Source organism: Cryptomeria japonica, chromosome 10 (assembly GCF_030272615.1).
Source record: "Cryptomeria japonica chromosome 10, Sugi_1.0, whole genome shotgun sequence".
NCBI lineage: Eukaryota > Viridiplantae > Streptophyta > Pinopsida > Cupressales > Cupressaceae > Cryptomeria > Cryptomeria japonica.
The window spans coordinates 834,469,063-834,613,241 of NC_081414.1; the positions used below are offsets into that span (position 1 = coordinate 834,469,063).

Consider the following 144,179-nt stretch of genomic DNA (forward strand, 5'->3'; position numbering starts at 1 on the left):
GTGGACTCAATTAAAGCTTTATCAAGGACTGCACGATGCATGGGGGACATTTTTAATAGCTCAAGGATTGATATTTGGGCAGGTGTCTTTCCTAGATGATCCAAAAGATTATACTGGCTTGCAGGAGTTGGTTTGGGAGGAGCTGCAGGAGCTCTTTTCAGGACTATCTTGGATCGACGAGTGGTGACTGCACAAGAAGGATCTTGTCCCTTTATTCTCAGGATAGAAACATACTCAGTTGATGCACGAAAACAATTAATGACATTATTATAACCAGTATTTGCATAATTGGCCGTTTGGGTAGAGTTGGAAGAAGACGCTTTACCCTTTTCATGATCAAGCAAAGGAGTTTTGAAAATAGTATGATCAGTGTTAGAGGTCGGATGGGGTGGATCTACCTCAATTACTCCTTGCTCTAATAAATCTTGAATCATGTGTTTCAATTGAAAACATGATGCAGTTTTGTGTCCTTTGGACCGATGATACTCACAGTATGCATTAACATTCCACCAATGCGGTTTTACAGTTGGTTCTGCCTTGATTTCTGGTAGTTTAATAAATTTTGCTTGTATCAATTTTCTCATTACTGATTCAATAGGCTCTCCCAATGGTGTAAATTGTCAAGGAGGCCCATCCCTTGATCGGAAAGGTTTGTGCTGCTGGTTTTGTTGTTGGCCTTGTTGTTGATTATATTGTTGAGTATGTTGTTGTTGAGCATGTTGTTGAGTAACATTGCTCATTGGTGCTTGATTTTGTTCCATAGTTGACATATTAGGAACACTCAATTTCTTAATCGTGAATGGGGGTTGATTTGCATTCACCGCTCTTGCATCAACAACTCCATCATTAGTGACATTCTTGTTCTTATACCAAAATCTATTTCTCTCTCCCGAATAATTAGTGTTGTCACTGTCTTTATTGAGCTTGATAATTCCTTTAGCTACCAGAGCCATTTCAATGCTCATTCCTTTCTTAATGAGTTTCTCTATAGTACTGGGACTTTTCAATTTTAGCTCATACATCATTTCTGGGACCAAATTCTGGATAAACAGATTCACTTGTTGTTCTTCGGGTATATCAAGAGAAGAACAACTATATAAGCTTCGCCATCGTTGCAAGAAAGTCACTAATGATTCACCTTGCTTTTGCTTGGTGTTGCATAAATTTGACATGGTCACATCACTGTCGATGTTGAGCGCAAAATCAGATAAAAACTTTTGAGCCAATTCAGACCAAGTCTTTATATTTCCTGGAGATGTGAATACCAATCCATAGCTTGTCCCGTGAGACTTCGTGCAAATAAGCACATTAAATACGTCTCTTCATAGCTTACCTCAGTACATGCCGCGAAAAATGCTCGAATGTGATCTTTTGGATTGCCATTCCCTTTATATTTCTCAAAATTAGGTGCCTCAAAATGCTTAGGGAATGGGGGCATGTGTACACTCTTGTCAAATGGATTAGGACATAAATCTTGATCTGTATACAACTTCTTTGTTCCTTTAGTTTCTAATGCGTCAACTTTTCGTTGCAACTTCTCAATTTGTTGCGCAATTGTATCAGCATTTAGAGGTCCATCATTAATCCTAGTTGGTATCCTTTGTCGATACATCGCATTTCCGATCGGTTGTTGATACTCTGAAATGGCCGTTTTTGGTGTTTCCGGCATATAAAGTTCTTGGTACATCGCTTGTTGCTGCGGTTGTGCTATGCCTTGATATTGACCTTGTTGTTGTGCTTCTTGGAGCCTAGGTTGTTGATATTGCACAGGTGCCAATTGTGGTTGTAAAGTAGGATAGCTTGTTTGCCTTGGCACATATTGTGGCACATGTTGGTGTTGAGGCTGATGGATCGGAATTTGTTGACTTTGTGCCAATTGTTGTCGTGGTGTATATCCCATCATTTGTAAAAAACTTTGTTTAGGTGCTTTTCGTTGCTTCTCCTTAGGATGGGGGATAGCACTGGCATTAACTTGCTGTGATGGTTGCAAGTTTGTATTAACTTGTAATGGTGTCGAAGGCGCTGCAATTTGTTGTCGAATGCAAAATTGTTGTTGTTGCACATTACTTGTTTGCACATTCGATTGCACCTTTTGTATATTACTCAATTGTTGCAACAATTGTTGTTGGTGCAAACCACTATCCGTAGCTCTTTGTGTCACCATTATCAAAGGATTTGTCGCAATAGTGTTCGGCAAAGATATTGAACTTAACGGGACATAAGAACTTTGTTGCATCGTGGAATTATTTTGGACATTGGCGACATTAGGCATCCCAGTTGTGAAGCTTTCCTGCATCTTAGATTTTGATACAACTTTATGCATGTAAGGAACCACTTCTTGTTGAGGGACAACTGTCAATGTTTGGGTGTTCTTCATTTGATCTTGTGTTACAGGTGTTGTGTTGAATAGTGGATTATTTATTGTCTCAAATGGTGACTTTTGAGGAATAGTCACTGTCAATGCCTTTGAAGCACATTTACTCATCAATGTAGGTTGAGTTGCTTGTTGTGCATTTTCTTCATTTGGATGCAGGGAAAAACTTAACAACTCACCGCTTTGTTGTTCTTGCACATTGATTTGGTCACTTGAAGATGTCACATTACTCATCATGTTAAGATACTTTTGTGGAAACATCTTAAAGACCTTGTTCAAGAACTTATCCATCTTTTTTGTTATCTTCGGATCTTGAAGGAACATGTCAACATCATCAGAAGTATTAGAATCGGATGAAGAATCTGGTTGGATATTTGGATTCGTTTCTTGTTGGATGCCTTGATCTAAACCAAATCCTTGCGAAAGAGTTTGTTCTTCATATAATGTTTGAGTTTGAATGTCATGTTGCAGGTGTGATTGATTCAAATTGAAAGGCGCATTTCCTCTTGGAGTTGGTGGAACACTCCCATGTCCTGGTTTCATAGGTACAAACACTGGTTCATATAATGGAGGTGGCCCAAGTTGAACCGTTCCATATGGTGGTAGAGATGTGTTTGATGAACCTTCAATTTGTACTGTTTGACTAGTTTGAAACTGCGAATTTTCTATGTTGTCCATGGGTTGATACATTGGTTCGCCCATCTTTTTAGATTTTGATCTTGTCTCAACAGGCATGTCACTTGTGCAAATGCAATGTTTTTGGAATTTTCACAGATAATGTATGATATGCAACTAAATGCAAACTTGAATAGATGAAAATGCAATCTATGTTTTTGGTTGTTTTGAAGATTTTGACAAACTTTTGAAATGCAAATCTAAAAAGAGACCCTTAGGAAATTGGAATGATATCTAGACCTCAAAGGACAAAAGGACTTAAGTGACAAAAGGAAAAAATGACAAAGTCTCCCCTATATGCTTGGATACTAAGCTAGGTTTGACCAAATGATATTGATGACAAAAGGACAAAAGATTTGATAAGGTCTAGACTTCCTAACAATGACTTAGGGTTTAACAAAGATTTGGATTACTCAAGTATGACAAAACCTAGCTTTGACACTATATGCAAATGGACAATTACTATGCAAATGACCCTAATATGATATGATAATGACCTAAGCTTAATGAAAAGACCTAGGGTAAGCAATGTATGACAATGGTATGACTTTAATGCAAGAGGACATATGCAAATGGATGACTTTTATTGAAAAGAGTATGACTTAGGTGAAACCTAACCTTGGTACTTGACAATGAACTTTGCAAAATGCAACCTAGGATGAACCTAAATGTAAGCGACATGCTTCTTGAGATAAGATTTTGAACAATGTTTGCTAACCATGTTTGAAGATGAGTTTTGAATCTTGATAAACTTTTGTTGGATGAATGTCTCTTGTGTTTAATCTTATGTTGGATCAATTTGTTTTGTTCTTGAAATGAGATACAATTCAACTTTTGACAAGCAAAGAATACAAGATATTGCAACTTAGACTCAAGACAATCATGCTCATTCCCACATTTCTTATGGTAGGCAAGGACATTAGGTACTTGAGAGGTAGACTCATTATGGGATTCAAGGAGAATACATAGATGCTTAACCCCACGGGCTCCCCTCCATAGAACTCACTTCTCAGGGAAGCCAAGCATCAGTCCCCATGGAAATCTCCCCATGGCGAACTTAGTATCTCTTCCAAGTATCCAAACTTGTCCTTCTCAAGCAACTAGAAGGGTTTTTGGGGTCTAAAAACAAGGTGTTTAGTAAGGATTTCTGTTAAGCATTACTCCTTGATGTCATGCAAGCGTGATTGAGACATTAAGCCCATCAAGATACCAAACAAATGTAGTCGTGCAAGCACGATTTAGACCCATGAGGCCCTACTTAGATGTTGATATGAGAAAGAGTTCAAGGGTCATCACTTCCCAAGTAACTGCAATTCCCACGTAACACTTCCTTCAAAGCTTTCGCTCATCAGGTATTTTTTTTATAGTGAGTTATAATGCAAGGAATTCTAGCCGTACTCACTTTGGGTCATTCCCTTCTCATGATTATCACTTGCTTGCAAAAGCAAAGTGGTCGGGAAGGCAGGCCCTCTAAAGGAGACACACAATCAAAGACAAAAGCATGGTATCGAAGATCTAGATTTCTGATCACCCTAAAAGGATGAGAGCATACTCTCCTACTCCAATGTCACACTCAACAATCAAAGCAAAAACATGTTCATTCCAACCTATTAGAAATCAATAGGTGCCTAAATATTAATTACAAAGACAAAGTTTAGTTGTTTCTCCAAGGCAACCTGCAAAACCCAAGTTAGAAGTTTGATTTGTTGTCTTTGACTATCAATTCTGCATAACACATGTTAGTAGTTTGATTTATTGTCTTTGCCATGTGTATGCCAAGATTCTGCACAGATAATTAGCACCAAAATCCAAAGCACAGAAAATAGAATGCAAAAACTAAACAAATTTCCAGTAAAACACTGCATTTTTACCCCTGTTCTGGACTTTACACAGGTGCAGAACTCAGGACACAGGCGCAGAATGCAGGACACAAGCACAGAATGTCTTCAACACGGGCGCAAAATGCTCAACACAGGCACAGGTTGCTTCACACAGGCGCAAAAGTCTCCAGAAAACCCTGCACAACCCTGTTTTTGGGTTTTTTGGCCTGCAAATCAACTTGAAAGCACTCAAAAACACCATAAAGAGGCTAGATGGTTAGTGTTCACGTTGGGTTCACCAATTAATGTACGTTAGGAAATAGGAAATCATCACAAACAAAATAAACATACTAATCATTTAGCTCAATCATGAAAGCACAATTGCAATGATCTATCCTAAACAACACTCAATAGAGACATGAAATAAAAACATTCAAAACTAGAAATTAAGCAAACCAAAGATGTGATTTGAATGCTCCTTCATGTGGCTCCATTGTTCTTCTTTCCTCTTCAAATGGTTTGGTTGTGGATCTCACCTACAAGTGCACACACATAATTGAAAGCAAGTAGACAAGATTTTTGATCAAGAGTACTAGAAATGTGATTGACTAGAAATTCGATAGTCTGATTACCAATTAGCTTTGATTGATGAAGATCATCCAATTTTTAGATAAATTGGAGATAGGATCAAATTTAGCATGAAATGGATATTAGAAGCAATTGATTTCAAAATGGGAAAAATGAGTGAAAAGAAGAAGGTTATGACACCTTCTATGTCATGAATTATGACATATTGCCAATACAAAGGTTAGAAAACTAGAACCTTATGACATCTTGCTATGTCAAGAGTATGACGCATGAGAAATTCATGCTTCCACCGAAGCACAAAAATAGGGAGAACTAGAGACAAGTTAATTAGGTGGAAATTAAATTTGACAAATTAGAAAATAGGTGGAAATTAGGAATTAGGAAATAATGAAATTAGGAATTAGGAAATAATGAAATTAGAAATTAGGTAAATTAATTAATAATTTGTCATTTATTAATTAATTCACAAAGAGGAATAATTAGCCAATTAAATGAACATTTAATTGTAATGAGAAGACTTAGGATAAATAAACAATTTATTAATCCTAAAGGAAGAAATGACACACAAGGTTAAATGATTAAATCATAAAACCCTAGAAGACGAGTTAGCAATGAGAATGACAATTAGGTTTTGACGTAAAATTGGCCTTATGTCGATTCGATCATGATTTTGGATTGATAAATGACCAATGTGATAAATGATTTGATTGATAAATGCGCCAATTGACGAGGAACAATGACTAATTGATCCAAATTGACATAATTGACAAGAGGACGAGGATCGACGACAAACTAGGTTGCAAGATGACAAGATTAAAAATGACCACGATCGATGACGAATCGATCGCAAAATGACAAGATCGAACATGACAACAACCGATGACAAATCGATCGTTAAACGACAAGATTGAAAATGATAAGGATTGATGATAAATCGATCGCCAGGTGACAAGATTGATAAGAGGACAATGATCGATGACAAATCGATCGCAAGATTGACAGGAGGACAAAACCCTAATTAGGATTGACGATGTCCAAAATGATGACAAATGAGCACGCACATTGATGCGATAGGATAAGATCGACCAAAATCATGATTGAAGTTTGTTGTCGACAAGACCAAATTCGAGAGCGAGACGATTGAAGAATGTAGATGAATGATTCGATGCTCACAAATGATAAATACCAAGTGCGAAACATAGGAGAAATGTTAATACGATGCAAAAACCTAAAATGAGGCAATGCGTAAATGTTAAAGTACGACTTCGCAAGCGTTGACCATTTTTAGGTGTCTACAGTGCTCAGGACCAATTTGAGTGAGAAAACTTGAGGCAGAGGTCTACACTAGTTTACAAGGAGTTTTGGATGCATTTGGAGCTCCAAACAATGTACTTTTCATCTTGTTAACTCTTGCTGGCAACAAGTATACATTTTCAAGATTTATGACAGTCAAAATTGGTCTTGGTGCAAAGATTATAACTGTTTATTGCACCATTGGATCTTTATGAATTTTGGATATATTTGTCCTAATAAATTTTTATAAAACTCCACCAAAGATATTGGACTATTCTTTTTTTGGTTTGGAAGTTATTAATGTCTGAGTGTGTTGAAGTAGTGGCAGGCAACAAGTGCCCAGTTTTGGGAAATTAATGCCTTTGTGAATCCAAGTTTGCTTTATGAACACATTCATACTTTGGCATCTTGTGATAGGGCTAAAAATTATTATTGGAGGTTGGTATATGCATTGATGAAGTTTTCTATGGTGATCCAACCTTGTATAGTGTAGGAAAAACAGTGGTTTGACAGTGACAATGCTTTTCTTAATCATTTTAATGTTGTATGGCAAGTGTTTGGTGTAATGACAGTGCAGGGAAGAGTTAGAAAATAGTTCAAAGTTATGGGGCAGAGATTATAAAAGAGTTTGGGAGCTTGGTGTGTGGTATAAGATTGACTTCCTTTGTAACTTGGTTGAAACCCTCTCAAACCGTGGACAGTCATTCTACAAACTTCCCAAGGGCTAAAACCATGAAAATCCTTGAGTTTACACCTTATTGACACCATCCATGTCAGGATTTGTGAAGTTTTTGGTCATCGTTTCCCTATGCAAGCAAAATTCACTCAATTAGCCCTCCACGGGCTAGTAGCCCTTTTTAGCCCTGTTTTCACAAATGTTGAACCCAATTGTCCAAATGATGTATGAACCTTCCTAATTTGTCTAAAGCAGTTGAAATACACACAAAGGACCTAATTAAACCAATCATGACAGCCAAGACACCATTTTGGGGTGTGAACTTATGTAGGAGGGTTTCAGTAATTTTGAGTAACTTGAGAAAGCAAACAAGAGATATGTTGCATAACACACAATAGGGAGGTTGCTTGAGGAGAAGTGTGGGTTTTGGAGTTGGATTTTTCCAAACACTGATTGAATACATTATAAAAGCATAACCTTGGGTCCATTTGACAAACTAGACCAATTTAGGCTTCTTGAGTAACTCCTCTCTCAATCTCCCTATCACTACAACCCTTGGGAAGGCTCATTGATTTACAGGAAGACTCACTATCTTATAAATATATTCAGATTACATCTGGAGAATCATGAACTGATAGAATAGAATCTCCACATGCTTGAGTAGAATTTCGGTTAAGCACAAAATCACATACTCTACTCTTTCCAACTTCTTCATACTTTTGCTCTGCTACCGAATGATTAACACATTATTCACACACACAAATACCTCTCTCACATGATTATAATGCTTATTTATACATATCATCAACCTATCTTTCAAGGTCAGCTCAATACATATCACAAATTATAAAGATATAACTATACACGTTACAATATTACATGCAGACCAATACAATGTTGGCTAAGACATAGCATGGACCTAAACAACCACTATGAACACAAAAAACCTCCAAGAATTATGCCTTGATCATCTGCAACATGCTACAATCATCATGTTGGCCAAAAACATGAAGAACACCATCTAATCAAGAAAATCATTCATAACACACTTACCAATCAATGTGGATCACCAACATGCATAGCACATGGTCTAGAAACATCCACAAGCAATGTGAATCACACCACAACAACCGCATCAACTCGGATTACTAAAATCATCATCATCTCTCTATCAGAGCTCAAGAACACTCACAAAACTAACTGTCAAACTGAAAGATTCACTTGCGGACCTCCAAATCATGAACCACTTGAACTGAGGACACACATCAATATCCCAAACATGTTCCACACATCCACAGATAAAGATATTGCAATACCAAAGCATTACACATTGATTTACCATAAACTAACTATATTAAACAACTAAAAAACCAACCGCAATACTAGATCTCATAACTCGATCAAATCTCCATACGGAACTCTAAAACTTTAGCTAAATCAACTAGAGATAAGTATCTCAAAATCTATTAATCTGCAGTAACTCATCAGCAACACATTGGCCAAAGCAACTCACTTAATTTGATTGCAACACTGAAACACACAGAGGAATATGCACAGGGGCTTCACTGGCTAGGAAATATTATATCATGTGCATTCATATTGGGGGGTTTAATATCCCAAAAATGAGGGTGCAATATATTTCCTATCGGTGAAAATAGGGGGTTTTAATTTCGGCTATGAAAAAATACAATATTTGGTGAAATTATGGGGGGCTTTTAATTCAGGGTGTGTATTGGAAGGGGTGACAAAAAAGGAGTTTAGTGCAATATTTTTTGAAATAGGGGGATTCTTTAGTATGCCATGAACGCATGTGCTATAACCCAGGTTCACTAAGTGAAGCCCCCGTGGGAATATGTTGACATCAATGACCAAACATTACTTAGCAAACTTCTCAACAATATCCAAGAATCTCCCCCTTTGGCATTGATGGCAACATATGAATGTGAAAAACAATCAATGCAAAGAAAGATCAACTCTCAACAATCTCCCTCAAAATCACAAAGAACAGCTCCCCCTTTGACAAATAAAAAGTCTCGGATTCTCTCCCCCAAATTGCTTCAGGGTTTTTCACATGCTTCTTCTCCCCCTTTGACATCAATGGAAAAGGCACATATGCAAATTATGATTCTTTCCCCCTTAGAACTAGCTTACCATTCAAAACATCTAAACCAAAACACTGACTACTCCCCCTAAGTAGAAATCACCACTCATCAATCTGGATGACAAGATATGACTGTGAAGTCCACCAGACTGATACAAATCCATGCATCTTAGTTCTCATTAGGAAGGGAAATCACCCCTAACTTCTCTCTGAGATACTCAAAAGTATCCTTAGGCAAAGGCTGTGTAAAGATATCAACAATTTGTTCCTTTGTGGATACATATTCTAATCTGAACTCCTTCTCATTAACCTTCTCTCTCAGAAAATGAAACTTGATAGATATATGCTTAGTGTTAGAATGCAGTACCGAATTCTTAGAAATGTTAATAACACTTGAATTATCACAATATATAGAAATGGGCTCATCATATATAACTCTTATATCCTTCAATATCTGCTTCATCCATATTACTTGAGTACAATTACTAGCTGAAGCAATATATTTTGCTTCTGTAGTAGATAAAAAACTGAAATTATTCTTCTTACTTGACCATGCAACCAATCTCTTACCCAAGGAAAATGCATCACCACTAGTACTCTTTTGGTCATCAACATCACCTGCCCAATCAACATTAGTAAAATCACTTAAACTAAATTCATTGTCTTTAGTATACCACAAACCAAAATCAATTGTCCTTTTCAAATATCTAAAGATTCTTTTCACAAATACAACATGAGATTCCTTGGGATCAACTTGAAATCTAGCAACATGACACACAAAATTCATATCTGGTCTAGATTGAGTTAAATATAACAATCCACCAATCATAGACATGTATCTAGTCTGATTTGCTTTCGAAGTTTGAAGAATCATCATCCTTTGTCAATTTGCATCCGGTCACCATAGGGGTACCAACTGTCTTTGCATCATTTAAAATAAATTTCTTCAACAATTCCTTCACATACTTGGATTGAGATATGAACATACCTTTATCAGGCTGAATAATTTGCAATCCTAGGAAGAATTTCATTTCACCAATCATACACATCTCAAACTCATTTTGCATCTCTTCAACAAACTTATTACACAATCATTTCCTCCAATAATAATGTCATCAACAAAAAATTCAACAATCAAAATGTTATCTTGACCAATCTTGAAATACAAATTACTATCAGCAATACCTTTATTGAATCCAAGCTTCAACAAACACTTATCCAATCTGGCATACCATGCTATAGGGGCTTGATTCAATCCATACAGTGCTTTCTTCAACCGACAAACCATATCCTTCTTCCTCAATGTAAACTTCCTCTTCCAACTCACTATTAAGAAAGGTTTACTTGACATCCATTTGATACACCTTGAAATTTTTGTAAGCAGCATAAGTAAGAAATAATCTAATAGCTTCAATTCTTGCCACCGGAGCAAAAGTCTCCTCAAAATCAGTTCCTTCCATTTGAGAATATCCCTTACAAACAAGTCTTGTTTTGTTCCTAACAACTTCGTCTTGTTCATTCAACTTATTTCGGAAGACCCATTTATTTCCAATTATATTTTTATCCTTAGGTCTAGGAACAAGAATCCATGTATTATTCTTCTCAATCTGATTCAATTCGTCTTCCATTGATTTAACCCAATTTAACACTTAAGATTTAGATGGAATGAATTATATAGAATATCAAGAGTATATAAACAACATTATATTAGTCACTATTTAACCATTATTAATTATTGGATTGAAGTTTAAAGTTTACAATAATGATGCCATGCACATGAGGAATACGTTATATTGAATCTCAACTTCTATATATCAAAATATCGAATAATTACAAGTGTATGTCCATATACAAAAATGACATAAATGCCAACTCAAACAAAATATATATTGATATATGTAAATGTATGTCCATATACAAAATATACATGCCAACTAGACATGTAAGTATCCCAAAATGTTCTATCACATCCTAAACTACTAACAAATCATCAAAATCGATCCTCTTTGTAGCACTACTCCTCTCTGAAGGATCCTGCACAAGAAAAATCAAACCACAATTAAGATTAGTTATATTATATAATTTACATTCGAAAAGTTAACATAAAAATCAATATAAATTGAAGTATAATTGAACTCTAAAATTGAATTCTTGATTACCTCATCTCCACATTTCCTCTTCATCTTCGGAGGAGTCCTAGAATATACGTCATAGGGAGAGCTGATATGCCATCAATATTTTCATAAACAACCTATATATGTTCACAAACACAATATTTTAATATAAGTTAGCATATAATTGTGGATGATAGGAATAAATTATATCTTCTACACACAAAATAAAATAAACACATGTACCTAAGGTGTCTCTTCTATTTCTTTGGGTATAGTGGTTGCAATCAACAATGATGTGAAGCCAAGAATTCCCTATACATAAAGACAACAAGTATGTGAAACTATCAATCTATGTAGACATGTATAATCATTATAAGTTATTTAAACTCTTAATTTAATCATGTTTGCATTCAATTACCTTTCCCTTGTCTTGGACTGCACTACCAGAACCCAAATTGCGTGGCACCGCACTCATGCTACTTGTGTCCTCCAAGAGTAAAATAGGAAAAACATGCAAGTTACTATATAATTTAATTAATGACAATTTAAATGACAAACATGTATGTACAATAAAAAAATGTAAACATCTAGGTGCAATAATATATGTATCCTATAGCTGTCAAGGACAAATGAAATTGTTGTCAAGGACCTATGTTAACTCCTCCTCAATCATCAACTATTAAATAGACCATGTATATAAACATTAGGACTTAATACTATCTCTTATAAATATTCATTTAAAATAAAATGCACTATGAAATTACAAGTCTTACCACTACATCCCAAACGTATGATGAAGGTACCTCATCATCTCTAGCATGCGAGGACTCTCTACGGTATCCTCCAGTTCCTGTCATCATGTCTAGTGCATCAGGCATATCATGCACCTCATAATCAGCAATGTGGTGGGAGGATCAATAGGCTCCCCAATAGGACCTAAGCATGGCTGCCCACACATAACACAAGTATGCAGCACACAAATATGTGGAGCCAAAGAGGACGTGTCAATGCCACCAGACCCACCGCTAGCATCACTAAAAGGCTGAGCTATTGCCCTAGCTAGAGAAACCAAAAGACTACTCAAAGAGTGAATAGCTGAAATAGTCTGTGACACTGCCTCGACAATGATATATGGATGTTGTACTGGAGATGGGGGATCAATGGTAGGAGGGGGAACATATTGGCCCTGTAATACTTGAACTACCCTAGGTCTATCTTGAGGCATACCTAAGCCCACACCCTGGAAAGGCTTGATGTCAAAGTAGTTGACATGCTTGCCCAAACAAACTCAGCATACAATTTTTTAATGAAATAAAATGGGACATCAAGATTTTTGTTGGGTGGTCTATCAAAAACCATCCACCAACGATCCCAAAAGTTGTTTACAATATCATCGTTTGTACACCATTTGATGGAATTTTTTGTTTTTTTCACATCTATGGGTTGTCTAGTGCGGGAATTGACAAACAATGTGGAAATATCAGCTTTTGAAATCTCAAGCTCCTTGACTTGATCATAGGTCAAGCCATTCACATATCTAGCCCTCATGGAATCTCACCACAAAAGAGTGGCATTGTGCTCCACTATCATGGTTTCTACATTGTTTTTAATGACATTCAGAGCATCTAACATTGAGGTTAGACGAGGTATTCTACTATAGACATTTGCAATGCCCCTCAATTGGCTCAAATTTTGACCAATTAAATCTTAAATTGAGGGGGGGTTTGGTAATGGAGGGTTTGCTAACAAAGGGTTTGGTGGTTGTGGCGGTTGTGGTTGTTCAAGATTATCATTGTTATCCCCCATTTAACCTGATTGAATTCAAAAATTTGAATTTAATCAACAAATTTGAAAGAATAATGTGTTTCAAATGAAAAAATCTAGTTTCTATCAGAAAAATAAAAAATGCAAAAAAAATAACAAAAAACAACAAAAGTGCAATAAAATCGTACCCTAGATGACAAATTCACAAAAAGTTGAGGCCCAAATTGGATATCCGTTCAAATCTGATATCGTCCATATATATCTTTTGTGTAGCCCGTGGGTGAAAAAATGACCCATGGGCTGTCACAGTGGGTATAAAAATACCCACAGGAATCAAATATCCAATTCCTAAAAATAAATATATTATATATATAATATATAATATATTATATATTATATATTATATATTATACATTATATAATATATTCTATTATGTAATATATATATTATATTATGTAATATATATAATATATTATACATTATATAATAAATAATATTTAATATATTACATTATATTATATATTATTCATATATATTATATTATATTATATATTATATAATATGTAATATAATATATATATTATATTATATATATATATATTATTTTATTAAAATTAGGTATCCGATATTATCGGATATCCGATTTGGTTGGGTTTTTGCCATGGCCAGATGTATTAACATCCAAGCCAAGCAAAAAGTCAACACAAATTTTTCGTGTTTTTAGGTGAGTGCAGAAGGCCATTTTTTTCACATCACCACTTTTTGGCTCATCACGATCCTGCACATACCCATATATCAAATTGTCAAATAATTACAAGTGTATGTCCATATATAAAAATGGCATACATGCCAACTCAAACAAACTGTATGTCCATATACAAAATATACATGCCAACTAGACATGTATGTATCCCAAAATGTCTCTATCACATCCTAAACTGTTGATAAATCATCTAAATTAACCCACTTTGAAGTATCTTGCCTTCTCTCCCAATGATGTTGGGCTTGATTCTAATAATGTAGTGAACCTCATAGATCAAAAAGAACCTCCTAAGGATTTGTGTATTACATTTTATCCTAGTGAGACTATTGAAGCACCTGATGGCCCATTATATATAATTGCTAAAATCAAAGGCATACCTTCTCGAGGAGTACTTATTGATCCATCTTGCATGGTTAATGTGATAACAAAAGAATTTATTTATACTTTGCAATTACATCAAGTGATATATGATGATTCTGATGTGGTAGCTAATTTTTTTTACGGGTTCTCTTGTCCTATTATTGGTTCTTTCTCCTTAGCTCTGAAGGATCCTGCACAAGAAAAATCAAACCAAAATTGAGATTAGTTATATTAAATAATTTACATTCAAAAAGTTAACATAAAAATTAATATACATCAAACTATATTTGAACTCTAATATTAAAATTATTGATTACCTCAGGTCCACGTCTTCTCTTAGGATAGTTGAGAGTCCTAGAATATGTTTGTGGTAGAGAAGGGATGTCATCAAGACTTTCGTAGACAACCTAGGGTAAGTGCACCAAGATGGTGAACAGAAAAGTGGCACATGCAAAAAAAAAATCAAAAGTTCCTCAAAACCCGTACAGGTTTTGAGGAACATTATATTTTTTGTAACCCACAGGTTTTGGCCATTTTCAATGCCAAAACCCATGGAACAATAGCAAAAGGAAGCCAAAAAAACACACAACCCACGCAGGTTTGGTATCATTTTGGGTTTTCTTAGCATTAAGAGCAATTTTCAACAATGGTACCCCGTCAAATAGGTAATATTTGATTGGTCTAATTACTTTTGTTTGCATTTTAATTGAAGTGGAGTTTTTAAATTGATTTAAGTTTTTTTTTTATTAATTTGATGTCAAATTCTATAAGCAATCCCCAAAAACAAAATAGACAACAAATAATTCCTCCTGCACAAGCAAATCCTGTAAACAGTGCACATGAGCAACAAGAAAAGCCTCAAGACGTTGCTCCACAACCACAAAATCCTCAAAATGTTGCTCCTCAACAACCACTGCCACCCCTAAACTCTCCACATCCTCCATTAGGTCGTGTAGATGCCACACAAGAGGATCTCATCAATTGCCTTACACAAAATAGTGCCCAAATTTCCATATTGGTAAATAGGTTGAGGTCCTCTAGTCTTGAGCACCACTCATCTGTTGCAAACCAAGAACATTGAGAGGGGGAGGTGAATCGGTGTTCTACTGGAATGGAGAATTTTAACCTTATTAATACAACAACTCAGAAAACGGTAAACATAAAAGCATATAACAATAAGCAACAATGCAACCACAAAGATGAACACCATAACACCATAGATTTATACGTGGAAAACCTCAAAGAGGAAAAACCATGGTGGGATTGGAGACCCATAATATCTATCCACTGATCAGATGAATAAATATTACAATAAGGGGCCTGCACTTGCAGGAAGGCCAACAACCTAGAGCACACTGCTCATCACAAAAGGAGTCTCACTGACTACATAAAGACAACAATTCCGAATGAAGATTGAATTGCAAGAATAACATCTCCTATGCCTAAGTACAATTTAGGTTAAGCTCAATACTGGAGACCAAAAACCTCTTCCAATTCGATCTCCAATGATTGACCAAAACTTCTACCTGAATGATTATTACATTATTCACTCCTATTACAAATTCTATCCCTTACATCATATTCCATACCATATGATCTACAATGAGATTTTACATATATTTATACCAACTTGGGACCTAAACAATTAGGTCAGCCACCTAAAAGATATACAATAAATTCATAACATAAACCTGTATTGGTGGGAAAATGGTGAATGATAGATCAAGAAGAAAATATACCCTTTCCCTCAAAGACAGATGAGAGTTTCTCTATCGATTAGCATTCAAGCACTTTTCACCATTACATTAGGAAGGGGGAGAAGATAATTCACTAGATTCAATCTCTCCACACAAAGATGGTAGATTGAATTCTAAATGAATTTAGAATGCTAAGTTGATCCCCTCTTCCTTGTTTTATTTAGAAAGGAAATTGATTGAATTATGTAGTGCAAAAGCGACAAAGAACTGATTATAACTTGAGATCGGAATATGGGATGAAGTTGTGCACCTAGATCTAGTAGTAAAATGTCGAGATGAAGTTGCCCTGCGAATTTGAGGAAAAGTTGCTCGGACCGTGGCGAGAATGTACATGGTCCTCCGAAAAATCCGCGAAACCAAAAGGTTTTTTCTGCCTCTACAAATGGATCCTAAAATTGAAAGTACAACTGTGCACCTACAACCTACACATAGAAAAGAGAGGAAAATGGGTTGGGATTTGGGGTTTGCCTTTAGGTCAAACCCCAGTTTTGGAAATAACCAAGCAATGAAGAAAGTACTTGCAAGTAGATGTAAATGAAAGACTGAATTGTAAATCACCTCAAGGGAAGTTGTAGTAGAAATGTTGATAGAAATGCTTGTGTGGAATTGAATGTTGGTATCAATCTCCTCTTCAATGGTTGAATCCTTGACTTGAATGCAACACCTAGCCTTGAATCGAGACTTGAGAATGCTCAATGCTGGAAAAGAATGCTTGAATGCTCTTGAATGCTTGATTGCTTGTGAATTTCTCACCCATCCTACCTATGCAAATGAGAGAGAGAATTCCCCCTTAAATACATGTTGGTGGATTTGAATTTCATCATGGGCCGACATCGGGGGAGTTTCCCACCTGAGGCACAACCCACAATGCATTCTCTAGGAAGGGTCTTGCCCCAAAATAGGGCAGGGACAAGGGCGCCACACCCCTATCTAGGGAGGAAAAGGGAACCATGCCACTATCCAAGTGGGGATAGTGGCACCACGCCCCTATCCTACCCCTTTCTCTAGGGCAGAATGTGGTCGAGGTGATGCAGAGGCCAAGGAAGAAGTTGTTTTTGCAAGCCGAGCAATCTTCGGTCTTCAAACAGGCTAGAGGATTCAAGTTCACATATGTGAGGACCCTAATGTAGTCAAAAATTGCTAGGTTCATAATTTTATGACACTACATTTAGCCCCCACTTTAGCCAGAGTATAAGCGTACGCCAATACTATCAGTAAAGTACAAGGAAACAAGAGTAAAAGACTTGTACCACATCAAGGAGGCAAGATGCACCAAGCCCCCAGTGGACATAGGATCTTACAACTTTGATTGACAAAGTAAAAGGGAAGATCAAGAAGGGGAGAACCATGACTGCAAGTAGCAAAGTTCCCTTCACTATGATTCATGAAAGCAAGGATACTAAAGATCACCAAGCAACAAAAAAGTTCACTAAGTAATTCTAAGTATTGCAAGAAGGAAAGTATGAGTGGAGTGTATGCTCCCATGTTAAAGCAATCACACGTGCCTTATCGGGAGCGATTTATTTAAGGTAGGATACACCCAAGAGAGAGAAGAGAGGGAGCATGTTATCGCAAGGATTTAGCCCCCAATCGAGGTACAAACCCAAGGATAATGAACATAAAACATGAGGTAGTGTCACTTTCCTCGGGGTTAGTATGTTGTATGATAACTCATGTATATCATGTATGTATATGCATATAATAATCTTTATTCCCCAAAGAAGGACACTAGCTTAGAAGAAAGGGAAGAGAGGATGTCTTTTGAGTCAAAATGAAAGAGACCAAAAAAAAGATCTCAATGCTTTGCATCGTCCCCAAGTAGACATTAAGGGAACAATAGAAGAACAGGGATACACATAGAAGAATGATCACAAAAGAGAAAGAAAAGAGAGAGAGAGAGATCTGCAGTGCTAATATTGCTAGTCTAGCATGACATCCACCTCTTGATCTTGTTGATCACTATTTTGGAAAGGCGAGCAACACACTAGAGGAGCAATATCAAGCACGGCTGATGGAGCTATCACAAGATCCAAATAAGGACTATGCTCATGTTGTAATTAACTTTGTTCGATTCTAGGAGATAGGATTAGGGTTTGCGAAAACTTATCTGATAAATATTTGTCCACATCAACATACTCATACTCACTAGCAGAAGCATTAGGAGTTGTATTACCATTATGAATAACATTTTCACCCATTTCTTCATCAAAGTTCAAAGAAAGAGGACCAAGAACACGAATAGAAGTAAAACCATCATATGTTTTATGCAACTTATGATTTCGAGATGTTGGCTGAACATCTTGCTTAGGAGAAAACAAAATCATGTCAACTGTCAAAGTCTGAGGAGATTGAGTATTGTGAGGGATAGCTTCATGAGCTCGAACACGACGTCTTCATTGGCATTCTCTCATACAATGATTCTGTCGAGTCTTAGTGGAAGGCTGAGAAGAAGGAGGAACACTTGAAAAAGTAGGGATGTTTCTCTCCTTGATAGTTGAAGGTTTAGGTTGAGGTCTTTTTGGTTGAACAAGAGGAGAAGAAGACCTCTTCTCTCGATAAGAGGAAGGAGGTGGAACTGTGCCATAGAAAGGAGGAATATTAGATGTAGGAAGGAGACCAGGTTCATCATGAGGAGGAGGTATAGGTATAACCTTAGGAACAATATTTTTGTTCTACTTAAGAGAAGGTAAAGTCACACCCATAGGGGTAAGTGGACAATTTTCCTTAGGCAGGAGAATAGTTCTATCCGGGAGAGGAAGAACCTCATCTTGAAGAATAATAGGAATGTGAAGTGTTGGATATCTAGGTTGACTTAAGGATAAGATCATTTGATTCTTCCATTTTTTATAAGATTGAAAAATAGCATCGATCCTTGATGGAAGAGATTGAAATTGTTTAGGCCAAAAGAGATCAATAGGAACACCAGGGCTTCTTTCAGATAGATGAAATAAGCTATGGTTCATGGTTATGATTTCTCCATTGTGGGAAAATTTAAGATACTTGTGGATTGGAGAAGCATATCCTTCATGGAAGATAACCAAGGATGGCCCAACTTCACACGGAATTGCTAGGAAGAAGGTATGATAACAAAGTCAACATCCATGGATTTAGCATGAACTTCAACAGGAAGGGTGATAGAACCAATGGTAGGATAAGAGAAGCCATCAAATAACTTCACAACCACATTAGAAGTATCAAATATTGGTTTATGCAATTTTAAAGTAAAAAGATACTCTTCAGTTATGACATTAACCATGCAAGAGGGATCAATCAGGGCACCACGGCAAGGGATATCCTTAACCTTTGCAACTATGTATAAAGGGCCATTGGGTTCTTTAATGGTCTCACTAAGGTCAAATGTAATACAAGGATCCTTAGGTGTATCTTGTGTTTCTACCATATTAAACAAGTTTAGAGCCATAGAGGTGAATTCTTCAAAAGTGAGAGAATTAGGCACAATCTCAATAACATTAGAGGTATGAGATGGCAAGGGATCAATGAAAATATTAAGATTTTGATTAGGAGGAGAAAATGATTTATTCCCTTTATCATTCACACCTCCCATAGATATAGTATTATTATCAATCAAGTCTTGAATCTTATTCTTGAATGCAAAATATTTTTCAGTATCATGACCAGGTTGATCATGAAATTGGCAAAAGGAATTGTTATCAAAATAAGGAGATGCAAGTTTGGAAGGATGAATTTGTTTTATAGGAGGAATTTTGATAACATTTTTGTGCAACAACTAAGACATAATACTATGTAAAGATTCATTCAAAGGAGTAAACTGTCTTTCTCTTTGAAAAAAATTAGAAATAGAAAGCACACCTATTGTAGCATTCATATGGTTGTTGTTGATTGGATCATTGAACTTGATCAAGTTTTTTGTTGGTTTGAACTTTAAAAAAGGTTGTTAAACACTCTCCCCCTTATCACTCGAAGCCATACGAGTGGATTTCTCCATTTGACTCACAACCAGTTGATAATTGTGGAGTGTTGCCCACAACTGTGGAAAGGAAGTAAACTCAGACAAAAGAAGCTTTTCCCTGATATCTTTTTGTAAATTAGAAATGAAAATTCTTTGAATATCATTATCAGGTACATGAAAAGAAATTTGAGAACACAAATGCTTATATCTACCAATGAAATCAATCACTTTTTCTTTAGCACCTTGTTTACAATGCATTAAATTGGTCAAAGTGATTTTAGGACCAATGTTGTTTTGAAATTGATGGATGAAAGAATTTGCTAGTTTTTGAAAAGAAGTGATAGAATAAGAAGGGAGAGAGAAATACCATTAGAAGGCCTTATCTCTTAGTGTTCTTGTAAACAGTTTTGCAAGCAATCATTGATCATAAGCAAAATCAGGACACAAGGTTTGAAATATTTTCACATGCATAAGAGGATCACCTTTTCCATTATAGAGTTCTAATTGAGGGATCTCAACATGTTTAGGTGGCACGACTTTAAAAATATCAAGAGAAAGTGGGCTTGCAACATCAAAGGTGGGCACACTAAACTTGGATTGACTCATGGAAGCAATTTATTATTGTAAGGAAGACAGGGTTTGTGCAAGATTGTTAATTGTCATTTCGGTAGAAGAATTGATGTTAGACATAGGTGATTGAGAAGGTGGTGTGATGTTGTTGAAAGAAGGCATGGATTGAGAATAAGGTGGTGGGACATTATGATAAGTAGGCATTGGTGATGATTGGGTAGGAAAAGGTATATTTAAAGGAGGTTTAAAGTTGTTGAAGGAATTGACCCCTTGTGTCACACTGATTGGTTGAGGAATAATAGGAACACTCATGGAAGACATAGGTAAATATGGAAGACATAGGTAAAGATGGATGATTAAATGAAGAAGAGGGATTTCCCCCATGACCTATGGTTGTAGGAATGAAATTTTGAGTTGTTTCGCCACAACTCTTGATAGGCATGACATTAGAATCAACAATATGTGCAATGCCATGCAATATATCAATTCCATTCTTATCACTTTGAAGCATGCATTTAAGACCTTCAATTAATGGAAGAGCTTCACTATTAGGGTATTCTTGGGACATCCATTGTTGAAAGCTATCAAACAGATTGTCTAATGTAGAAAGTTGATCTAAAGAAACCCTAATTAAAGCTTCTTCTTCATCATGAGATCCACCAATAGGCACATGATTAGGATGGGAAGAATTAGCATGATCCTCATTAAAGAAGTCACCCAAATTAGGCTCCATTTCCTTGGTAATTAAACCTTGGGAAGCCTTATTTCTAGTGCTTCGTCTAACGGGGATAGGATAGGTAGGACTAATAGTGGTAAAACTCATGCACTAGAGGGAAAATTTGAATTTTGAATTGTAGAACAAAGTTTACAAAATTGAATAATGCAAAATGCAAGGAAATAATGATTACACAATTTGAAATTTGTTGGGGGAAGAGGATGACACAATTTCCAAAAATAAAAGGAAATTGGAAATTTCAAAATTAGGGCCAAGGGAATACCACTTAATTTTAAAATTAGAATTTTTAAAATCAAGGCAGACAATAATTAACCTCTTAATTTTAAAAAATTTCTTGAAAGTTGAAATGTTGATTTTGAAGGTATTTCTGATTCTAGAGGGATAAAAAATTGATAAATCAGCCAATCTTCCAGATTTAAGCTAGTATATACAGTCATAATAGTCTCCCAAAAATTGGAAAAAAGCCGAGGACTGTGGCGGGAACGCACATGGTCTGACCAACTTTTTTTGAAAATTTTCAGGAATGGATATTAAGATGATTTTAAAGCTAACCCCAAAAAAATTAGCGAATTTTACGATCTCTAGATTGGTGAAATGAAGATGCAAATGTGAAAATAGGACCCTATTAGGGTTTTGAAGAAAAAGAGGAATTGAATTCAATTTGGAAAAGGGTCAAACCTAATGGATAGGGACACCTTGGAAAATATTTATAAATCTAAATGTAACTGAAATTGATTTGAAATTCACATAAAATCCAATTAATTTTAAAAATTAGGGTTTGATGACCTAACCACTCAATTTTGAAATTTGAATTTTGGGAAAAGGGGGGGAAATTGAAAATTTGAATTGTAGGATTGAAGACAAATCTGAGAATAATCAGAAATCTGAAAATTAAATGGAAATCCAATTTTTGCACAAGTTTAAGATGATTTTTGAAAATTAGGATTTTAACAAGTAACCTCTCAATTTTGTAAATTTTAATTGCAAATTGATCAAGACAATGAGGAAATTGAATTTGACAATCAAAATAATTTTCAAATCTAAGATAACCACAAGCAATTTTTACAAATCACAAGTTCAATTTTAATTTTAAAAACTAGGTTTTTTAATGAATTAACCACTAAGTTTGTAGAAAGTTGAAACTTATAAATGAAAAATATGCAATGTTGTTCAAAGGAAAGCATGCAAAATGTCAGTTTCACCAAAATGTATTGGTGGGAAACTGGTGAATGATAGATCAAGAAGGAAAACTATCCTTTCCCTCAAAGAGAGATGACAATTTCGCTATTGATTACCATTCAAGCACTTTTCGCCATTACATTAGGAAGGGGGAGAAGATAATTCACTAGATTCAATCTCTCCGAACAAAGATGGTAGATTGAATTCAGAATGAATTGAGAATGCTAAGTTGATCCCCTCTTCCTTGTTTGATTTATAAAGGAAATTGATTGAATTATGTAGTGCAAAAGCGACAAAGAACTAATTATAACTTGAGATCGAAATATGGGATGAAGCTATGCACTTGGATCTGGCAGTAAAATGTCAAGACAAAGTCACCCTGCTAATTTGAGGAAAAGTTGGCCGGACCATGGCGGGAATGTACACGATCCTCTCAAAAATCCGTAAAATGAAAAGGGTTGTTCTACCTCTACAAATGGAGCCCAAATTTGAAAGTACAGTTGCGCACCTGCAACCTACACACAGAAAAGAGAGAAAATCGGGTTGGGATTGGGGGTTTTCCTTTAGGTCAAACCCCAGTTTTGGAATTAACCAAGTAATGAATGAAAGTACTTGCAAGTAGATGTAAATGAAAGACTAAATTGTAAATCACCTCAAGGGAGGTTGTAGTAGCAAAGTTGATAGAAATGCTTGTGTAGAATTGAATGTGGAATCAATCTCCTCTTCAATGGTTGAATCCTTGACTTGAATGCAACACCTAGCCTTGAATAGAGACTTGAGAATGCTCAATGCTAGAAATGAATGTTTGAATGCATGATCGCTTGTGAATTTCCCACTCATCCAACCTATTCAAATGAGAAAGTGAATACCCCCTTAAATACATGTTGGTGGATTTGAATTTCATCTTGGGCCGACATCAAGGGAGTTTCCCACCCGAGGCACAACCCACAATGCATACTCTAGGAAGGGTTCTGCCCCAAAGTAGGGTAGGGACAGGGGCACCATGCCCCTGTCCTACCCCTTTCTCCAGGGCAGAATGTGGTCAGGGTGATGCAAAGGCCAATGAAGAAATTGTTTCTACAAGTCGAGCAATCTTCGGTCTCCAATCAGGCTAAAGGATTCGAGTTCACATGCGTGAGGACCCTAATGCAGTCGAAAAATGCTAGGGTCACAATTTTATGACACTACAAAACCCATAATCAAATGATCAACCAAGTCAGCTTAGGCTGAAAACAATGTAAACCAATCCTTAAATCCTGCCGGTAATGCATCAAGAACATCCTTCAACACATTACAGATACTAGTCCATAACCTAGATAAACCGGGACCCAATTTAGGCCCACACACACTAGAGAAATGATCCCAATCGACTAAGTCACGAACACAATCACCATCAACATCTTGAATCTCTACTAGAAGCCGCACCAACACTACTTATGCATAACATCAAAGATCTTCAATAAATTTCTATTGGTGAAACCCTCACCGGAATAACAAGCCAAGCTTACTAGCATATAAGATAGTATCCGATCACCAGATCAAGACCAAATGACTAAACATGAATCTAAGTAGCATGAATAAGCCAATTCCATAACCCAAACATACCGGAGAATACTAGATCATGATGATCCAATCCAACCAGAAACCAAACAACCTATCGAGACCAGTCGGATACCGGTAAACATCCAAAGCAACTAGTATTGCCATTAATGACAAACATCAATGCAACACATAATCAATTCCTCCAAAAGGCTAACAATCTCCCCCTTTGGCATTGATGAAAACACTAGTTGTGAAAAACATCCAAGTGCCAAGAAATACCCAACAAGTCTCCCGCAATGGAAGACACCCAACAATCTCCCACAAAATGATATGACAATAAAATTATGAACCAATTAACATCCATAGACCTGAACCAAACTCCCCCAATGGGATACAACCAATCTGCAATATTGTTCCTTCTCCTTGTTCCAATAATCTCCCCCTTAGACTAATATCTTTGTTAAGCTTTGTTCTACACATAAGTATCTCTCCCCTAAATATATATAACTCCTTAAGTTTTTCACATCAATATCTCTCCCCCTTTGACATGAATGCTAGAAATCTGACATAAATATCAAAGTAAAATCATAAACCAATGAATCATAAGACTAACTACTCCCCCAAAGCAGTAGCATCCCCACATCAGTGTCAGACTGAATAATATCTCTGATGATGCATACCGGAATGATGACAAATAACACTAATTAGTTTTCTATCTGAAGGGTAGAAAAACCTCAACTTGTCACAAAAATACTCAAATAATTCTTCAAACCAATCTGACTTCATTTTCTTCAAGCTATTCCTTCTAAAAATTGTAGCTGATAGAAATACCGGATAATAGTAGCAGAGTTATTATAGTCAATAACTACCAGTACATTACAATCCAGCTATATATCCTTCAACATATATTTCACCCATAGAACCTATGTATAGTTAGTAGTAGCAGTAACATACTCAGCTTCAACAGTAGATAAGAAAGTACATGACTGATTCTATTAATCCATAAACCAAGCTTCTTTCCAAGAAAGAAATCTTCGTCGGATGAACCTATCTGGTAACCTGTATCTCTAACCCAATCCGCATCTAAACATGCTCAGAGTATAAAATCATCATAAAATAAAATGTATACCAGATAATCCTTGAAAAAAAATTGAAAATCCTAGCTATGAGAGCAAGGATTCAACATAATCAATTCCTTCCTTCTCAAAATATCCATTGCAAACCAATAAAGCCTAGTTCCACTAACATCCAAGACCATGTGGCCTTATCCAATTCCTCTTCCATAGCTTTCATCCAACATTCATCTTTACATGCTTCAATAACTAAGACTGGTATAATTAAAGAATTTAAGCATACCTCATCAGCTGCCAACCATCTTCTTGTCCAATTATCTGATCTCCTGAATGATTCAACCTTACATACCTAGGAGTCTTCTGACTCTCTGTTCCTCTTCCCGGTTCTTCAGTTACTATTGAATTTTTTGATACTGCCAGAGTAACTGGTTCAACATTTTGTTCCGGTAAAGGTGTTACCAGTTTAGTTAAGACCATTTTTACTATTGGTTCTTGCTCATAAACTTTGATTTGACCTCTATACCACTCATCCACCTTTCCATTAGCACTTTCCATAATTATCTACAATCTCTTGTTATAACATCTGTATGCTTTGCTTTCATTAGAATAACCAATAAATATTCCTTCATCACATCTAGGATCAAACAGGCCAATAAAATCATCTCTCCTGATATAACATTTACTACCAAAGATTCTGAAATACTTAACTATAGATGTATGACCAAACCATAACTCATAAAATGACTTACCGGTAAACCAAACTAGATCCAAGATCCAACAAATCTTTGTCGTTTAACCTCCAAATTGAATTCTCCAAAGATCTTAAATAGGATTTCAGACCACTACCAGGGACAATCCAAGATCTGTCATCAACTTTCCTCCCCCTAAGGTGAATGCCTTAGTTACTGAATAAGTTTCTTATCGATGTAGGAACATTCTACTCTGTCGGTTGAGTAACCAGATTATACCCTTTAGCCAAATAAACATATGGGGCAATTAATTATGTCAGTTGAGCCTCAGACTTCATAACCCACTTATCCTCATGCTCCTTCTGAATGTCATCAATCTTCTGCTTTCCCTTCTCATCACTTCCTGTCTGTGGGTTCTTGCTTCTGCAAAATTTAGCAATATGTCCCACTTTGTTGCATGCATAACATGTCACATTATTCTTCAGAATTGCCTTATTGTAACCTTGACCATTCTTTGACCTGCATTGATTAGCCATATGTCCAAACCTTCCACATGCATGACATTTCACATTCATTCTATAATCTTTTGTCCTATGACCATACTTCTTACAATTTGAATACTGATCGGGAACTGCATTAATATTTTGATTTTCTCTATTTCTATAGTGACTTTCCGTATGACCAAATTTATTACAAAGAAAGAATCTACCACTAAATTTGTGTGCATTGATTTGCTTTACCGATGTCCTTTGATTCTGGTTGACCTTCTGATCTTGATTTGTAGTACTGGAGCTCTCTCCATGCTCAAATCCAAGACCACTATTGTCTTTGGCATCCCTCTGATCCTTCAATAATTCATCAAGCTTAGCAGAACTAACCTTGAACTTATCTTTGTATTCATTTGCAGCATCTAGATCTCCTCTAAGGACTATTACCATTCTTTCCAATTCTTGCTTATTGTTCTATGATTGCACCAATTCAGTTCTCAACACATCATTCTCATGAACCAACCTAATGCATTCCTCAGATCTATCCTTCAGAGATATAGAAAGATTATTTTCCTTCTTCTTCCGGTCCTCAATCTCCTTTGACATCCTCATAGTTAGGGCTTGCATTTCATTCCTCATAACCATATTCTCCTTACTCAACTTCTAACATTGTTCCTTAAGGGCATCCTTCTCTTCATCATCTTGATTTTGTAAAAGTTCCATCCTCCTAGCTTGGGCAGGTGACAACCTCTCCTGCAGAGTAAAAATAAATTCCTTTGTAGATCTCAACCCATCTTGCAACTTCATGTTCCTCAACCTTTCAACATCATAGTCTTCAAGAGCTACTTGAAGTTCCTTCCTTAAACAAATCTCCATATATTCCAAAAATGGGATCTTCCTCAAGTTGTTAAACTTCCTCTGAGGCACCAGGCTTTGATACCAATAGTTGGAAACCAAGAACACTGAGAGGGGGGGTGAATTAGTGCTCTACCAGAATGGAGAATTTTAACCTTACTAATACAACAACTTAGAAACCGGTAAACATAAAATCATATAACAATAAGCAACAATGCAACCACAAAGATGAACACCATAACACCATAGATTTATACGTGGAAAAACTCAAAGAGGAAAAACCATGGTGGGATTGGAGACCCACAATATCTATCCACTGATTAGATGAATAAATATTACAATAAGGGGCCTGCACTTGCAGGAAGGACAATAGCCTAGAGCACACTGCTCATCACAAAAGTAGTCTCACTGACTACATAAAGCATTGAACAACAATCTGGAATGAAGATTGAACTGCAAGAATAACATCTCCTATGCCTGAGTATAGTTCCAGTTAAGCTCAATACCGAAGGCCAAAAACCTCTTCCAATTCGATCTCCAATGATCGACCAAAACTTCTTCTTGAATGATTATTACATTATTCGCTCCTATTACATATCCATATCTCTTACATCATATTCCATGCCATATGATCTACAATGAGATCTTACATATATTTATACCAACCTGGGACCTAAACAATTAGGTCGGCCACCTACAAGATAATACAATAAATTCATAACATAAACCCATAATCAAATGATCAACCAAGTCATCTTATCTCGAAAACAATGTAAACCAATCCTTAAATCCTGCCAGTAACGCATCAGGAACATCCTTCAGCACGTTACAGATATCGGCCCATAACCTAGATAAACCAGGACCCAATTTAGGTCCACACATGCTAGAGCAATGATCCCAATCAACTAAGTCTTGAACATGATCACCATCAGCATCCCGAATCTCTACTAGAAGTCACACCAACACCACTTATGCATAACATCAAATATCTTCAATAAATCTTTGTCGGTGAAACCCTCACCGAAATGACAAGCCAAGCTTACTAGCATACATGAAAACATCTGATCACCAGATCAAGACCAACTGACTGAACATGAATCTGAGTAGCATGAATAAGATAATTCCATAACCCAAACATATCAGAGCATACTGAATCATGATGATCCAATCCAACCAGAAACCAAACAACCTACCGAGGCCAGTCGGATACTAGTAAATAGCCAAAGTAGCTAGTGTTGCCATCAATGACAAACATCAATGCAACACATAATGAATTCCTCCAAAAGGCCAAAATTAACCCTCACCATAATGCTAGAAACAATGGCCAATAGTTAAAATGAGGTATCTAGGGAGGTTACAAAATGGGGTTCATGGAGGGATAGATGTTAAACATTTTATGTGGATGGGTTGTCATATGATCAAGTGAAAAAAGGGCATACTTAAAGTTGACATATGTGCTCTTTTCATTGATCATACTACCAGTAACAAAAAAGAACTAAATATGACTCGGTTTGCTATACATTGGTGTGTTCATGCTAGGCTGAAAGAAGCTTTTTGGGATAGGCGGTATACGGTCTTTGACCAACTACCTTGTAATAATTGGGAGGTGCCTCTATATTTTCTTAAAAAGTTGTATTGTGAGTTTATCCTCGGTGATAAGTCAAATTACTTTGACATTCGGCAATTTCAGGGTAGAGGGAGAGGCTCTGCACAAGATGGACTTGGGGCCCATAGGGTGGTACATCCACAGCATAGGAGGCGTACAACTCCTAAACCCATGGTTCATGTCACTGTCCCTATATCCTTGAAGGAGTCTATGGAGTTAAAGACTCTTAAGGAAGCTACATCATTGACTGATGTCATTGTTCAACATGGTACACAATTGGTCAGAGCAAAGGCTCTACCAGCACTTGTGGCACCTCCTTCATCAGTGTCACCTCATGCATCATTTGACATGGGCCAGCCCATTCAGCATATGTGTGCCACCTGCCAGGGTGTATATTTTGGTGTAGACATTGACGCAGATAAGGACGGTTCGACATCTTATTCATGTACATGTTGCGGGAGTAGATGTCATGCTTCCACTACAAAGGATGTGGCCCTCACCAATGAATTGATGAGTATAATGTTCCCTCGCTATCAGACAAAGGTGCATTTAATTTTGTTTATGACATGTTATCAATTAAGTGACTAAATCTTATAAAAAGAAATGAATTTTTATTTTTAGAACAATTTAAAGTGACATAAATAAAATTTATTGCAGGGTGCAGTAGGTGGTGGGAGTACACCACATACTTTTCAGTCGACTCCATGGTCACAAGTAGTTTCACCACCAGAGTTAAAGATTTATAAATTTGTTAAAAATATAATAATACATTGGTTTCAAAATATCTTTTGTTAATATATGTGTATCACTACTTGGTGTTTTATAGGGCTTATTAGGGGTTGAGATGTCCCAACTTGATGATATCATGCTTTCAGCCATTGACTTTGCCCTAGATAGCTATGTGGTACCATTTAAATTTATATATTTTTTACTTAGGTGATATATTATATACATTCTCTTTTCCCTTATATTATTTTTTCTTGTTGGTTTACCCACCTACCTCGAGGACATCTCATGTGAGAAAGCCATCCTATAGCACTCTAAGGAAGAAAAAGATATCCTCCTAGACACCCAAATGACAGAAGGTAATTCAGTAGAATTTAAATTCATTTGCTGAAATGTATTATGATTAAACATGTATATGTAGATATTGATAAATGCACTTAATTTATTTGTTCTATATACAAAAACATATGGGGTTTACGGAGTTAATGAATGAACCTGATGTCGATGCGGTTCAGCAGAGGGAAGAGGTGATATTTTCATATTCACTTTGGATTGCATTCTTGCTTGTTTGAAATAACTAAATCCTTTTATGTAAATATTATATGTTATTATTTTTCATACAAGAAATGATAATAGTTGCATCAGATTCGACTATGCCTCCTAAGGTTACAAGAGAACTATACTAGGCTTTGGTGTGAATTTGTTCTACATATGTTAAAAATATTTTTTCTATCTAGTTTGTCAACAACTTTGGGTTATTAACTTGTATAATTGTCTTTGACCTATTACAACCCCCTTCCAAACTTCCTACTGATGTTCTACCATTCCATTCTATTAGAAGTCCTACACGTATAATATGGGATCCAACATGACAAAGGGAAAAGGTATGTCTATCTTTGATCAACTCCTTTTCACTAAATGCACAACGGAGTTGAAACCCTCTTGTTAACTCCTTTTGGATCACTTACCATAGATATAGGAAATGATTGTAACTAATTCATCTATGACTTTGCAGCCTATGACCATAGCACATCTCTCTCTCTCTCTCTCTCTCTCTCTCTCTCTCTCTCTCTCTCTCTCTCTCTCTCTCTCTCTCTCTCTCTCTCTCTCTCTCTCTCTCTCTCTCTCTCTCTCTCTCTCTCTCTCACACACACACACACACACACACACATTTTCCCAATCTCCCTCTCTCCCCTTCTCCCCCACATACCCAAGTACCGACACCGATAATGCTCATATTGTGTATTTTGATTGAGTAAATTTTCTTTGAGTCCTTTTGAAGATTGATGAAAGTAAGTAGGAGTTTGAACATTTAAATGTGAAATGAAGTAATCTTTAGCTCTTTCATAATTTGCCTCACCTCTGAATCAATCTTGGATTTCAATTTTTCACTTCATGACTTCACCTTTGGAGCGAACTTCAAGTGTGAGATTTTAGGAGTGAACTTCGAATTCAAGCAACTAGGAGCAAAATGCATATTTCAGGTATCAAAAGAGTTGAGCGAAGTTTCTTTCTTCATGAATCGGTGTTTATGAGCGAAGTTGATAACTTCAAGAGCTACAAGCTAAAAGCTTCAAATGAAATTCTTTACTTCGTGTTTGACCTAAGAGAAGCGAAATCATTCACTTCAAGGGTTGCTAAGGAGGAACAAAATTGTTGCTTCATGAATTGGGAAAATGAAGCGAAGTTATGCTTCATACATTTAGGAATAGGAGTGAAGGAATCTACTTCATGAGTTGAGTGTGAGGAGTAAAGTCTCAACTTCATTTTCAAACACATTAGAGCGAACTTCATCTTCACCTTTGAGCACAATGAGAAAATTTCATGTTGGAGAGGAGATGAGAAAACTTCATGTTCAAGAGGAGATGAGCGAACTTCAACTTCAAGAGGAGATGAGCGAAGTTCATGTTCAAGAGGAGATGAGCGAACTTAAACTTCAAGAGGAGATGAGCGAACTTCAACTTCAAGAGGAGATGAGCGAACTTCAACTTCAAGAGGAGATGAGTGAACTTCATGTTCAAGAGGATATGAGTGAAGTTCATGATTTAGTAAGGTAAAGAGATCTTGAGGGTAAAGTTGAATCAACTTTGTGTGCTAAAGAAAAGGAGTGAAGTGCTTACTTCATGAATTGAAGGGAGTAAGCAAGGTTTTAACTTCGTGTTCAAAGAAGAATGAGAGAACTTCAACTTTGAGACGATAAGAGCGAACTTTAACTTCAAGGTGATATGAGTGAACTTCGAGTTCAAACAATTAAGAGTGAAATGATAGCTTCATGAGTTGAAATTTTAAAGTCAAATTGCTACTTCATGTATCATGATTTAAAGCGTTGTTTTATTACTTCATGTGTTTGAGATAAGGAACGAACTTCGTGCATGAAGCGATTAGAGTGAATTTATTATTTCATAAACTCATGCTTCAGAGAGAATTTTTCATGTATTGAACAAGGAGAACGGAGTTTTATTACTTCATGAGTTGATAGAAAACAAGATAACTTCAGGAGTTTATATTATGGAGAAAAGTTCATCATTTCAAGAATCAATTAAGACAAGATTTGAGTGCCCAAAGCAGATTTGAAATTTATTCAAGGATGAGTCAGATTAGGTAAGGATTTCATTTAAATTTCATTCCATAACAAGTTGGCCTTAGGGTAAGAGACACACCTATTCATCCAAATCGCCTATAAAAGAAGAGTTGAAGCAATCATTTTAACATCAAATCAAACCAATTATCTCTTATTTCATCAAAAATCATCAGTGAGAGGTGGTAGAATAGTGCATCATTTGTTTTGCTCAACGTGAGAATAAATTGTTAGCATGAGTGTGTCTGGTTGGCCGGGTTTATGCTAGGTGTGCCCTTGTCTCGCTCTCCAAGAGGTCTGATCATTCCGAGCCACCTCATAGTGATGCTTTCCCTTGATCGCTCAAAGTGGAAAAATAGTCAAACTTTGATGTCATGTAACTTAGAGATCATGGCACTTATGAATGAGTCATTCAAACCTATGGGGTCATGTCTTCACTACCTAAAAAGTCCTCTCTTGGTTTCAGAAAACTTGATTCCATTTTTCTTGTGGTGAGATTTTTTTGTCGCATCAAAAATCATAAAAAACTATTAGTGAAAGGTGGTAGAATAGTGCATCTTTCATTCTACTCATCATGGGAACGAACTGTCAATGCAAGCACATCTGAGTGGTCAGGTTTATACTAGGTGTTCCCTTGTCTCACTCCCCAAGACATCTAATCATTCTAAAACACCTCATAGTGACATTTTCCCTTGAACACTCAAAGTGGAAAAAAGGGTCAAACTTTGACGTCGCATAACTCGGAGACCGCGACACTTATGGATGAGTCATTCAAACCTATAGGATTGAGTTGTTTCTGCCTAAAACATTCTCTTAGTTTCGGACAACTTGATTCTGTTTTCTTGTGGTGATATTTGTTTTGTCGCATCAAAACTTGTTAGTGAAAGGTGGTAGAATAGTGCATCTTTCGTTCTTCTCATCGTGGGAACAAACCATTAGTGCGACCACATCTGGGTGGCTGGTTTTACACTAGGTGTTCCCTTGTATTTCTCCCTAAGTTGTTTGATTGTTCTGAGCCACCTCGTAGCGATGCTTTCTCTTGAGTGCTCAAAGTGGGAAAAAAGATCAAACTTTGACGTCGCGTAACTCAGAGACCGTGGCACTTATGGACAAGCCATTCAAACCTACGAGGTCATGTTGTCAGTACCTAAAAAATCCTATCTCAATTTCAGACAACCCAATTCTATTTTCTTGTGGTGATATTTTTTTTGTCACATCAAAAATCGTCAGTGAAAGGTGGCCGAATAGTGCATATTTCATTCTACTCATCATGGGAATGAACCATCAACACGAGCGCATCCAAGTGGTTAGTTTTACACTAGGTTCTCCCTGTCTCTCTCTGCAAGACATTCGATCATTCTGAGCCACCTCATAACAATACTTTCCCTTGAGTGCTCAAAGTGGGAAAAAAGGTCAAACTTTGATTTCATGTAACTCAAAGACCATGGCACTTATGGATGAGTCATTTGATCATATGGAGTCATGTTGTCACTGTGTAAAAAAACCTCTCTCAGTTTCGGACAACTTGATTTCATTTTCTTGTGGTGAGATTTTTTATGGCACATCAAAAATTGTCAAAAACCGTCAATGAAACGTGGCAGAATAGTGCATCTTTCATTCTGCTTGTCGTGGGAATGAACCATCAGAGCGAGCATGTCTGGGTGGCCAATTTTATGCTAGATGTTCCCTTGTCTCACTCCCTAAGAGGTTCGATCATTTTGAGCCACCTCATAGCGATGCTTTCCCTTGAGCGCTCAAAGTGGAAAAAAGGTCAAACTTTGACGTTGTGTAACTTGGATACCGTGGCACTTATGGATGAGTCTTTCGAACCTACAGGGTCATTTTTTCCCCATTGGTGGGCTTATTAGACCATAAATATAAAAGTTATTACATTTTCTTGTTCACTTTTTACCTTAGGATAGGGTTATAACAGTTTTGACAAAAATTATTAAAACTTCCTCAATGTACAACCAAATCAAGTGAAACAAATTGCAAATGGAAGATAACTCATCAATGAATCATTCCAAATAGGTTTTCTAGCCAAATGAAAGAGGAATCAACAAGATTTAAGGTTGTGATCAGGCTATTACATGTGAGAATCACAAGAAAAGTTCAATAAATGATAAGTTTCTTATTGAATATCCTTCAATACATCAAAAATCCTTCAAATGTATTTATAATCAAATGGTACAAATTTATTACAAATGTATTTATAATCAAATGGTACACATTTGGGCTCTCAAAATTTGCAAATCAGCCCCATGGGTACTTTTATATATAAAATTTGGCATCTAATATAAATGATCAAGCTCATTATTGTTTATATATATAGAATTTTGCATCTAAATATGCAAATTACAACTCGTTGTTGTTTTTTTTATACAAAATTTAGCATCTAGATATGCACATTACAACTCTTTTTTTTTATATACAAAATTTAGCATCTAGATATGCACATTACAACTCATTGATGTTTTTATATACAAAATTTGGCATCTACATATGCACATTACAGCTCATATTCATGTAGAGCACATCCAAAAAAGAAAAGTTACAACGTTTCACAAAAGATATATACAAAATTGTCAAAAGTATTCTACAATATTGTAGAACTATTCTTATAGATGGCCCAAAATCAATCAAGTGAACCTTCTAGATCAGCTCTAACCCTTAGTGTCTCAAGTATTGCCTCATGTTCAGATTCATGAACTTTCCACAAATCCTTGTTAAGAGGTCTACCATGATATTTAATCAAATGAATATTTGTTACAACAAGAAGGTTTGAGTAATAAAAAATATGTCTATGTGTCTCAAAGTCCTCAAACAACCAGGCATTAGAATTTTTTATAGGGTTCCTGCATTTTATAGAAGGATAAGTTAATACCAAAATCAATACAATGAATGATAAATAAATGAGTTTAAGAGGTCTCAATACAACTCGGCACAACAATGGTACCTTTTAAGCCATGTCCTTGTCACAACAACGGATCTTATTGGTTACTCAATACCCTCTCCATCAACCACTGTAGAAGTCAATTTCTTTTTGGCCTCAATACAACGGCACAAAAAGTAATATGTTCCTTCTTCATTATTGTTATCCACAATAACTGCATATACATGACCTGCATTTAATAGAAGGATATAAGTTAATACCAAAATCAGCATAAGTTGATACTAATAAATTAAGCTTAAAATTGATTTTACCCAAGTAATAAATTGCAACCCTTTACTTGGTTCAATTATGTCTGATACATGGTCAAAATCCACTGATGATTCAATCTGGTTCATTTGTAGTGCTCTAGGAAGTTGATATGTATCTAGGGTTTGCAAAGGTCTACAAAACCATTGGTCAACCCACTCTTTTGATTCATATTCATCCCACACAAAATGCATACATGAAGAGCAAAAGCATGCAATTTGTCTAGTATAAATAACCAGTGATGCTGCATTTGAACTTCTAAATGAATGCATGTCACTTGATCCTATAAGTGTACAACAATCTAGATAGTTTTCAATGTTAGATTCACGTACTAACCAAAAATATCTAGAAACCATAGACTTACCTGCATTACTTGGTCCCATCATAGAGTTACACCATTGCACAATTGTTTATGCATCTATTAACATTGCACCACCTTCGTACTTCAATTCCTCTCTGGTAAGAGCTCTTTTGACACATGCTCCCGCACCATTATTCTCTCCCTTTCCATGCCCTACCTCAAATAAATTCCAAAAATGTTGCACACCACTTGTCACATGTATCCTAGTCAACCAGTAGAACATCCTTGCATTCTTGAATTGTGCGGTGCAATTGTTTGACCATATTAAGTGTTGGTTGTATCTTATATCTCTTTCCCTTAAACTATCATAGAATATTGTAAAGTATCCTTGCATAAACTTTGAGGAATGAGTACGATCATCAGTGATATAGAAGTGATATTCTCTTATAACCTTTATTTCCTCCTTGGTGTTGGTGTCTTGATCTTGATTTATGATAGGACTTGTTTCTTCATTCTTCAAATTATCCTCTTTACATGGAACCACTTCTAAGGAAGGGATAGGATATTGCATATGCATGGGGGGTTCTTGGAAGGTGTTCATGTTCTGGCATGATGAGGAAACATTTTGGATGTGACTCTCTAGAGTGAGTATGTTTGGAATTGGAGTGCATGATGGCATAGGATTTGAGATTTTTAAATCATTAGAAGAACTAGTATCAAGATTGGGATTAGCTTGGATTTATGTAGGAGGTATCCCTTGAAGGTCAACATGAAAAGTGTCATCATTAGGTTCATTGTTTGAGGGAGATGGTATGGATTGTTGTTGAGAAGCTTTAGGAGATGAAGGAATGGTGGAAGAGATGGAGGCCACATGTGGAGTCTTGCTAGACATAGGTTCATAACTCTGATCATGCTTAGAAGTAGTGCCTTGTTTCTCTTTAGGTGAGTCATTAGGATATTCAGTTTTCATGACATGATTATCAAGGAGGTCTTGAATCTTATGTTTTAATTCCATGCAATTTTAAGTCTTATGTTTGTTTTGTCTATGATAGGTGCAATAATTACTCAAAAAATTACATCCTCATGGGGTTGCGTTAGGCAATGTGATAAGATTGTGCTCAAGAAGCTCTTTCAAAGACAACTCAATAGATTGTCCCAAAGGTGTAAATTGTCTATTTGAGGGATATTTGGAAGAAATGTCGTGTTTTCTTGGTGAAGGAGTCATGTGATCTTTCTTGAGATTTGGCTTTTGATTTTCAATTACTTGTTGTTCCACCTTATATAGTCATTTTAGCATTCCTTGAAGTTTGTCACTCTTGCTATAATAAATATATCTCTCAAAAGAAGTCATTGACTCATTTTGTTGGACTTGAATGTCATATATTTCTCACTTGATATTTTGAATTTGTTGGGTCAAGGTAGCCATGGAGATTTATGATAGTTCTGATCTTTGACCTAGGACAATGTATGAAACTCTAGATGGAATGCAAACCCTAAAAATGTAGACTCAACTATATGATAGGATACTTATAATACGAGGCTCTAAATGAGGGACTAACAACCAATGGTGAACCTAGTATGATAAAATGCAAGGATTCAAGGAAACTCTAGGTCTAAAGGAAATTGTGATGCAAGGTGTTACTTGTGCTATGATGGATAGACATAAGGACAAGTGATCAAGAGAGGGTGTGCTAAGTAGGAGATGATGAACTCTAAGAGAACTACCCAACTCAAAGATGGTAAAATGTTCCCTAACTCAAGGATGATGTGCCTCAAGTGATACGGGAGGATTGATAACCAATGTTTGTTTCAAGACCTTTTGAGAGGGAACTAAATGCAAGGATAAGATGTGTTTGACTAATGAATGGATGCAAGGACTGAATATGCAATCAGATGAAGCAATCTAAAGGATTCAAAGACTAAATATGTGATGCAAGGAATGAATGTATGATTGAATGGGATAATCTAAATATACAAGGAGTAATATGCAAAGACTCGTATGCAACGAGGTAAAATATCTAAAGGATGCAAAGGACAAAAGGTGTGATGCAAGGACTAAATGTATGATTGAATGGGATGATCTAAATATGAAAGGACTAGGTATGACTAAGTAAGATATGAAAGGATGAAAGGTGTGACTAAGTGGAGACTATGCAATGACCTAAAAAGATCAAAACTACAAAATGATATCCCAAGAGATTTGAAATGATTATTTCGAGAACACGGGTTCAATATCTCAATAAAAATGTTGTTTTGCAATGTTGGTTTTTACAATGTGGAAGAATACTCAAAAACTTAGACGAAGGTTTTTGTAAAATGTTTCGATTTCAAGTGTGGTGTTGATTGCGAAATGTTCTTGTTTGTTTTCCACACACTCAAAAAACATGATAGACAAAATATTTGTTTGATTCTACAATAAAAACACATTCAAGCACAATCTTAAGGCTGGCCAGGACAATACTTGTTGAATCTCCTTGCAATAAAATACCACATTCAACTAGATAGTTAGAAACTTGGTAACACTGTCTCCCCTCCACGACACTCACTTCTTCGAGCATACCAAGCTTATAATTTCTAGGTCATCACCTTCCAATAAATTTATTATCTCAAGTTGAAGGGCACATGAGGGATTTCTTTGGCATGCACATATCACAATGTCTAAATCAACAAGTAGAAGGTTTTTGGAAAATCTAAACATAAAGGGGTGTAGTCAAGGCATCTGTTCGAGTGGCTATAATCAACAGTGTTTTCCACTCCATTAAAGGAGGCCTCCCAGCCTATAAAGGTTACATGAGCTACAAGTTTTTACGTGCCACGTGAGTACTAAGGGAGACATGATGCCATTGTGACAACATATAACACTCATCGCTTGCAAATTTTATCACAAATGTATTTATTTATAGTGGCTTGGAAGGGCTCGGCTTCAGCCTGTTACAACTTGGGTTGTTCCCTCTCACTTGGCTTTAAGGGCTTATCGAGAGGCAACCCCTCTAAAAGGTAAAATAAAAAGAACCTATTGCTCAATACAAAAAAGATGCTAGTTAATTTTTAGAGCACCAATTGAAGTGTTTGCTATACTGAAAAGACAATTGGTTTCAAAATCAAGCCTTCGTCAAACGTCCTCCACCAAATGTTATTAGTAGTTTCAAAATCATGGTCTTTGACACACGAGAATAGACGTCATGGGTTAGGAAAGGCCTCACATGGGCTGTAAAATAGCCTATGTGGACCCTACGTGGGCTTTAAAAACTAAAAAACGCAGGCCCCTTTTTGAAAAAAATTGCAGATTTTTAATGCCAAATGTAGGAGCATTGGCCAATACGTGGAAGCACAATAGGTTGCTTTTAGCAGATCAGCATGCAAAATGTGAAGTATAGACAAGGTGTAAGACACCACTTCACAGTGTCAATATCAAATAGGAAAGAGGTTGTCCAAGCCACAATAATGTCGATTTGATTCAAAAAATGTTGGCAAGGGTAGATATACATATCGATCACCAATTTATGCATAGACTAGTAATATAAAATGTTAAATCTCACCACGATGTAAAATAGATTACGCTAATCTCTATGATCTTAGCTTATGAGATCTCAAACTGCCAATCAGATCCGATCCAATAGTGAAAGCCATCAAACAAAATAAAAAAGCCAAGAAAACCTGCAAACAAGACACATCTGTTAAAACCGCTATCAAGCAAAATCAAGACAATAAAAGAACATGGGAAAGGTCCCACCGGACATGCCAAATGTAAATGGAGAAAAGTATATATCTAAGATCTTATGGGACAAGATCTAGATTTATTTCAACATCCTCAATAAAGTACCTGCAAAATGCACACAATGCAAACTAAAATTTAATTAAAACACATATGCATGCTAAAAATTACTCCATTGCACTCCTTAAACCAAGATCTTATGCAAATAATATGACTCTCAAAAGAACACACAAGAAGCTATGATTTATTGGAGATTTGAAATATGATGGATGCAAAATAAGAATGCTAGAATGCAAAGAGTACACTCCAATGCTAGATTGCCAGATTGCTAAATTGCTTATTAGGATTTATAAAGATCATAAAATCCTCTTACATAAAGAAGATCTTAGAAAATGGAGGGATATGATTAAGAGGTGAAAATATAAATGGTTGACTAGGATTAAAGGGTAGGTATAGAAAGTGATACAGCCTCAGAAGGTGAAACATAAATAGAAAGTGTGACAGATTCTCATGACTATGAATTCCTATCTGATCATGATGATAGCCCACAAGCAATAGAAATGGTAGAAGATCACCAATCAACTCTTGATGATGAAAATATATCAAGTCACTCAAATGACCAGGTATGCATGTTATCAGGATCTTTTACAACAGAAGGAAGTAATGACTTACCCCTTATACACTCACATTTGATTGATTGGGGGCGAGAAGGAAAAGCAACTCTAGATTGGTTTGAGAATGATGAAGCTATTGCAGAATTCCTGGGTGTCAGAGAAAGGTTTCCACATGGTGATCATAAGGTAGGATTTTCTATATGCTTGGATAGAACAACATACTTTGGAGAGGCAATTGCCTCTATTAAAGAAGATATAGATGAAAATGATCGCAATGGAAAGAACAAGTTAGATAACCTCCCTATCGAACAAGAGAATTCAAAATTACTCATGGAAGAAACTGAAGAACTGAATATAGCAGAAGGGTAAGTTGTACATAATGTCCACCTAGCAAAATCATTAAACTAGCATGAAAAGGACAGATTCATACAGTTCTTCGAACAATGTCCAATCAATTTTGCTTGGTCCTATGAAAATATGTCAGGCCTAGATCCAGAATTGGTATTACATCATTTTCCATTGCTACCAAGAACCAAACCATACAAACCAAAGCTAAGAAAGATGCATCCACAGATTGCATTATTGGTTAAAATAAAGCTTCAAAAGCTTCTGGATGTGGGCTTCATTAGACCTATTGACTATGAAGAATGGATATCTAATTTGGTACATGTGACTAAACCCATTGGGGGCATAAGAGTCTACGCAGACTTCTGAGATTTGAACAAAGCTTGTCCTAAGGATGATTTCCTATTACCTAATATAGACATGATAGTTAATTCAACTGCTAGAAATGAAATGCTTTCATTAATGGATGGTTTCTCGGGATAAAACCAGATCACGATTGCACCAAAAGATCAACACAAGACAAAATTTACCTATCCATGGGGAACATATTGTTGGAACATCATGCCATTTGGTCTTAAGAATGCAAGAGCAACATTATAAAGGGCCATGACAATATTATTTCATGACATGATCCATAATATCATGGAAGACTATGCAGATGATCTATTGGCTAAATCATAGACAAGAGAAGGTCACCTTGAAGTCCTTGCAAATATATTTGATCGATTAGAACAATACAATGTCAGATTAAACCCAAAAAAGTGTGTGTTTGGCATAATAGATGGCAAAATTTTAGGCTGTATCGTTTCTAATAGAGGAATTGAAGTAGACCCATTAAGGCCAAAGCAATCATGGATATGCAACCTCCATCAACACTCAATCAATTAAGAGGTTTACAAGGAAGACTGTAGTCTATAAGAAGGTTCATAGCACAGTTAGCAGATAAGTGTCATCCATTTCAGTATTTACTCAGAAAAGGAGTCACCTTCAAATGGACAGAATAGTGCCAAGAAGATTTTCAAGCTTTAAAAGATTATCTTTTGAATACTCTAGTATTAGTTTCACCTTTTGAAGGAAAGCCCCTATTACTCTATATATCAACAACAAACTCATCTTTGGGAGCCTTGTTGACACAACATGACGATCAAGGAAAGGAAAGAGAAATCTACTATATAAGTAGAACCCTAATCGGATATGAGCTTAATTACACTCCTATAGAATGAGCATGTCTAGCAGTGATCTTCGCATCTCAGAAACTTAGACATTATATGCTGAGTCACAAAGTTCAACTCATAGCACACTTTGATCCACTCAAATACTTGTTAAGCAGAGCAACATTAACTGAAATATTGGCAAAGTGGTTCATGATTCTAAGTGATTTTGATATAGATTATGTGGACCAAAAGGCAATCAAAGGGTAGATTATAGTAAATCAGTTATCAGAGGCTCCCTTGCAAGATAGTCACTCGCTAGTAATAGATTTTCCTGATGATTTTGTGTTTACACTGATAGCATCCACCATGTGGAAATTATACTTTGATGGATCTTACACAAATCATGAACTAGACCTAGGATTCGTTTCATCACCCCTAGAGGTGATTCTATCCCCAAGTCATTCAGAATAAATTTTCCCTGTACAAACAATATAGTTGAATATGAAGCTCTCATCATAGGACTTCGAACAAATGTACAGTGGAGGATAAAAAAATTACAAGTATATGGTGACTCACAACTGATTGTAAATCAATTCAATAATGACTATAATACAAAAGATGATAAACTAATGCCTTATAAATAAATGGTTGAAGATTACAAAGAATACTTTAGTAACATCACTTTTGAGTAGATTCCAATAGTACAGAATAAGGCAGTCGATGCCATGGCTAAAGTAGGGTCTCTAGTAAACATGCCTAATAATGAAACTCAGATTGAGTTTATTGTATAACAATTGATGATACCAACAAATGAGATTCCCTCATCAGAATATGTATGTATAATTGTGGGTCCTAAATCCCCATGGTACAATGAGATATACACATACTTACATACTCGGTACATATCTCCTGATTTGTCTAGAAATCAAAAGAAAACTCTTATTCGTCAGGCAACCAGACACACTATTATTGTTGACACATTTTATAGAAAAGGCTTTGATGGAACACTTCTCTGATTTCTTGATGTAGAAGAAGCACAGCTTGCCTTAAAAGAGGTACATGATGGAATTTATGGGGTGCATCAGAGTGGCCCACCCTTATCAAATAAATTATTAAGAACATGATACTATTGGCCAACTATGGAAAATGATGCCAATAAATATGTGCAAAAGTGTAGATAATGTTAAGGGCATGGAGACCTTATTCATGTACCAACACAAGATCTACAACCTATTACATCACCCTGACCATTTTCACAATGGGGGTTGGATCTAGTTGGTAAAGTTAATCCTACTTCTTCCAATGGGCACAAATTCATCTTTACAGCTACTGAGTACTTTACTGAATGGGTAGAGACAATCCCTCTTACATATACCTTGGGTAATTAAATAGAGAAATTCATACTTAATTACATTATCTGTCGATATGAGATTCCAATGTGCATAGTGACCGATAATGGATGTCCATTCAAGAATCAAGAAATGAGAGAATTGTGTGAAAATTTTCAAATACAACAGAGATTTGCAACACCATATTATCCGCAAAGCAATGGACAAGCAGAGGCAACAAACAAGACAATATTAAAGATCCTTAAGAAAGTTGTCGCTGATGCAGGACGGGACTGGCATCTCCAATTAAATCCCACTCTTTGGGCTTATAGAATAGGGGTACGCACTCCTACAGGAGCAACACCCTATTCATTAGTCTATGGTACAAAAGCAATACTACCTATTGAAATAGAACTACCATCTTTAAGAGACTCCTTAAAACACATCATATCAAAGGAAGACTACCGAATTGAAAGATTGCAAGAGCTTGAAATTCTCAACGAAAAGAGACAGACTACTTTAAATCATTTACAAGGTTACCATAATAGACAAAGAAGGAGTTACAATAAATGAGTACCCCCAAGGAATTTTGAAGTGGGATATCTAGTTCTCAAGGAAAACCAAAGGAACCTAGTGGAATGTGAAAAGCTAGGGCAGTTTGAACCTAACTGGCTAGGTCCTTTTATCATAACAAGGGTTATAGGAAATGGAGCATATAATTTGGCTACCATGGAGGGAGATCCACTCCTTGAGCCTATGAACAACATGCACCTTAAATGATATTACATGTAAGGGTTGGGTTTGGTTAGGTTTTACTTTCCGCATTGCATCTCATTTTCTTTCAATCACTGCATCACATATAGTTTCTTTTCCAAATGCATCACATATAGTTTCTTTTTCAAATGCATTGCATTCACAAAATTCCTGCATGAGCATATAACAACATCAATAAAACAAGGCAATTGTCCAAGTTTATCATCTATTTGCATTCAAGAGAAACAAGGGTCATCTCATTTCTTAGATATTCAGACATGAAGTCTTTGAGACTTGTTAACCTAAAAACTATCAATTGCTATATCTCAAACACATTAACAAAATCTCTAATTCATTCAGGACACCTATTTGATCATATAACTCGTGAAAAATATAAAATTCTACTTCAGCATCACTGTAATTGTCACACCCAAGTAGGTTTCATTACTTACAAGTCAAGGCAAGAAAATAAAAGAGAAAAAGTGTTATGCCAAATATCCATCTCAAGCAAAAAGAGCAATGATATATAACTGAAATATCATGCATACAAAGTGCGACAAAAAGCTTGACTCTGGGAACATACAAGTAACTCCATCAGGGCTATGAACTTCTGCTGGCAATGGAGAAATATTTGACATCGGAGCTCTATTCGGGATGCTTTTGAAGTTAAAATAATCCACATAGCTAGTCATATAGGATGCTAAGGATCTTTAGTGAACACAAGAGTGAGAATTAACTCATTTACACACACATGGGCAAAAGAAGATCAAAGTTTCAAGAATCAATGGGGAAGTTTTCTGCATCTCCATTTGTAAATCCTAGTCACTAAGTGTGTTAATTTGGATGTTCATTGGGATCTTAAGGATCGATTGACCATTTATCTATTAAATGTTTTATACCTTCAATTCAATTGGTGTACTACAAAATGCTAAATAAACACAATCATCCTTGTTCGAATAGGAAATACATCTTCATCATGCATATTGCATTAACATAGGTCATCTGAAAAATTCATTGTCTCCCACACACATTTTACAGATCATTGAATGTCATACAGGTTTGCACACTGGGGGCATAGCTGAAAAAATCCTTAAAATATCCTAAAAATCATAAAATAAACCAAAAACATTTAGATAAAGTCTTGAAAAAATAAACCAAAAAATTCAAATATCAATCTAGAAAATCAAAAAAATTGTAATAAAATGTCTCGCAAGAAACAAATACCCTAGCAGATATCTAGCAAACACTTCGCACAAAGTTAACAAAGGATACAACTATCCAATCAAACATCTGCAATCAACTGATCAAATTGTCTTATCAATCGTATCATATCCATATCAAGTGATCATTATCTTGTCTTAAACAGAGATGGATATACTCGAAATCAAATAGGTCATTCTTAAACAGGGTCCACAACTTTCTGAGATCAGACATTATCAACCATCACATCAAGCAACTGAGAACGAAGGCACAAGGTTAGTATAGCTACTGAATTTGGTCTGGGTCAGTCTTTATTTTTTATCATTTGGTGATAGATTGTGTTCCTATGCTACTCAAGGATGTCCACAAGTGACTAGAGGAGCCATGATGGGCATTATATTTTTCTTTGTTTGTTGTTTGTTGTGTGAACCAATGAAGTTCTACGGTAATAGTTCTAGTGTGTGTCTATGATAGGAGCATTCAACTTGTGAATGCCACACATACCTCGACCCCTAGTGTAATTCCTAGAATGGAGGGTTCACTCTTTGTCTGCTACGTGTTTGTTTCTTTAATGAGATATCTTTACATCTTGGTTCCTTATACCTTGATGTGCTAAGCTCCATTGTTCCATAATAAGGCTCAGTGATGAATATATATTGCACAATAAATAATGACACAAGTTGATAAATCATTCTTTCTTATTTTATCTCATTTTCTTATTTCTAGTTTGTTGATTCTTTTCTAACCATCTCTTTCTAAATTACTTTCTATCATCTAAAATTATTCTTTCATCAATCTATTCTCTCATATTCTATCTTAATATCATCTTCATATCACCTATGTCTATCTATAATCAACTAACTATTATTCTTCATTCGAGAGATCATTCATACCTTTAATGCATAAACAATCTCTCGAGAGGGCATCCTACCTCCATTACTGGGGCATACTTGGGCAGAACTTTTTTAATTTTCTTTGAAACAATGGCATTCCAACATTGTCTCAAAGAGGGGCAAATGTAGACACATAAAAATATCTCATTGATCATGTACTAATTATTCCTCCAATTGATTAAATAATTCTTTAATTATTTAATTAAGTTAATTAATATTATTCTTCTAATTTCATATTTAATCTATCATCTTACTAATTATTTCTATTTCAATTCTATCATCAATTAATCATTCAACCTCCTTTTCTAAATATTAATTAAATATTAATTATTTAATTAATTGTGATTAATCCCTCAATTTAAATAATCTTTATTATTTAAATAAATTCACTTTTTATCTCTATTTTTAATCATTTAATTATTCAACCCTTTTCTAAATATTAATTAAATATTTATCATTTAATTAATCTTTATTATTTAATTAAATTCAATTTCTAAATAATTAAATAGTTTCTTTAAATTATTTAATTAACTAATTAATTCTTCTAATCCCAAAATTCTAATTCCTCTAATTTCATTAATTTCCTCTAATTTCAAATACATGTGCATGATTCCAAAAATCAAATTGAAAATCAAATTCAAGTTCTAAATATGTTCAAATAACAAATTGAATTTAAAATAAATTGAATATTTGAATTAATTCTCATGCAAAGATTAAATTGAAATCAAAGTCAAAGTGCAAGCACATGCTAAATTAAGTAATTCACTCAATTAATTAATTAAAATCATTTTCTTTTCAATTCCTATTTCTATCTTCTAGTTAGCTTTTTCTAAATAAAGGTTTCAATCAATTAACTATGTCATCAATCAATTATCCTCCAATCATTATTTTTCATCTTCCAATCAGCTTTTTTTTCAATCAGTTAGCTCAATTAACTATTCAAACTATTTTGTTCCACCTCCAAATCAGTAGCTCAACTATAAATTAGTATGTGAGCTCACTTGAGTTCCACCTCTTGATCAATTTGTTCCACCTTTCAATCAATCCTCTCCAAAAATCTATAAATTGAGCATTCAATCTCCATTTTCAATAATCACAAACTTTGAATCTTTGTGTCACTTGCAAGTTGCCAGTGCAATATCTGAGAACCACCATAACACAATGAAGAGAAGAACAATGGAAGCTACATGCGATCATGGAATAGGGAGATTTTAATTGATTATTTTATATTCCTATTATTTGATTGTGTTATTTCATTAAGTTTATTTAGAATTCTTTGATTAGAATAGGGATACCTGATTTCCCTTTATTTCTAGTTGAATACATGATGGATTTTAGCATATGCATTGACTAGCCTTGTTTCTATAGATATTGCAATTGTAGCACTGACCTTGAAAGTTATAACTCTTCTTGTTTGCAACAACCGAGTTATGATTTTGATTCACATCATGATTTCTACAAAGACTGGCCTTATGTCCAAACATTTTGTAGCTATAACATTGAATACTTCTACAATTCATTGCGTTGTGTCCAAATTTATTGCCTTTGAAATAATAGCCATTAAAAGATGGGTACCTTTGTGCATTGGGTTGTCAAATCGGTGGTCTCTTTGTATTTGATTTCTAATTCTAAGATTTCTTCTCATCTTTAGACTTCTTCTCTATGTCAGCTTTGACTTCTTTAACTTCTTCTTTATTACTCTGATCTTGGCACATACCAGTTTGGTAACCAGGTCCAATTTTGTCTGACTTAACTTGTTGCATGCTAATCCAACCTTCCAGGAGCTTGTTTCTATCAAGGATCTTGTTTTTTGCCTTCAGGTTCTTTATTTCTTGTTCAAGCTTCTCACATTCTTCAAATTTTAGCTTCAATGTCTCTTTCAAGAACTACTCTGTCTTGTCTTTTTCCTCCATCTTCTATATCAGGTCTTTGATAGTCTCATTTGCTTGATTCAACTGATGATTAACCTCCTTATGTCTCAATTTAAATTTCTATATTTTCTCTCTCAGCTTCTAAACACATTCATCTGCTATCTTCACATTTTCCTTTAGTTCTTCATTCTCTGATTCAACACTTTCCAAATCTTCAAGGGTTTCCCTTCATCCATCTAAAATTCTTCATTCAAGAATATAGGTGTCATGGCTCAACCAACACAAATCTCCATCAAGCTACTAGGCTTTCCAAACAAGGGACCAAAGCTCAGATACCAATTATTGATTAGGTTGAAAGCACAAGAATACTGAGAGGGGCAGGGGGAATCATTATTCCCACTTAAAATGAAAATAGTAAAAATTTTACCAATTGAGGCTACCCCACAAAATTGACTTAAGCCAAATGGTTAACGTAGTATAAACATGAGAAACACATCCACAAGATGAACACCATATTCTATACCTGGAAAACCCAAAATGGCAAAAACCACAGAGAATGTAACTCTCAACTCTCAAGTAAATATAACTAGTTATAGTTGTGTTTACAAATAGGTGGCTCACTACTAGATTACAAAATGGCCCACTGTCAGACTGCTCACTATAGATACAAAAAGAATAGGAATGGCTAACTTTTGGAATGCTCACTACTATAGAAGGGATTAAATTGAGAAAGTTTGCATCTACAAATGCATGAGATCAGTTCCAAGTTTAAGCTCAAATTCAAAACTCAAAATTTACAAAAGATCTGTTTAGAGACCTCTACACCATTGTTCCATAGAAGATCCGGTTAAGGACTACTATGCTACTATCTTCCTTCACTATCTGCAATACTCACATACACTGCTTCTTTTTCTACCAACTATCGTTCACACTTCACACATGATCAAGTTTCCTATGCCTCTCACTTGTCTATGTTTCTTCACACATGAATATGTATTTATATACCAAAGATCACGAATACAAAATAGTGTGTCGGCCAAGCCCAACACATTACCAAAAAGCCCATGTTGGCCTCTATAATACTTCTACACAGTTCCTTTGCATACATCCAATTACCAATCTACACATTGTGATTACTGGAAAAGTGGCAAGGGAATATCTATATATATATATATATGGACCCAAGGGAATGGACCTATTTCCACAAGATCACGCTCAATATCTCAAAAATGTAGACTTCATAGATACCAAGGAAACTACAATCACAAAACTCGAAGCGATACTTCTTATAGTTACCAATGCTACAAATTGCTGACACCAAGACATGTGATTGATACCAAGATCAACCATAATTCCTAACACTAGAATACTGAGATCAATGAGAACCCGATAAGTGTCCATGCTGCATAATACCTTCTAACCAAAAACTGCAGCACCTAAACTATACATACATAACCACAACACCATGCATATATCATCCATAATATCCATAATGTCTGAACTGATATCCACGCCTACAAACATTATTTGGTATAGAACTGGAAGATTGGTTTGACATCAATGACAACATTATTCACACAAGTCTAATAGGTTGAGTCTATTGCTGACTCTAACATGGTATTAGAGCTTTAGATTCGCACACAACTTCTTAGATCTAAGGCTGATTTGGAGATGGCATTTTACAAGGTATAATTTGTGGTAAAAAGAAACACACAATTAAGTATAAAAGGCTAAAAAAACCCTATTTTCAAATAAAGAACTTTGATTTTGGACACAAAAAAAAACCATTTTTGGAGGATTTGGCATATTTGGTAGGTAATTGATTTTACATTCATATAAGTATATCTATCCATTCAAGTTCACATAGTTCATACTATACCCATTGGAACTAGTAGAGTACGCAAGAAGGTTAGGAAACATATTCATTGTACTCTACATATTCTTTGTCCTAGACATTATTGCTCACAATCTTTGTGCAACTTGGTACAACTCCTACATCATCTCCATTAGAGGGTATGCAATCATTTTTTATTATTAAAAATTTTGATTTAATTATTTTATCTCCCACAATTTAAATTTTTTAGTACCTAGTATCAAGGGTTCTCCACCAATGATGATGTGCCTATTGGAAAGGGCTAAGCCTCGGGTGGTGAGAATTTTAACCCACTACCTCAATCATTGCTCATGCCTCCTATCTAGCACTACACTGGTGGTAAAATGGTTTACTGAGATTTTATGGCGTAAGGGTCCAAAATTGGACCCCTGCCCTAATTAGGAAAATTTTTTGAAGGCCATTACTTCTTGCCATAGTGTTCATTTTTTAAAATGAGATATTGTAAAAAAAAATGGCTTAAATTAATTTGTAATGGACTACGATAATTTTCTAGATTATGTTATTTGGTGTCATTATTTGTTGTTTGAAGTTAGACCTCTATTTTTGGCTCTAAAGCTCATAACTTTTTGACACAGTCTTTGATTCTCACACTTCTTGTGGTATTAAAAAGGCATTGAGGAGCTCTCTCAAGAAATCTATGAAATTTTTCTAGATTTACTTTCATGTACATTTTATTTTAGTTCTGTTTGTATTGATATCTTGGTGGATCTTGGGAACGTGTTTCATTGATCAAATCACATCATTTTAGCCCTAGATTGTTAATCCATCTCATGTTGCTTCAATAAAATTCTAGGGTTTCTCCATTAAGATTTTTTAATATTTGTAGAAAGATCATCCAATCATCTATTGCTATATCAGATTCGAGAGTTTTCTCCAAGAGAGCTTTTACAGTTTGCTCCATTGAAATTTTTTCTTGAGTTTCCTCTAAGAGATCTTTCAATATTTCATTGTAGAAGATCATTAAAAAATATGGATGGACTATATAGTCTCTCCCTTTCCCTATTATCAGGGGATAAATGATTATATATTTGTTATGGATAGTCCTTGGGCGATATCATTGAGACCTCCATTCATTATCAGTTCCTTTTTATATTATCTCTCTTTTGGAGGGGATTTTTGTCCCACTAGGTTTTCTCCTTTTCTCTATTTGTGAGAGATTGTATTTGCCTAACAAGGCCTAGTTCCAGGAGTAATAATATTTGTCATCTTTGCAACATTTTCAAAGTAATCTACTACTCCCTAAGTTGTACTAAAAGGGGGGTATTGGTGTTAATAAGTTGTTTTACCTATCTAGTTCACTCATAGGTCCTATTCATATATTAAGTTTATTTTGGTCCTAACAATCTTTCTAGAAGTCTTAGTTTTCATAAGATCTTATCTTTTTTGGATTTTATGTATTTCTTTTCCTAAGTTATTTAATAATTATCATGTTAGTTGTCTCATTGTATAAGATTATGACACATGTCACAATCTTGTTTGATCGTACCTATAAACCCTGCCTTTATCAATAAGGAATCATATGTACATTTTCTGATGTATTGTCCAACTCAATCTAATCCATTGTGCCCATAATCAAGAACTATTTTTCTCTTGTCACTCTCCTGTGGAAGGCACCTTTTTGGTTTTGCAAGTGATCCTAGAGGATTGATTCCATTGGCGACTCTAGCAATGTTAAAGTTCCCACTTTGAGCATCATAAATAAGTTGAAAACTCTACATGGTAATTCCATATTAAGGTTACGTTATTTTGAATTTACCACACAACAATATTAATTTATAGAAATCTAATGTCATCAATTGAAAGTGGTAGGATGAGTTAGCTTCTACGATAATAAGAAAAAAGGTTTTGATGCTTCTTGATACTTGTAAATTAAAAGGAACATCAAATAAAATATTTTTAATAGAAATTTTCTTTTACATCTCAGATGCTCATGCATCAAAGACCCAAGTTAACACAAATTAGAATCTTTCACTTTCAAACAACTATAATCTATTTAGGAAAACCAAGATGGTTCATCTTAGCTTTTGATATCCATGTTAATTTATCAATAGGCTTCCCTTTCCATCTAACCTACTATTCCTCATATTTTCTCTTTCTTATACTCTTTCCAACTCTTTTATTATCTCTTTAATCCATTTAGCTCATAATAATGACATCTATTTCTCAAATTAATCTTGACATTGTATTACTCTAATTCTTCATCATGATACTTATATAAATATTTACTATTAAATAAATTATTGATATTCCAAATCCTTTAAATAAATTTATTTTATATACATTATTGAAATCAAACTTATATCCTACTAGTACCAAACCTATGTACCTTTGTTTTATTATATGTTCCATATTAAAATTTCTTCTTTCTTGGATATACCATCACTTTTTCTCTATCTTTATATTCCTATGTATCCTCTTCACATGGCCCTCTTTTTCTACTCAATTTTTTTTTCATATATTGTCTCATTTTATAATACAATATCTTCACATGTATTATGAAGTGGTACTATTTTATTTGAAATACTATAACATTATTTTACAAGTTCATAAAATATACATTTTTATGTTACAACAATAATATTTTTGATGAATATTTTCATTCTTGAGGTTTTGCAAATGATAAGTGTCACATCATAATGAAATATTACTTGAACTTTAATTTTTTATATGTTTCTCAAACATTTATGAGATTTCCCTTTTCTAATAATATTTTTTTATCAAAAAATAATAATGAATATTAATGTCTAAATTTTAAAAAAAAACTATAAATACAAATTTAATGTGATAGAAACATAAAAAAATCATAATTCTTATGATACTGGTTTAATTAAGAAACTCCTTAACAATTTATATCTTTCCATTTTCATTTAAATGATATTTTCAATAACAAATTCAATATGAAATTATATATAATATTTCTTTAAAAAAATATGTTAGTATGACTTAAATAGTAATAATAATAAGATTAATTTAATATTGATTTTTCTAGTCATCTAACATTAATGTTCACTAACATCATAACCTTAAATTATAAAATGACACTTTAGATTTCTTCATGTTTTTTAAAAGTGAAATGAGGTATATTATGAATGAACACATATTGTTAAGGAATTAGATGATTATTTTTATTTTTATTTTTGGTTGAACTCATTCTCTAAGTAAACTTGAATCATGTTATTTATAAAGAATTAAATTTGAAGTTTTGTAAAAAAAAAAAAATCAATTATATACAAAGTTTTAAAAATGATCTCAAGAATACTTTATTAAAATAAAGAGGACAATTTTCAAAGTGTATCATAAATATCGATAATTCTATGGAATAGACAAGATATTTTACATCTCCAACATGCTTTGTACTTTTTTTCTAGCATATTGCTTCCAACAATCTTGGCATGCACCCCAATCACATTCAGAACAAAAGTACCACCCTTGGTCAACCGGGGATGAGGCCTTGAATGTTGAGCAACAAATGTCACAAGTATAATATTGGTACAATATAGTGAACACCAATGTATGTGAATGTTCTAGATGGTTATATATTTCATCTGTAGTAAAATATGTTTGCACTATCCTTGAACATTTTCCACTTTCTAAACTAGATTTTATCAATTCATCCTTCACCATAATATCTATGTCATCTCTATTTTCATCACTTGATTGGCAAATAATATCCACTACCTCTTTTCCACTTCGTGCTACAACTCCATCGCTATCTAAGAAAAGTAACCATCTTTTTTCAACATATAATTGCTTCACAAGATTTGGAAGTGTGAAAGAGAAATTCAATTTCTCAATAAAATTACCAGATAAGTAGCTGCACCTATTCCAAAACTTTAGCATATCCCAAAATGAAAGTTTAAGCCAATGCATTTTTTGGGTGGCATCCTCATATATAGTTTTGTAGGCTTCTATATTTGTTTGCTGAGTGTTAGAGAAATGCCCTATATATAAAATTTTGAAATCTTTATGCTCTTGTAGCAACTGGTCCAACCCATTCTTCATTTTGAACTCATGAGTTGGAGGTTCAACATATAAAAAGATAAGTTTGTTATTAATAAATTGCTTTTCCACCTGCAAATAAATAAAAGTAAAGATATGAAATTAATATAAATTGAAATAATTAAACTTTAAAAAAATTATTAAATGGTAAAAGAAACTTACTTTACTCCCTTCATGATCTAGAATATCCATATCTTCTAGAAGAAATTCTAGAGTTGATTTATCATGCAGCTTGGAGATTATTTTTCCTACTTCAGATTTTCCAAATGGATATGCTTTAATGTCCCATGACATCACAAGTGATAGTGGAGCTCTACTAATTATCTTTCCTTCCCTATTGAGAAGAATGAAATTTGCGTTAGCTTCTTTGATGCCTTGAGTTATCACAGGATTGAGAAGAGCTGCCAAAGACATGTATCCACATGTCCTCATATAAGTACCAATTCCATGTTTTTCATTGCTTGATAGAACAATCAAAACTCCTTCACAATTGAAACTTTGAAGATCTTTGCAGAATTGTTGTATTTTTGTATGTTCTACAGTACTTAAATCACATATAATGAAACATACATCTTTTCCTTCTAATTGATTTATATGAACCTGCATCAAATTACACAAAATTAAATGTATAATTATATAATTTATAACATTAAAAAATATTTTATTTTATATTAAAATTACAAACAATTCATAATTAGTTTATATTAAGATAAACCATTATTCCTATTTATATAATAAAATACGCTATACATTTTGAACATCATCTAAGTTGAATCTTTAATCTATAAAACAAATATTTTATTAAATAACTGTGATTTGATATGGTGTTATTACGCGAGAGTTATGAAACGTACTCCTCCATATTGCGGTCAAGAAAGTGATGTATGCCCTTTTTCTTCAATGCTTGCGCAAACATTTTTAACATATTTATTTCTGCCAATTGTGGTGATTGGATGGACCTCTCACTTTCGCCCTCTTCGTTGTTGCAAAGAAGTTTCAGACACTCTTGTAGCTCGTCGGGAGACTCGTTTTCTTCCTCCTCACTTTTGGACTTGTGAAAATTTTGCTTCAACTTTTCTGAAGCATCATCTTGCCCCATTCTTTCGCCATCCACAAAAACTGTCTGGCCGTTACTCTGCACCCGGACATCCGCTATGAAACATGCAGGTCCGCTTTCTTCCGAATAATACTCAAAGAAGACATCCTTAACTAAGAAACGGCGTCTGATGTCGGAGACAGGAATGGCACATGATCCTTCTGGCAGCCACTTAAGAGCTTTTTCAATGCTCTCTTCCTCTTTCTCTGCACTTACTCTCTGTCCTTCCAGTTCAAATCCTTTGAGACAAATAATAACCTGAAGCTGCCCAGAACAAGCTGTCGTTGATCTTCTCCTCGCCAACTCGCACATGTTTTTCAAAGGGACTTCATGATGGGATTGCAAATGAAAAGGGAGTGAAATGACTGCAACAGTTGTGTCCACGTTAATGACAATTGAAGAGCGATCTATCAGTTCATCACCGGTGCCATTCAACTCTTTGCAATTCAGACTGAACAAAGCTACTCTTGTAGCCCTTTGCCAATCCAAATCAACTTCACGCTAAACCAAAACAAAAAACAACATGACACGAATTAAAAAATGTAAACCACTCTTGGCGTGCTAAATACGATGCACTGCAAAGCAAGGGACGTAATTCACACCTTTAAGGACTTAGTCCACACAACAATAGGATATTCTTCCTTGTTCTGCATCTCTTCCCACCTTTGAATCAATTTAGGACTTGATCCTATATCTACATAATAACAATTCTGCAATTTCACTATTCTCTCCATAGTTATCCCATCCAATATTGGACATAAGCACAGAGTCAGTCTCCTTAAGGAGACCAAATTTTCTATATCATCCGGCAACGTTTCCAATTTGAATCCAGTAACTATCGCCAATTTCCTTAAGCTTTTCAAATTGCTGAATCCTTTCGGAAGACTCGACAAGGGCAACCTGAGAATGTACAACTCTTCCAAACAGTTGAGCTGGCCTAGGTCTGGCGAAAGACTGACTAAATCTTTGCATCTTTTCAGCTCTAGTATTTTCAACACAGGAAGTGCATGAAACCCATCAGGCAACTCCTTTAGAGCAGGGCAATTATCCACGGTCATGTGTGTTAAGGAAGTTAGGTGGCCGAAGTCCTTCGGGAGAGCAGCAAGCTTATTACAGCTATCTATTGTCAAATTCTTCAACATTTTCAATTGCACAAGGCTATTGGGAAGAGTAGTTAATGAATTGCAAGATTTTATCATGAGGCGAGTCAGAGATGGCATGTTTCCAATACTTTGCGGAAGTTCATCTAAACTAGGCAACGATTCCAGATCTAAGGAATTTATGGAAAGCCTCGAAAAACTTTCTGGCAATCGCTCCAGGCCGATGCATCCCCTTATATCCAAATATTGAAGAGAAGATAAGCCGCCAAAGTCTTCAGGCAGTGTCCTCAAACTCTCGCATTCTCCCATCCAAAGCTTTTGCAGTGCAGTCAACCTTCCAAAGTGAGCGGATAAATTTTCTAAACGGGTGCATCCCTCTACACTCAACTCAGTCAATGAACATAATGAGCCAAATCCTTCAGAGAGATATTTCAGACTGGGGCAGTACTTCATATACAAATATTTCAAGCTGGCAAGTCGTCCGAATCCTTGAGGCAAAGATTCAAAATGACAATTACTCAAATCAAGAAACTCAGCATTAGTTAAGTGGCTGAATGTTTCTGGTAATTTTCTGCACCTGGTTAACGTCAACCGTTCTACAGATGCAGGAAGCTTGAACCCTTCCGGAAGTTTTACCGGTTTGCTGGATTGCACTTCAAAACTTTCCAAAGTTTTCATATTTTCCAGTGGAACTGCTGCAAACTCACAGACTGAATGTGGCACTTCATAAACTATACCCCTTAGAGATCGAGGAAGCTGACAGCATGGTAGATTCATTGTTAAGAATTTCAAGGCAAGGTGTCAGATCATATTTGATAGAAAGATCTTTAAAAAAAATATTAACAATCAACTTCCGTATGGATTGGTTGCATGTAAATAGACATTTAAGAATTCAAGAAAGACATATTCTTGTAGTAGTATAAGCCAAAAACAGTGAGTTGTATACCTTTAATGAAAATATTTCAAAGGAGCTCGCTTCAAGTGCAAGTACCATCATCTTATCTAATTATGAGTGAATAAATCTAAAACAATGAATAAATTTAATGAAAATAATTCACCTAGAAAAGCAACCTACAAGAGAAATGGTAAACTATTAAATTGAACCATTCATTAAAGAAAAGTTCTAACTATATTTGTGAGCTTCCCCCGCACATAAAGGACAAATACAGCATTCTAAAGTTATTGCATCTCGGAATGGGAAAAAAACTTAAATTGCCACAGCTTTAAATTGCAAACTAACCTCAGGTAAGTCCATGCCTGGTTTCGATTTATTGTAGAAACGTTTGAGTTTCTCCATTTTAAAAACACCTGTAAACGGAAAAGCAGTCACGTCCCCCACAGAGAGATATCTGAGATTTGTAAAAGCTCCATGGCATAGACCGTTTATTACCACCCAATCTCCTAGAATTAGGACTCTCAAAGAATGACGCATGGCATTTAAATGTGCGGATTCAATTGTAGCTAAACTTGTATTATCTGTAAGGGCTACGCCTTTTATATTTTTTAGCTTATATTCCTCTTCCACCACAGCTAAGAATTCCCTATGATTTGTAATCCTAGTTTCCTTTGCTGCTTTACTTCCCATCAACCGAAGGATGTCATGAACAATTACTTTCCCTGACTCATCTCTCTTTACTAGCCCTCTCTTGTGGAGGGATTCAAGATTATTTGAATCCACAATCTCAGCAACATGTATCCATCTCCAACCATGAAACTGTGTACAAATATCAAGAAATGCCTCTTTAGCTTCGGGATCTCTCATTTTATCATACACAAACATAAGCTTTTCACTCAGGTTTTCTTCATCAGCAAATCTATCAAAATCTGCCTCCGTAAGGGCTTTCAGGGCTTCCTTGTAAAAAGTCTGATCCCTTTCAGTTTCAGCCCTCAAGCAATTTCCAAAAACAGACAAAAGTAGAGGGACACCTTTGCATGCCTCTGCAATAGCATTTATACACCCCTCTTCATCAAAGTCCCCTTTGAGGTGGCTTTCACCCTGACCACCTAAAATTGTTTTGCGCAGGATAATTTTGGCAGCAGGGTAAGACAGGGGATCTACGTGGTATTCATTGAACTTTTTGATATTTAGTAGTTGTTTGATATTATTTTGTCGAGAGGTTATAACTATCCGTAACCTCGCTTCTTTTGCTACCTGCACTGAAACAATGTTTTCTTCTGATTGCGGAAAATCTGATGGTAAGAGTTCTTTGATATACCAAGAATCAACAACGTTGTCAATAAATAGTAAACAACGTTTGTTCATCACAACTTTGAACACTTGATGTCGCCCTTCCTCTGTATTTCGCAAATCCAGTTTGCCTCCCCCAAAATCATTAATGATATCTTTTTGTAGCTGCTTGATGTGAGATGTCCTGTCTGGCGTTTTCTCGTCAATTATCACCCTACAAAATTTGTAACCTTTGGAAATGCAATTCAACTCCTGAATGCATGACAAAGCCAAAATGCTCTTGCCAACACCTCCGAAACCCCATAATATAACAGCTACAGTTGCTTCACTGCCTTCCAAATCCACTATTTCTCTCACTTTTGCTACTTTCTCCTCGATACCTTCTGCACGTGCTCAGCAAAACACAACAAAGATAACATGATAAGAACATACAAAAATCCTCCTAATATGACAATATAGCTTCTCAGACAAATAAACACTCTTTCCATAACAAACGAAAGCTTTGAATGATGGTCATTGTGTGCACCTGGCTTGAAATCGAGGAGATTCTGAGGAGATTGCTCTATACGCCAAGGAAGTTGTTTTTTAATGTCTGCAACGGTGGAGTGAGTGAGAGATGATGTAATATCTTGTATACTCTTACCAGTCTTCTCAAGTTGAGTCTGCATTGCAGCGGCAAGCCAGTACCTATCAAAATCGTCCAATATAATCAATCATTCGCATCTTTCATCTTCTTAATAGAGTATTAAGAAAAAGTGCGTAATATATACATTTTCTAGTTTCAATTTAGTTTAAACCAGAAAAAGGAATTAATCAAACCCGAGATCTAATCGACTCGAGATCTAATCATCCGTTGTTAAATACTTCTATTATTTTCAATTGCGAGACAAAAAAATTTGAATATAGCAAATAATTTTGAGCAGTCAAACTGTCATTCATGCACTTTATCAACATTTTTGCAACAACTATTGTTTCCGATATCGGTGTTAATATTTACAGTTTCATCGGGAATGTTTAAGATTTTCACGTTCTGCAGTTAGAATTCTTTCCTTATTAAGTACAATAAAGTAATAAGATAAAATAAACTAGTATTTGCATCTTAGGGTGCAATGGGTATGCTGAAGAGGTACGGAAGGTCAATTAGGGCAAAATTTGGTCGATTTTTTGCATAAATTTGTGTATTACATGAGATCAATTGGTAGACCAAATTTAGAAAATAATGATGCTTGTGAAACAAAGGTCTCAATGGAGAAGTGATAGTTTCAAATCCACTTTGCAATCTCTTACAAGGTTCCAATTATAACTGAAACAAAAAAATTCAATTAGAAAGAAAATCAAGTTCTATAACCAATAGGCTCATGTTATGTTTGCAATCAGGTGAGAGGGAGAGAGAGAGAGGTGGGGGGTGGGGGAAGAAAGAGAGAAAGAGAGAGATGTAAAGAGATAAATATAGAGATACCTATAGAGATGGAGATGATATGAATATGAAGATGGAGAAAGAGGAGAGAAAGATGGAGAAAATGAGAGATATATGAAGGGAAAAAGAGAGAGAAGAGATAGGATTAGATAGGTGTGTGTGTGTGTGTGTGTGTGTGTGTGTGTGTGTGTGTGTGTGTGTGTGTGTGTGTGTGTGTGTGAGAGAGAGAGAGAGAGAGAGAGAGAGAGAGATTGATTCATGGATAGACGAAAAGAAAAAATATGGAACGATGGATATAAAGAGGAAAATAGGTATGAATATAGAGATATAAAATGAGGGATAAGGAGAGACAAAGAGGGAGAGAGAGATGGATATATAGAGGGATACATGTATATAAATAGAGAGGGGAGAGAAAGATAGTGGTAGAAAGGTAGATTGAGTGAGAGAAGAAGAGGATAAAATAGATAGAGAGATAAAGAGATGTAGAGTGAGATAAAAAGATATAAATATGGGGATATAAAGAGATATATAGAGGAATATTGGGAGATAAAGAGATATGTAGATGGCAAGATAGAGTGATAGAGATATAGAGATATAAGGAGATATAGAGAGAGGGAGAAACAGAGAGAAATAAAAAGATTGATACATAGATATATATAGAGAACTAGAGCTAGACATAAATTGGAAGAGAGCAAGAGATAGATATATACAAGAAGAGAAGGGGAAAGAGAGGTAGTTATAAAGAGATAATTCTTATCAAAAGAAGATAGAAATAAAATATAGATTTCTAATTTAAAAAATAAGTATTCTACAATAATTAAAATTTTAATAAGACAAATAAGTAATAACTATAAATTAAATGAACTCTAATAATTCTCAATCATCATTTATAATTTTATTAAAAAATATAAATAATTAAAATTAGATTTTCACTTAATGAAAAATTAATCATTTAAAAAAGTAGAAAAAAAAAGCTAACTTTTTTAATATTTTTGTATTTTCCACTTTTGAAACTTCAAAAAAATATGAAATATTCCAATAAAACTAAATACCATTAAAACATATTATTATTAAAAGTAAAACATAGTAAATTTTTCTTTTGTACACATTCTTTTTCTAATTAATCATATTAAAATATGTTTTTTTAGTTTTTAATCATTTTTAAAAAATTAATATTAATGTAAACCTAGGATTGAGATCAATTCAATCATCTTGCATCCTTCTACTCAACTTCAAACCATTGATTTCAATAAAGAAGTTGAAAACTTCATATAGGGTATGCCGAAATAAAAGATAGATTTCTAATTCAAAAAATAAGTATTCTACAATAATTAAATTTTTAATAAGACAAATAAGTAATAACTATAAATTGAATGAACTCTAATAGTTCTGAATTATTATTTGTAATTTCATAAAAAAAATATAAATAATTAAAAATAAGATTTTCACTTAATGAAAAATTAATCATTTAAAAAAGTAGAAAAAAACTAATTCTTTCTTTTTTAACATTTTTGTCTTTTCCATTTTTGAAACTTCAAAAAAATATGGAATATTCAGATAAAAACAAATACCATTAAAAGATATTATTATTAAAAGCAAAAAATAGTAGATTTTTCTTTTGTACACATTCTTTTTCTAATTAATTATATTAAAATATATATTTTTAATTTTTAATCATTTTTTTAAAATTATTAATGTAAACCTACGATTGAGGTCAATTCAATTGTCTTGCATCCTTCTAGTTAACTTTAAATCATTGATTTTAATAAGGAAGTTGAAAACTTCATATAGGGTATGCCTTTGGCATAATTAACATTAAAGTTGTGTCCAAAGTCAAGATTATTTATTATTAAAATTAAATTTAAATCTAAAGTATTTAAATGGTGAAATTTAAATAGCTATGTTGATTTTTATTTATTTTTATGTTTATTATAAAAATATTCAATATAATTGTATATTGTCAAATTGTGTAATCATTTGTAAGGTTAAATTCATTTTCCACACCTTTATCTATTATATATGTCGTTTTATCCATAACTACACACTTCTTCACATTGTCTATATTTATTGAATCATCCATGAATATTTCTATTCGGTAACTATGGATTTCACCTCTTACTTTTGGAAAATTTCAATTCAAATTTAGTCAAATCTAACTCATATCACTTTTCCTAATGAGTTGAGTAAATACATGTTTGTATAATTTTTTTCTATACTGATATTCAAGGAGTTTCAATTGCATTCATTCACATTCTCAAATTTGAATATTCTCTCACCCTAGAACTTCCAAAGAGCATTTATTATAGGAATATTTTGAGTTGGTGCGAGAAGCGATATAAGAATCTACATAGTCATCCTACGATATTAAGATTCTTGTCTTTGATTATTGGTATGATGGAAATTTTTGTCATTTTACAATGCATGACCTTCAAAAACATATCCTCTAAAAATCTAAGAACTCTGTAAACGTATTCATATATATTGTCATTCTTTAAAGTAGAGTGAATTTCATGGAATTTGGTAAATTAGAGAGCAAAGTACAAAACTAATAAGATCATAAATAGATCTATAAATGTGAAAATGAACTTATATAAATGGACTCGATCTAGAATAGATTGTTAGAACCTATGCAAGAAGTCTATAAATTTGATTCATAACAGTTCAATCTATACACCATGAGGGTTAAAACTTTTGAAAGCTAAAGTATTAAGATTGATTCATCTACCATTTTGTTGGGTGTTTCCCCTTTTTTTATCATCAATCCATCTTCAACCATTTCCCTTTCAAATATTGTTACTCATCCCCATAGTACTTTTCTTACTTCCACTTGTTGTCAAACTTGACCAAAACCAACTCTTGAAACCTAGAAACGTTATCTTAAAAGGTTATTGCACCCATGGGTATATGTTCTTAGTTCATTTGTACCCCCCATGCATATGACCATATTGAATATATAGAAAGGGAAAATGTGTCCTTGTTTACTTATCCTAATTCTAAATATGTTGTAATGATCATTCACCAAAACAATAGTAAATATTCATATATAATCTCATTATTTCCTTCATTCACTTACTATGTAACAATATGCCAAAAATAATAAAACATAGTATCCTCTTCTCTCCTTTAATAGAGAGAAAAATTAGAGGAACATCATCAAAGCAAGGATATAGCCAAGTGCATATTTCAAAGATAAATTTGTAAAAGGTTCTTAATAAATTAAGCGTATACAATCCTTGCAGTTTCCTTCTCCTCTCTCATCCAACATATCCATTTTTCTTATTTCCTAACTTATGAAGTCACTAAGATTCTTTTTCCTTCACCATAGCCACTAGAAATTTGCATTGTCATCATTATCATTGATATGATCATTGTTTTCTCTCTTGCATCACTACTTTCTCTCTTATGTTACTATTTTCTCTCTTGCACATATTATTATGATAACTCCTATGTTGATCAAATTGCAGCTTCACATATCATCTTAAATAGCATCATCTACATAATCAAATTCATATAAAAATGTAACATAGTACTCATTCACATGAAATAGAATATCCATGTGCATTTGTGTATAGTTCTCATGTACCTTCTTTCTTATGTTATATTCACACACATGTATTGTAAACCTACATGGTTCTAAATGTTCCAAAACCAATTAGGCTATACATCTATGACACAAAGATCATTCTCGTTCACATAATGTGATACTATATATGTGAGTGTAATATCGCCATTTCAATAATATCATGTTTATACAAATCATATTTCCATTCTTTCATGATAAAAGAGTGTTGATGCAATCTCCCTTGTTAACCAATGTGCCTATTAGGTTAAAGAAATATAATTTCCCGCATATTTTATAATTCTACAAGTTATTAGAGTATTGCACTTCCCCTTCCTACCATCCTTTTCCTTCAACTCCCACTCCTTTCCCTTCCATTTTTGAAAAGTTAAACTTCCTTGTACGAGTATGCGTCACTCCTAATCCTAATTCCTAATGAGAAATTTCTACCATTTTACATTGTTCATTCCTAACAACCCGTACACAATGAGGAGAACCATTGATTAATTAGCAACCACACCAAAAAAACAAGGGTCAGCTCTCATGGACATGGATTCACATAAAATTTAAAGAAAAGGATGATACGTGCTGATAAGTCAAACCAATTCAAACGGAAGCGAGAAATGGGGATCCATTTACTAAATCACCGCAATCAGTAACTTACTTCTTGGGTTCAATTAATGCGATGATTGTATCTTTAGCTTCCAATGATTTTTGCATAGATCTAAGACATTAATTTGCAGGATTTCAAAAGAAGGGATACCTTGAGATAAAGATGATCAACTATTCTCCTGCAAACAAAAACCCTAGCTACTATCATTTTGAGGACCAGTATTGAAACAATAAAAGTCGACGATGAAGATACTCGAATTCATAGGAAGATAGAGGATAGAAACCATTTTTTGGTCACAGTTTTATTGGAGACCATGAACGATCTCCCATAGTTATGGACAATAGTTGATCAACTTCATATGGTCTACTATTTGTTTAAGCATTATGCCAGAGGGTATATGTTGTGCACCTACTGTAGTTGCCACTTCTACCAAGTGTATTATGTGTGTTATTTTTTCTATTAACACATAGCTTTATAGTGTATTCACGGCCCATTTAATTTATGGTTTCTGTACAATAGTGTTACTATTGTACCAATAGATTGTGATAGAGTTTATGATCCTTTAATATAAGAAATATCTGTTACTTTTTCTTCTCTTTGTGGGTTGATCTATGAGCTGTGTTTCTACTAAATCTGATTATTCAAATCTAAAATAAACTTGTTAAGTAGTAATTAGAGTTAGAAGATCAAGAATTTATTCTATTACTTATTGGTTGACTAGTTAGGAAGGAAATGTTATTATTGTTGTGTAAACCAATATAATGCTATAAGGGAATTGTCTTATCTAATGCTTCGAGGTAATTGATGAATAATGATGAATAGCTAATACTCTAACCGGTACCGAGAGGGGGGAGGTGAATCAGTACAGACAAAAACTTGCTTTAATATTTTAACACTCTCTGAACACAAATAAACAGTTGTCTATATCACCGTACTTAACCATAGCAATACCGATTAACATAAATACTTCAGACAGCTAAACCGATAAAACAAAAGTACTTCAAATAGCATCCAACAATTTTCAAATCTAGATATCTATTTTACCAGTTTGATCATGCATGAGCTGTATTAGTAATATCACAACCATTAGCTCTACATGCATATACAACTAAACAAAAACTACTCAATCATCACATGAAAAATACACAGCCCATGACACACAGATTTTTCACATGGAAACCCAAATGGGAAAAACCACTGTGGGGATGAATACCCACAAGCTTGTTTTTGGACTCTATTGAAGTCCGCTCTATTAGGAGCTTAGTCCAGTTAAAGACTTTACAATAAGGTTTTGTTAGGAACTGATCCTGTTAGGGATAACCCGGTTAAGGGATGGCTATAAACCCTATTAAAGGTTACCTCGCTAGAGGATTTAAAGAACTCAATGAGCTTGAGTCACCTGGTTAGAGGATTTGCAACAAGCTTGTTAAAGCTACCCGGTCAAGGGATTTTCCTTCTATTGAAATGGTTAGAAGACAATAGGTAAGACTCCGATTTGATAACAACACTACTTTGCTAAGGTAGATTATTTTCAGTTGCTCTCTTCTACAATCACACTCTATAGACTACTCACTTTGGTTTGGCAAGTATCAAAACATGCAGACACCCACACAACTTTTGCCAACACAAACAATAACAAACATCATCGACCTTATAGACAACAATTAGGTCAATAGCATAAATCCTAAACCCTACACATTTAGGTTTTCAGTTACAAACGGTCTGATCTTGACCATTAAAATGCATTGCATAGAATAGAACAATCTGAGAAAGATCTCAAGTCATTCTGCATCGTCCAATCTTCACCGAATCTGGAAAACAATAAACCATCACGCGCTTTTCGCATACCTCTAAGAAAAATGCACATTCCCGAGGTAGACATTCAATGCATTCGATCTTCACATGCACATAGCTGATGTGGCACCTCGATCTCATCCTTATCTCTTAACAAACTCATCACAGAATGTCATCGGTTGCACCGCACAAGTCAGATCCCCAAACCAGAAATCCTTGAGCTGAATTGGGACTACCAACCAGTAGTCAAACTGTGAACCGCGACATCGGTTCACTCCATCCTAGTTGACTATAGCCGCTTCTAGTCTTCATACTGGTTCATACCAGTTCACCTGCTTGAGTACCATATACCTGTTCACTTATTGAAATCAATGACAACATACATTGTCACTGCTTCATCATATGCCAACAGTAATTGGCATATCTAAGATTTTTCTTTCCAAATGTAAGGACAACTGCAGGACCTACTCGATAAATCAGCCATTTTCATCATCCATAGATGCAAAAATTGACCACAAAAATTTTCCGTGCTCTGATCGTTACTGTCATAATATCAAACTTTCTCTATGCACAACGAATCCCTTTGTGATGTCCCCAAATAAGACTCTGTTAAGTATTAAGAAGCTACTTGTATTATCTTTACGAATGCTGATACATACAAAGGTCAACCAACTCTCCTAATAGGACTATCCCATGATTGAACTTAATGTCAGCTATCTTCATCCATGAGTAAGTGAGTTGGTGATCGATTATCATTCGCTCGATTACAACACCAGGTAGCAAGTTAGTCAACCAATAACTACAATTTGATAAATGAAAGGGAGGCAGAGTATAAGGCAGTGAACACACCGATATCATCACCTCGTAGTGGCTATATTCCCCACAACAATGATAGTATTATAAAGATATATAAGAGCAACGATTTCATCAAAAAGAATCTGTGTCCTAGGACAACTGATGATTCAATAACAATTAGTCAAACTATCAATTATAGTATGATATGAGCACTTCCGATAAATCTTTATTAACGTGGGACTCTCTCTTTCTACCATTTCGACACTAAGTATCTCCATGTGGAGCACTGTAATTATCCCTATAGGGGATCCAATAAGAATTAAAGATAGAAGGGATGTTGAGGATTGAAGACTAATGAATCATGAATAGAAGGAACTAATAACCATGGTGTAAAGTTCGAGATATACTAATTTGCGATTTCATTTGATAGCAAGCATTGACAAAGACAACAATGATCAAACAATCAAAGGAAATAACCTATTCTATATTGGTAATTGATATGAAGGAAGGATTAACCGGTTAACATTAACAAATCCAAAACACACCAACTAGTCTACTGACCGATTAATCATCCAGTTGACTAGCTACTAACTATTTCATTGGTTAGTTAGTCAGCCGAATGACTAATTTAATCACAGCGACTCTAATAAAAATTGATCGTTGGCTAATATAAAGCCACGATTACATTCATACAAGGATGCGATTAGACAAATAAGAGCCACGATTTAATGAAATGTTATAATTGTTCCAGATCAAAAGATGCACCTGATTAGTATTACATGATATTTAATTAAGATCACACACTCATTTCAAATCATCAAGTTTTCCTTTTACTTGGTATCCAGTATGGGATCCACTCAGAATTGAGCATTTGTCTTATTGGCAAATCTGGTTATAGGCAACTAAATATACATCAGACACAACACCATTATTGTGGCAAGAATACAACAGCTTCATTGGTCTAATCAATATCACTGTATAGGCCATATACACAGATTGTCATATCAGATACAACAACAGTTTATAATGGTTCATATACATTGAAAGGTTAGAAATGTCAGTGATCTAGCTATGCAAAAAACTCATAAGACGCACATTCACAGCATTAAGTAAGGCTATAAAGGAATTAATCTCATGTAATTAAGTTTGCAAGGTAACTATCCCTACTTCTGGAGTTAGACGAAGAAGGGGATATTACAGTGGTATCAGAGCATAATCTTGTCAGCCTGTGAAAGAATTAACACTCTAAAGATCGACCATATAACCTAACAAAAAGTCTCAACATCCAAAAATAAAAATCCACTACCATCAACCCGGAAAAAGAGATCGTAATCTCAAGTCTATATTGAAGAAAATAAACTACTTGTATAAAAATCGTACGAAATTATTAGCAAATCAAGAATTTCCTACATCGCTTCTGTAATTTTACCCAGGGCAACAACAACATCTTCACGACAAGAAAACAACGGATAGAAGCATTCTTGCGGATAGAATTCATATCGTATACAATGATCTAATACATTGCATTCTTCCAAAAAAGAAAAATAAATGAGAAAAACGATATGGAGAGCAGATATGGAGAAAAGATGTATGTTGATATAAAAAGGAAGCTTAGACATATGAAAACTAAGATAAAACTAAATTGAAGAATAAAGATATAAAATGAAGTATGAATTGTGAAGTAATATGTATGAAATAAAAGAAACAAATCTCATATGCACCAGCAGTCTTGTATGAGGAAAAAAATATATATGACCATGACAGATTTATAAGAATACTCTATGCACCAGCAGTCTTGTATGAGGAAAAAAATATATATGACCATGATAGATTTATAAGAATACTCTATACATTCAAGGCAGATTTGCATAAATCATTTTATAGAAAAAATAAAAAAAATGAGTTATCTTGTATACACAAGCAAATTTATAAAAGGATTATATAATAGAGGATCTTTCAAAGGCAAAATTTGTGAAAGAATAGAGTAGATTTGTGAAATCTTTCTGAAGATTCTATGGTCAGAGTCATGAATAATTTTTGAGTAGACATATGAAAGAATTTTGAGTAGCCTGAAAGAAAGAAAGAATGCAGAGAAGAAATGATAATGAAAGCTCATTTGTGAAGAATTTTTTTAAATTCTAATATGACTTGGTTCAGTGGAGAAGCAGCAATTAATAACATTGAGCCATAATTTTCAAGTATACAACCTAGATAAATTTATCAAGATAAGTTCTATCCTTTGAACTATTCTTTAAATTTTAAGTTAAATAGAGGGAATTAGCATTATCCTTGTCTTGACAAGGATAAGGAACCTCAATAATCTAATGTGTAGTTCCATCATCATCAAACCAACTCTTACACTTACAAAGAATTTTGCGCATAATAGCCAATGTTTGGGAAAGCCACAATCAATTCTAACTTCTACTAAGGATAGTAAGAAAGAGTTATGATGCTTCAACACTAATTTCATGCTCATATATGATTTGGAAGAACATTCGCATGAATTATTTGGTTATTTGTCAACCTAGTCATACAATCATCCATAATAATAGTCAAAAGAACATCATTGTGATGTCTAGTTTAAAGTTTAAACCCATATTTCACTACGATAGTTGTAACATAGTAAAGACATTCAAGGAACCAAATAATATACTTTTAAATACATAGTAAAACCTATGTAGAACATGATTATGTATGATGTTATATCTCTAGATGCCTATGATAGAATACTTGGAGAGTAATGCATCTACCATTCTAAATTATAATTATATGCAATATGCATTAGTATATGTAATTCCAACTTTTTTGAGTCCAAATCACAAACCAAAATAGGTTTAGTCTATATTAAATAGTATTGTAAGATCATTTCTTGCACATTAAAGTTTTTTCTTCTAATACTCTACCCATAGACACTTCTAAATACACAATCACAACAAAGCACATGCTAGAGATAGTACTACAATGGTATGATTATGTCTTTACAAAAAGTAAAGGTATTCCAACACACTAAGTGGTATAATGAATTGATTTTCTTCACAGATGTCCTCTCCAAATAGCTCATTATATTGAAAGTGTACTTAGGGAAATGATGAAGTTTGATGCTAGAACCAAGTGACACTCAATCAAGGAAAGGTAGGATATCTCCTAATGCCTATGCACTAAGACATGAGAGATAAACAAGATCACAATGAAAAATAGATACTCTCTACCATGCATTGGTGACTTACTTGACCATCTTTAAGGTATATAAGTGGTACATTCACCATGAAACTCATCAAATATTTTAAGTAGCCAAGGCTAAATAATATATAAATTAAGATAAAAGGTACATTATTCAATGATTATGAATGAAAATTTGTCATTTCATTACTAATACAATGGTGGGTGTCTTTCTTCAAAGGGAATAAATGGCCAAAGCTCAACCTTGTATGTTCTCTCTAGCAGCAACATTGTGTACTCATATTCAATGCATGCAAAATAGTACTCATATATAGTTATCGAATACCACTATTTATTGCTATCCATGTAGATATCATGGCCTTGCACATGGCTACACATGCTAGTGTCTAATTAAACCATATACAAGTGAAATTATAGTATTCTTGTTCACATGATATCCTACCATATGCATGACTCACTTGGAAGCCTCAATGTCACGGTGTATGACCATACAACTAACAACATATGCATCTAACACATAATAAAATTTACCCACATATTTTAATAAAACAAATAACACCATATGCATCTAAACACATGATAGAATTATCACACATATTTCTATAATACAAATAACACCATATGAGGTTTTCATCTATCACCAACCCATCTAATGTCAACATTTCATACGTGCATAACAATTATTAGCAATTATACAGACCCTAGTTGATGATCTACTTGCATTAATATTTATATCTTAAATTCTATAAGGTAGAAGAGGTATAAGAAATTTTTATCCCACCTATTCATAAATCTTGTTCATTCTTAAATATCAATGCCATATCTAATAGAATCCTTCTACATCTAATCATGTATTAGGTTACATATTTATTTTTATTCATCCATTGTATCACATATTGCATTACTAGCTAATTTACAAGATCATCCCTTGCTTCAACCCAAAATCAAATAATTTCCCTTTTTGACTCTTATCACAAGTACACACCACTTGTAGTAGATTCAACTCTTGGATATTTTTAAATCCACCACTATTGTGTTACATCATTCCACTAACACCAAGCTTACATACATTTTCCCATATGACACCCCAATACTCAAATGTAAATGTCTCACGGTCAAGATTGAGTGTGAAATGTGTCGTATAGAAATAGGACTAAGGTGTGATAATATAATGTTTCAAATTGTTTGCATTAGTGGCTACTTATGTCTTGGTCAATTAGTTACACCCAAGAAGATTGGCTATCTACCAGATCAATTTGCAATCTTAGATCAAGCTAAAGTTATGTGTGCATATTATTTTTCCTATTTTTTATTTATCTAAGCACTTTAAGTTAGATGTTTCCATCTCCTAACTCAAATACATTTTTTATTTATAGGTCATAACTATTAATTTTAGTATTTTATTTCATGCTTCATATTTGTTTATAGATAGCATTTAGAAATAATTAGAATCTTGTAGGCTTACTATGCTATGAAGATTTGTAAATATAACTTTTAATTATAATAATCATTGAGGCAAAATTATTAGCATTAAAATATTTCTAACCTAATTAACTTTGTAACCTCTAAATCTAAGTCATTCAATATTTTATAATTGGATATGAATGCAATAGTGGTGGAAATAAAATTCTCAATCAAATATGCAAAAGATACAAACATTTATTAAGATATAAAAATAATTTTAAAAAATGTATCTTGGATATATAGTGAATTGGCTAGATATTTTAATTAATAATAATGTACTAAAAGGGATATAATAAATTCAATAAAATTAAATAAATGATCATATTGGTTAAGATTCTATGGAAATGAGTACAATATGGTAAAGTTTACTATATTAATTCATGAGAATAAATTATAAATGTCTTTTTCCTAAATAATAAAAAACCATCAACCTTCTCATTTTGATTATGTAGTAGAACTCAATCTTATTGGATTTGATTCCTGATTTCTTCAAAACCCTTTAACTTCACCCTTTTAGTTGGCATAATATTCTTCCATTAAACGAGACCTCTCTTCCTACAAAATTTGCATAGATTTAACATACTTTCCTAGCAAGACAAATTGTCTCTTTGAAAAAGTATTGTTAATTTCATTGTTGACTAGTAATTTTTTTCTAATAAAAAAAATGATAATCATATGCAAGAAAACAAGGTGACTTGGAGGTAGCCCATCTCTGAATCTTTTCAGTCCTTGTTTGGATAGCTAGAATCTCTCCTTCACAAGGGCTTCAAAAGAGAGTAGAGAAAGAGATAGGTCAGTTGATGGGGATGTAAACATAGCAAAGACCCTACATCTGCAGGGAAACAATGCATCCCACAGCTGAAAAGAATATAAACTAACACTTAAAACTCTGATAGCGAACTAGACAGAAGCCAACAATTTTTGGTTCGGAAAATACCCTTGACTTGTCAGGTATCAACCTCCGACAACCAATACATGGTTAGACCAGTCTTAAATCACACACAAAACATATTAAATCTAGAAAATGTTAGTCAATTTTGAGTGTTATAATTTTTTTCTAGAAATCAAATCTTAATGTGAAATTTAAACCGTTACAACACTATTTTGATTCAGAATTCAGAAGTGTTGTCTAGACAAATAGGAAAAACATTAATATGAAGAGTATTATTAACATCATATAATAGAGGGCCCAGTCATGGGCCTAGGCGGGATGATCCGTCTCTAGGGAATACTCGTAAGCATTTAAATGGTAAATGGACTTCACCCGAAGAAGGGTGGATCAAGGCAAATTTTGATGGGGCGTCAAAAGGAAATCTGGCAGAATTTGGTACAAGGGTGGTGTTTTGGGATTGGAATGGTAACATTGTTGCATGGGGTGCCAAAAATTTGGAGAGGGACATGAACAATGAGGTTGAGGTGCAAGCAGGACTCTTGGCAATTGAGTGGGGATTACAACCTGGTTTCAAAATATTATATTTGGAGGGTGATTCATTGATCATAATCAATGCAATTATTAAGGGAGAAATATAGGCTTGGCTGTTAAATAAGTTTGTTCAAAAAATCAAATGTGACTTGAATTGTTTTAATAACTTTAAAATCACTATAGAAAAGGAAATAGAGAGGCAAATGTTTTATCTAAATGGGCTAGCATGTTTGAAGTTGTACGTGAATATCAATTGGAAGATACTCGTAATCTACTGAATGATGACGTGGGCGAAGATATGATGTATATGGTAACCCTGAGAATGTTGGTTGGTCGAAGCAATAGTTGAAGGACATGGTACTTGGCATGATTTAGAGGTGAAGTTAATGCCGGATCGTGCGAACAATATGAAAGGAAAAGTTTGGATATAATAGTTATGGAAGTGCATTGAAGATCCAGGCCTTTGGCGGCGATGGAGGATGTTAGTGTCGGGTGGAATGAATGATGCTTTGATTGTTATATGGTATTTTGGTGGCTATTCACTTTGTCATATTGGTTTTCTGAAAGCAATCTGCAGAGAGTTGGATTACGAACTCAGAGGTGACGACACTGTAGTAGGATTCAAAATGGAAGCGAACTTCACCTTCAAAACGGGGAAGAAATTAGTGCCATTTGTAGGCAAAGCTTCGAATAGGCGCATACAAAGTCTTTTCCTATACAAGGATGAAAGGCTTTTGGAGGCAGTTAAACTAATATTGGGGGAGGATATTGTGCATATTAGTCACAGATACATGACTAATATGGAGATTTATTTGTTAATTTCTTCTTGGGGCTTAGAATTCGAAGATGCAGTGGATAAGGTTTGACGGGTGCTAAAGGAATTAATTGTAGATTAATTTCTAGGAGACATGGAATCAATACTTGAATGGGCTGTCCCGAGGGCTAGCATTGATATTTCTGAGGGGATGATGGAACCTGTGAACTCCATTCCCTTTGTTCGTTGGCCAGAGGATGATGTAAAAGCGAGGTGCAGAGCGTCGACATGGCATGGTTGGGAGGCTTTTAAGACTTTTGTAGGGTTGATGCGGGTTCACGCAGCGCATGAATTGGCGAGGGTGGAGATGGGTCGTGAATTGCGACCAAGGGCGCACAGAAAGGAGGCAATGAGAGTCTTGGCTAGGTTCAATTAGGAGCATGCAAATGATAGTTAGCAGTTTAGTTTTCTATAGCTTGTGTTTAGTTTTGCAGTGTCTTGGGTAGTGACAGAGATATCGTTTGCTATGTTTTTTCATAACTGTTAGGCGGAAAATGTGCCCGTTAAACTGTTTCGTACTGTCTTTCCATATTTTGTAGTGGTTATTAGACTGTTATATAGAGATTATTCTGTGTTAGTTTCTATGGGTAGCTTTCTATATAAGCTTTTTGGGTTGATGGTTTTCTGGACAATGTACTTTTTGCTGATTTAGATCAATACAAAACTCTATTACCAACCCGAAAAAAGAAACATCGTAATATAGAGACAAGATATTGAAATTGCTACTATTAACAAAGCATCGTAATATAGAGACAAGATATTGAAATTGCTACTATTAACAAATTAAAGGAATCTGAACCTCATGCGATGTCGATCGACAATAGATGAAAAGAAGAATCGATAAGGTTACCGTAGTTGCAACCATAGTAAATCCAGGACCAACACACTCTAATGGGGCAGGTAAATAAGAAGAGAAGGGCTCCATGTTATATCCATATCATCCTTAAAAGATTAAATAACATGGAAAATGGGATATCCGAAACGTTAACTTGTCTTTAGAGTTACAGTCTACAGACATAGCTATGGAAGGGTTAGACATATGTAAGATGGAAGCTCTGAGATTCTATAGTTGCCTTAAAGAACAAGGTCGAAGGCTATTTCCTTGGGTGAAGAAATGAAATTTACATATCCGCAAGAGAATTCATTTCGAAAAAGTCTATATAGAGCTAATCAGACTAGATCCAAAGTCACAATGCGAATCAAATTACTGTGGAAGTGTAGGAGGCAAGAGAAAGTAGGAAAGGTCATACCAACCTCTGTAGCTTTCCTTGGTCGGTGTATTCACAACAGAGGATTGTACCTTCTACTATTATATGCACAGCAGAACACAGTCTTTCACTTATATCGCGAGGAGTTGTTTCTCCCAGCTTCTTAACATCTTTCGCCAAATCAACAATTTTCTCCAATAGCTCGTTGACCTCTGACACATTGGATCTCACCGTTACACATCTCTCCAGGGCATATGCTGCCATAGATAGTCCCAAGAATATCCAGTGAGACTCTCCCACTAATTTTACTGCTTTTAAAGCGACATTTCCCAATTCTTTCGCTACTTCCTGCGTCAAAACAAAATAATATAAGTTACAATTTTACATTCATAACTTCTTCTACAAATATAATCCATATATTAACGCGTTACCGATTTCTCTAATTCTTTAGCTTCTCTTGAAATGGTGTCTATGATTTCAGAAGCCGCTTTGGTGCCCCAAGCCACGGAATCAAGTTGAATACCGGAAGAAGAGGTTGATGCCCCGTGTTGTGAAGGGGCCTGCAAAAATAAATACAGAAAAATGATTAAATCATCATTAATTAATAGCAGAGAACAATAGCTGAAGGGGAGGCCGCTAATAACCTTTATTTTCAATAGCATATCATCTATAAACTGGATAAGCAAACCAATTTTCTGAGTTGGGTTTTCATTCCCAATGGATTGACTGATTGAATGAATGACCGACTCCAGCGAAGGAGGAGGCGGAGGAGAAGGCGGAGGATGAGGCGGAGGATGAGGCGGAGGAATATGAGGATGAGGGGTAGCAGGGGATGTAGAGAGACAGCACCCGCAAGAGTTTCCCATCAGTTTATCAGCAAATTTGGTCTGTGTGCTCAAACCTAGAATGAATATAGAAAGCACTTGCAGGCAGTACAGTTGAAGAGAATCAGAAACAGTTCTCTAATATTGAGTGAGGGCAAAAGCTGCTTTAAGTTTTATAATAGAAGCATTTGCGTAGCCTACATTCTGCACCACGCGGTTAGCCTGAACATTGTCATCTTCATCTTATGTCTGAAAACATACATACAAAACACATCATACACCATCGCGGACAGGCCTGGAATTTGACAGGCTATATGGCCGTTTTGTACTTTTAGACTCTATATTACAATTAATAAAATTAGTGGATTGTATCTATCCAAAAATCGTATATATGACACTTTAGAAAATTTATAATAGGTAATATATATTGATATATATTATTTTACAACGTTTATTATAGATATATTAATTTATTTAGAATATTTTAAAATGATAGGATTAAGATATAATTGTTTCTAATTTTATATTATTTTTATATGAATTTTTAGTATGTTTTTTCTTATATAAATTTAGAAACTTTGTCAATTTATTTTTTAACATTTTTTATAAAATTGTCTTAAATATCAATATAGAAACTTCTAACAATTGAAATGATAAGATATAATCATTTTTTATTTTTTAAAAATATTGTAATAAAAAAATCTAAAATAGTTTCTATTTTTATAATAAACAAGATTTTGGGTGTGAATTTAGAAACTTACAAGTAAATTTAATATTTTTTTAGTGCATTATTGATTTATCATTTGTTTTTTAATTTTTTTCTTTTTTTTTGCATGGAATTATTTCTTTTCCCCGCATTTTTTTAAAAACGTAAAATGAAAGGCATTAGAATGACTAAACCGTCATAAAAAATTCATATGACAGGCAAGGGTGGCCATCAAATTCAAGGCCTAATCGCAACAATGTTTATCAACATACACCTAATACATGCAATACACCTAACTGTGAGCACTTTCTGACTTTTTAATCACATCGATGGGCATCGATAATGATATTGTCCCAATCGAATGAATCATGTTGTTTATGACCACTCCTTATAGCTAAATTTGTCTACCTACATATTATTATACTAGCATTTGTATCCTAAGGGGTGAAAAGATTATGTCAATAGTAAGATATAGAATAACTATTTGAAATGAAGAAGTTGTTTTCACATTTATTATTAAAGAAGAGGAGGTTTTTGTCACATTATTAGTGACAACAATATTAAATAATAAAAAATATTAAAAAAAAAAATTACTTACAACTAATATCATTTTGCATAACAATTTTAATTAAAATTGTTAATTTTAAATATTAAAATTAATATTGATAAAAAATAAATTTTGACCATACTTTTTAGTTTTTAATTTTAAAGATTTAATAATTATTAATAATTAATATTGTTTTTTAATATAAAGCAGCCAAAACCAGGGGCTGACACGAATGAAACAGAAAAAAACACTACCAGCACACACCTCGCAGACAAGCAGCAGTCAGCCAATGCCTACTCTAGTAATAAAAAACAAAAACTATCTACCGCTATTGGATAACCCAAGATCGAAACCAATCTTGTCCAACAAGCACCATAAACAGCAGTAAACCATCATAATGTTAGTACTATAAAAACCGTTAATAGTAGCAATATTACCATGGAACAAGGCGTTCCAGTGACAAAAACTATAGCAAAAAAGAAAAGAACCAACCATACAACCTAATTATCAGCACCCATGTGCTTAGAAAGAATAAGCCCAGTCCAATCATCTACCAGGAACTGGAAGAGTTCCTTAGTGGTGTCGCTTTCAAGACCGTCTGGATCAGCCTTATCCTGGTGGAGCAAGCACAGAGAGGTAGCCGACAAGTGCATCACTTTGATAGAGAATTTCCCAATTTTGTTGACATAGGACTCCAAGTGCTCCAAATTTTTCTTAACACCATTTAAATCTTCACTGATAGCACTGCAACCCGAACACTACACTGCCTCTTCCTTCTCCCCTTCATCAACAATAGTCTTCCTGCCTTCAGAATGCCTTCCATCCCCCTTAGAGGTGTGGGGCAGGGAAGTGTTAGAATGAGAGGAGGTGTTCTTGATATCCTCCTTAATGGCCTCCGAGTCGAGGATGTTAGTGCCCAAATTGGAGGAATCTGAGCCCTCCGTAGCCTCCATTTCCTCCTCCCCTTTCTCACTTTTCGCTTTCTCATAATCATCCTCTTCTTCGTTAGCATAATTCTTTCTCACGATGATTTTCTTCGTCTGGGGTTTATTTATGTGGGATTTATGTGGGGTGATACCATCCTTCGCATCAGACTCAACAAGGAGGATTTTGGGCTCCTTTCTGGGTTTCTTGGAGGTGGGTTTTGTAGTAGAAGGGTTGCTTTTATTTTTTTCCCCATTTTTGAGGGGGCAAGGGGGGCCTTGGTTAGGGGATTGACAAGGTGTCATCGGCTTTTTCAAAGACTTTTTGAGGCCCTTTTTAGAGCCTTCAGGGGGACCCAGAATGGACGGGGTGAGTTGAACCGAGATAGGTTTAGGGGGGCAAAGGGCCTTGTGAAAATTGTATAGCCTAAACATCATCCCTTGGTGGAGGATGGTAAAATTACCCTCTTGAATCATACAATTGCAAACATCTTTAATAGTAGACTCAAGAGCATGCTGCAGAAAGAAAGGAAAAGAAATCTATAATATTAAATTATTCATAATTGATATTTAGTAATAGTTGATTTACATATTTAGATGTATCTTTGTAAATTCTTTGATAGAGTTTAATGGTAATTCTATATAATATTTCAAACAATGTAAAATATCAGTTTGACTACATATTATAAATCTATATTCTAGCTCATCTCTTCAATTTGTTAATCTAGGTACATAAAAAGTATTAAAAATATTACATGCTTAATTTATAGTTGTCTTTTAGAGTAGGATTAAAATTTCACTTCTCATGTGTGACATTTGTTTCATTCAACAAACTTTATTGTTGTTGGAACAATGTAACAAGATATTGCAAACAATCATTGGCCAAATCTTTGGGATGTCATGAGAGAGGGCAAGGCAATCTCTTACACATTCATGGGTTGAATACATAATAAAAAAAAAGAATTTATTAACATATACAGTATAATACATTTGCATGATATTTTTTATTTTGCATAATATGAAATTGCTCATGAATTTTCATCAAACATTTTTGCCACTGAAAAGTGATGTCAATGAGCACATTCAAGTTCTTTCATTTTATTTTCAAATCTATAAAATTTGATATAGTTAGAACTTAGGACTATTCAACCATAAAAATTTCAAACTAAGTAATATGTGTAGAGAATGAATACAAATCATGCATGATGCCAAGTAATATGACCCAAACTTTTTTTTATTGAAGAAGCATAAGAAATTACAAATTTAAGAGGAATGTAGAAATAACTGCAAAAGCAATACATTTGTAGCAAATACAGACAACTCTAGTAGCAACATGTAGTTGTAGCTCTGTACATAATGCATGTACTCACCCTCCATCTCGTCAAACATGGTCATCATCATATGCTCAAAAGACTTAAAAATTAATCATGTGGAAACCCCATCCGACTTGCCCCACAAATAGGGAAAAGTATATTTGATTCATTGAACAAAACTAGTCTAGGAAGACCTGGAAGAAGCATTGCAAGCATGTCATCCATTGGAACTTCTAGATGTAGGTTATTCGTGATGGACTACATCATACTCAATGCGTAGTTACCCATGGTGGTCTAGAAGAAGAATGGCATTTTCAATTCATCGGTAATCTTGGGTAGAAAAAGTGAGCAAAAGACACTAATTAAGCACTTTCATCTTGGTTGGATGACGAGATCTATGAAAATGGGCTTCATTTGTTGAAGAGGGTTTTATAATCGTGAAAATTTAGGGTTTTCACCATTAGAGGGATGAAAACCGCTAATTTATCATTATATTCAAAAGAGGGATGAATCCAATATATCCAATCCCAAACTAAGGATGATGGGGATTGAATACGGATTGGATTCAAGGGTGTGGTGAATGAATTGACCCTATTTTATGTGTTGAAATGCTAAATTAAGGTAAAATGCTACAAATTGAAGGTAAAACCGAGAAAACGGTGAGCTACAAATGCAGGATTTTTGCACACACCTAGAACTGAACAATGTAAGTCGAGTCGGATCTAATCTTTGAAAAAGCTCCTGAAATGTCAAGACCATGGTGGTGGATGCCTTGGTCCTCCACACCTTTTGCACACCAAAGGGGGATTGATTCATCTCTATAAATGAATCTTATTCTGAAGATCACAACTCTATACATGTTTCTTACACACAAAAAGAAGGAGAAATAGGTTGGGAATAGAGGTTTGCCTACCCCAGTTTAGGACTTAACCTTGAATGAAATATTGTAAATAATTGAAATAAATAATGGAAAGATATACCTTAGATCTGCAATGGTTGATGATGATGCTTTGCTTCTTGAATGTAATCACATATGTTGTATGAAATGGCATGAAAATGACAAAACCCTAATCACACACACATGCTTGCATAGGAATGAAGTAAAATTTATATCCACAATGGATAGATGAAGAATATGCAGCCTTGAAGACCTCTAGAAATGCTTGATGATGAGTGCCTTAATGCCTTAATTCTTGATTTCTTGATTGTGTGATTTCTTTTGCTCCCAATCTCACCACCTTATCCCAAAGGAGAGGGGAAGACCTTATATACTTTCTCGTCATCAATTATGTTAATTTTCCGACATAGGCCAACACAGAGAAAGGTTTCCAACTCAATTTTGAGATAGGGCAAAGGGTTTGAAATAGGGCCAAATTAGGGACAACCATGGCATGGTGCCATGGTCCCAGTGAGGACCAAGGCACCATGCCCTGGTCCTACCCCATATTTGGGTCAGGCTTAAGGGTCCTAGCAAGGTGGAATGTGGTGTAAAGGTCATTATTGCATGGTACAAGCATAAATGAGTCCCAATTAAGTATATGAATGAGAACACTAAGGTGAGGGCTCCAAATGCAGTCAAAATTGCAAAGGGTGCAATTTTAGGATGCTACATTTAGCCCCCACTTTAGTAGGAGTATGAGCTTACGCATATACTCACGATAAAGTAGAAGAAAGAGGAATGAAGAATATGAGGAATGAGGAACACATAGAAAAATCAAAAGGAGCATAAGACGTCACTAATTTTGAGGAACCAAGCCCCCAATAATAGGATCTTAACTCACTCAAACATATGAAAGGGCACACAAAAACAAGACAAAAATAAAAAGACAAACAAAGACAAAAAGGCAAACAAAGGCAAAAGACACACAACAAAAGCTAAGAAACAAAAACAAGACCTCAAGTCAACTAGCCAAAGAGACCTTGATATCAAAATGTCTCAACCACTAATATCATCCTTGAAAATTCCATGTTACGAACACAAGTGATCATATTAAAGAGAAAAGAAAGCATCATCCATGAACTATCAATAGAAAATTTGTGAGTTCATGAGAAGGAGAGAGAGAGAGAGAGCATGAATACACACTAGATGTTCTTTTCCAAGTGATCCATGAGAAGAATGATGAAAAAGTAAAACATAGATACCCCGCCCCTAGATGTTTGCATCTAGGTCATCCATGTTAGTGAGGAGAGTAGGAATAGTCTGGCACTATTTCGCTAGTTCCACTCATCCTCATGCGTGTGTGCAAGTGATTTCTGGTTTCAACCATGAAGCACCTCATTTTTTAGTGTGCATCAACTTGTTTAAGACATGTAATGTAAATGCAAATTCCAAGAGGTGACTGTGTGTGCAAATTCCAAGAGGCGAACGTGTGAATGCAAAGAGGCAAACGTGTGAATGCCAAGAGGTGACTGTGTGTGCAAATGCCAAGAGACAAATGATAGATACATGCTTGGTTTCAAGGACATCCCATGTAAGAGTTTTACTTTGGTTTCGGTGATGTGTAACCTCGTCTAAGACATATATCAAATAATGTGTCTGGTTTTGAGCATGAAGAATCTTGTGTAAGAGTTTGTTTCCTCTGGTTTCGCTAATGAACACCTTGTTTAAGACATGCAAAAATGATATGCAAAAATAGAGTACACTACAATACAAAGAGAGTGATATGGGTGCCCCACCCTTAAGATGTCAACATAGTTTTATGTTGATGTCTTAAGGAAACTAGAAACAAGGATACCAACCTTCAACACCAAGGAGATATCCTTTAGGCAACAATGTCATAAATCTAAGCTAAAGAGGCAATATTCTTATAAGCGAGGATAAGATCTAGTTGAAAAAGAGATATCTTGCTACAAGTGTAAAGGAGATCCTTGGAGGAGAAGAGATCTTTTCTCAAAGGACATCTACCTCCAAGAGGAGTTTCTTGAACAAATATAATATATTCTACCAAAAGAAAGGAAGGGGGACAAGAATTCATACCTTCCTCCTATTACTAGATGAAAGAGATTCTTGATGAAGGATGACACAGTTTTTGAACCAATTTGAGGGGGTAAGTTTATCATCTAGGTGTGTACATCACCAAGTGAAAAAGAGGTTGTAGCCAAGGACATACACCTCTTGCATAAGAGAGAACCCTTGAATAAGCAAAAAATTCACACAAGGAATGACACCTAATCATAAGCAAACACCACTCAACAAAGGAAAAGTACATCCTTAGAGAGGATAAGAGAGGTAGACAGAAAAATCATTGTCCCCCAAGTGTAAGGACAATGAGAAGAATTATGCAACTTCCAAAAAGAGATAAAACATAAGAAAATGCACAATGTATTCACATGAAGGAATATAAAATGCAAGGAAAGATATTAATATATGTAAAATACAACTCTAAAGAAGATGTAATCTTCAAAGATAAAGAGAAAGAAAGGAAGGAAGATCACAAATTCCCCTAAGGAGGGATTTATCATGAGGTACATATCATTCCATATAAGAAAGGATGTCAACATATAAAAAATAAAAACCCCCAAAGGAAATTGTGATACTTTAGAGAGAAAGAGAGAAAGGGAAAATGCCATCCTTTCTCCCCAAGTAAGAGGACAAGGATATATTAGGGGGAAGAATCACGCATTTCCTTAGGAGAGATTGTCCATAAGAAATATGTTGTTTCAAACAAATAATAAGTCATATTCAAGGATCACACATGCATTCACATGAAGGATAACTATATGCGAAAAGACATCAAGTTATGAAGAATGCACTCCATGAAGGAAATGGTGGAACTTTATATATGAGAGATGGGATAGAGGTAAACGAGAATCATGTTTCTACCCCAAAATGTTTGAAATTGAAAAATCATCACCTCTAATGATAAAGAGCCCCAAATTAAGTTAACTACTTGTATCATAGGGTGAGGAGCAACATGAGAGTAAAAGGAGTGCTAAGGCACTACCTTTTCACCTAGAAAGAGAGCAAGATCTGTTGAAAGATATATACAAGCACGATCGTATTGTTCTTGAAAAAATTCCTTAAATCTTTACACTTTCCAAGATAATGAGAACCACCATGATGGAAAGGCAATGTCCACTACCTTCTTTATGCTTAGTGCTAAACTTCACAAAAGGAAAAATGACATTCTTGTCATACTTGAATTTCCAAAAGATTGTAGTTACAAATTTTTCTTGATCATCAATAGTTGTAGGCTTATTCTTTTGAGATAGATGACAAGGGTTATTATTAGAAAAAGTAGGATTGTCATCAATGATTCTAACTTTGCCACTATTTATAAGTTCCTTCATTGCATTTTGAAAATCAAGACAATAATTAGTGTGATGATTGTGAGTTTGATGAAATGAACAAAAAGGAGTAACTTTTGAAGAAGAAGCACTTTTAGTTGCGCAAATGGCTTGTTGTCTTGCAAGATAATCTTTGAAATCTTGAATCCTAAGGAGTTCATCCATAGGAGATTTATTATCATTTCCTAGGCCTTTTATGGTAATTTGTGTAGGGGGTTTATAGGGACTCAAATTCCTTATTCAAATTTTCCAAGTCCTCGTCCTCTAATACCTTGTTTTGATATTATGTTAAAGCCACTCCTATAAGAATTTATTAATTGAAAAGGGAGGGGAACATTGTAATAAATTTGTTTGAATTTTGTAGTATAAAGATGTTTAAAAGGAAATAAAGGATTAGTAGATGAAGAACGAACATCTTGTTGAGGGCAAATTTCCTTTCTTTCATCATGCATGTCCTCTTTAGTAGATTGGGAAGGAAGATCCTTATCATCTAAGGTCTCATATTTTCTTAATGTTATATGGGGAGAGAGATCATGAATTAAATGCATAACATCATCTTCTCTACAAATGTTTTGATGATTAAGATAGGCTCTAGGAGAATAAGGAGGATCTAGAGAGATGGAAACACCAATATCTTGATTTTGGCCCCCTTGTGCTAGAGTATGTATATGAGAAGAAGATGGGGTCATGTTTCTCTTCAATTATTTCTTTGCATTAGAGAGATCATTGGTAGGAGTTTTAGCTCTTTCTTCATTCACATTCTATACTCTAGGAGAGGTACAAGTATTAGGTTTCTCATTAACATCTCTAGGATTGGGATCTACAAAAGTTTTTATATGATCTACGTAGGAAATGCATTTTTCTAAAACCATCGCCATAACAGAACATACATGATACATGAAAGCTTTGAGATCTAATTGATGAAAAGGAAACAACTTGGAAATTCTAAAAATGCAATATGTCCAAGTGCTATGAATGAAAAGAAGTAACATGAAGTGAAAGAAGCCATCATCTGACACATGATGATAATAAATGTACTTAAAAAGAAATGTAATCATGTGTGAAATAGCAAATCAATCAAATCCATTAATTGCCATGATGAATGTTTAAATTTCGATCAAAATAAATTAGGATTTTGTAAATTGATAAGACCCACAAATTTGAATTTTTTGTTTGTATTTTGAGATTTTAAATTTTGAAAAATAAAATTTGAGAATTTGAAATTTGAAACATGAAAAATAATTGAATAATGCAAAAAAATTTTAAAAAAAGATTATTCAATTGAATAAGCAAATTGATTTGTGATTTTTGAAAAATTTGAGAATGATCGTGAAAAATTGTGTAACCCACAAATAAATAAAAATTAGGGCCTTGTGCAAAAAACCTCTTGATTTAAAATTTAAAATTTAAAATTAGATCTAAGATTGCAATTTTGAAAATTCAAATAATTAATCCAAAATTGGGCAACCCACAAGGTTAATTAAATTTTTAAAATTAGGGCTATTGCAATTAACCACATAATTTTAAAATTTAAATTTGAAATTTCATCCAAGATTGCAATTTTGAATTTGAGTCAACTCTAAAATGGTAAATTCAAAATTTAAACAACCCACAAGCTCAATTTTAAAATTTTTTAAAATTAGAGTTTTGAAAATTAACCACTTGGTTTTAAAATTTGAGTTTGAAATTAAACTTGCAAGTGAAAATTTGAATTTTGAAATTGAAAAACACTCAAATATAAAATAATTTATCCAAAATAAACAAATCACAAGCTCAATTTTAAATTTAAAAATTAGGGTTTTGTTCAATTTAACCTCTAAATTTTAAAAATTTGCAAGGAAATCAAACTTGTAAATGAAAAATTGAATTTTAAATTGCATAGACACTTAGATCTGAGAACAAAAATCAAAATTAAAGGTGTAAGGAGTCGGGTTCATCAAAATGTAATGGCGAAAAATTAGAGTTTCCACTATTAGAGGGATGAAAACCACTAATTTGCCATTGCATTCAAAAGAGGGATGAATCCAATAGATACAATCCTAAATTAAGGGTGATGGGGACTGAATACTGATTGGATTCAAGGGTGTGGTGAATGAATTGACCCTCTTTTGTGAGTTTAAATGGTGAATTAAGGTAAAATGCTAAAAATTGAAGGTAACATTGAGAAAATAGTGAGCTATAGATGCGAGATTTTCAAACACACCTGGAACTGAGCAATGTAAGCCAAGCCAGATTTGATCTTCGAAAGAGCTCCTAAAATGTTAGGACCATGTTGGTGGTCGCCTTGGTCCTCCGCACTTTTTGCACACAAAAGAGGGATTGATGTGTCTCTGTAAATGAAGCCTGTTCTAAAGATAACTTTGAACCTTTTTCCTACACACAAAAAGAAGGGGAAATAGGTTGGGAATAGGGGTTTTCCTAAGTCAAACCCTAGTTTAGGAATTAACCCTAAATGAAATATTGCAAATACTTAAAATAAATAATGGATTTATATAACCTTAGATCTGCAATGATTGATAACGATGCTTTGTTTTTTGAATGTAATCATATATATTGTATAAAATGGAATGAACATGACAAAACCTTAATCACACACACATGCTTGCATAGGAATGAAGTAAAATTGCTCCATTATGGATAGATGACGAATATGTAGCCTTGAAGACCTCTAGAAATGCTTGATGATGAGTGCCTTAATGCTTGAATGATTGATTGCTTGATTGATTGATTTCTTGTGCTCCCAATCTCACCACATTATCCCAAAGGAGAGGGGAAGACCTCCTTATATACTTTCCCATCATCAATTATGTTAATTTTACAACATAGACCGACTTAGAGAAAGATTTATTTCTCAATTTTGAGATAGGGAAAAGGGTTTGAAATAGGGCCCAATTAGGGAGGACCATGGCGTGGTGTCATGGTCCAGACCAAGGTGCCACACCCTGGTCCTACCCCATATGTTGGCCAGGGTTAAGGGTTCTAGCAAGGTGGAATGTGTTATAAAGGCCATTATTGCATGGTACAAGCATAAATGAGTCCCAGTTAAGCATATTGATGAGAACACTAAGGTGAGGGCCCTAAATATGGTCAAAATTGCAAAGGGTGCAATTTTAGGATGCTATAGGTTCCTAACTATGAAAGCATTAGTTGGAGATGATTCTAAACATCATAATTCTGGAACCTAAACTTGAAAATCTATGAGCAATGTAGTGGCCAAAGTTCAAAAAAGGCTGGCAATCTCCACAGATTTTATTTTTCGTTGATATTTCGTAAACATACAAGAGCTTGTCGAGAAGCAGTAAAGATCTAGTAGAGATAATTTAAATTGTATAACATATTTTAATAAAACTAAACACCTATACAAAAGGGCATAACTCTAAACCTAGAAAGAGAAAATATTGATGCAAAAACTTTCTAGATGTTAAATTTAATATTAAAATAAATTGAGTTAGCTGGAGAAATGAGTACATGGGAAGAATGTCTATGGAGATGAATTGACAACAATGACTCTATTGATGCAAGGATAGTGTGCACTGCTTAACAGCTATCACTATGCTAAACCTAAAAAAAAATCCTATTTAATTCTCCGCTAAAGAAAATCCTAGTGATTTATTTCAAATTGTGAGCTCAGATGTTTCCTAACTAAATACTTAGTGGTTTGCCGAAATACATAGAACAATGTTGATGCAATAGTTGTGTCATGCCAGAAATAGATAAAATTTTAGAAAAAGATTTTAATAATGACTAAAAAATGTGGATGAATTTACAACAAAAACTTTAAAACTTCCCTAGATTTACGGTGTAAGACTAGAGGAGAATCCGGTGGAGGGTTCTCCATAGAAATAGCCTATCAACTAACAAACAGTGACGATTTTTTTGGTTGTTTTTGCATGCAACTTGTTGGTGTAAATAATTATTCAGCATGGATATTATTACACCTTACTTAAGTCTACTAGCATAATGCATTTCATAGTAGTTTGGGTATGAGACACTTGGGTGTTTGTGCCACATTGGGATAGTGTGTGTAGGAGAATTTCCACCTTTTGTGGTCTTACCTTATTGTTACATTCCACATTCAGTGGGTGATCCACCTCATGTGAAATATTTTATTGTTTCTCCTACCTATCACACCTATTTCCTACCTACCCTTGTTTCTTATTGAGCCACATGTCATGTTTGTGTTCTCACATATCCATATAGCATTGCCTATATAAGCGGGCTCATATTCATTGTATGAACAACAACACTTGATGATCCAATTGATCAGTATTTTCATCTTGATAGAATACAGTTTAATCCTATCATTTATTTTGTTCTCTCTTATTTATGCTTTCCATTGCCTCTAGATCTTGGCAAAATCTCACATGGTATCAGAGTCATTAGAGTGTCATTGGTTTGTCAACTGAGAGAAATTTGATGCTATTTGGGGTTGTGTATTTTGGATCTTTCTATTGCAGGTTATTATTGAGTCTTGATGGGTCAAATTTGAGGTTACCATTAGATTGAGGAGGTCCAAGAAAGTCAGTTTTGCCTTTTGTTTCATCCAAATCGGACTTCGGAGGCCAAATCTAGAGGCATTTGAAATTTGAAGTTGCGATGGAAATTTTCCAAAAATTATAATTTTGCAGGCAATTTTCAAATAGCGATATCTCACTCATCCGGACTCCTTTTTTTGAGCATGTTTTTTTGTTTTGGGGTATAATTTCATGACCTATATAGTGGTGGAGGAGTTTTCGGATTTTTGGATACAGGTTTTTCTAAAATCATGAAATCTTGATTTTTACAACTTTCGAAGCTTCATTTGGGCTCATATGGACTCCTTTTTAGGTGTCTTTTTTTTTGGAAGTGCATAATTTTTTGTCTACTTTCATAATATGCCATTTTTTTGTAGTGATTTTGAGTAGAAATTGTACTTTCAGTTTTTGGTCATTTTTTGGCCTTTTTGGTACTTTCATTTTGCTTGGATCTCAGTTTAGATCACTAGCAGTATTTGTTGAAGTCTCTTATATCTCATTTTGAGAAGTTGTAAAATTTAAATCAGAATCTCACCTTGCCTTTTTTTTCAAGTGACCTATTGTACACACACTAAGTATAAAGTGTCAAATCATGATTTTTTTTGGGGGGGGGGTTTCTTGATTGAGTAATTTGGGGGTGGGGGGTGTCTTGTGTGATTGTCCCTCTCTCTATCTTGTGTTTTTTCCTTTTTTCTTCTATGGGTTGTCCTAATTTTCCTCTCTTAACTCCTCATAATTATGCTACTTGGAAAATTGATGCATAGAGTAAACTTATGGAAAAAGGACTAACTCATTATATTGATGGAACTATTGTTGCTCCCACTGATCCTAAGGCTGATCTTGTTGGTCACTTGGATTGGCTCACTAAAAATATCATGGAAATTGGTATCTTAAGAAATGATGTATCAAAGGATCTCATTTTTCATATTGAGAAATATACTCTAATCAAGGATGCTTGGCAAAAGTTTCAAGACTTGTATGGTCAAGTTGATGAGATTAGGGGATATCAAATTGATAGTGATCTCGCCATGTTAGATCCCAAGAAATTTGATACTATACAAGATTATGTCACTAAGGTAAAATATTTGAGGGCACAACTCAAGGATTGTGGCATTGATAAGAAGGATACTCAATTGATCTTCAACTTGATGGGCAAGCTTCCACAAGAATATATAGCATTTGTTTCTAGTTTCCAAACCCATAGGATGACAATGGGTTCAAGCTACACAATGCCTAAATTTGATGCTTTTGCCGAAATGTTGATGATGGAACAAACTAAGTTGATAAGCATGGGCATTCTTAAGACTTCTAAGTCTCAAGCATTAGTGGCAAATCAAGGGAACAAAGGAAATCAAGGAAAGGACAACTCCAACAAGAAGAAATGGAAATCAAAGCCTAAGGACGAAGCAACACCTTCTCCACAACAAGGAGATTCATCCTCTTCCATGAAGGACTATTCACCAAAGAAGGAGAGACCTCCTTGTGCCTATTGTAAAAAAGTTGGTCATGAGAAGCGTTGTTGCCATTCTAAGAAGATTGATGAGCTCACACATATCCTCAAAAGGCACAACATTGATTTGCCTAATGCCTACAAGAAGGATAATTCATCAACTTCTACTTCCTCACAATCAAAAGGGAAAGGGAAAGCATTCATGGCTTCAACAAGTGGGAAGACTCACTCTTTTGGAAGAAGAAAAGGAAAAGCTCTTTGTGCTACTACAAGTCATGATTCAGGGAGATGGCTTCTAGATTCAGGGGCTTCTTATCATATGGCATCTTCGCAGTCTATGTTCTCTTCATTTGAGCCTTGCACCATACCATTGATTTTGATGGGCAATAATACATACATGGATGTGATTGGGAAAGGATCTATTTCCATTGGGGATAACTCCTTCAATGATGTGTTGTGTGTACCCCACTTGACAAACAATCTCCTTTCCATCTATCAAATCACACATGGCACAACTAAGAGAATTGTGGAGTTCACACCTGAGTCAATTTTCATTAGAGACTTGAAGACTAGAGATATCATTGCGACGAGTGGTTGATCATGCATCTCGGTTATATTCCTTTTCAGATTTTGTTGATGATGATGATTTCATATATGATGATTCTTCACATGATGATCACACCTCTTGTCATGGTTCAGATTTTGAGGAGAAATTTGGGTACTTGAACATGGGGATTCTCACATGTGACCCTGTTCTTGAGCCTTGTGTTTCATCTCCTCCTATTGATATCACATCACCTATTGCACCTGATGATGCGGATAGTGCGATAGTTTTACCTTCATGTGATTCAATGCAGTAGGATATCTCATGTCTTCCAACTTCAATTTCTTGGGATGATTACTTGACAGACATTGCAGGTTTTTTTTGTGGAGTCCTACATTCCAAATTTGGGAGACATCATTGATGATATTCATCTTCTCTTTGATGAAGATGATCCATCTTTGATTGTTGTGAGGGAACACTCTGACCCTCTTGTTCATACTCTATATGATCATTCTTTTGAGGTTGACATGATTGTTGATACTTATGCACAATAGTTGGAGGAGGTTTATTTATCCTTTGAGGAGACATGTGAGTCTTTGGTACATGTTCTACATTCATCTCCACTAGATCTTGGAGTACCTTTTTCAATAGTGTGGAGCAGTTTACCACCTTTGGAGGGGGTATCTTTCAGCATCGACATGGAGACACTTGAGTACTTTTCAGAGATTCCTTTCATCATGAGTTTTTTTCCTACATCTTCCCTTCATGATTGGGGAGACTTCATGGATACACCTTTGGTTTTGTTTCTTCCTAAGGGGAGGAATGTTGTTTGACGTTCATGGAGTAGTTTCTTCATTCATCATCGAGCTTCTATCATTGGTGTAGATTTTGCATTGAGGGGGGGCTTCCTAGCTTCTCTTCTTCTCTCATATGGGGGGAACTTTTTCCTCACATGGGGTTTTGTTCCTCACATACTTCTATGAGAGTTCTCGTGTATAGCTTTCATCTCTCTTTTGGGGGAGGGTTTTTTCCCATTGGTTTTTTCTCTCTTTCCCCACTTTGTGAGAGATTTCATTGCATTGGTTTGCATGCATTTGCATTTGTACATGGGTACCTAACATGGCCTTGTAGTCGGGACCCATCTTGCATTGCTTAGTTTCATTGTAGACTTAAGTGCATTCCCCTAAGTTGCACTTAAGGGGAGGTGTTGGTGTAAATAATTATTCATCATGGATATTATTAGACCTTACTTAAGTTTACTTAGGATAATGTATTTCATAGTAGTTTGGGTATGAGACACTTGGGTGTTTGTGCCACATTGGAATACTGTGTGTAGAAGAATTTCCACCTTTTGTGGTCTTATCTTGTTACATTCCACATTCAGTGGGTGATCCACCTCATGTGGAATATTTTATTGTTTCTCCTACCTACCACACCTATTTCCTACCTACCCTTGTTTCTTATTGAGCCAAATGTCACATTTATGTGCTCACATATCCATATAGCCTCACCTATATAAGCAGGCTCATATTCATTGTATGAACAACAATGCTTGATGATCCAGTTGATTAGTATTTTCATCTTGATAGAATGCAGTTTATTCCTATCATATATTTTGTTCTCTCTTATTTGTGCTTTTCATTGCCTCTAGATCTTGGCAAAATCTCACACAACTTAATTACTTATAGCTATTATTTTGGTTTCTAGGTGGTAATATGCATACTGTGGGATTTTTTATGCATGCAAGGGTCAAAAACTACACATTTCAAAGTTTCACCTCATACATGTTTAAAGATATAAGATATTCTAATAAATGTGCACTTAAAATTGCCAATACTTATGCACAAATGCATGTGTTATGAGTCCAATAAAGGTACATAGATGGGCCAATTATGGTCCAAAAATGCAAAAAATTAGGCAGTTATTAGTACATGTGAAATTTATTAATGGCCTTTAAGTATTCTTTTTTTTTTGGTTTGTGTAAAGTTAGAATTGAAGGGTTGGGTGTGCAAGGGGTGAACGGTTATTGGAACATGGACAGTAACTAGTGCTTCCCCTAGTTATTCGGACTTTCATTATGGTGATTACTAGTCCACTACATCCATTGGTTTAATCCTACCAAAATGGAAACACGTATCCCTACTCGTTTGGATGTGAGTTTTTAGGAAATTTATTGGATATTTAGCTAGATCTGCCCTTCAAGGTCGTATTAACACATACCTTGACTTTTCTTAAGAGAAATTTATGAATGAAACACAATGATAAATCCAAACTCAACGAACATTCTGACTAAGATCATGACGAAGTTATGAATAGTTAAAATTGGTTTACATTTAGATTGATAAAATTTTACTTCACTTTTTGAAGGTTTAATAGTGAAGAATAATTTATTTAAATCAATAATTGTTTTTTTAATTTTAATTGTGCCTGGTTTATTTGGTATCAATGCTTCAAGTCACACTTTGTGATCCATCATCAAAATGCTAGAGAGAAAAATTTTACACTTTGTGACCCATCATCAAGATAGTAGAGAGAAATAAATTTCTCTCTACTATCTTGATGATGGATCACAAAGTGTGTCCTGAAACGTTGATACCAAATAAATCAAACACAATTAAACACCAGAAACAATTCATGATCTATTGTTATGGGTTGTGGAAATATATTTTTTTCATTTATTTAAGTTAAAAAATTTAAAGATAATTTTATGTGATTAGGGCAAGAGCACCGATAGTCATTATATACCTATCTTTGTGCACCCACAGATCCTAAGTGATACATCAAATTTCGACAATTTTTTTTGTTGTATTTGTATGTGATCTACTTGCTTATAGCTATTGTTTTAGATTGTAGATAGCAAAGATGAACATTGTGGTCAAAAAATAGTGATTTAGAAGTGTCACTCGATACCGATTTAATGATTCCCCAAGAACTGTGTGCTATAAAAACCTCAAAATTATCAATACTTATGCCCAAATTCCCCAGTAGTCATGTGCTATGGGTACTAATAAAATTGCACAACTCCTCTAATCAACATCTACAAATTTTAACAACTAAGGGTTAAGTGATCTACTATTTGTACATGTGAGATTTACTAATAGGATTTTAGTTATCATTTTTTTTTCTTCAAAGTTGGTACCTGGGGTTGGTTAGGTGAGCAAGGAGTGAATGGTCATTGTAACATGGGCAATAACTAGACCCCTTCCCCTATTTATATGCATGAAAAAAAGGTTATTTTAAAATAATAATTATAAGAAAAAATAAATTTCAATTTACTTTAGCAAGGGAAGGGCCTTGAACCATCACAAGAACATACACAAAACAACAAAGCAAAGTAGCCACAATACAGCTTTTGGCATCACACAACTAGGCACCCAAACAAAACACAAAAGTTAACTCTCATAAGTAATAAAAAAATATAATAGCTTAAACAACACCCCATAACTATCCTACTAGATAAACTAGCAGACTAATAAAATATGTTAATTAAATTGTCCTATAATTATATATCTAGATGGTTCTATGAATAATTATGAAAATTAATAAAATAAAATTATTAATTAAAAAAATTTTGTTTTTTTGCAACATTCCATTGACTCAATTTTTTGTTAAATCATTGCTTGAAATTCTTCTCTTTGATTGAAAAAAATCAGTTATTTTTTTTCTCAAATTTAGTTTTATTTCTCAAATTCAATTATAAATATCAAGAATTCTACATTTTATTTACATTATTTTAAAATTCAAAATGTAAATGTCACTTTTAAGTGGTGCAAATTGAAGAACTATATATATGATGACTATTTCTTTCATAAAAGTGTGACACTTTTTCAAACTTTAACCCCCCAACATCCATCTTTCATATATTTTAAATTCAAAAAATAACTAATTTTATACATAGGTGAGTAAATGAAATTCTATACCTTCTATATGTTTTGTAATATTCCCCAATCTGGATTATTATTAGTTCCTGCCAGGGAACTATAGCGGAGGCAGCGATATTAAACAGTGATTAATCATTTTTGCCTGAGCCAATCAAACTATCCTATTTCTGTGCATAAACTTATTTTCCAATATACAAACTATCCTATTTCTGTGCATAAACTTATTTTCCAATATACATTATTTACAACTTGCATGTTTTTTATCTGAAATACTTTTTCAAAATATTTTGGCAGTCTATTATTAGCATTGTAGGTGGTTGGCAGATGGGTTTGTAGTTACCAATGCAAGAGAACACACTACTCACGAGATCTTTGTCAGTAACCTATAGGAGCTGATATAAGCAAACAATTCGCTTCTCCCATTTTTTTTTATCCTTTCTGATCTTTATCTGGTGGCATTCAATTTTATTGACACATATTTTGCATGCCAGTTTGGGATGGAGCTAGTGACATGAATACCTCATGGTGGGTGGTGAACAATATAAGCCAATTTAAATGAAATTCGATCTCATTAGTAACAATGTTGTCTATTTCTTCCAAATCTTTTCCTTTTTCAAATCTTCATCCAAGATAGGAGAGCTGCAGGCCAGAGGTATTGTGATTTCATTTTCCGCAGCCAGTTCATGAAGTGAAGGACCACTGGCATTATCTATAAGTGCTTTCTCATTGTCATCATTGGTCTTTTCCTTTTCAATGCAAGAAGGTTCTCGATCTAGTTTTGCCACTGCCTGCAATATAGCTTTTCTATGGCCCAGTTTGTGACAGAGGAAACACTTAGGGCTTGGACCTTCCATATTGATATTTTGAATCCAGTCCACTGCTGCAGTTTCTGGAACAACAGTTTTCAGAAGAGATTTGGATAAATCCTGTTTAATGCAAATTTGTACAAACAACCTGGATTGCCCTCCTTGACATTCTCATTCACACCGATAAACTCTCCAAGTGTGTTACCATTTACCAAATTTTGCCAAGGCAGAGATGTCCAAGTACTATAGGAATGTTGTAGAGCCTAATCCACATGGTGTTTTTGGAGACATTGCATGAGACTAGATCAAAATAGAAAGAACTCTGCTCCATCCACAGTCCATGAGTTCTTTAAAATTTTGGTCATTGATTCTTTGGAAGAGCAGGAAACCACAAGAAACCTTAGGTAGTAATTTCATCCTACAGTTCACACCCTGATTGGTAGAAGTCCATTCTTCTAAACTGATATCACAGGATGGCCAAAAATTTACTAACTTACCAATGATTCCTACTTAATTTTAATAGACCTGAATTCATGCCTATTTCCATGTCTAAATGATCTACCCTAATTTTAATGGTGAAAGCTTCATTTTTGCATTGGGTGAAGTAGATGATGAAGCAGTTTACACAAAATGGGAGGAGTTCCATCAATTGATCGGATGAATATGCATCTGATCTTCCAATCAAACTGTCTTTAGGGGTAGCATGAGAACAAGGGGACACATAATCTTAGTTTTCTACTGGGAGTTTTGGGTGAATTGATAGATCAAAATTTTTTATTGTGATTAACTTTACCTATTGAAAAACTGTTTAAGAGATTTCAGTTTTCTTGATCATATGATCAGCCAGAAACAATGACATTCAATCTGAGGCATGACATTCAATCTGAGATATACATACAGCATTATGCCATAACCATCCTGCCAGCATTTGGTAGCTGGCAGGAACTACGCTACATTGCAGCTCTTGTTAAATCAAGGAATTCATCATAAATAAATTTTATTTATACGTTAATGTAAGATGTGTGAAAAGAGAAGTAGATCCCTATGATTTGCATGTGTTGAATTGTAAAACAAAAGTATGCAACATTATTCACTCATGAATATTCAACTCTATTAAAAAGTCATCTTAAGTGATGTCATTGGACATTCTTTTGGTGTGAGGGGCAAGGGTCTCAACTCCCTGTTTTAAAAATTCAGCCCACAATTCATCTATGTTGTGCCCCTTACCACTTGTTAGATTATTTATTCCTTGTTTGATATCTTCCACCAAGAAGAGCTCAATTGATTTGTTAACTATGGGAGGAGAGTCATAAAGGAGATAAAATGTTGCAATATTGTGAGGCTTTGAAAAAGTTGGGAAAATAAAATTCAAGTGCACAATTTTGTTGAGGAAGACCACAACTTCATTATCATGAAAATGAAGAACCAAATCTCGCTAAATAAAATTCAAGTGCATAGTTTTGTCGAGGAAGACCACAACTTCATCATCATGAAAACCGAGAACCAAAGCTCGCTCAAAGCTCTTGATTGTAGTGCTAACTTTATCAATAAAAAGTTTTGCGATGTTACATCATTTGGGAAAATATAAATAAAAGGATTTTGTCCATTTTTTATTTCATGTCTTTTTACTCTCTAAATTTCTATGATTCATTTAATATTATATTATTTTTAATTTCTTAATTTCAAATTGAAAAATATTTAAATGTGAAATTTTGCTTTTATAAATTATAATGTATTATTTATTTATAAGTTTATATTAACCAAAAAAAATTAAAAGTTTTAAATAATATATTTATTTTAAATTTTAACATTAAAATCATTTTATATTATTTAAAATAAGAAAATTAGATCGATTTAATATTTTTAATTTTTAAGTAGATTATTAAGTTTTTAAATACAAATTGATTAAAAATATATTTCTAGAAAAAAAATATTTCTCAACATATTTTATATATATTCTTTAAAAGATAGATATACTAATATACATATAGATATATTATATTATGATTACAATTGATTTAGCAGAATGATATGTCAAAAAAATATTTTAAACTTTTTAATTAATTTTTAAAATTAAATAAAATTTTAAATTAATTACAAGCATTAATCCAAATAAATTATATAAAAATTATAAATAATATTTTTTATATAACTAGATATTATAATAAAAGTTAAATATTTTAATTGGTATGAATGATATTTTAATTATTTTTCATCAAATAATTGACATCTTTTGTTTATGAGCATTATAAAAGTAAAATATAACAAGAGTTGTGCTACATCTAGAGTCCCCACCTTATGTTAAAATAGGAAACTTTGCAAAAAAAAATAGGAGATTTTTCTTTTGTTAAAAAAATTTGAATGATGTATGAAAATAGTAGAGATTTGTTTAATTATGTAGATATTTTTGTGATTGATCTTAAGATCTATTAATAATACTTATATTAATCTAGAAATTATACATGACATAATATAAAAAAATAAAATTTTGAAATACCTCATCTATTAATTATTTCATAGAAGTGACATTATAATTGCAATATTTTTGTAGTTCAATCGATAAGAAATTAAAAAAAAAATTACTTTAGAGGTGAGAATTTGAAAATATTAAATGCTTTATGTATGCAAGATTTAGTGTGATCAAAATACAAAAATTGAGATCAAAAGATAACATACAATGAAACTTTTGAGTGCAAGTGGTTAACTAAGATTAAACTAATTTAAACAAGTTAACTTCCCAAGATGTGTCTCATTGTTCTCTATCTCATAGGATCCCTCAAACCAATGTTTTGCTCTCAGATCATTGAGCAAATGACTTAGGAATGATAACTCCGAGAATGAGTGATAGTGAATGATAATGATCTATATGCAATGCATTCTAGATCTATCAATGCTTACTAAGATATGATAATGAAACTATTTAGCTATGCTAATATGATGATATGATGATATGCAGGTGGATTTGTTAGGAGAATGCAAGTGGGGGGTATTTTTGAATTTTAATTTTGAAATAAAGTGATTTATTCCAAAAAGTGGATGACAACTTGCCTAATTTAAATTAAACTTTGATTTATTTAAATTGGAGAGGGGATTTTTAATTAAATGTGAATTTAATTAAATGGGAAAGGGGTTTTAATTAAATAAAGTGATTTATTTAATTAAATGCTAAAAAGTGGTTAGATGAATTTAATTAAATAAATTGAAAAATTTATTTAATCAAATAGATGAAAGTGGGGGGAATAATTAAATATAATTTAATTAATAGGAGAAATGAATTTAATATGTGGTTAGATTTATACGTCTACATTTTGCCCCTCTTTGAAGTGACGTGTGTTCACATGTTGATTCAAAGAAAAATCTCTTGCTATGTTGCAAAATATTTATCGATATGGTGTTGTTTGTCAAAATGTGGATTTAATGAATGATAGTGTGATGATGCCCCCTTGGGAGATGAATCGAGGGTGTCTTCTATGTTTAAAAAAATTTGCGATTTTTTTTTTGTATGATAATGTTGACGGTGTTGAACGTAGGATACACACCATTTGATTCATCTCCCGAAAAATGATGTTGAATAGGGTAATAAATGAAAAAGTGGAAAAAATTACATGGCCACTTATTAACCCTCCCTTTTACCCTCTTAAAAGGTAAAAAGTGAAAAAGAAGATTCATTTTATACTTGTCTTCTTGTGATTGTGCATGTGGAGCTCTGACAATGATGTTGATTCCCTACCATTCTCACTATTTTCAATGCGTTAGGCAATACTGGAGACCCACCATGTATGGACCACTAGTAAGTGTCGAAAATCCCTATCTGTTTGTACGATTTTCATAGATTTTATATGTTTTTTTAATTTTCATGGTTGGATTTCCTCATTTTAGCGTGTAGGACTAGGGTTTTAATGCATACGCAACAAAAAATAGTGCATGCAAAACCTAGGGTTAGGTTTTAGCACGTGCAAATGAGAGGTTAGCGCATTGGTTAGATTTAGCACATCCAAAAAACAGTGCATTCGATTTGGCTTTTAGTGCATAGCATGTTTAAGCGCATAGGTCAGCTAGGAAATTGCAATTGATGTCTGATTTAGCACATGGAGAATTTTTAGTGCATACACCATGATTTTTAGGGCATTGAATGAAAATATTAGCGCATATAGAGCAAATTAGTGCATTTATAGTTAGTTTTAGTGTATACGCTTAAAATGTGTTAATTGTTTGTTTGTCGAGTGAATGATCTTGAAAATGGTGTGATGGGTGTATGTAGATGGTTTTTATGTTGATATGGATCTGATTGAGTTGTTTTGCCTGATATGGTTCTTTGGATTGAATTTTCTGATATGTTGCTCAGATATGGTGCATTGATATGAGTCACAATATGGATCACTGATAGGAGTTGTTGATATGAGGTTGATTAATCTTGATATGATGTTCTTAGGTTTGTTTGAATTTCCTGATATGTTACTGATATGATGCTCTCTGATATGGATTCTTTAAGTTTATTGTTGATATGATGCTCTTGATTGGATATGATTCACTGATATGTTTCTGATTGATCTTGATATGATGCTCTCTGATATGGATTCATTAATATTATTGCTAATATGATTCTCTTGACTAGATATGATTCACTGATATGTTTATGATTGATCTTGATATTATATTTGCAATATAATTGATTGAGTCGATTTGTATTGATAGAATTGATCAGATCGATGACTAATAGTGGATATGTTTTAATTTGCAGGCTGTATTAGGTATGCTACAGTCTTGGGAGAGATTCCCAAAGACATGGAGACTGATCCCTCGACTTACACAGGTAGACAAAGATATTATTGAGAGATGTGGATTATCAGCTCTTCTTGACATGCCTCGATATACCATTAATTGGGGTTTGTTGATAGCTTTGGTAGAGAGGTGGCACAACAACACCAACACCTTCCATCTAGTGACAGGGGAGATGACAGTGATGCCTAAGGACTGCTATAGGATCCTACAGATTCCGGTGGTAGGAGATCTATTATCATATAAGAAGACTGAGGAGGGTGGTACTGAGGCCCTATGACAAGTATTTCAGGATGAGCAAACCAGTGGTTATGAGATCCCTTGGTGGGAGATAGCAGGTAGTTATGCTCCTCTACCATCTATACTAGCAAGCTTCGTTGGTGGTTTCTTATGTCCCAATTGTAGGTCGAAGGGGTTGGCCGTTGGATGGGATTTGGTGCTAGAGGCTATGGTGATACAAAGTAGGAGGTTTGCATGGGGTTCATGTATGTTGGCCCACCTATACAGGGAGCTACACTAGGTCATGTATCAGGGATACATGAGTTTATCAATAGGGGTCACTTTATTACAGGTGTGGATCTAGGAGCATATAGCAGTGGCATGGCCGCTTGCAGATAGGGATAGACCAGCTGACCAACCGTATGCATATGGATATGCAGGTGTAGTTGTCCAGCGAAAGCTGGGAAAAGTAGAGTACTGTCGGAGAGTGTTGGATGATATAGACATGGTCATCTAGAGGTTGTATATGGATTGTGAGATATGGGTGGAGGATGGGCTAGAGATGCTCTATGTATATATGTCCAAGTACTTGATTGGGTGAACAACCTTTATCATTAATAGATTTTTGCACAGTCAGGTTTATAGACAACATGGGCGACAACAGGGGATACCATAGGGAGCTTGTTTATATGCTCGTCATCTACAGGATTTAATAGAGTGGGGGCCTAGCATTGATAGTGTTGCAGTGGTGGCTGAGTATATAAGTCTAGCCGACTAGTTTTGGGATTACGGAGTCAGAGTAGTGGATGCGGGTATGACTAGGGAGTATTCAGCATATTGGATTGCACATGTCATGGCCTGTTTATCTGATCTAGGAGAGCTAGTGCTAGCTTTTGATGATGAGGAGGAGGAGTGTCCGCAGGGGAAAGGAGGACAGAGGAACAAAGAGGATGATGAGGGGGGTGATGATGATGATGATGAGGGTGATGATAGGGGTGACGATGGTGGTGGTGGTGGTGGTGGAGGTGGTGGTAGTCTTGTGTCAGGTGCAGTGGGGGGTAGGCGGGCTACACAGAGGAGGAGATCAGATGCTCCCCCTCCACTGGATCCTCAAATAGGTACAGGTGTGGCAGGGACTTCCTCTTAGGTGCCCATTCAAATTAGAGTGCCCTCGCATCAGCAGGATGTATGGATTAGGGCTATGCAGATCTCTGTGCAGCAGTTGCAGGCACAGTTTTTGGCATAGTAGCGATAGATTGCTCAACTACAAACCGAGAGAGATACGGCTATAGAGCGACAGGGATGAGTGGAGGCCCTTTCTGATAGATTGGATAGAGAAGAAGCAGGCACCCCACTCTGAGATACGCTTAGGGAGATACAGTACTCGACCAAGGAGGTCGAGTATTACCGGTGCTTATACAAGGATCTGGTCCCTCGAGAGCGAAAAGCACCTAGCTATGTTGCAGTAGCTGCCGCCCGATCTGGTTGTAGTCATACCAGAACAAACAACAAAGGTGTGACCAGACCTATACGGCGAGATCCACCTCGTAGGGACCCAGGAGCAGGGAAATTTGCAGTGAGACCGTTTGCCTCTAGAGATAGTCATACTTGATTGTCTCATTTTGTGGTATAGATCACCTTTAATGTATTTTATACATACATGATATTCATTTGTATATTTCGACCTTGTTTTGAGATTATATGAGATATGATAGCAATTTTCCCTTGGTCCACATGTGATGTTCCATGATGATGGTTGATGTGATGAGTTCTATCTTATGATTCTTTATGATGTTTTTATGATGATTTCATGATGATGATCTTATGATGATGATTTTATGATGATTTCATGATGATGATTGTGGATGTATTGAGCATATGATGATGTATGAATGGAATAATGCAAATGTTTTTCTTGATGGCATTTTTATATGCATGTTTTTATGATGTGATGATGTATGGATGCAAAGGATGTTATTTATATGATGATGGTTATCTATATGTTTTGAAGGTGATATATGATTACCTGATAAAAAAAAGTTGATATGATGATGATTGTGGTTTTATATGATAAATGCATTTATGTGATGGGTACATGATATACATAGGATGTGATGATAATAATAATGATAATGATGATGAATGCAACTGAATTCACTAATGATTGCAACTAAATGCACTAATGACAATGATAATGATGGTCTAATTATGTCGTGTTGTCATTCCTTTAGCCAATTATTTGCGCCCTTTTTGTCATCATTGAGCTTTTTAAAATATTGGAAGTTAATACAAGCATCAATGGTATAATTGAACCATGATGACCTGAGTACAACTTACATGGATTTTGATATTGCAAAATGACACAAGCGTCAAGGTATAATTGAACCAAGATGACCTGAGTGTTGTTTATGTAAAACAGACAAGAGTTAACCATTCTATGTGAAAACTATAAAATGTCTTCAATGTTATGTTTCCAACCATGTCTCAAGACAAATTTGCATCATATGAATGATCACCCAGATAGAAAACCAATTAAAATATCAGATTCCTTCTTTTCTTCTTTAGCTCAATGCATCCTTGAGTTCCTCAGGAGATCTAATAACTCAAAAATCAAGATAAAAACAGTCAAACTTTAGGCTAAGAGTAAACAAATCATGATTTAGAAGAGATCATCCATCGTGTTCTATTTTTGTGTTGATTCTGACAGTGATTTTGATTTTAAGTCTGATGGTTAGTGTTTTGACATTTGTCATTGTGGTATGCTTTGATCCTTTTTTGTTATGTGTTTTTCTTTATTGTTCTAATTTTGTCTGTTTGATGTAAACTAAAGTTGAATGCCCCCACTGAGATTGAGATTTTGCCCCCAGCTATGGACAGTTCTTATGATGTGGATATATACATTGATCACTTAAGCCATGGTGAGAGATTTATGCAGAAAACTGTTTGGATAATCAAGGATAGTGACTACGCTGAGTGTGTCCAAGACTTGTTGCATATTAGAAAGCTTTACGATGGTTATAGGCTTAGTTCGAATGGATGCAAAAAGATATGATATGGGTACATATAGATGAAAGAGTTGATCTATCATAAATAGCACCTATTGCTAGGTTTTCACTACTTATTTTTATTGCACTTTTTGATTTGTGATTGATTTTTTTTGTATTTTTTTCTTGATTTTTTATTTTTTTAAGTTTTTACTTTTTCCCTTATCAATGCATTGGATAACTCATGTATAGAACTTTTTGAGATGCACATTGTTGATAGGTTCATCAAATAGGTCCCCTTTTAATGTAGATAAATGATATGCCCCTGATCCATAAGCGGATATGATGACAAAAGGACCTAGCCAATTTGGTTCAAATTTGCCCTCTTTTCCAGATCCTGTTGATTGCGGTGATTCTCCTTCAATACCAAGTCACCGATTTGAAATGCTCCTGGCTTTACTTTTTGATTGTAGCTCTAGCATATGCATTGCTGATATGCTTTGAGATGATCAAAATCACATTGTCGGCACTCATCTAGCAGCTCTAACTCTTGCAGTCTACTTACCCAATATTCCTCATCTAGAATGAGTCCCTTTAGTGATACTGTGAGTGATGGAATCTCAACCTCAATAGGTAAAATAGCCTCTAATCCATACACAAGTGAGTATGGTGTTTCCCCTATAGGTGTGTGGATGCTAGTTCTGTAGGCCCATAATGCTAGGTTGAGTTGAACATGCCAATCACGACCAACCTCGTTCATTGTCTTTTTGAGGATTTTCAGGATGGTTTTGTTTGAGGCCTTTGCTTGGTCATTCCCTTGTGGATAATATGGTGTGGAGAAATGATGTTGGATATGAAATCATTCGCATATCTCTTTCACATCTTGATTCTTGAAAGGTGATAATGGAACTAAGAATGTCATACCGATAAATGAGATAATTCAGGATAAAAGAAGATATTTGTTTGCCGGTAATAGTAATCAATGGGATGACCTCTATCCACTTTGTAAAATACTCAATGGCCATGATGATAAAATTATGTCCATTTGATGAAGAATAATGAATCTTGCCCACTAGGTTGAGTCCCCACTGATAGAATGGCCATGATGTGGTGAATGGTTGTAGTTCTTGTGTTGGTGCATGTATAAGATTGCCATGAATTTGGCATTTTGGACATTTTTTGGCAAACTGGTATGATTCTTTTTCCATGGTCAACCAACCATATCCCATCCTTATAAGTTTCTTGGTGAGAGTAGGACCACTCGAATGTGTCCCACAAATACCATCATGAATTTCATGCAAGGCGGTTTCAAATTCATTACGATCCAGACACCTAAGAAGAGTACCATCGAGACCTCTACGGTAAAGTGTGTTAGCAGTTAGAGTATAACGGGTTGCTTGGCGAATAAAGTTGTGTTTTTGGTTTTGGGATAGATCTAGTGGAAGGATATTGTCTTTTAGGTGGGTGTAGATATTTCCATAGAGAGGTGAGTCAGAGCCAACTATGTGGCATATGACTTGGGATTCAGAATTGTCGTAGGCAGGGGAAAACAGTTGTTCCACCAGGAACTCATAATGACTTTGTTTGTTTGGTATTTGTAGGAGTGAGGCAATGGTTACCATGGCGTCGACATCTTTGTTGTCCGACCTTGGAATCTACTCAAATGTGATGTCCACAAAGTACTTTTGAAATCATCCACCATGCACTTGTAGGGCATCAACTTGTCTTCCTTTTTCTGATAATCATCATTAACTTGATTAATAACCAATTGTGAGTCTCCAAAGACTTTCAATTTTTTTGATCTTCCACTCAACAACCATTTTGATTCCTATGACTAGAGCTTCATACTCAATAATGTTATTTGTGTAAGGAAACATCAATTTGTAAGATTTAGGAATAGTGTGTCCTTCTAGAGTGATGAATAGGACACCGACTCCTGATCCATGTTGTGTGTATGATCCGTCAAAGTATAAGACCCATGGTTTTGTCGATATTGTGAGAATATTTGTATCTAGAAATTCCATATGGATTGGATGACTATTTGGTAATGGTGTTTCGGCTAGCTAATCTATGATAGTGTGACCTTTGATTTCTCTTATGTTTGTGTAGTGAATGTCAAACTTACTTAGGATCATGACCCATTTAGCTAACCTCCCTATGAGAGCAGCTTTGCTGAGTAGATATTTTAATGGGTCAATCTTTGCTACCAACTTGATTGTGTGAGCTAGCATATAGTGGCAAAACTTTTGAGAAGAGAACTTCACTGCCAAATAAGCTTTTTCAATGAATGTGCAGTTGAGCTCGTAACCATTTAATGTCCTGCTAATGTATTATATTTCCCTCTCCTTGCCTGATGAATCTTCTTGTGCTAACAATGCTCCTAGTGATACCTTTGTAGCTAATATGTAAAGAATAAGAGGTTTGTTGGCTATTGGTGGTACCAAGATAGGTGCATTCATCAAATATTGTTTGAGTTGGTGGAATGATTCTACACATTGCCCTTCCCATCTAAAAGGGACATTTTTGTGGAGTAGATGAGTGAACGGAAGGCACTTGTTGGCTAGTTGGGAAATGAATCTTCTTATGGATTGTAGTTGTCCTTGTAGAGATCTTAATTGACTGATATTTCTAGGAGGTGGAATATCCATGATTCCTTGTACCTTTGTGGGGTCCACCTTTATTCCCTTTTCTGAGACTATATATCCCAAGAGTTTGCCAAATGTTACACCGAAGACACACTTTTTAGGATTTAATTTGACATTGAATTGTTCTTACCTCTAAAAGATTTTATCCAAAATCTCTAGATGTCCTTCTCTTGTGAATGATTTATCCAATAGTTCATCTACATAGTCCTCCATGAATGTGTGCATCATGTCATGGACTATTGTGGTCATTGCTCGTTGATAGGTTGCTCTTGCATTCTTCAAGATGAAAGGCATAAAATTCCAGTAGTAAGTACCCCATGGACATGTAAATGTTGTTTTATCTTGGTCTTCTGGTGCTATCTTTCTTTGATTGTAGCCTGAGAAACCATCCATGAGTGATAACATAACATGTCCTATCATTAGATCTACAATTGTGTGAATGTTGGGTAAAGGAAAGTTATCCTTCAAACAAGCCTTGTTGAGATCCTTGAAATCTGTACAGATTCTAGTGCTTTTATCTGGTTTGGATACAGGTACAATATTAGAGATCCATTCCACATAATCTATAGGTTAGAAGAATCCTACATCAAGTAACTTCATCAGTTCTACCTTAACCAATATGGCGACATGTGGGTTCATTTTTCTCAGTTTCTGCTTGACGGGCTTAGCTCCTGGAGCTATAGATAAGTGATGCATGATCAAATCTGGATCTACCTCTGACATATATGCACAGGACCAAGCAAAATTGATTTTCTTTTATTTGAAGAACTTGATGAAGTTAGGCCATTCTTGTTCTGTTAATGACTCTGCTAGGTGTATGGTCTTTTCTATTGGATTAGTGCTAATATTAATTGATTGAGTTGGTTCAATCAAAATTGGTGATCTCTCCTAATAGTGTTCAGGAAGAGTCTCAAGTCTCTCATCCTTTGGTGCCTCAGAGAGGTTTTCACTATTAGATACATCCTTTATTTTTACTTTTTTATGATCTAATATTGTCATTAAATGGGTTTCACCATTAGATCAATTTTTAATTTTATTCATTTTGTGACTAAGAGACTTGGCACTCTCCTGATTGAGAACTTCATTGTGAGATTTTCTGGTGGAACATGTTTTCGGGTTTACAGAACAAAGGTATTGGACAATAGTGTCATCATCTAGGAAGATAGGTATGTTGATTTGTTTAGGTTATTCCCAGTCTATGAGTTCAAGATGTATGAGGGGTAAGGAATCGTTAGGTGGATTTAGGTCAACAACTGTAAGGGTCATGATAGAAATGTTATCAAAATTGTCAGTAACATGGGTAAGGTCCCTCATCAGGCGTGGGTGTATATGTGTGGATTATATCTACCTCAATATCTTCAATGACATCAAAACAAGTATCCCATTCATATTCATCTGAGTCTGTTTCAGAATCACTCTCTAGGACTCTATTATTGTAAGTGATGGGGATGTCATCTGGTGAGAAGGGTTTTGCTTTTGGTACAGTTCTTGCTTCTAATAACTCAATGATGAACGAATAGTACCAAACTATTACTGAGAGGGGGAGGTGAATCAGTACAAACAAAATACAGACCTAAACCGGTTCAACAGTGATCACTCCAATGACTGGCAAACAGTGACACCGGTTTGAAACAGAGTGCAACTGGTAAAACTCAGAACAACTAAAACAATCATAAACTGGTTACTCACTGAGCTTTCCACTCAACTTCGAACTACACTACCATTTCACCCTTATGTATGAACAGGTAATCTATCATCATATCTTCACAACAACTAGTTCAACATGTTTTATTAACAGGCATAAAACACAGAACCATCATATGCTTAACAGGTAATAACAAAACATCACAAGATAAAAGCATCACACATGACACACATATTTTTCACGTGGAAACCCAATTGGGAAAAACCATGATGGGGATGAATACCCACAAGCTTTTTGTTGAACTCTTTGGAAGTCCGCTCTGTTAGAAGCCTTGTCCGGTTAAAGACATTACAAAAGGTTCTGCTAGGAACCGATCCTATTAGAGATCACCCGGTTAAGGGATGGCTACAATACTCGGTTAAGGGTTAAACCCTGTTAAGGGTTAAACCCTATTAAGGGTACCTTGTTAGAGGATTTCAAGAACTCAATAGCTAAAGGATTTCCAGAGCTCTCTAGCTTTCCAAATCTCAATAACTTTGAGTTACCCTATTAAGGGATTTACAACAAGCTGGTTAAGGCTACCCTGTTAGGGGATTTTCCAACTATTGAGGTGGTTAGAGATCAACAGGTATTACAATGATTTGGTAACAACACTCAATGCTAATGCAGATCTGCTTAAGCTCCTCTTCACCTTCTACACTTACACTCTACAGGTATCACTTCTCTCCTCTGGTCTAGCAAGGATCTCGTATCCCTTCAGTTGGATACTTTTACATAGCTTTTGCCAACAACCTCTTAAAGAATCACAACATCGACCTTATAGGACAACAGATAGGTCGGTAGCATAAATCCTAAACCCTAGACCTGTTAGGTTAAGGAATTCAAATAGTTCAATCCTGGTTGTTGATCATACTGTATTAAATGTAGCAGATCTTGAATAAATCTGAAGACATTCTCCATCGTTCATTATCCACCGATTTCATGGCAGCTGATAATCCATCATGCGTTTTCACCATTTACAAACTTCGCACATTCCCAAGGTAGATAGGGATAGTCTTCTTCATGCAAGATCCTTCACGCACGCAAGGCTGACGTGGCAACAAGATCTTGTTCTTTGATATAATGCTTACTCATTACACAAAGATCACCGGTCGAGCCTTATAGGCTTGAAGCACTTCAACCAGAAACCTTGAAGTTGAGACTACCAACCGGTACCATGTGTCGGTTCCCATAACCATATGTCGGTTCATCTTGAACAAGCACACCACTTCACTTTGGCACAAATGTCGGTTCACAGTGTTATACCAATTCTCACATATGTCGGTTCATACCTCTTCAACATATTGACGTCAATGACAACATACAATGTCATTATGTCCACATACCGGTTCACATAATGCCAACAGTCTCCCCCTTTGGCATTGATGGCAATATACAAAGATATCTCTCTACTTCACATTTTCTCCCCCAATTTCTGCAAATATCTTCTCCACTTGACATCTTCTCCCCCTTTGACAACAATGCCAAAGTGGAGGCACAAGCTTCTCGGTTCCATTATGTTGCTCCCCCTGAGGAGTAGCATCCTTCAACACATCAATCCTGAAGAAAGATTTGACTATGCAATATGTGGAGAATATACCTTTAGTTCACCTCTTGAAGGGGTAGTACCCCTAATTCGCCTCTTAAGTGTGTAAATGTAGTCTTTGGAAGAGGCTTGGTGAATATGTCTGCTAACTGCTCCTTACTGGACACATGCTCCACTGCAATCTCTTTGTTCTGAACCTTTTCCCTTAAGAAATGATACTTAAGCTCAAAGTGCTTGGTTCTAGAATGTAAAACCGGATTCTTTGAAATATTGATAGCACTTGTGTTATCACAGAATATACTTACCGGTTTAGGTACAGGGATTTTGAAGCCTTTCAGTACATGCTTCATCCATATTGTCTGAGTGCAGTTCATGTAAGCGGCAACATACTTCGCTTCTGCTATAGACTGAGAGATACAACTCTTCTTTTTACTCATCCATGAGACCAGTCTACCACCAAGGAAGAATGCACCACCGGGTGTGCTCTTCCGATCATCTACATTACCAGCCCAATCAGCATCTATGAACACTTTCAAGTTGAAGTCCTTGCTATATGGATACCACAATCCATAGTCAACAGTTCCCTTCAGATACCTAAGAATTTGCTTGACTGCAACCAAGTGGGATTCTCTTGGACTTTTCTGGAACCTTGTAGTAATGCCAACTGCATGTGCAATATCTAGTCTGCTATGTATTACATAATACAGCTTACCAATCATTGATCGGTATTCCTTCTCATCAACCAATGCAGAGTCATCCTCTTTGGATATTTTACAACCGGTCACCATCGGTGTACCAACCGGTTTGCTATCTTCCATGCCAAAGGTCTTCAACACCTCTTTGACATATTTGTACTGAGTGATAAAGATTCCATCCTTCATCTGTTGAATCTGTAGTCCAATGAAGAACTTAATCTCCCCTATGAGTGACATCTCAAACTCTTCCTTCATCTCATCAGCAAACTCATGACTCATCTTGTCATCACCACCAAAGATAATGTCATCAACAAATACCTCACAGATTAGGATATGATCTCCTTCAGATTTCAAGTAGATATTGCTATCTTCACTTGTTCTCTCACATCCAATCTTCACAAGATGGGAATGTAGGCGCTCATACCATGCCCTAGGTGCTTGCTTTAGACCATATAAGGCTTTATGTAGCCTACATACCATGTCACTATCTTCAGATAGGGAAAACCATTTTGGTTGCTCAATATACACCTCCTCTTCAAGTACACCATTTAGGAATGCAGATTTTACATCCATTTGATATACTTTGAAGCCTTTAAAAGCTGCATATGCAAGAAGCATATGAACTCCTTCCAATCTAGCTATAGGAGCAAAGGTTTCTCCATAGTCTTCTCCTTCTTCTTGAGCATATCCTTTGCAAACCAATCTGGCTTTATTCCTAATCACTGTGCCATCCTCATTCAACTTGTTTTTGAACACCCATTTGGTGCCAATGACATTTTTATGCTCTGGTCTGGGTACCAAGGACCATGTACCATTTTTCTCTATCTGGTCAAGTTCCTCTTCCATTTCCTTGATCCAGTCTTCATCTTTATAAGCCTCTTTGAATGATTTAGGCTCAAATTCAAAGATCATACATGAGTTTTCTCTGATCTTTCTTCTTGTAAGGATTCCTGCATCCTTATCTCCTATGATCTGCTTAGGATCATGATTCAGCTTGACATACCGAGGAATGGTCTTGACTGGTTCTTCTTGCTTTTCCTCTTCATCCTCATCTTCATCAGTATCAGCATTCACTAGTTCAAGAACACTATTACTGGTACTTGGTTGACTGAGAACCGGTTCCTAGAAGGTTGCAACCGGTTCATTTACAGCTTGCTCACTGCCAATTTCCTCAGTTTTCTCAGAGGATTCATCAACTCTTACATTGATACTTTCCATAATTCTCTGAGTCCTATTGTTGTAACACTTGAGAGCTTTACTCTTGGTGGAATATCCTAGGAATATTCCCTCATCGCATTTAGCTTCAAATTTGCCCTGATGTTCACTCCTCTTGATGTAACATTTGCTACCAAATACCCTAAAGTAGCTAACCACAGGTGTCTTACTGGTCCAATACTCATAAGGATTTTTGTCCTTACCTTTGTTGATGAGTACCCGGTTCATTGTGTAGACTGCAGTGCTCACTGCTTCTCTCCAAAAGGTGTGAGCTACCTTTCCTTGAATCAACATGGTTCTAGCTGCTTCAACCATAGTCCAGTTATTCCTCTCTGTTAGGCCATTTTGCTATGGAGTCCGGGGGGCAAACAGTTGCCTCTTGATGCCAAATTCTTCACAATACTTGTTGAATTCATCAGAAGTGAATTCCCCTCCTTGATCAGTTTTGAGACACTTGATCCTTTTACCGCTTTCCTTCTCCACTAATGCTCTAAAAGCTTTGAACTTCACAAAGGCTTCAGACTTGTCTTTCAAGAATGTGACCCACATCATTCTTGAGCAATCATCAGTGAGAATCATGAAGTACCTATCACCCTGCACACTTCTAGTTTTCATAGGACCACACAAATCAGTATGCACAAGATCAAGCAAGTTGTCAGCAGTGAAAGATTTACCTTTAAAGGTTGAGGAAGACATTTTCCCCAATTGACACTCTCTGCACAAGGTATTATCCGGTTTGCTTAGCACCAACAACCCTCTAACTGCCTTGATCTTACTAGCCTTCACAATGTTATCAAAGTTTACATGGCAGAGTCTCCTATGCCATATCCAGCTATCATCAAACTTAGCCATAAGACATGTACTTATATTTGCATTCAGATGAAATAGGTTACCTTTGGTCTGCATGCCGGTGGCCACCAATTCACCATCTTTTCCTTTGATTCTGCAAACTCCATTCTTGAATTCCAGAGTGAGGCCACTGTCATTTAGTTGGGCAACACTCAGAAGGTTGTGTCTGAGACCATCAACCCAGTACACATTGTCAGCACTGCTCTTTCCATTCAGAGAGATGGACCCTCTACCTTTGACCATGCATGGTGCATCATTACCAAAGCGAACCACACCTCCATCATACTCCTCCAAGGATAGAAACTTGCTCCAGTCACTAGTCATATGGTGAGAACAACCACTGTCAATGATCCACTCATTGGAATTATCAAACCGAGAGACAAGAGCCTTCTTGTCTGACACATCTTCTTTGACAGCAACAAACACAATATCTTCATTTTCTTCATCCTCTGATTCTTCATCTGTGACACCTTCATCAACTACCACAAAACAGTTTCTCTGGTTTCCTCCTTTGAATTTCTTGAACCTTTCTGGTTTGTCCTTGTTATCGCCATTAGGACAGTTTATAGCAATATGTCCTATCCGGTTACAAGAAAATAATTTCAAAGGTAGCTTACCTTTGTATTTACTGGTTCTTTTAGGAAGCTTCCTGGCAAGGAGAGCTTCAAATGCCATCAAAATCTCCTCATCATCCATTTCTCTACTCTGTCTAGGTTCACCACTAGTACTAGCTTCTTTTCCTTTTCTGGATGGTATAGCAGAGGCTTTAAAAGCTGATTCAGTCTTTTGAACACTGCCATCAAAACTATTTAGCTCATAGGCTGTCAACTTGGCTATGATGGAGTCCAAGGATACCTTAGTCTTGTCTATTGATCTCAACTCCTGAATAGCAGCAACCCTTATTACATAGACCAGCAATAGGGATCTCAGGACTTTTCTTACCACAGTGGAATCTTCTATTTTACCACCTGCACTCTTGATTTCTCCAACAACTGTTTTGATTCTTATTCCATACTGTTGAATGGTCTCACCTTCAACCATCCGCATAGCTTCAAACTTCCCTCTCAGGCTTTCTTCCTTAGCCTATTTTACATGTTCATCACCACCATAGATATTTTCAAGAGCATCCCATAACTCTTTGGGATTTACCTTGTCCTGAACATCAATAAACTCAATGTCAGATAGACTACTAATAAGGGCTTCCATGACTTGCCCATTTTCTTGTATCTCTCTCTTTTGGTCATCAGTGAGAGTACCAGTAGGGACAACATAGACATTCTCAACATAACTCCAGTGTTGAGCACCCATGCTTCTGACGAATATTTTCATCCTATCTTTCCATATACCAAAATTTTCCCTGTTAAACTTTGGACCTTCCCTCTTCATCATTTGACTGGGATCTTTACCTCAAGTGGTTAAGCTTACAACACAGAGGACCTAGAGTGTTCTGATACCAATTGATAACTCAATGATGAATGAATAGTACCAAACCGGTACTGAGAGGGGGGGGTGAATCAGTACAGACAAAATACAGACCTAAACCGGTTCAGTAGTGATCACTCCAAATGACTGAAAACAGTGACATCGGTTTGAAATAGAGTGCAACCGGTAAAACAAAGAACAACTAAAACAATCATAAACCAGTTACTCACTAAGCTTTCCACTCAACTCGAAACTACACTGCCATTTCACCCTTATGTATGAACAGGTAATCTGTCATCATATCTTCACAACAGCTAGTTCAACATGTTTTATTAATAGGCATAAAACACAGAACCATCATATGCTTAACAGGTAATAAAAAAGCATCACAAGATAAAAGCATCACACATGACACACATATTTTTCAAGTGGAAACACAACTGGGAGAAACCACGATGGGGATGAATACCCACAAGCTTGTTGTTGAACTCTTTGGAAGTCTGCTCTGTTAGAAGCCTTGTCCGGTTAAAGACATTACAAAAGGTTCTACTAGGAACCGATCCTGTTAGAGATCACCTGGTTAAGGGATGGCTACAATACCCGGTTAAGGGTTAAACCCTGTTAAGGGTACCTTGCTACAGGATTTCAAGAACTCAATAGCTAAAGGATTTCCAGAGTTCTCTAGCTTTCCAGATCTCAATAACTTTAGTTACCCTGTTAAGGGATTTACAGCAAGCCGGTTAAGGCTACCCTGTTAGGGGATTTTCCAACTGTTGAGGTGGTTAGAGATCAATAGGTATTACAATGATCTGGTAACAACACTCAATGCCAATGCAGATCCACTTAAGCTCCTCTTCACCTTCTACACTTACACTCTCTAGGTATCACTTCTCTCCTCTGGTCTGGCAAGGATCTCGTATCCCTTCTCTTGGATACTTTTACATAGCTTTTGCCAACAACCTCTTAAAGAATCACAACATCGACCTTATAGGACAACAGACAGGTCGATAGCATAAACCCTAAACCCTAGACCTGTTAGGTTAAGGAATTCAAACAATTCAATCCTGATCGTTGATCATACTGTATTAAATGCAGCAGATCTTGAATAAATCTCAAGACATTCTCCATCGTTCATTATCCACCGATTTCATGGCGGCTGATAATCCATCATGCGTTTTCACCGTTTACAAACTTCGCACATTCCCAACGTAGATAGGGATAGTCTTCTTCATGCAAGATCCTTCACGTGCGCAAGGCTGACATGGCAACATGATCTTGTTCTTTGATATACTGCTTACTCATTACACAAAGATCATCAGTTGAGCCATACAGGCTTGAAGCACTTCAACCGAAAACCCTGAAGTTGAGACTACCAACCGGTACCATGTGTCGGTTCCCATAACCATATGTCGTTCATCTTGAACAAGCACACCACTTCACTTTGGCACAAATGCCAGTTCACAGTGTTATACCGGTTCATACCTCTTCAACATATTGACATCAATGACAACATACAATGTCATTATGTCCACATACCGGTTCACATAATGCCATCAGGCGTGGATGTATATGTGTGGATTATATCTACCTCAATATCTTCAATGACATCAAAACAAGTATCCCATTCATATTCATTTGAGTCTATTTCAGAATCACTCTCTAGGACTCTATTATTGTAAGTGATGGGGATGTCATCTGGTGAGAAGGTTTTTTCTTTTGGTACAGTTCTTTCTTCTATTTCTAGACTTGCTTGCATCTTGTTTGAATTGAAGGCTCTGTACTAGGCTACAATCTATGAATCTGTTTGTGAGAAGCCTCCTCTTTTTGTATGGCAATCTCTTCTTGTTGTTTCTCATATTCATCTTCCTTGTGTTTGTGTAATGCCTCATCAGTTTCTTGTTGTTGTGTTAATTCCTGCTTCTTTTATTGTTGCTTTGTGGTTTCTTGTTGTGGATTCTATTGATCAGGTTGTTGATGTTGTCCATACCCTAGTCTAGATTTGTCCTTGGCAAGTTGTGAGTGTGGTTGAATTGGCTCTACAATACCTTCTTTCTATTTTCCAATAGGACCATTTCCTAAATATCCCATCCTATGCATGATTCTAAACCCATTGCCATATTGCTCTGTTGGGAGAGTGACTCTTAACATTGTTGCTTGTGTGTCTTCATCATCCTTGTATAACCAGTTCAAAACATCTTTGTCATTTGTCTCATTTGATAGTGTTCTTACCTGAATGAACATACCATCAAACATTTTGATAGGTTGTGAAGATTGTTGTCTTGAAGTTGAGGGTTGTCCATGAGACTTTGGCAAAATTGGCAATTTTGATAGACATAAGGATGGTTCAAAAGAGTATTCTCCCATTCCTTTGTCCTTCAACTTCATACTTTTCTCAAAATCTATGGATAGAGATTTGAGTTGATTCTGACTATTTGATGATGTGGAAGTGTGAGCTTCCTTGTTCTGTGGTACAAGAACATTTTGAACTGCTTTAAAATTATTGCAATACTAGAAAGGATTAGTGTCTATTGTGATGGAGATTTGCTATCCATCATATGGGAATTTCAGGCACTAGTGATATGTGGAGGGTACTTCTTGCATTTCATGGATCCAAGGACTATCCAAAAGTATGTTGTGAGATAATTCTATGTCCAAGACCTGACATAGAGTATCTCTTTGAACTAGTCCTACTTGAATAGGTAATACCACGAGCCCTTTTGATGATATTTCTTCATCATCATATGCTTTGATTGTTATGTTTTTCTTAGGATCAATGGCTATTTCTGAGAAACCCAATGCACAGATAAGTTTTAAATTCTATATATTTAGACCGGCTCCTCCATCTATTAGTACTCATTTTACTCGATGTTTATAGACTAGGACTTTGATATGGAGTGGAGTATTATGTAGATGATTTAGAGAGACGTCATCATGTTCTGAAAATTATAGATTATGAGGCACGTTTAAATGTCCCACCATTTCCTGGAATCGATCTATATCTAGGTTATTTGGAACTGTAGTGTTAACAAGATCCTTTTCCAAAATATCCTTGTGCGCAGGTGAGATCTTGAGAAGTTCCAATATGGATATGTGGGTTGGTGTCTTCTTCAACTGATCTACCAAGCTGTATTGAACATAAGAAAGTGTTGTTGTTTAGGAGGTATTCCCTTTCAAAACATATCTAGATTGGGCCCGTGTAGTCACATTTACTGGGACATGTTCTTGTTTGTCTTTGATCTTAATGATATTAACTTGATTGTCGGATGCTAATATGTGATTGATAACATTGTTATACACATGATTGATACGAGCCCCTTTTTTGTTTGAGGATGATGATGTGCCTTTGTCATAATTGGGAAGTGAATTTTTTAAGGCCTCATGATCATCGTTGGTTTTATGACCATCTATTGTTATGTCACCGTTATCTAGTAAATCTTGAACCAAATTTTTCAACCTAAGGCAATCATTTGTGTGATTCCCTTTGTTTCTATGATATTTGAAGTAGTGTGCATCATTCCACCATGATGGTTTGACTTGAGGTTCAAAATACCTTGTATTTGGCAATGTAATGAGTTTATTTGCCAACAGTTCTCAAAATGCTGATTCAAGGGTTTGTCCTAAAGGTGAGAAATTTCGTCGATATGGTGTTGGTTTCATGTTAGTGTTGTTTCCTTGATTTTTGTTCCATTGGTTGATGTTTCCTTGATTGTTGTTCCCTTGTTTGATGTTTTCTTGATTGCTCATTCCTAGATTATTGGGTCTTTGATTGGTATTGTCAACTATACCATCATTGATGAAATTCTTGTTTCTTGTCCAAAATTCAGATTTGTCTGAGTTGTAGTAATTGTTGTTATAGTTATTGTTTGATGAACTAGCACCTTCTTTAGAGAACTTTAAAGTTCCCCTTTTTATTGAGGCTTCTTCTATCTAAATGCCATTTTCGATCAACTTTTTAAAACTAGGTAGACATTGTAGTTTAAGTTGATAGCTCATCTCGTCATTAAGATTTTCTATAAAGATTTCCATTTTTTCCTTTTCAAGTACAGTTCAGGGATATCTAGAGATCAATTGTCTCCATCTTTGTAAGAACATCAGAATGATTCATTGTTCTTTTGTTTTGTGTTGCAAAGATCAAGCATGGTAACCTCGTGTTGAATTCTATAAGAATATTGGGAAACAAATTTGTTCACCAACTCTTCAAATGATTTGATGGTAGGTGTGATTTTTGAAAGCCACTCCATCGTTTGTCCCCCTGGGCTTCTTGGAAATAACCTCATCATGTAAGTGTCATTGTGGGCAAACTCCAAGCTCATTGCGCAAAATTCCCTTATGTGATTTCGAGGATCATTTTTACCATTGTATTTGTCATAATTTGGTATTTCAGAGTTTGGTGGGAATGGTGCCATGTTTAGACTTCAATCAAATGGATAAGGACAAATCCTCTAAGGAATATCGCGTGGTAGTTCCTTGTTGCATGTCTTCCATTTGTTGTTGAAGTGCTTGTAGTTGTTGTGTAAGTGTAGTGAGGGGATTATTTCTAGTGTTGGTATCTTTATGGTCGGTGTCACCTTGATTATTAGTGTCATCTTGGTCATTGGTATCGGCATGATCATGTGTATTGTTATGATCAGTGTTAGAGGTGTGTGTTCTTGTTTTTGTTCCTTTGATGCTCTCAGTTTGTTTTGGTTGTTCCATGTCAAAATCCTCAGGAATTTTGAAACCTTTGCTAGATAGCAGGAGGAAGTATTTTTGTTTGTTAGTTTCGATAAGTTTCTCTAGAAGTGTAGGCTAGTGTCTTGTTGTGTCTCCTCAATAACTTCATCCATTATTTCTTCTTCTTCCATATTTAGGTAGTTTTTCCAGGTGTTGAATTCTCGATATCTCATGCTTGATTTCGGCTCTTCGTCCCACCCAATGTTTTTATGGGATCATGTAGAAATTGGCATGACTTGAGTTTATTCAATATGTAATGGGATCCTTGGGAAAATAAGCTATGTCAATTTTTCCTCCTTTGGAGAGGCATTGAGAGAATGTTGATTTTTGTTGAAAGGCACATGCTTGCAAAGTTTCCTTGTCAAACTCTGTTCATTTACCGTGTAGATAGGTATGAAAGCGGTGTAAGAAAGTGTGGTGTTTTAGGAAGAGTTTACGGTTTATATAGAGAAACTTTCTTCTTTTTAAGATTTTTTCTTGCCTTGGTTGTTTTCTCTTCAAATTAGTTTTCTAATGAAGACTCTTCCTTTGTAACTATTGAGAAGTGGTCATACAAGTGATAAAAGTTTTGTTCTTTGGTTGACAAAATACTTTTGTTTATGGTATCTTAGTTTACTCAGTCGAATAAAGGATTCAATATGCCCCTATTAATATGACTAAGTATGTCCGAAAGGATGTGATAAAGTTTCCTGATAAAGAACGATATATCTTTGATTTTGGAAACTTGTCGTGTTTGGACTAACTTTGGATAACTCAACTCAGTATTCTGACATTGATATAGTTGAAATGTGAAACTGAAATCATGAAACGATACTGCTCTAATAAAATTTCTCTTGTTGAAGCTAGTTTTGATAGAGGACCCATAAGGGTATTTGAAAATGGTGTTAAATTTTCAAGATTGTTGATAACCTGCTCTCTGTTTTGGACACCTTTCGATATGTGCTAAAACAGACTACTTATGCGCTAAAATATGAATCTGATGCGCTAAAAAGATGTTTAGATGCGCTATGTTGCCCTTGATATGTGCTATCTTGTGTTTGTATGATAGTGAAAATGTTGTTTTTGCTATGCACTAATATGGTTGGTTGAAGTGCTAATGTTTGGTTGGTATGCGCTATTGAATAGAAGCTATGTGCTACACTAATGTTTAGATGCGCTACTCTAGACTTTCAATGCACTATGTTGCCCTGGTTTTCTTAGTTTGATGGTTTTTATAAAAAAATTGAAACAAGTCCAGTGTTTTTATGGATGATCCTCTAAAAGATTATTTGAAAACATAGTAGATAGAAACAAAATAGTTTGTCTATGCTAAACAGATAGTGTGTGTTCAATATGATCTTTTCAAATCCTTGTTTGTTTTCATGGGTTTGCACAAGAAATACACATCAGATAGACCTATCTATTCTCAAAGGTCATTTAAAATATCAATAGCCCACACTTGATACTTCGTCAGCTCAAATAGCCCTGTCATGCTCTAAAGTGTGCCCGTTTTTTGCTCTTTGTCCAAAAGTTGAACCAAAGAAGATTGCTCCTCAATTGGCTCATTTTCTTGGGAGATATATGGTGAGTGTCTTGGAGGTAGATCCTTCCCCACCCTTGCACTATGATATTAGAAATTTTTGGTAAAACTGATACGGTGAGGCTTCTAGTTTTAAAGTTCGTAATTAGGCTTACATTTAGTCTTCAGTGATAAACTCACTCAGGAGGCTTCCCAACCTTTAGAACAAAGACTTTATGTATCACAAGGATACTGGGAGAAGGCTAATCACTGAGCAAAACCATTGGAGGGGATTTTCATCAGTCTCCACATTTGATTATAGTGGGTTGGAATACTTGGCAATAAAGTCATTCCCCAATTAGGTCGTTCCCCTCTCACTGGCCTTATAGTCACCTCAGGAGGGCAGGCCCTACTAAAGGATTTATCTTAATGCTAAATTGAAAGAAAGCTTGAAAATGGTGTCTTTGGCTTTTTGATCACCTAATTAAGGGGAGAGAATATACCTAACACCTTCGAAACACGAAATACATGCTTTCTTTTTATCCAATATCGTAATTGGTTTCTAAAAATCTACCTTGGAGATGTTGCTCCAAAATACATGTGGTTCTTTTTAACCCAAGATAGCAATATGTGAGAGATAGCAACAACTTTTGAACAAATAAAATCCTAGTCAATTAAAGTAAATTCACCAAAATGAACAACAATGATCCTTAATTTGAAAGCTTTAAAATAGTAAAGTGAAGGTTCTTTTTAAGCTTCCAAATAAAAACTGAGGTTCATTTTAATGAGCACCAAAGGAAAATGACGTTCAATTTTAACCCCTTTGCAAAAATTGGAAAGTTTTGTCTTGTTCTTTTTAGATCCCAAAGAAATGTGATCCTAACTTGCATAAAAGGAAAGATTTGAGTTGTTGTTGTTTTTACCTATGCAAGCAAGAAAAATTTAGTGTTGTTTTAAGCACCAAAAGAAATCATGAGGTTCATTTTAAACACCAAAAGAAATCATGAGGTTCATTTTAAGCCTTTGTAAGAAAAGGAAAGATGAGTTCTTTTTACTAACCTGGAAAGAAAGTAAAGAAAACTAAACTAACTCCTTTTGTCCCTACACACAACTATTAGAACCTACAAAATGTTAGTTAGCAAAAAACAAATCCTAATGATGGGCTTCACAAGCCTAATTTCCGATTTTGTTACAAAAAAATTTCTCTCTGTCTGGTCCAAGTGCTAAACTATGGAACTGATGCACTATATAATGGTGCCAAAGTGCTAAAAGGTAGAGCCTATGCACTACTTTGAAGCCTCTATGCGCTAAAATGATGTTCCTATGCACTGAAGTATCTAACAGAACTAAGTGCTAAAATGAAGTTCTTATGTGCTAATGTTTTCTATGCACTAAACAGTGCAATAATGCACTAAAGTAAGTTGTAGATGCGCTACAGAAGCTAGCAGATGCACTATTCCAGTGTTCTGGCATGATTGTTGTCTTCAACTTGCGTGAAAAATGATGTTAGATTGGGGGCGTGCCCCACGGTGGGTGCCAAAAATGTATGCAAGATTTAGTGTGATCAAAATACGAAAATTGAGATCAAAAGCTAACGTACCAATGAAAATTTTGAGTGCAAATGGTTAACTAAGCTTAAACTAATTAAAACAGGTTAACTTCCCAAAATGTGTCTCATTGTTCTTTATCTCATAGGATCCCTCAAGCCAATGTTTTGCTCTCAGATCATTGAGCAAATGACTTAGGAATGACAACTCCAAGAATGAGTGATAGTGAATGATAATGATCTATATGCAATGCATTCTAGATCTATCAATGCTTACTAAGATATGATTTTAATCTACGATAAAGATGATGATATGATAATGAAACTATTTAGCTATGCTAACATGATTCATGATTAAAGTTGTTATTCCTAAAATTCTCCTAAATGATTAAAATGATATTATCAAAGAGAGGCTAAAATGCTTGATATAATTAGACTATAGTGTAGATGCAAACTTGGATATGGAGATTGAAGAAAGTGAGCCCAATTGATAGAAGAAATAGGGAAATGGATGGTTAAGATTGGGAAATCTTAACAAGGGCTAGGATTGAAACTTACTCAATCCATGTTTACAATTTTCACAAATGAAATGGTGACAATTGTCAGCAAGAGGTGGCTTGAGAGGAGATGCAAGAGACATTAAATGCCTGAGAAGACATGAGGGTCACCCTAGGAGAGTGTGGTTAGGTCGGTTAATTAGGATTAACCGATGGATAAAGCTTTTACCCAAAGGGTAAACTCTAGTGCAAGAGTTAATAGGATAACTAGGGTCAAAGCAATGAGTGCTTGATGAGACCCTTGAGTTAAATGAGGGTTAAGTTAGAGAGAAATTCTCTAACCATGAGTTGAGGTTGGATTAACCATTAATGGTTAGGAAGACTTTAAAGGTTAACTTGTTGAGGACACAAAGCCTTCATTGCAATTCAAAGACTTTGAGGCATTTTTGAGAAGTGACTTCTCTTAAGAAATGTGCAAATATTTAAGAGATGATTTAGGCTAATTAGGGTGATTAGAAGAATCTAGAAGAGTCTAGAAGAAGATTAATCATGCAAGTGAATTTGTTAGGAGAATGCAAGTGGGAGGTATTTTGGGATTTTAATTTTGAAATAAAGTGATTTATTCCAAAAAATGGATGACAACTTGCCTAATTAAATTAAATTTTGATTTATTTAAATTGGAGGGGATTTTTAATTAAATGTGAATTTAATTAAATGGGAAAGGGGTTTTAATTAAATAAAGTGATTTATTTAATTAAAGGCTAGAAAGTGGTTAGATGAATTTAATTAAATAAATTGAATAATTTATTTAGTCAAATAGAAGAAAGTGGGGGGATTTATTAAATATAATTTAATTAATAGGGGAAAGTGAATTTAATGAATTAAATAAATATTAAATATTTATTTAATATGTGGTCAGATTTATATGTCTACACTTTATAATAAAAAAGTTAAAATCATTTTATCGCATATACAAAATATATAAGCATAAAAAATTAGTTGTTGTCTATGTACAAAAAGTATAAGCATAAATAGGTTGTTAGTTTTTGAAAGTTAAGTTTGGATAGGGTAGATGGATGTAATGGCTGTCTACGATTTTGTAGTCTGTCAATATTTTCTCTCCTGGTTTTATCCCTTGTTACCATTTTTTTTTCTTTATTTTCAAATGGAAAATTAAAAAACCTAATATACCATTGTAGACAATATGAATGTAAAAGAATTATAACCTTCATGTTCCATGTGACAATTAATACAAAAAATTATTCATATAATCTTTATTATATTATTCAAACATTAAATTTAAAATATTTATATTATTTCTTACACTAACTGACCTATATCCTAAAAATTATTAATATAATTATCAATTAATTTTTTAAATTAAATATATCTTAATAATAAACATATTTTTCATGTAATTTTCAAAATTGAATAAATATATTTTTAACAAATATCAACATAATATAAAACAATAACATATTATTATCTGTAAAAAATTTATTACCTCTCTACTAAGATACCAACGTCTTATAAAAACAAAAGTGTTCTCCCAAAGTAACTACGAAAAATTCATAGGGAACCCGTATTCTTTTAATGTTAAATAAGATCACATTGCGGATAGCCATTCATGATTACATTTATGGCTGAATTCGCTCTATTATTGATCAAAATAATAAGGCCACATTTATGACTACGCCATAGACTATTGTTTATTGGTTATATGGTATAAGGAAATTATTTTCCCAAAATATTTTAGAGATCAATCTATCCTATCCAATCATTTCAATAGATTCTCTTTTATGTTCACAAAATCTATGTTAAAGGTGGGTCCCAAATATTTAGAATGAATTTTTTAGGGAAAAAACATTAGAAAATGTTTTTAAAAAAATTATATTTATTGCTTATTGGTTAGAATTTTTAATAGCAAAACATCAGTAAAATGATCAATCACAAAAAAAAAAAGAAAATTAAACTTAGAAATTCATACATGCATAAACTTTAGAATAAACATTTAATTTTCTATTGACACAATTCTGAAAAAAATGTTTAATTCCTGAAAACATTAATGTCCTGCCTATAAGAGAAGAGAGGCACATGAAACCATCGATGGTGCTCACAATTACATAAGATGCACATGGAAACACATGCTCCTGTAAAAGAATAATATATTGATTTTCTTCATCCAATAAAAAAAAATAACTTGATTGGACATCCCGTGGAAAAGGTGTGGTGGCATAGAAAGGACCGACGTGAGGCGCATGTTAAAAAACTAGCAAAATCTCCATATTCACAATATCCTTACCACTATCTTTACGCTTAAAGCAGAGTCCTTTCCGATTAAAGCGTAAAGATAGTGGGAGGTGAGCTGTAGCCCACTCAAGTTCAAACAATTGGTCAAAGCTGTCTCTATCGAATCTGCACAATATCTTCCCCTTTGGAAATTTGCACGGCTTTATGAAATTTCCCGCAGAAAGGACGGACATGACATGCAGCATAAAGATAGTGGGAGGTGAGCTGTCGGCCACTCAAGTTCAAACAATTCGTTAAAGTTGTCTGTAGCGAATCTGCACAATACTTTTCTTTTGGAAATTTGATTGGCTTTAGGCAGGTTTCATGGAGGGGGCATAAGTTCTATATTTAAAGAAGAGGTGGTCTCATGAAGAAATTATTTTTTTGTTTTGGGATTATTTGGAATCTTTTTTGGTATGTAATTTTAATCCTTGAAAATTGGGTGGGGCTAGAAATTGCCCAACCAGATTAGAAATATTTTTTGTCACTTGTCAATCATCTGAATTTTAGATGGAATACAAGAAGCTTTTTAAATTTAAGAGTTTAAACTTAAGATGAGACTACCAACATCTTTAGATTTAGGAGTTTAAATTTTTAAGCTAAGTGCAATATGAAATTCATGGGACCGCCAACTTTAAAATATTCATAAAAAGCCCCCCTCCATGGGATCTTATCTTAGTTAAATTTTAAACAAAAAGGACAGACATGACATGCAAGTAATGATGTGATTAAGTGTGTCTTCCATTAATTACTTCACGTACAAATTGCAAGCTACTTCTCACTTCCTCCGTCCTAACTATATGCGAAGAAACCTGTTGAGTCTCAAACTCATGTTCATACCTATATGCAAATCTTTACATATAGTTACATGAGTTTAAGGGAGAGAAGTCAAAGTAGGGTTGATTTTGTAAGTATGTAAGTGAGAAGGATCAATAGCCACAAAATGAGACCAATAGTTGTGCACTAAAAATCTCATGTCAATATTTATTTCTTAAAAATTATCTTTAAAATTCAAAAAGTAATCAATCATGTGATGCCACATCTGCACACAAATAAACATTATTTAGTGCACTATTGGTCTTATCACATTTTGGGACTATTTTGGATATCTTCACAAAAATGCATGCTACTGTGGCATCATATATGGCCATGTGGACTTGAAAACAACTTTTTTAAGTAGGGGACTTGACAAGTCAATTGCTGTACAAAATTGAGAGAAATTTGAAATATCCACGTAGGATTTTCAAAAGGGAAAAGTTAGGGTGCACACCTCTAGGGCCCTCCCTCCTCAGAGTTACATGAATATTATAGGATGGACTTTCTTTTTCTAAGAAATGTAAATAGATATGTGAAATAGATTCTTCATCGTCTACAGTTAAGATTAGAGGTATGATTCATCATACAACTCACTACACTATAAGTCTAGTGCAAAGTGTCCTTAAAATGACTTTAAAAATTCAACCAAAATCTAATAAAATATCCCTAGTAATCTAATACTAAAATATCATTTGTTATAAAGACATTTTCATTTTTTTTTCTAGGTATTGCTTATTCTTTGACAATGGAGGGTTTGCATATTTTTGTCAAAAATTACATAATGTATGGATTCATAAAATCTGTATAGACCATACAATCTATACCATACTAGGGAGTAGGTTATAGGCATCAATGAGTCCAAATTCTATGTAGGAAGCTTATATGTAGAGAATATTCTCTATAGGTGTTAGTAGAGGGTGAACTCTAGCAATCTAGCATCACTATCCTTCTAGTGTACACTAGCATCACATCGGCTCAAGTGTTGGGATAGATTTTAATTTTAAATTATTATATTTTTTAAATCCTTAAAATATTTTCATAGCTCCTACTTTGTAAAAAAAGTCTTATATGGTGAGAGGGGCTAAGAGTCCAAGTGGATGATGAGCAATGTGATTCATGTGTCACCTAAACTCACCACCCTACCACTACCCTTGCAATGACACTAAATCTTTTTATATAGGTGCTAAAGAATTATGACTTCTAGTCACCTATAGAGCTCCTACAGGGCCATTGTTCCATTTTTATATAGGTGCTAAAGAATTATGACTTCTAGTCACCTATAGAGCTCCTACGGGGCCATTGTTCCATTTCAAAGCCTTAATTAAGGTCTTTTCTTCAAAATGTCATAAATAAAATGGTGGAAATATGATACATAGTCTACGAATGTAAATTAAGAACTTATTTAATCACCATTTCTACTTCTCATTAGGGGAATAATTAATGAGATCCAAAGTTAGTCTTAAAGGAAAGTTGGATTCTATGTATTATTATTCCCTTTGAATTTGATATTATTAGATATGTTTTGATTATGATTATGCAAGATGTAGGTAAAATGTTACAAAATTAACAATGTTCAGCATAAATAGATACATACAAAATTGAAAGCTAACACATAAGAATACCTTTGGAAATGACATGCAAAAAGAACTTGTTACTGAAATCTGGAGCTAAAAGTACCAATCAAGTGAGATAGGTTCCTTAGACTTGGAGACCTCTCTGTCAGCTAAGGCTTCGTATTTTGGATCAGAATGCCTTGTAGATCTTTCACTCTAAAATATAGCCTAAAAGTGTTAGTTGTTGAATCACCACTATCATTACACCAAAAGATCGAGTTGTCAATGAACGAGAGAGCGGCCAGAGTTAAGGATCCTTTGGAGGCGGGAGGAAGCCATGTCATGAATCCACAGGAGCTGCTGACCGGTGACAGCCAACAATGCCCCCCTCAGCACCTACTGAGGATTCCAAGGGCACCCCCCCTTTGCACCAACGGAGGATTTCAGGGCAACTCCTGGGATTCGAACCTATGACCTAGCGCTCTGATACCAATTGTTTGAATCACCGCTGCCATTACACCAAAAGCTCGAGCTGTCAGTGAAGGGGAGAGCGGTCGAAGTTAAGGATCCACGGGAGGCGGGAGGAAGCCATGTCATGAATCCACAGGAGGTGTTGAGCCACCGAACAACCAACATTAGTCGAACGAGCTAATCGACATAGACCTAAGGTTTTTTCTATTCAAAGTCAAGGATTGTGTTTATTAGTTGGCTTTGTATAATTCTACAACTTTTGATTGTTGGATTTGTCACTTGTACACATAAAAAGAAAAAATATTGTGCTATATAGGATCTTTCCTAGCTCAAACCCCGCGTTGATGTTTCTACTTCCACTATAGACATAGACCTAAGGTTTTTTCTATTCAAAGTCAAGGATTGTGTTTATTAGTTGGCTTTGCATAATTCTACAACTTTTGATTGTTGGATCTGTCACTTGTACACATAAAAAGAAAAAATATTGTGCTATATAGGATCTTTCCTAAGTCAAACCCCGCATTGATGTTTCTACTTCCACTATAGGTATGATGATGAAAAGAAAGAATAAGTATCCAGTCAACTACTGAGAGGGGGGGTGAATCAGTAGATAGAAAAACTGATATTAAACTTCACCAATCAATCTCTCAAAGTAAACTTCGAATAATAACACTGTCAAGATAAAAAAACTCATAAGATAAACCGGTTGTCTGTTACAACAAATTAACAGTAAACAACTTCTTCATATCTCAATACTTCCAGTTATCATGACTTATCCAAAATAGTTAAGTAGTTAAGTAAATCAACCATGAAAACATAACCACAAAAAAATTCACCACTTGACACAAGTATTTTTGACGTGGAAACCCAAATAGGTCAAAAACATGGTGAGATGAGACTCACAAGATAATATCTGAACTCTTCTGAAGTTCGCCATGTTAGGAGCCTAGCCTGTTAAAGCTTTACAAAAAGTCTTGTTAAGAACTGATCCTGTTAGGAATCACCCGGTCAAGGGATTGACTACAAATGCCTTGTTAGAAGCAATACCCTGTAAGGAGTAACCTCGGTAGAGGATTTGAAAATCTAATCTAATGGACTACCTTGTTAGAGGATTTGAATAGCACCAAGCTTGTTAGAGCTTACCCAGTTAGGGGATTTTAATTCTGCTGTAATTGTTAGAAAACAATAGGAGTTTGTTGATCTGTCTAAATAGCACTACACTTGCTTGATCAGATCCATTGCATGCTCCTATCTGCCTTTACTCAAACTGCAAATACATCATCCGGTTTGGAAACCACACACGCAATTGAACTGTGTCTATCTCTTTGCCAGCTCTCTTAAAACTAAACAACTTCATCAACCTTAAATACAAATTAATCAGGTCGGTAACACAACAAAAACCTAACTCTCATCGAGATTACAAACAAATTCGGTTCAAGTATGACCGTTGGATTACATAGCAATCTCTGCACATCAATCAAGAAAACCTTGATCACTCCTTGATCACTGCTTCATTGAAATTAGTAACTCATCACGCACTTTACAGTAGATGCAATACATTTGCTCATTCCCTAAACAAAAAATGGTACAACAACTCGCCAAAATCTCTTGGAATTTTCTTCATACAATAATCATGCGTGTCATCATCATTACCGCTCAACATCATATCATAGACCAATATAACCAATTCACCAAACTTAATCGGTTAGGGTTTATCAAAAACAATAGGTGGGGCTTACTAGTTACAATAATAGATAAGGTTTACACCTTTACACCGGTTACCAGTTCTCCTCACAAATTCTTCCTACCGATTATAGTAACAATATTACAACAATATCAACAATATCATTACTGGTTTAATTGACATCAATGACAACATAACATATCATTAATACAATCTTCATGCAAATGCCAACAATCTCCCCCTTTGGCATTGATGGCAATACAAATATCAATACCATTTATTGTTGTGTGATTGTGAATAGGAATCCTGGTTTACATTACCAAGTATTCACCATGCTCACTATGTCTTCAGCTTGTCACTAGTTCTCCTTCCCATAATCACATAATTCTTCTCCCCCTTTGACAACAATGCCAAATTGAAAGTAAAACATGTAATGTCAAATTTCACTGTACATCATCAACAATCTGCAACTTGATACTCACCCTGTGGAATACATCCACTTCTACACTAATCCTCCTATAAAATTCTGCAAGTAGCTCCAGGACTGATGTAATCTACATCATACTTAACCGACTTCATGAAGAGGGACAACCCCTAATTGACATCTAAGATATTCAAAAGTAGTCTTAGGCAGAGGTTTAGTAAAAATATTTGCAAGCTGCTCCTTGGTAGAAACATGCTCCAAGATAACATCTTTACACTGAACTTTTTCCCTCAAGAAATGATACTTCAGTTCAATATGCTTGGTTTGTGTGTGCAAAACAAGGTTCTTGGAAATATTTATGGCACTTGTGTTATAACATAAAATCTTTATAGGTTCTGAAATCTTCATCTTAAAACCTTCCAAAATGTGCCTCATCCATATAGCCTGTGTGGAATTCATGTAAGTTGCAACATACTCAGCTTCAACAATAGATTGTGAAGTACAACTTTGCTTCTTACTACTCCATGAAACAAGCCTTCCTCCAAGAAAAAATGTTCCACTAGTTGTGCTTTTCCGATCATCAACATTTCCTGCCCAATCTGCATCTATGTACACCTTCAAGTCAAAATTTCCTCCATATGGATACCATAACCCATAATCAACAATAACTTTCAAGTATCTAATTTTTTTTTGGTTGCTATCAGATGTGTTTCCTTAGGATTCCTCTGAAATCTAGCAACTATGTCAAATGCATGAGCTATGTTTGATCTGCTATGAATAACATAGTACAATTTTCCAATCATTGACCTGTATTCCTTCTCATCAACAGATTTGGACTCATCTTCCTTAGACAACTTACAACCTGTAACCATAGGTGTGCCAACTAGTTTACAGTCACTCATGCCAAATGTCTTCAAGACCTCTTTCACATACTTAGACTGTGTGATGAAACTACCATTCTTTATTTGTTGTATTTGCAAGCCTATGAGAAATTTTATTTCCCCCACTAAAGACATTTAAAACTCATTTTTCATTTCATCTACAAAATTGTTGCTCATGTCATCATTACCTCCAAATATGATATCTCATCAACAAATACTTCACTGACTAGTATTTTATCTCCTTCAGATTTGAGATATATGTTACTATCATTACTGGTTCTTAGAAAGCCTATCTTAATCAGATGTGTATGTAGCCTTTCATACCATTCTCTAGGTGCCTGCTTTAATCCATATAAAGCTTTATGCAATGTGCATACCATGTCTTCCTTATCGGTCAGAGCATAACCATCTAGTTGCTCAATGTATACTTATTCTTCAAGTATCCCATTCAAAAACGTTGACTTAACATCCATCTAGTATACCTTGAATTTCTTGTGTTCTACAAATGCAAGTTCTGACACCTTCCAGTCTTTCCACTGGTACAAAAGTCTCACCATAGTCTTCTCCTTCCTCTTGTGCATAACCTTTGCAAACCAGCCTAGATTTATTGTGAACCACAATACCATCTTCATTCAACTTGTTCCTGAAAACCCACTTAGTTCCTATCACATTTTTATTTACTAGTCGGAGTACCAAGGTCCATGTGTTGTTCTTCTCAATTTAATCGAATTCCTCCTCCATAGCTTTAACCCAATGATCATCACTAAATTCTTCCTTAGCAGTTCTTGGTTCAATAGTGGAGATCATACAAGAATTTTCTTTGATTCTTCTTCTGGTTAGTACTCTAGCATCCTTATCCCCAATAATTTATTCAGGATTGTGATTCAGTCTCACATATCTTGGAATAACATGATCATTATCTTCAGGTTCAACTTCTTCATTATCATCATCTTCTTCTGAATTTATCTATTCCGGTTGGACTGGTACATCAATATTTGCTTTGTTGGTTTTAGATTTCACAGTTCCTGGTTCCAAAATCAAAATGAAAGGATCTTCATCCTTTTTCTTTGAACTGGTTTCCTCTGAGACTTCAGGAAATTCATCCACTCAAACATCAACACTCTCAACAATTCTCTATGTCTGGTTGTTAAAGAACTTGTAGGCCTTACTCTTGGTGGAATAGCCAAGAAATATACCTTCATCACTTTCAGCCTAAAATTTGCTAATATAATCACCTCTCTTAATAAAACATTTTCTTCCAAATATTCTGAAATAACTAATATCAGGTGATCTACCATACCAATATTCATAAGGAGTCTTGACCTTACCTCTCTTTACCAGAATCCGGTTCATAGTGTAGACAGTTGTGTTGACAACTTCTCTCCAAAAAGTTTTCACTACATCTCCTTGCATCAACATCTTCCTAGCGTCTTCAACAACTAACCGGTTGTTTCTTTTTGTGATACCATTCTGTTGTGGTATCCTTGGTGTACAAAGTTGTCATTTGATACCATTTCCTTCACAATACCTAGTGAATTCCTCAGAAGTATATTCACCGCCCTGATCTGTCCTCAGACACTTTATCTTCTTAGCACTCTCTTTCTTAGCTAAGGCCCTAAATGCATTGAACTTACCAAAAGATTTAGTCTTATCCTTCAAGAATGTGACCCACATCATCATTGAGCAATCATCAGTGAAGATCATGAAATATCTGTCACCTTGAATACTTTTTGTTCTTATTGGTCCACAAAGATCTGTATGAACCAAATCTAACAAATGTTCCGCTTAAAAAGATTTGCTCTTGAAAGTTGAGGATGTCATCTTTCCCAACTGACATTCTTTGCACAAAGCATTAACCGGTTTGTCTAACTAAGGCAAACCTCTCAATGTCTTAGACTTACTCACTTTAACAATGTTATCAAAGTTTATATGACAAAATCTCCTATGCCAAAGCCAACTATCATCTATCTTTGTAATTAAATAGTTGTTGACTTTAGGATTAAGATGAAACAAGTTACCTTTAGTTTGCTTCCCAGTTGCAATCAGTTCACCTTTATTGTCATAGATCTTGCACATACCATTTTTAAATTCCAATGGGTATCCTTTGTCATTGAGTTGTGCCACACTCAAAAGATTGTGCTTTAGACCTTCAACCAAGTAGACATCATCTGCACTACTCTTTCCATTAAGAGAAATAGTTCCCTTACCTTTAACCATGCAAGGTGAGTCATTACCAAGTCTTACAACTCTGCCATCAAATTCCTTTAGAGAAAGAAATTTTCTCCAATCACCAGTCATGTGTTGTGAATAACCACTATCAATGATCCAATCATCAGAGTTATCCATCCTGGATACTAATACCTTCTGGTCTGACATCTCTTCTTTAATGGCTACAAACACAATGTCTTCATTAGCTTCACCATTAGATTCCTCATTAGTGATACCATCATCAACAACAATAAGACAATCTCTTTTGCCTTTACCCTTATACTTCTTGAATTTCTCTCGTTTGTGCTCATTATCGCCATTAAGACAGTTAGTAGCAATGTGTCCAATCTTGTTGCATGCAAAACATTTTAAAGGTAATTTGCCTCTATATTTACCTATACCTATAGGCAACCACTTGGCCAACAATGCTTCAAGCTCAACTAAACTGTCTTCATCATCAGCTTCTCTATTGAACTTGGATTCATACTGTGACTGGCATCTCTACTTTTCCTCACAAATGGGTTAGAAACAAAAGCTCTAAATGCAGACTCAGATTTCTGTACACTACCATCATAACCATTTAATTCAAAAGAAGTAAGCTTGCCAATGATGGAGTCAAGAGTTACCTTAGTTTTGTCAATGGACTTCAGCTCCGAAATAGCTGCAACTCTGATAGCATAGATCGGTAGCAGGGTTCTCAATACCTTACTGATCATTGTGGAATCTTCCACTTTACCTCCTGCACTCTTAATTTCATCGACTATCTCTTTTATCCTTTGACCATACCGCTATATATTCTCACCTTCAACCATCTGCATGTCATCAAACTTTCCTCTTAGACTCTTCTCTTTAGCAATCTTAATATGTTCATCACCATTATAAATCTCTTCAAGTTTTTTCCATACCTCATATGCAGTTTCAAGACCATGAACATCTACATACTCTACATCAGACAAAGAACTGATAATAACCTCCAATGCTTGATGATTTTCTTGTTGCTCTTTCTTTTGATCATCAGTCAACATCCCAATAGGTGCCACATACTTAGTATCAACATGTTCCCAATACCAATTTCCCAGACTCTTGATAAAATTTTCATTATGTCACTCCATATCCTGTAGTTCTCTCTATTAAACTTTGGACCTTCCTTCTTCATCATGATCAACAGATCTTTACTTCAAGCTGTTAGGCTTAGACCTTAGAGGAGCTGTAATGCTCTGATACCAATTGATGGTATGAAGAAAGAATAAGTATCTGGTCAACTACTGAGAGGGGGGGGGGCTGAATCAGTAGATAGAAAAACTGATATTAAACTTCACCAATCAATCTCTCAAAGTAAACTTAGAATAATAACACTGTCATGATAAAAAACTCATAAGATAAACCGGTTGTCTATTACAACAAATTAACAGTAAACAACTTCTTCATATCTCAATACTTTCGGTTATCACGACTTATCCAAAATAGTTAAGTAGTTAAGTAAATCAACCATGAAAACATAACCACAAAAACACTCACCACTTGACACAAATATTTTTGACGTGGAAACCCAAATAGGTAAAAACCATGGTGAGATGAGACTCACAAGATAATATCTGAACTCTTCTGAAGTTTGCCCTGTTAGGAGCCTAGCTTATTAAAGCTTTACAAAAAGTCCCGTTAAGAATTGATCCTATTAGGAATCACCCGGTCAAGGGATTGAGTACAAATGCCTTGTTAGAAGAAATACCCTATAAGGAGTAACCTCAGTAGAGGATTTGAAAATCCAATCTAATGGACCACCTTGTTAGAGGATTTGAATAGCACCAAGCTTGTTAGAGCTTACCCGGTTAGGGGATTTCAATTCTGTTGTAATTGTTAGAAAACAACAGGAGTTTACTGATATGTCTGAATAGCACTACACTTGCTTGATCAAATCCATTTCATGCTCCTATCTACCTTTACTCAAACTGCAGATACATCATTTGGTTTGGCAACCACACACTCAACTGAACTGTGTCTATCTCTTTGCCAACTCTCTTAAAACTAAACAACTTCATCGACCTTACATACAAATCAATCAGGTTAGTAACACAACAAAAACCTAATTCTCATCGAGATTACAAACAAATTCGGTTCAAGTATGACCGTTGGGTTACATAGAAATCTCTACACATTAATCAAGAAAATCTTGATCACTCCTTGATCACCGCTTCATTGAAATTAGTAACTCATAATACGCTTTGCATTAGATGCAATAAATTTTCTCATTCCCTAGACAAAAACCGTTACAACAACTCGTCGAAATCTCTTGGAATTGTCTTCATACAATAATCATGCATATCATCATCATTACCGCTCAAAATCAGATCATAAACCAATATAACCAATTCACCAAACTCAATTGGTTAGGGTTTATCAAAAACAACAGGTAGGGTTTACCAGTTACAACAATAGATAAGGTTTACACCTTTACACCAGTTACCAGTTTTCCTCACAAATTCTTCCTATCGGTTACAGTAACAATATTACAACAATATCATTACTGGTTTAATTGACATCAATGACAACATAACATATCATTAATGCAATCTTCATGCAAATGCCAACACCCCCCCTCCGCACCAATGGAGGATTCCAGGGGCAACTCCTGGGATTCGAACCTGTGACCTGGCGCTCTAATACCAATTGTTGGAATCACTGCTACCGTTACACCAAAAGCTCGAGTTGTCAGTGAACGGGAGAGCGGCTAGAGTTAAGGATCCACAGGAGGTGGGAGGAAGCCATGTCGCGAATCCATAGGAGGTGTTGATGCGTCGAACAACCAAAATTAGTCAAATAAGCTAATCGACATAGACCTAAGGTTTTTTCTATTGAAAGTCTAGGATTGTGTTTATTAGTTGGCTTTGCATAATTTTACAACTTTTGATTGTTGGATCTGTCACTTGTACACATAAAAGGAAAAAATATTGTGCTATATAGGATCTTTCCTAACTCAAACCCCGTGTTGATGTTTCTACTTCCACTATATGTACGATGATGAAAAAAAGAGATTATCCTTGGTAAGGTAGAGGCTAAATTAGATTTGAAATGATATTACATCAAAAAGTAATAATAGTGCTGATGCAACAATATTTAAATAAGTCCTTCAAATGTTCATGCAATCAGATTATGTGACATGACAAGGTTAATCACAAATGCATACTTGAATGTAAGTTGTTGTATCTTTCTACTTCATAATGCTCAAATTTGAAGATACTTGCCCAATAATGATTTCTTTTAATGACATGATATGACCTCATAAAATATCTTAGGTTGATAGGATGACATATGAATGAGAAATTATGGTGGGAGCACCCAAGTGAACAAGCAATCAACATCAAAAAAAATAAGTTTTGTGTCTTAGTTGTGTGTGTTGGGGTTTGAAGTTTTGGGTTTGGTTTTTAGTTTGGTTTTGTGAGTGGATTGACATTATTGTCAATTTTAGTGTCAAAATGTTTCATTCTATTTTTTCATTTGATGAATCATTGTTAAAATCATTTCAAACATTAAATTATGTGATTTTTGAGTTGTACATATTGCAATGCAAGACAAATGAATGACCACACAACCACATATGTGAATAATAAAGAGCAAGATTTAGAATAACAATAAATAATAATAGTTCATAGGTTATATGTAAATAGATTTATCTTTATAAAGAAATTAATTTTTTTTTAGCTTTATTTACCCTATCGATAAAGACTGTTGGTGTAAATAAATATTCATTTTGGATATTATTACACTTACTTAAGTTAACTTAGGATAATGCATCTCTTCGTAGTTTGGATTTGAGACACTTAGGGAAGTATGCACATAGGGATAGAGCTTGTAGGAGAAATTCCACTTTTTGTGCTCTTATTTTGCTGTTACACTCCACATTCGGTGGGTCATCCACCTCTTGTGGAATATTATATTATTTCTCCTACCTACCCCTAGTATTTCTTACCTACCCTTGTTTCTCATTGAGCCACATGTCATATTTGTGTGCTCATACATCCATATGGCCTTGCCTATATAAGCAGGCCTATATTCATTGTATTGGTTAATCCAGTTGATCATTTTGCATATTGATGAGAATACAGTTTGTTCTTGTCATTCTATTGTCTCTTTTATGCTTTTCATTGTGCCCTTGATCTTGGCAAAATCCTACATGGTATCAGAGCTATTGGGGCTTCATTGATTAGTTTTTGGAGACATCGTGGAAGGCTTCTATTTTTGGATTTGGGGATCTTCAATTTTTGGGGGCGTCATACAGTGATTTGGACATCACCGTTGAATCCGGGAGGCCGTTTCCATAAATTTCGACTATAAAGTTGACCTATTTTGGTGAGAAATTTTTTTTTCCCATTTTGGCTATTATTGTACGGATTTCGAAAAAAAATTTCAAAAAATTTATTTTTCGAAAAAAAAAAAAAATCGAAAAAAAAATAGCGATAAAAAAAAAATAAAAAAAATAAAAAATTTTGTTCGCTGTTTTTTGGGGGTTTGCAGACCCCCCATACTCTGCAGTACCTTGCGTTGTAAGCTCGTACCCTTTGTGCAGGTGTTGTCGGCGCTGCCACGTACCTGTTCTCGTCGCCGCCTCGCTCTGCACGCCGCCTCGGCTCCCGGCCCCGCTCTCCAGCTCCACCAGCTCCCACCTCCGGCGACCTCGGCCCGGCTCTCCGACGGACCACTCCCGCCTCCGGTGACCGTCTCCTTCTCGCCGCCGCTGCAGATCTTCTCTCGCGCCGCCGGGACCCAGCCACCGCCGCCGGCCAAAGATCTCTGGCGACCGACTAGTCAACCTCGGCCACCACATGGAGCCCAGTCAGCTGTCGGGACCCCGCCATGCGGCACACACGGCATACTATCCATACGCCCTGTCACCTCCATACGCCACGTCACCCATGCCACGCAGGCCGTCCGTACGCCACTGCACAGTGCCACATCAGCATCCGTATGGCACCCTAGTCATCTGCCCAGTCAGCAGTCTGTACAGTACGGACGCCCAGTCAGCAGGGAGGCGAAGTTTTCGCGACGGTCATACGGTCGTCAAATTTAACATAGTGAATTGCTGACGTCAGCGCCACATCAGCATTTTTTGAAATTTTTTTGACCCCTCTTCATTGGGCTTTTCAGTTTTGCAGTCCAACTTTTAAAGGCCATATCTTGCTCATTTTTGCTCCTTTTTTGGTGCAATTTTTTTTGAAATGGGCTAAAATTTCATGATCTTCGCAGTGGTGTAGTTATTTTATGATTTTGGTGCACAGGTTTTTCTGAATTTTTGGATTCTCTCAGCTGTACCTGTCCAATCCTCAATTCTGCAACTTCAAAGGCCTCATTTGAGCTCATATGACCTCCTTTTCAGGTGTCATTTTTTTTTAAGTGCTTATTTTTTCATCTACTTTCATAATCTATGATCAGATTTTAGATATTTTGAGTGGAAATTGTACTTTCAGATATTGGTCTTATTTGGCCTATTAGGTACTTGTAAATTGCTTGGATCTTAGTTAGATCTCTTGCATTATCAATTTGAGTCTCTTTTGGCCTTATTGAGGCAGTTGTAAAATTGTAAATCAGAAGTCCACTTTGCCATTTTTTGCAAGTGGCCCATTGTATACGCACTACTTATAAAGTGCCAAAATCATCACATTTGGGGGGGGTTCTTTGATTGAGTGAATTTGGGGGGGTGTCTTGTGTGATTGTGCCTCTCTTTGTGCTCTTTCCATTTTTGTTGCAATGAGTCCTAATAAATTTCCACCTCTAACTCCACATAATTATGCATCATGGAAAATTAAAGTATGGAGTAAATTAATGGAAAAGGGTCTCACACACTACATAGATGGAACAATAATAGCACCACCTGATCCTAAGGCTGATCCAAATGCTCAATTAGAATGGCTCACAAAGAATTGCATGGCTCTTGGAACCTTACGCAAGTATGTATCAGATGACCTCATTTTTCACATTGAGAAGTGTAAAACAATCAAAGAGGCTTGGGATATGTTTCAGAAATTGTATGGACAAGTTGATGAAATCATAGGCTATCAGATTGACAATGAGCTCACCAACTTGGATCCCAAGAGTTTTGATACAATCCAAGATTATGTCACCAAAGCAAATGAGCTAAGAGCAAAGCTTAAGGATTGTTGAATTGACAAAAAGGATGCTCAGTTGATATTCAACTTGTTGGACAAGCTTGCACCAGAATATGCTGCATTTGTATCTAGCTTCCAAACTCATCGTTTGATAGTGGGGAGTTCTTATGTTATGCCTTCATTTGATGCTTTCACAGAAATGTTGATATTGGAACAATCTAAGTTGTTGAACATGGGGTTTCTCAAAGTCTTCAAAGTCCAAGGCTTTGGTGGCTAATCAAGGGAATCAAGGAAGTCAAGGCAAAGATTCCAACAAGAAGAAGAAGCACTCTAAGTCTAAGCCACACCAGGAAAAAGGGCAATCATCCTCTCCATCACAAGGTGATTTTTCTTCCTCTTCCAAGAAGGGGACACCACCTAAGAAGGATAAACCAACTTGTGCATATTGCAAGAAGTATGGTCATGATGAGCATTGATGCCACGCAAAGCAAGTTGATGAGTTAACCAATCTTCTTAAGAAAAACAACATCAACTTGCCATCCACCTACACAAAGAAGGATTCATCTCCTTCCTCTTCCTCACAGTCTAAGGGAAAAGGGCAAGCATTTGTGGCTACAACAGGTTCTTCACAGCAATGGATACTTGACTCGGGTGCCTCATATCACATGGGTTCTACAAAGGAGCAGTTTTCTTCATTGGAGCCATCTAAGGTACCTCACATTTACATAGGTGATGATACACAAGTAGAGGTTGAAGGGAAAGGTTCAGTTGACATGGATGATGGAACATTTGAGAATGTTCTCTATGTTCCTAACTTGTCTACCAACCTTCTCTCCATCTACCAAATCACTCACTATGGGAATGGGAAAAAGGTTGAGTTTACACCAGATTCAGTTGTGGTAAAGGAACTTGATGATGATGCCTTGGTAGCAGTGGGACAAGTCAATGAAAAGGATTTATTCATTCTCCCACTTTGTGCCAAGTTCACCTTCTAGGGCCTTGCTTACTCATTCAAATTCAGAAAGTAAGCTATGGCATGAGCAGTTTGGTCACCTCAACTACCGCTATCTTCAGCAGCTTAGCACTAAAGACATGGTCATAGGTCTACCTCGAATCAGTTTTTTAGAGGGTGTATGTTCAGGTTGTTCCATGGGCAAGCATCCCAAAGAGAAGTTTGATAAAGGGAAAACTTGGAGAGCTTTGGAAGTTCTTCAACTTGTTCACAGCGATGTAGCAGGTCCATTTCTAGCACCTTCATTTAGTAAGGCCCGCTATGTTCTTACCTTCATTGATGACTACTCCCGCTTCACTTGGGTCTACTTTCTCATTCATAAGAGTGAAGTGTTTGATAGATTTTAGGACTTCAAGACTCATGTGGAGAAGCAATCAGGGAAAGTGGTCAAGATTCTTCACACAGATAATGGAAGGGAATATGTGAACAAGAGACTTGAGGATTTTTGTACATTTGAGGGGATTGATCTTTAGCATTCTGTCGCATACACTCCACAGCAGAACAAGGTTGCAGAACGCAAGAATAGAACTCTCAAATAAATGGCTAGTTGTATGATACATGCACGTTCTCTTGATCCCGCCTTTTGGGCAGAGGCTATCAGTTGTGCCACACACATCCAGAATTGGGTTCCTCACAAAGCTTTGCAAGGTATTACTCCTTTTGAAGCTTGGGCTAGTAGGAAACCGATTGTGAGACATTTCAGAATCTTTGGGTGTCTAGCATGGGCTCGCATACCTCCACAGAAACGCAAGGCATTGGAACCTCAGAGTCAGCCTTGCATATTTGTTGGATATCCTGAGGGTGTTAAGGCATACAGATTGATGGATCCAGAGACACATGAGGTGTTCATTGAGAGGAGTGTTCACTTTGAGGAAAGCTCTCCTAGCTTAGCCTCTCTACCTCCTCCACCTTCCTCCATTGTGGATAGTGATGCTAGTGATTCAGATGATGAGACTCCTTCAACTCCGACTCGCAGGGTTACACCTCCGCAGGGTCCACCTGAAGTTGAGGAGCCTCGTTCTCCACCTCCACCTAGACCTCGTTGGGCTCGACAGACACTTGAGTCTGTAGCTTCTCTAGTTGGGGATCCTTCAGATACACGGAGAACTCGATCACAATATCAGGATCTTCCACATGCATTCATTGCTACCGCTTCTGATCCATAGACATTTAGGGAAGCATCAGGGGTTCCTGAGTGGGACCAAGCTATGGAGGAAGAATATAGTTCCTTGATGAGGAACAACACATGGGATTTAGTCCATCTCCCTAAGGGGAGAAAGATGGTTTGATGTAAATGGATCTATCGGACCAAGTTTGCAGTGGATGGTAGTGTGGATAAGTATAAGGCTCGGCTTGTTGCGAAAGGTTTCTCGCAGGTTGCAGGTGTTGACTATACTAAGACCTTTGCACCCGTAGCCAAGATGAACTCAATTCGTTTGACACTTGCTATTGCTACAGCTCATGGTTGGGATGTACATCAGATGGATGTGAAGAGTGCTTTTCTTCATGGTGATCTTGATGAGGAGATTTATATGGAGCAGCCACAGGGTTTCATCCAGGATACTTCCTTGGTTTGTAGACTAAGGAAATCTCTCTATGGCCTTAAGCAGGCCCCCAGGGCTTGGTACGCCAAGATGGATTCCCTTCTTCTCTTCGCAGGGTTCACCAAGTATCATTCTGATCCAAATGTCTACATTTTGTGATAGGATGATTCTCACTTGATACTTGTGCTCTATGTTGATGACTTGATCATTACAGGGAGTACTTCATCCATCATTAGCAGGGTCAAATCTACTTTGCATGACAGATTTGCTATGACTGACTTGGGTCTTTTGCACTACTTTCTCGGGATAGAGATTTCACAGTCACCTTTCGGGATTACACTATCACAGCCCAAGTATGCTCTTGATCTACTTGCATGCTTTCATATGGCTGATTGTAAGCCTTCCCTAACTCCCTTTCTTTCAGGAGTCAAGCTTGAGGCTCAATGTTCTTCTCCACTAGTTGATGCTACTTTGTATCGTCAGCTTGTGGGTAGTCTCATCTACTTGACTCATACATGCCCTGATATTTCATTTGCAGTTGGCATGGTTTCCCGCTTCATACAGGAACCACATGAGCTTCATTGGAAAGCTGCCAAACACATCCTTCATTACATCCAGGGTACACATCACTATGGGATTCACTATGCAGTAGGCACATGACTTTGCTTGGTTGGTTACACCAACTCCGATTGGGCTGGCGATCTAGTTGATCATAAGTCTACTTCTGGTTACAGTTTTCACCTTGGTTTGGGCCCCATTTGTTGGTAGAGCAAGAAGCAACATGCTATTGCTCTCTCTTCAACTGAGGATGAGTATCGAGGCGCTGTTAACGCAATGACTGAGACCATTTGGCTCCAGCAAATTCTCACTGAGTTTGGATTCACCACTCCACAACCGACAGTTCTACATTGCGACAATCAGAGTGCTATTGCAATCTCAAAGAACCCGGTCCAGCACCAGTGGACCAAGCACATCGCGATTCATATGCACTATATCCAAGAGCTCATTTAGGAGCAGGTCATTGATTTCCAGTATTGTCCTATAGCAGAGCAGGTTGCTGACATATTCACCAAACCTTTCACTGAGAGTAAGTTCCAGCAGTTGTGAGCTCTCTTGGGGGTGAGGGATGTGTCATTAGGGGGGGTCAGTTGACTTCTCCTTCCTCTCTTATGGGGGGGACTTTTCCCTCTTTGAGGTTTTGTCCTTCTTCTTTGAGAGTCTTTTGTACATTCATCTCTCTTTTGGGGGGGAGTTTTTTCCCACTGGGTTTTCTCCCTTTCTCCATTTGTGAGAGATTGCATTGCATAGTTTTGCTTGCATATGCATATTGTACATGGGTACCTATCATGGCCTAGTAGCTGGGACCCATCTTGCATTGTTGACTTGAGTCTTCATTCCCCTAAGTTGCACTTAAGGGGGGGTGTTGGTGTAAATAAATATTCATTTTGGATATTATTACACTTACTTAAGTTAACTTAGGATAATGCATCTCTTTGTAGTTTGGATTTGAGATACTTAGGGAAGTATGCACATAGGGATAGAGCTTGTAGGAGAAATTCCACCTTTTGTGGTCTTATTTTGCTGTTACACTCCACATTCGGTGGGTCATCCACCTCTTGTGGAATATTATATTATTTCTCCTACCTACCCCTAGTATTTCTTACCTACCCTTGTTTCTCATTGAGCCACATGTCATATTTGTGTGCTCATACATCCACATGGCCTTGCCTATATAAGCATGCCTATATTCATTGTATTGGTTAATCCAGTTGATCATTTTGCATATTGATGAGAATACAGTTTGTTCTTGTCATTCTATTGTCTCTTTTATGCTTTTCATTGTGCCCTTGATCTTGGCAAAATCCTACAAAGACCAATGTGTGATCTTCCTCTACATTTGAGAGGGGCAACTCCCTCATATGGTATGACAGTTTTGGATTATGCTTTTGACCAAAAAGAAGAAATTAAATCATCATTTACCCATCACCATGGAATAAATGCAATAAGAATCAATGTCTAACTAAAAATTAACATGTTCAATGACAATTATAATTTTCAAGAAGGCACACCATGTTGGATTATGCGAGAAGCAAGAATCGAGCCAGGAAATGATGTTGGTCATAGATCACATGCAACACCAAGCAATAGATGATCAAAAACCAAAATAGCTGAATGAAGGGAAATCTGAAATGAGAGAAAAATAGAGACAAAGAAGACAATTTTGAGAAGACTCTCATCAAGCTATCACTGAACTGGTGAAGGTGAGAGTAAAGTGCTTATTATATAGAAAAATAATAACATATACATCCAAGAGGTGCATTAACTCACACTCCCCATAAAAATTGGGAGGTTTAACCTACTTGGTAAATGCCAAAACATGTGGCATAACCTCCTTACATGAAATAAAAAAGGAGTTATAAAGGTGGCACATAAAGCCAAAAGAGGGTGAGAAACCCAACTACCCCAAACCCACTTAGGAAATGACAACATAGTGGTTATGTGAGGTGGCACAACAAGCCAAAAGAGGGTGAGAAACCCAAATATCCCATAAACCACTTAGGAAATGACAACATAGTGGTTATGTGAGGTGGCACAATGATGAGGAGGCAACAGACTGGAAGGATAACCTTGAACCAACCAACCTCTAAGGCTCACAAACTCAACCAATTCCCTACTACCAAAGGGTCCTTACAAAACACCAATTAAAGAAATGGTTCAATTACCCTAAAAAATACCTTGGGAGACTCAAAGGCTCCAATATGTCCACTTTCAAACAACTAACACTCTCAAGTCTTGTGTGACTACACACACCCTTGCATACATGAGTGGGTTACTACTAGGCTTTAGGGGTTTGAATGGCCCACTTGACCAATTCAATACAACAACCCTTGGAGGGGTGTTCTCACAACACCTTAACACAAATAAAACAAGATTTCATGGTTTAGACCCACCGGAACATCAATTTTGACTCACTTGCCCACAAACAGACCTAGTTGCAATCAGGCCTCCATTTGAAGGAATCGCGTGATAATTTTTGACACCCTAAGGATCTAGGCGAACAAATTATATTTTCAAACACCCTTTTGGGATTTATCAACAATATTTCACTTTCTGGTACTAGACCAACTTGCAAATATCCCAACCTATACTACACTAATAGACCTAATAGGGCTATTAGACCTATTTGATTGAACGCCTTCCACAAACTGGTTTGTTTCTCCTAATTGGTGACCATCACTAACCATGAAATGTTATGTAAACCTCCAAAGTAATCTTCTACCAGATTCGAACCTCTTTCCAGTTCTCTACCACTTCATTCTCACGCACTGCACTCATCAAACCGGTCTGTCACATAGAGATGCTAGAACTAGGGTTAGTTCTCCACCCTCTTCGCCCTGTTGTGTCCTCTTAATGGATTTTGAAAATGATATATGATACAGTGGCCTATCATCTCCTATAATGATAGAGTGTTTAGTTAAGGATTGATAGGCCAAAACACATTATTGCAGTCAAACCCTAGGGGTTTGAGGGTTTTAGGCTACCCGATAGAGATTTGCTTGTAGAATGGGGCAGCGACAACTTCAAGACTTCACACCGAATGCAAATTTTTTTTAAAATGATCTAGTTTCAGGATTTATGTGATGATCATTCTTGTCAATCCACCTTCAGTATGCAATCAACATAAATTAGACGGTTTTCTTAGTTTCCAACAATTTTGATGCTTCAATTTCCTTTCCAAATCAACCAAAATCAACCCAACTTACATATTTCGATGTTTGGGGTCCTTAAAGGTGCTTACCCCAAAAGAACACAACCTCCAATCATTTTTCAAACTGAACGAACTGTTGGAGAATCACAACTTACAAAAAGTGCAAAATTGTCATGACAACAAATTGACAATATGACAATTTTTGCATTATTCAACCAACTTAGACTCCTGACTATCATAGTCCCCCAAAATGATTATATTTGATTCTAAAACATAAAAATTGACTCAAATAAACCTTTGGCCACTTGATCCCTCAATTTAGACCATTGTGACCCTTATTGACTCAATTTTCTCTAAAAGGCCCTAGATGACAATTTGACCCAAACATGGACACACTTTTCACACTCCTAGGACAATGAAATAAAAAAAGGATCCATAGGGTCTTATTACATTCATCTTAGAATAATAGAAAATCATCTTGTATTTGGCTCATTCCTTCATAGGTAGGTTCTCCTACACCATACTTAGGTGAAATTTGTCTCAAGTCCTCTTAGAGACCAACTTCTGCAAATCACCACCCTGCTTTTTGATATCTTCCTCCAGCATCCATGTAGCTTCTAAGATAGGAAGGCCTTTCCATTTAACCAAGTGCTAAAAATAAGTCTTGTGCCTTGTCTTCTTGGCTTCCCTTCTATCTAAGATGCACTCCATCTTAGGTGGCTCCTTAGGTGGTAAGTGCTTTATCCATTCTTCACTTTCCTGAATAGATTCACCTGCACTTTCTCTTGCAGTAGGACTCTTATACAATCTTAGACCAGAAACATTAAATATAGGTGAAATAGAAATATCATCAAAGAGTTCAATTTTATAAGTATTAGGACCATATTTCTCCAAAATTCTACAAGGTCCAATCCTTCTCATCATCAACTTGCTATGGCTTCCCTTGGGCAACCTGTCCTTGCTAAGATGAACCATGACCATGTCACCCACTTGGTACTACACATCTCTCCTTCGTTGATCCACTCTTTCCTTAATATTTTGATTTTTCTTGTGTATGGTATCTCTGGCTTGTTGGTGCACCTCTTTCAGAGCCTCTACAAATTCATTAGCATGTCCACTCCTCTTGTCCAACCCCTGAACATCTCTCAATTCAAAAACTCCTCTTGGATGACAACCATACACAATTTCAAAAGGACTCAAACCTATAATAATGTTTGTTGAATC

At 35.4% G+C, this 144,179-nt stretch overlaps 2 protein-coding genes across 2 annotated transcripts; both read right to left on the bottom strand.

Moving 5' to 3' along the window:
- Positions 1-26,317: 26,317 nt before the first annotated feature.
- LOC131046284 (uncharacterized) lies at positions 26,318-56,519 on the bottom strand. Its single transcript, XM_059212935.1, has 5 exons — positions 55,224-56,519; positions 54,376-55,122; positions 53,688-54,125; positions 53,518-53,597; positions 26,318-26,429 (listed from the first exon to the last, which is right to left on the bottom strand). Exons 1-5 carry the CDS (start codon positions 56,496-56,498, stop codon positions 26,318-26,320), a joined length of 2,652 nt encoding a protein of 883 aa, XP_059068918.1. The 5' UTR covers positions 56,499-56,519.
- Positions 56,520-56,861: 342 nt separating this feature from the next.
- On the bottom strand, positions 56,862-75,121 carry LOC131046282 (uncharacterized). Its single transcript, XM_057979979.2, has 5 exons — positions 74,821-75,121; positions 74,608-74,736; positions 74,223-74,524; positions 58,436-58,596; positions 56,862-58,292 (listed from the first exon to the last, which is right to left on the bottom strand). Exons 1-5 carry the CDS (start codon positions 75,040-75,042, stop codon positions 56,929-56,931), a joined length of 2,178 nt encoding a protein of 725 aa, XP_057835962.2. The 5' UTR covers positions 75,043-75,121; the 3' UTR covers positions 56,862-56,928.
- Positions 75,122-144,179: the final 69,058 nt, after the last annotated feature.

What these genes read in the sequence shown, in the direction of transcription:
- LOC131046284 (XM_059212935.1), bottom strand. Translation starts at nt 56,498, where the DNA reads ATGAATCTACCATGCTGTCAGCTTCCTCGATCTCTAAGGGGTATAGTT. An exon ending in TGTGGACTAAGTCCTTAAAG is followed by an intron (nt 55,123 to 55,223) that starts GTGTGAATTACG and finishes GTTTTGGTTTAG; the next exon opens with CGTGAAGTTGATTTGGATTG. An exon ending in ACCGCAATATGGAGGAGTAC is followed by an intron (nt 54,126 to 54,375) that starts GTTTCATAACTC and finishes AATTTGATGCAG; the next exon opens with GTTCATATAAATCAATTAGA.
- LOC131046282 (XM_057979979.2), bottom strand. Translation starts at nt 75,042, where the DNA reads ATGGGAAACTCTTGCGGGTGCTGTCTCTCTACATCCCCTGCTACCCCT. An exon ending in ATATGCTATTGAAAATAAAG is followed by an intron (nt 74,737 to 74,820) that starts GTTATTAGCGGC and finishes TTATTTTTGCAG; the next exon opens with GCCCCTTCACAACACGGGGC. An exon ending in GACCAAGGAAAGCTACAGAG is followed by an intron (nt 58,597 to 74,222) that starts GTTGGTATGACC and finishes CGATTTTGATAG; the next exon opens with GTACTGGCTTGCCGCTGCAA.